Source organism: Zingiber officinale, chromosome 4B (genome assembly GCF_018446385.1).
Source record: "Zingiber officinale cultivar Zhangliang chromosome 4B, Zo_v1.1, whole genome shotgun sequence".
NCBI classification, from domain to species: Eukaryota; Viridiplantae; Streptophyta; class Magnoliopsida; order Zingiberales; family Zingiberaceae; genus Zingiber; species Zingiber officinale.
The window spans coordinates 130,374,238-130,507,958 of record NC_055993.1 but is presented as its reverse complement, the minus strand read 5'-3'; the positions used below and the strand labels follow the sequence as shown (position 1 = coordinate 130,507,958).

The 133,721-nt window shown below is 39.9% G+C and overlaps 11 protein-coding genes and 1 long non-coding RNA gene across 16 annotated transcripts; 5 read left to right on the top strand and 7 right to left on the bottom strand.

Annotated features, from left to right (window-relative positions):
• Positions 1-30,188: 30,188 nt before the first annotated feature.
• On the bottom strand, positions 30,189-31,021 carry LOC121977971 (ethylene-responsive transcription factor 1B-like). Its single transcript, XM_042530368.1, has one exon. The coding sequence runs from the start codon at positions 30,953-30,955 to the stop codon at positions 30,338-30,340; it is 618 nt and encodes a 205-aa protein (XP_042386302.1). The 5' UTR covers positions 30,956-31,021; the 3' UTR covers positions 30,189-30,337.
• A 2,636-nt stretch (positions 31,022-33,657) lies between these two features.
• On the bottom strand, positions 33,658-38,648 carry LOC121976750 (probable protein S-acyltransferase 15). Its single transcript, XM_042529064.1, has 7 exons — positions 38,339-38,648; positions 36,999-37,091; positions 36,808-36,909; positions 36,606-36,674; positions 34,352-34,450; positions 34,176-34,271; positions 33,658-34,091 (listed from the first exon to the last, which is right to left on the bottom strand). The coding sequence occupies exons 1-7, from the start codon at positions 38,594-38,596 to the stop codon at positions 33,975-33,977; spliced, it is 834 nt and encodes a 277-aa protein (XP_042384998.1). The 5' UTR covers positions 38,597-38,648; the 3' UTR covers positions 33,658-33,974.
• A 20,790-nt stretch (positions 38,649-59,438) lies between these two features.
• Positions 59,439-61,529, top strand: LOC121976749 (auxin-responsive protein IAA10-like). 2 transcript variants are annotated; one of them, XM_042529062.1, is made up of 5 exons: positions 59,439-59,915; positions 60,297-60,613; positions 60,961-61,063; positions 61,261-61,322; positions 61,435-61,529. In XM_042529062.1, the coding sequence occupies exons 1-5, from the start codon at positions 59,491-59,493 to the stop codon at positions 61,491-61,493; spliced, it is 966 nt and encodes a 321-aa protein (XP_042384996.1). In that variant the 5' UTR covers positions 59,439-59,490; the 3' UTR covers positions 61,494-61,529. The 2 variants fall into 2 exon arrangements, with proteins under 2 accessions (XP_042384996.1, XP_042384997.1); XM_042529063.1 differs by having other exon boundaries at positions 61,261-61,345.
• Positions 61,530-62,965: 1,436 nt separating this feature from the next.
• LOC121977970 (protein SICKLE-like) lies at positions 62,966-75,748 on the top strand. The gene is made up of 2 exons (XM_042530367.1): positions 62,966-63,250; positions 75,021-75,748. The coding sequence occupies exons 1-2, from the start codon at positions 62,986-62,988 to the stop codon at positions 75,584-75,586; spliced, it is 831 nt and encodes a 276-aa protein (XP_042386301.1). The 5' UTR covers positions 62,966-62,985; the 3' UTR covers positions 75,587-75,748.
• A 909-nt stretch (positions 75,749-76,657) lies between these two features.
• LOC121976748 (clathrin interactor EPSIN 2-like) lies at positions 76,658-84,513 on the top strand. Of its 3 annotated transcripts, none has more exons than XM_042529060.1 (15): positions 76,658-76,977; positions 78,157-78,240; positions 78,934-78,985; positions 79,210-79,289; positions 79,367-79,445; positions 79,604-79,687; positions 79,798-79,943; positions 80,017-80,259; positions 80,653-80,700; positions 80,809-80,907; positions 80,994-81,229; positions 81,673-81,860; positions 82,148-83,462; positions 83,701-84,203; positions 84,293-84,513. In XM_042529060.1, the coding sequence occupies exons 2-14, from the start codon at positions 78,206-78,208 to the stop codon at positions 84,201-84,203; spliced, it is 3,108 nt and encodes a 1,035-aa protein (XP_042384994.1). In that variant the 5' UTR covers positions 76,658-76,977; positions 78,157-78,205; the 3' UTR covers positions 84,293-84,513. The 3 variants fall into 3 exon arrangements, with proteins under 3 accessions (XP_042384994.1, XP_042384995.1, XP_042384992.1); XM_042529061.1 differs by having other exon boundaries at positions 78,137-78,240; positions 80,812-80,907; XM_042529058.1 differs by having other exon boundaries at positions 78,137-78,240.
• An 8,109-nt stretch (positions 84,514-92,622) lies between these two features.
• Positions 92,623-94,516, bottom strand: LOC121976747 (GATA transcription factor 8-like). Of its 2 annotated transcripts, none has more exons than XM_042529056.1 (3): positions 94,185-94,516; positions 93,856-94,068; positions 92,623-93,752 (listed from the first exon to the last, which is right to left on the bottom strand). In XM_042529056.1, the coding sequence occupies exons 2-3, from the start codon at positions 94,054-94,056 to the stop codon at positions 92,916-92,918; spliced, it is 1,038 nt and encodes a 345-aa protein (XP_042384990.1). In that variant the 5' UTR covers positions 94,057-94,068; positions 94,185-94,516; the 3' UTR covers positions 92,623-92,915. The 2 variants fall into 2 exon arrangements, with proteins under 2 accessions (XP_042384990.1, XP_042384991.1); XM_042529057.1 differs by having other exon boundaries at positions 94,189-94,516.
• A 6,852-nt stretch (positions 94,517-101,368) lies between these two features.
• LOC121976746 lies at positions 101,369-104,951 on the bottom strand. The gene is made up of 4 exons (XM_042529055.1): positions 104,723-104,951; positions 103,154-103,265; positions 101,912-101,962; positions 101,369-101,826 (listed from the first exon to the last, which is right to left on the bottom strand). The coding sequence occupies exons 1-4, from the start codon at positions 104,857-104,859 to the stop codon at positions 101,737-101,739; spliced, it is 390 nt and encodes a 129-aa protein (XP_042384989.1). The 5' UTR covers positions 104,860-104,951; the 3' UTR covers positions 101,369-101,736.
• A 2,011-nt stretch (positions 104,952-106,962) lies between these two features.
• On the top strand, positions 106,963-108,205 carry LOC121978691. The gene is made up of 2 exons (XM_042530998.1): positions 106,963-107,263; positions 107,351-108,205. Exons 1-2 carry the CDS (start codon positions 106,963-106,965, stop codon positions 108,115-108,117), a joined length of 1,068 nt encoding a protein of 355 aa, XP_042386932.1. The 3' UTR covers positions 108,118-108,205.
• A 542-nt stretch (positions 108,206-108,747) lies between these two features.
• LOC121976744 (mitochondrial inner membrane protease subunit 1-like) lies at positions 108,748-113,093 on the top strand. Its single transcript, XM_042529054.1, has 5 exons — positions 108,748-108,935; positions 111,264-111,436; positions 112,227-112,410; positions 112,640-112,746; positions 112,832-113,093. Exons 1-5 carry the CDS (start codon positions 108,864-108,866, stop codon positions 112,911-112,913), a joined length of 618 nt encoding a protein of 205 aa, XP_042384988.1. The 5' UTR covers positions 108,748-108,863; the 3' UTR covers positions 112,914-113,093.
• Positions 113,094-113,457: 364 nt separating this feature from the next.
• Positions 113,458-113,795, bottom strand: LOC121976742 (immediate early response 3-interacting protein 1-like). The gene has a single exon (XM_042529053.1). The coding sequence runs from the start codon at positions 113,715-113,717 to the stop codon at positions 113,481-113,483; it is 237 nt and encodes a 78-aa protein (XP_042384987.1). The 5' UTR covers positions 113,718-113,795; the 3' UTR covers positions 113,458-113,480.
• An 822-nt stretch (positions 113,796-114,617) lies between these two features.
• Positions 114,618-116,087, bottom strand: LOC121976743. The gene is made up of 2 exons (XR_006110686.1): positions 115,947-116,087; positions 114,618-115,584 (listed from the first exon to the last, which is right to left on the bottom strand). It is a non-coding gene; the product is annotated as an uncharacterized LOC121976743 (long non-coding RNA).
• A 250-nt stretch (positions 116,088-116,337) lies between these two features.
• On the bottom strand, positions 116,338-117,446 carry LOC121978690 (putative glucan endo-1,3-beta-glucosidase GVI). The gene is made up of 2 exons (XM_042530997.1): positions 117,435-117,446; positions 116,338-117,324 (listed from the first exon to the last, which is right to left on the bottom strand). Exons 1-2 carry the CDS (start codon positions 117,444-117,446, stop codon positions 116,338-116,340), a joined length of 999 nt encoding a protein of 332 aa, XP_042386931.1.
• Between the last annotated feature and the right edge of the window lie 16,275 nt (positions 117,447-133,721).

Genomic DNA, 133,721 nt, shown 5'->3' with positions numbered 1-133,721 from the left:
AACTCGTAAGAGCTCTTATCTATTTTCTTCTGGGGCACATTATTTAAAAGGTAATTAGTTATTAACACAGCTTCCCCCACATGAACTCTGACAATACATAGCTCAATAGAAGAGCATTCATCATCTTCTTTAGAGTTCGATTCTTCCTCTCAGCAACTCCATTTTGTTGAGGAGTATAAGGAGTTGTTGTTTCGTGCCTGATCCCATGTTCAGCACACAACTCAGCAAACAGTGATATATATTCACCTCCTCGATCACTTTGAACCACCTTAACCTTTCTATTAAGCTGGTTTTCAACCTCATTTTTATATAGAGCAAAATTTTCTATAGCTTCATCCTTATTTTGAGAAAATACACATAACAGTATTTTGTGTTATCATCTACAAAAGTGATGGAGTACTTATTCTCACCACGTGTTGGTGTACCTTTGAGGTTGCACACATCGGTGTGGATTAATCTGAGTGGTTCGTTACTTCTTTCAATATATTGAAAGGATAAATTTATCATTTTTGCTTCAACACAAATCTCACACTTGTGTTTGGGTCAAGGTAGAATGTAGATATGCTTTGTATATTTATTAATCTACGTAACACATCATATTTAACATGTCCTAATCTACCATGCCACAAACATAAAGACTCAAACATATAAGTGGAAAAGCTTTCATTTTTATTTATTTTGGGTCTAATGGTCATTACATTGAGCTTGAATAGCCTATGAGATACATAGCCCCTTCCTATAAACATTCCATTCTTGGACAATACAACTCTGTCCGACTCAAAAATAATGCGAAAGCGATGTTTATTTAACAGTGATCCAGACACTAGATTCTTCCGAATCTTCAGAACATACAGCACATTGTTCAGAGTAAGGTCCTCGCCCGAGGTCATCTTCAATACTACCTTTCCTTGGCCTATGATGTTCGAGGTTGCTGAGTTTCCCATGAACAGTTTGTCTCCAGTGACTTCTTCGAAGTTGTAGAGCAGCTCCTTGTTGCAAAACACATGTCTGGTGGCTCCAGTATCGATCCACCATTGCTGTTGGTTTGAACCGACTAGGTTCAGTTCTAAGACCATTGCGCAGAGGTCGTCCATTTCTGGTCCTTCGTTCAGGTTGGCCTCCTACTTCTTCTTCAGCTTCCTGCACTCCGAAAATTTGTGGCATACTTTATCACAATTGAAGCACTTCCCAAAGAACTTCTTCTTGCTGATGTCTCCTCTGGGTCCCATATTGGAAGACGTGGGGTTCTTCTGTTTCGAGTTTTGATCGTACTCGACCACGTTGGCTTTCATAGTAGCTTGAGAGAATAATTTCCTTTATGAACTCTTGTTATCTTTTTCGATGGGAAGTCTAACAATGAGTTCCTCCACATTCATCTCCTTCCGATTATACTTCAGGTAGTTCTTAAAATCCTTCCAGCCGGGAGGCAACTTCTCAATGATAGCAGCCACCTGGAAGGTTTCACTCAGAACCATCCCTTCTGAGTGAATCTCGTGCAAGATCACCTAAAGCTCCTAGACTTGGCTGATCACCGTCTTGGAATCAACCATCTTGTAATCCAGGAATCGACCCACGATGAATTTCTTGGCCCCTGCATCATCTGTCTTGTACTTCTTGTCACTTTCGCTTCTCTTACGCGTCTCTCTTTGCTCAAGATCCAGCCTCCTTATATAGGAGCTCTTACCTTGCCTGCAATAAATGATCAAATTATGATCATTTAATGCTGAGTTTAATGTCATCATTAATGGATTTAATGTCTTTATTAATGTCGAGATGTTATGAAATCATTATTAATGGGTTTAATGTCACCATTAATACTAAGACATTACAAAATCATCATTAATGATGATCCGGTAGTAAGAGCAGGGGGCCCCGCCCTGTGAAGTCAACGCCACGTGGAAGGCACAGTGGCAGTCGTCCATCCGGAGAGGGCCGGGTCCGACCGGACGCCCGGAGAAGGCCGGGTCCGGTCGGACTTGAGCGTAGAGGGCAGGGTCCGACTGGACGTCCGACCGGCCGATGGAATCGAACGCCTGGAGAGGCATGGGTCCGATAGGGTTGTCGACCGGACGATATGTGGCTGCTGGTTAAAGGCGCCCTGTCGAAATCAAGGTTCCGGCGCTCAGCGGAAAAGGTCGCTGGGCCGAGCGGACCCCACGCTCGGTCAAAGCCATAAGGTAGCACTGCTAATAGTCCCCATAAAGCACGTGATGGAGGACCTCCCCCAAGTAAACCATCGCATATGTCCGCCCGGATGTTGAGGGAGCTGTCCGCCCGGAATCCAGATTTGGAGCAAAGGGGAAAAAGACAAGGGACGTCTTTTTCTGACAGCAGGTATGCTTCACGTGTGGGCCATGCTCCAAATCTTGTGACAAGGGATTCCGCTATCCCATCGAGGACATGCTGGGACTGTAGCAGTATGGGTCAAGTAAGCTCACTGACAAGTCCTTACTGGAGTATGGGCCATGGACACGTGTACACCTCGGTAAGTGTACACTCACTTCTTCGCTACCCTATATAAAGGCCCTCATTCTTCGCCGGAGGTACGCGTTCTACAAGCTTTGGAGCCACTTTTTCCACCATTTGCTTATCTGACTTGAGCGTCGGAGGGTCGCCGCCGGGAACCCCTTCCCGGCCCGACTTCTGTGCAGGATCGCCGGAGCTTCGGAGTCCTGTGTCATCGACTAGGAGAGCGCCACGTGCCCAGCGTCCTTTGGTTCAGCGATTCGGACAGGATCAATTTGGCGCCGTCTGTGGGAACGCTCCTGCATCCGATCGGAAATAATGGACGAGGCTGGACGACAACACGCGGTGACACTTTCGACTGAGGAACTAGACGCTCTGATCGAGATAAGGGCCGCCAAGCTTGTGGAGCAAAAACAGAAGGCAGCAGCCGAGCGACCGGAGCAGCAAGCAACTTCAGCGTCTGGTGGCCGAGCGGAAGCACCCCCTGCCACCGTCACATTTCATCGGGCTCTGTTCCGCACCCCTGAAGCCGCGGCAACCCACCGGGATAGGGGATCTTCTTCGGATGAAATGCCTAGACGAGACAACAGGAAGGGGAAAGCCCCCCGAGCGGACGTGTCGCCCGAGCGGATCAATCGCCAATTTTCAGAGGCTATCCTACGAGACCCTCTGCCAAAGCACTACGCGCCTCCGACGATCGGCGAGTACAATGGAACAACCGACCCGGATGATCATCTGGGTAAGTTCGATAACACAACTACTCTCCATCAATACACAGATGGAGTAAAGTGCCGAGTTTTTCTTACCACTCTCTCGGGCTCGGCTCAACGGTGGTTTCGGAGATTGCCGGACGGATCCATCACAAGCTTCAAAGATTTTCGAACGACCTTCCTCCACCATTTTGCAAGCAGTCGACGCTACCAGAAAACGAGCGTGAGCCTGTTCGCCATCAAGCAAGAAGCCCGTGAATCGCTTCGAGTTTACATCCAGCGGTTCAACCAAGTGGCGATGGACATCCCAACGGCCACCTCAGAAACCATGATGAACGCCTTCACACAAGGCCTGGTGGATGGAGATTTCTTCCGATCGCTCATCCGAAAGCCGCCCCGAGACTATGATCACATGCTACACCGGGAGAACGAATACATCAACGTGGAAGAGGCACAAGCGGCCAGGAAAAAAAGAAATTCTAGCCGAGCGGCCCCCTCAGTCCGAGCGGAAACAACATGCCGCTCATCAGCCGCCCAGAGGACCGAGGGCCGAAGCAATCAGAACCCACCATGTCCGATCCCACGTGCAAGAGGTAGCTGCCGCTCGGTCAAAGCCAAAGAAGAAATGGACCCCGATGTTCTGCTCCTTCCACCGAACGGATACGCACAACACAAGGGATTGTCGGAGTCTTCCCTTCGTGTCTCATCCTGTACCCCGGAACGCCGGACGACGGTCTCCCTCAGTCGACAGGCAACAGAGAACTCATGAGGCCGATCGGACGAGAGTTGATAGGCCTCGGCAATAGACTCCCGATCGGCATCGTTCTCCAAGACAGGAGAATCGCCGAGCGTCCAGAGAACGGTCTCGACCGTCCGCGCGGGAAGAGGAAAATAGAAGCAATACTTCCCTAGGCGAGATCAACGTTATTGCTGGCGGGCCAACCGGAGGAGACTCCAACCGAGCTAGAAAGGCGAGCGTCCGGCAGCTCCAAATCCATGCCGTTGGCTGCAGCCAAGAGCGGGCGAACGGACTGGAAATCAGTTTCGGGCTAGGGGACTTGGAAGGAGTTGAAGTACCCCACGACGATGCTCTGCTCATCAAAGCGGTAATAGCCAATTACACAATTCACCGCGTATTTGTTGACACAGGGAGCTCGATCAACATCTTATTCAAGAAGGCATTCGATCAGCTGCAAATTGATCGAGCCGAGCTGTTACCCATGACAACCTCGCTCTACGGGTTTACGGGTAACGAAGTTCAGCCGGTCTGACAGATCCGGCTAGCTACTTCGTTGGGAGAAGAGCTGCTCAGGAGGACAAGGACGACAAACTTTGTGGTGGTCGACTCTCCCTCGTCCTACGACCGGCGCTCAGCGAATTCCGAGCGGTCGTCTCAACCTTCCATCAGAAGATCAAGTTCCCCGTGGAGGACAAAGTGGGAGAAGTACGAGGAGATCAGTTAGCAGCTCGGCGATACTGCATCGAAATGGTTCGAGCAGAAGCCAATTCCGCTCGGAAGACGCCCCGGATCGAGGTAAACGCCATCACTGAAAAGCCACCCACTTTAATTTATGAGGAAAAAGAGGAAGTGCAGATTCATCCAACCCGATCGGAGGCCATAACCTTTATTGCGTTCGATCTAGAGAAGAAGCAGAAAGAGGAGCTGATCAAATGCCTCAGAAGAAATCATGATGTCTTCGTCTGGTCGACACATGAGCTGCCCGGAATCTCGCCGAGCATCGCGCAGCACGAGTTACATGTCCGACCGGACGCTCGGCTGGTAAAGCAAAGAAAAAGATATTTCAGACCCGAGCAGAATGCCATCATCCGGGCGGAGGTGGAAAAGCTTCTGGAAGCCGGTCATATACGCGAGGTGCAATTCCCGAGCTGGCTGGCGAACGTAGTATTAGTCTCCAAGTCGGGCAACAAATGGAGAGTGTGCATAGATTTTCAGGATCTTAACAAGGCTTGCCCGAAAGATTTTTATCCTCTGCCCCGGATAGATCAGCTGGTGGACTCTACGGCCAGCTGCGAATTAATCTGTATGCTCGACGCCTATCAGGGCTATCACCAAGTGCCGCTCGCCCGTGAGGATCGAGAAAAAGTCAGCTTCGTGACGGCCGACGACACTTATTGCTATAATGTAATGCCGTTCGGATTGAAGAATGCTGGAGCCACGTATCAGCGTTTGATGAATAAAGTATTCAGAGAGCAGATCGGGAGGAATCTAGAAGTTTATGTGGACGACATTCTCATCAAATCCGTCCGAGCGGCCGATCTCTTCAAAGACATGGAGGAAACCTTCCGAACGCTGCGCAAGTATGGAGTCAAGCTAAATCCCCATAAGTGCCTATTCGGAGCAAAAGGAGGGCGCTTCCTGGGGTACATAGTGACCGAGCGGGGAATCGAAGCAAATCCCAATAAAGTGAAAGCCCTACAGGATATGTCGCCTCCAAGAAATACAAGGGAAGTGCAACGCTTGACCGGTCGGATCACCGCTCTGTCCAGGTTCATCTCCAAAACCGCCGACCGGAGCCTTCCTTTTTTCAAGATCTTACGCAAAGTTACAAAATTTCACTGGGACGAAGAATGCGATCGGGCGTTCGAAGAATTGAAGACGTATCTTAATTCTCTACCTGTACTTGCCAAGCCGATCGGGGGTGAGTCACTTTATATTTATCTGTCTTCAACTGAGCATGTTGTAGGCTCAGCACTGGTGAGGTCTAGCAGCGATGAGCAGCCGGTGTATTTTCTGAGCCACATTTTAAAAGATGCTGAATCTCGCTACACTGGGCTCGAAAAGCTAGCCTTCGCTCTGGTTCTCGCCGCTCGGCGCCTTCGTCCATATTTCCTGGCTCATACCATTATTGTCAAAACCAACAGTCCGCTCGGACGTGTCCTACTAAACCCGGAGGCATCCGGACGACTCATTAGATGGACGACGGAGTTAAGTGAATTTGATATCCAATACCAGCCCCGTTCGACGATCAAAGCCCAATCCTTGGCCGATTTTGTGACTGAGGTGCAAAGGCTGGAGCCAGAAGCTATGTGGAGAATATATGTGGATGGATCGTCCACCCGGCTCGGAAGCGGGATTGGAATATTGCTGCTCTCCCCATAAGAAGAAAAAATGCACCTATCAGTCCGGCTGGAGTATAAAGCTACAAACAATGAGGCAGAATACGAGGCCCTCATAGCTGGTTTGCAGGCAGCACGATATGTGGGAGCCGGTCGGGTAACACTCCACTCGGACTCGCAGTTAGCCGCTCAGCAGCTCTCTGGTACCTTCAAAATCAATAGTGCTCGGCTCAAGCTCTACGCTGAAGCCTTCGAGAAGCTGAAAGCCGATTTTAGAGAAGTTATTGTCCAGAAGATACCCAGAGCCGAAAATCAAGCAGCTGATGAGTTAGCCAATCTCGCGAGCTCAATAACGTCGGTCGCCATTCAGCAGCCAATTGAAAAAGTATTGTTGGTGGCACACGTCGACCGGATGGAAGGCCTCACATTTCCAAGTGACTGGCGGACGCCCATCATAGACTTCCTCCGCTCGGGCGCCACACCATCCAAGGAGTACGAAGCCCAGCGGCTAAGGCGGAGAGCCGGTCGGTTCACACTCATCGGCGATCAGCGTTATAAAAAGGCTTTCTCACGCCCGTTGTTGAAATGCGTGAGCTCGGAGGATTCGGCTTACATCCTCCAAGAAGTACATCAAGGATCGTGCGGAGGACATCCAGGCGGATGAGCACTAGCTAAGAAGATCCTGCTAGCTGGATACTTCTGGCCGACCTTACAAGCAGACGCCGCTCGAACAGTGTCTACGTGCCTTTCGTGCCAGAAGTACCATAACTTCAACCACCGACCGGCAGAGGAAATGAAGGCATCAACAGTTTCATGTCCGTTCGATCAATGGGGAATGGACATTGTTGGTCCATTCCCGATGGCGACCGGGCAGCGAAAATTTTTGCTAGTGGCGGTTGATTATTTTTTCAAGTGGGTGGAGGCCGAGCCGCTAGCCAAGATCACCGAACAGATGGTCAAAAAATTTATCTGGCAGCACATCATCTGTCGGTTCAGCATCCCTCGCCGATTGGTCTCAGATAATGGGCGGCAATTCACAGGGAAGGTGCTAGAGGATTGGTGCAAAAGCTACGGCATCGAGCAGCACTTCACGTCCGTGGCTTATCCCCAAAGCAACGGTCAAGCTGAAGTAGCCAATCGGGAAATTCTTCGTATTCTGCGTGCTCGGCTCGACCATTTGGGAGGAAGTTGGCCGGATGAAGTGCCGGGCGTCTTATGGGCCATCCGAACGACTCCGAAGGAAGGGACGGGCATCACACCGTTCCATTTGGTGTATGGCGGCGAGGCGGTTATTCCGGTAGAAGTCGGTGTGGAGTCCGGCCGGATCCAGAGCTATGATGATGGCAACGCCGAACGGAGGAACATGGAGCTGGATTTGGTTGACGAAGAGCGAGCCAAAGCGTCTGTTCGGCTGATGGCGTACCGGCAGCGGATGAAGCAAAATTACAACCGCCGTGTAATCCCCAGATCATTCCAGGTCGGCGATCTTGTCTGGAAGAAAGTCAAGCCGGTCGGCGACGTCGGCGAATTGGAAGCACCGTGGGCGGGCCCCTTTAAGGTTATTGAAAAGCTCTGATCGGGCACATATTATTTGGAGGATGAAGATGGGCGGCAGCTGGATCGACCGTGGAGTGCGAATCATCTCTAGCCTTATCGAGCGGGGTGAAAGGTGCACGAATGTAAATCATTTTTGCATATGTTAGTCGCCCATGTCCTTGTAATGCAGGAAGCAAAATTAATTCAAAGGATGACCAATGAAACCGCCGATCGGTAGCGTCAAAATTAGCCTTGAAGGCCGTCGAGCTCCGACGTTAAATATCGAGAGACGAGCCGGCGTCTATAAATCATCCGAGCGGAAGACCGTCGAGCTCCGACGTTAAATATCGAGAGACGAGCCGGCATCTATAAATCATCCGAGCGGAAGACCGTCGAGCTCCGACGTTAAATATCGAGAGACGAGCCGGCGTCTATAAATCATCCGAGCGGAAGACCGTCGAGCTCCGACGTTAAATATCGAGAGACGAGCCGGCGTCTATAAATCATCCGAGCGGAAGACCGTCGAGCTCCGACGTTAAATATCGAGAGACGAGCCGGCGTCTATAAATCATCCGAGCGGAAGACCGTCGAGCTCCGACGTTAAATATCGAGAGGCGAGCCGGCGTCTATAAATCATCCGAGCGGAAGACCGTCGAGCTCCGACGTTAAATATCGAGAGACGAGCCGGCGTCTATAAATCATCCGAGCGGAAGACCGTCGAGCTCCGACGTTAAATATCGAGAGACGAGCCGGCGTCTATAAATACTTCGGAAAAAAAAAGAAAAAAAAGACTGCAAGTGTCCGAGGTCATCGCCAATATCGTTCGGCCGACTCTATGTTCCGCTCGGCTCAGGACCCAAAGGTTCTTGTCGGTTTATAGCGAGCGATCCTTGCTAGCAAAGCGGAATGCTACGCGTCCGGAATATTTGCCCGAGCGGAAGGCATCGCCCAGTACCAGAGGTGTGATAATAGGCGAGCGGGCAACACACATATTAATTAGCAAAAGGACAGTGCAAAAAGATGGAGTGCGCAAAAGGAAAGCATTGCATTAAAAATAAAATCTCAGGTCGGGCGGCCTAAGTACAAAAGGGATCATATTTAGTCGAGCGGCCAAATTACAAAAATTACTCGATATAATCGTAGAGGGTCTTGGGGATGGTATCTAGGAGCGCCACCTGGTCGCCGGCCGGGATATTGGTGGACTCCGGAAGAAGGCTCTTCGACTTCAGATATGTCATAGTGGCAGTCATGGCCAAGTCGAAAGCTGTGTACATCCGCTCGCAGATTTTCTCTGAGAATTTGGGCGATCAGATGTAGCTCTGTCGTAGAGCGGCGACTCGGCTAGGCTCGGCATCCTGATATTCTTTGAAAGCCGCCTGGGAGTCAGTGAGGGCCTCGTTCAGATTCTTAAGCTTTTCTGCGTCGTCCGAGCGGCCAGCCTTCTCCCTGTCGAGCTGCTCTGTCAATTCCTTTATCTTCAGCTCCAGGCCCCGAGCCTCAACGTTCTTCTTCTCCAGATCGGAGATAGCTGTATTCTTCCGAGTGGTGGCCAGGGCTATTTTCGTGTCAAGCGACTTGACTTGTCGCTCGGACTCGGCCAAGGCATGCGCCTGGTCGGCTGTCTTCTGCTGTTCGGTCGCCAGCAGAGTTTGAGCTTTCTTCAGATCCTTTTGCAGCTCGGAATAGGAAGGGCCCTAAAGGCCGGACGGACCAACTGTGGCCTTCAGTTGCCGTAGCTCTTCATCCACCAGGGCCAAGCGGTTGGAAACTGCAATTTCCTCTACCCATCTCTGGCAAAAGAAAATTATAGTTATTAGAGGCCGATCGGAAATAATGGACACCAAAGTTGGTAGATTACAAACTTACCCCCGTGACCTGCTGCATATGGCTGTTAGCCAAATTTCCGATGGGTATCATCGCAGTGCGGGCCCGAGCATCGGCCCACATCTCAGCTAAGGGCCCTTTCAAGGTGATGGTGTGCTCGGGCGCAGATGGACGGTCGGCTTCTGGAATCAGCTCTTCAGTCGGGAGATGAAGAGTGACCCAAATCGTGCGGCCATGACCAGGTGTAGTCCGACCGGCGGTCGGAAGGGGATCAGAAGCCGGCGTAGAAAACTGGGAATGAATGGTCGAGCGCTGGACAGAATGGCGAGCGGGCGGAAGGGTGCTGATTGGAATAGCCTCCATTGGTGCGGCCGGCTCGTCCCATTCAGAAGGTGTCCGGTCGGACGAGATGTTTTCGGTCACTGGCGCCTTGCCTCGAGCGGTTGCAGTGACCCGCTCGGATGGTTGGACCGCGGAGGTCGCCGACCGCAGGGGAGTCTCCACTCGGCGCCTCTTCTGTAGAGGCTGCCCCTCCTCCTGAGCGGAACCTTCCTCGGGGGCAGTTGGTTCTCCAGGAGTGGCTCTGCTGGCCACGTTTTGTTGAGAATCGGGAGCGGTCGACTCAGCCTGAGTCCCGCTCTCTCCTTCGTGGGATCCGACCGGCTGGATACCCAAAGCTTCCATTTCTCTGGCCGCCACGGCTTCCAGAGCGGCCGCCTTTCTCTTCAAGACACCGGCCATGACCGAATCCATAACGATATCCGCTGCAAAGAAAGGAAAAGAAATCAGTTAGCAATCAAAGCAAATGCCCAACCGAAGTTCTTACCAAAGCCGGCCGGAAGAGGAGTCCGTATAGGACTCAGCCCGAAGATGTACATCACTCCCTCGTGGAGAAGTTTGTTGATGTCGAGTCGCAGACCGGCCAGTATATTTGCAGCGTGGAGGTAGTCCGGTCGGGTCTTGAACTTCTTTAACTCAGGAGTGGGAGGCAGACTGACCTGCCACTGGGTCGGGAAATTTGCCTGATTGGGCATACGGATGTAGAAAAAATAATCCTTCCAATGTTTATTGGAAGTAGGAAGTTTGTTGAAAAAGACCAAGCCGGGCCGAGCTTGGAACATGAAGGTGCCCGGCTCGGCTTGCTTGGGGTAGTAAAAATAAAAGAAGACCTCCGGTCGGAGGGGGATGTTGTGAATCTTGAACAAAACGACGACACCGCAGAGGAGACGGAAGGTATTGGGTACTAAACTGCCGAGCGACACACCGAAAAAGTTACAGACATCTATGATGAAAGGGTGTACAGGAAAGCGAAGACCGGCGGTAAACTGGTCTCGGAAGACACAGAAAGCGCCGCGCGGCGGCCTAGGGGCCGAGCGGAAGGACCGGCTAGACGAATTTCGAAATCCTCTGGGATTTCGAAATTGTCTGTCAAAATATCAAAATCCCGCTGTTCGAATCGGGACTGCATGGTGGTGTACCATGGGCCGAGCGACTGAGCTTCGGGATTGGAAGAGCTAGCCATGGGCCGATCGGGAGGAGTCAAAAGGCAAAAAAGGCAGGAGATGAACAACAGCGAACGAAAGGAAGTTTCAAGGATCGAAACAGAAAGAAATGCGGAGGAAACACCGGAAAGGAGGAAGGAAAGATATAAAACCTTGCTGCGGGGAAAGGGATCGAGGAAAAGGTGCCGGAGAGCGTCGGAGAGCAGAAACAGGATCGCCGGAGCTCCAAAGCGCAGGGGGCAGTAATCGAAGTCGCGGAGGCAAGTGAGGGAGACAAAGGGAACAAAGAATTTATAGGGTGAAGGCCGGGCGGCCTCCACCGTTGGATCCAGGTCACGGGAATCAAAGCCTGCATCAAGCCGTCCATTTCAAATCGCTTCGATCACATCAAAACATCACGCCACCTCCGCCGTACGCCGATGGAAAAGCTCCACGTGGCATTCAATCATTCGGAGCATTTAATGAAATCATGCTCAACCTTAATGTCGAAGATTGGCGCAGGATGCGAGGAGATCCGGTGAAGACCATTGTTGATTCGCTTGGTTGGCCGAGCGGATGATACAAGCACGGAAGAACCGCTCGGCCGGGTTCTTGGTCCAGTCAGTCGGACTATTCGCCTCCTTCGACTAGACTTGAAGGGGAGGCAAGTGATCCGGTAGTAAGAGCAGGGGGCCCCGCCCTGTGAAGTCAACGCCACGTGGAAGGCACAGTGGCAGTCGTCCATCCGGAGAGGGCCGGGTCCGACCGGACGCCCGGAGAAGGCCGAGTCCGGTCGGACTTGAGCGTAGAGGGCAGGGTCCGTCTGGACGTCCGACCGGCCGATGGAATCGAACGCCTGGAGAGGCATGGGTCCGATAGGGTTGTCGACCGGACGATATGTGGTTGCTGGTTAAAGGCGCCCTGTCGAAATCAAGGTTCCGACGCTCAGCGGAAAAGGTCGCTGGGTCGAGCGGACCCCACGCTCGGTCAAAGCCATAAGGTAGCACTTCTAATAGTCCCCATAAAGCACGTGATGGAGGACCTCCCCCAAGTAAACCATCGCATATGTCCGGCCGGATGTTGAGGGAGCTGTCCGCCCGAAATCCAGATTTGGAGCAAAGGGGAAAAGGACAAGGGACGTCTTTTTTTGACAGCAGGTATGTTTCACGTGTGGGCCATGCTCCAAATCTTGTGACAAGGGATTCCGCTGTCCCATCGAGGACATGCTGGGACTGTAGCAGTATGGGTCAGGTAAGCTCACTGACAAGTCCTTACTGGAGTATGGGCCATGGACACGTGTACACCTCGGTAAGTGTACACTCACTTCTTCGCTACCCTATATAAAGGCCCTCATTCTTCGCCGGAGGTACGCGTTCTACAAGCTTTGGAGCCACTTTTTCCACCATTTGCTTATCTGACTTGAGCGTCGGAGGGTCACCGTCGGGAACCCCTTCCCGGCCTGACTTCTGTGCAGGATCGCCGGAGCTTCGGAGTCCTGTGTCATCGACTAGGAGAGCGCCACGTGCCTAGCGTCCTTTGGTTCAGCGATTCGGACAGGATCAAATGAGTTTAATGTTATCATTAATATTGAGACATTACGAAATCACCATTAATTTCACATTAATGCTTCCGTTACACTTTTGAGCATGTAGCAAAAAGAGATTTAAGTGGCAATATGTTGGTTCATTCTTTTGGGAAAATTTGTCTCAACTAGTCTGACATTTGACATGCGCAGGTCGTGCTCGCACATGAGTTAACCTTGGTTTAGTACAATCCGAGCCCTGGATTTGCGCACACCCCTACTCACTCATGCGTGAGTAAGTCTCTCTCCATGCATATATTTACAACAGACTCTCCCTGATACAACTCAGTTCTCATGAGTGTGCTCGTTCTTGGCCATCAACACGCCTGGTTCTGTGAAAAGTTTTAAGAATTGTGCCTCCAAATCTCTTCGTAGTGGCCCCACTTCTTCCTCACATAGGTGATCTCTCAAGAGTATTCTACATTACTCTTCTTGAATCATTAAAAATTGTGTCCTTAACCTCCATCCTTCACTGATTCATTGGGTTATCCCCATAGTGTGTCTAGTCAGTACAGATTAATTGTCCCTTTGAACCTAGTTCTTGGATCTCCGGTCAGCATAGGTTAGGTGTCCTCTGCACTGATCGCTGACAATGACATCAAGATCATTCATCGTGATGAGTTTGCAACTAACTCTCGATTTAATCTTTTGGTTAGCGGATCCGCTAGGTTGTTCTTTGACCTCACATAGTCAACGGTGATAACTCCCGTTAAGAGTAGTTGTCTAATGGTATTATGTCTATAGCGTATATGTCTAGACTGACCATTATACAGATGGGTCTGTGCTCGACCAATTGCTGATTGACTGTGCAATGTATGCAAATTGTTGACACAGGTTTCGACTATCGTGGACTATCTTCTAAGAATTGTCGTAGTCATTCAACCTCTTCACCACATTTGCCAAGAGCTACAAACTCATATTCCATCATGGATTTGGTTATTATGGTTTGCTTAGAAGATTTTCAGTAAATGACTACACCTCCCAGAGTGAATACTCGTAGATTTAAAGTCTTTTATGTTAGATATCCAACTTGCATCATTGTATCCTTCAATCACATCAAGATGTCTCGTATAGTGCAGATTATATTCACGAGTATATCTTAAGTACCTCAGTACTCTTGTTATCCTTTTCCAGTGCTCAATATTAGGATTACTCGTGTATCTACTCAATTTACTGACTGCGTAGGCCAAGTTTGGTCACGTACAACTCATTCGAGAGTACTCTAGCTGAGAGATATTTTCATCTTAATTTTTCGATAAATGTTGACTCGTATCTATCAGCGTTCATGCCAACGTAGTATCACCCTTGGTAAATTTCTCAAAATTTTGTCCACGTAATGGGACTGACGAAGAACAAGACCTTCTGTTGTTCTAAGAATATTAATTCATAGAATTATATCAGCTAGACTCATGTCTTTCATGTCAAATCTTGAGTTCAATTTATTTTTTGGATTTGATTATCTTATCTTTACTCCCAAAGATAAGTATGTCATCTACATATAGGCTAGTATCGATCCACCATTACTGCTGGTTTGAACTGACTAGGTTCAGTTCTGAGACCACTGCGCATAGGTCGTCCATTTCTGGTCCCTCGTTCAGGTTGGCCTCTTGCTTCTACTTCGACTTCCTGCACTCCGAAGATTTGTGACTTACTTTGTCACAATTGAAGAACTTTCCAAAGAACTTATTCTTGCTGATGCCTCTTCTGGGTCCCAACTTGGAAGACTTGGGGTTCTTCCATTTCGAACTTTGACTGTGCTCGACCACGTTTGCTTTCACAGTAGCTTGAGAGAACAGTTTCCTCTCTGAACTCTTGTTGTCTTCTTCGATGCGAAGTCCAACAATGAGTTCCTCCACATTCGTCTCCTTCCGCTTAACAGGTAGTTCTTAAAGTCTTTCTAGCCGGGAGACAGTTTCTCAAGGACAGCAGCCACCTGGAAGGTTTCACTCAGAACCATCTCTTTGTTGGGATGTATACAATAAGCCTAGCTTTTATATGAACATCTGTTTTGAAATATTTTTAAAATGAGAATCACTTTGGTCAAATGTCTGCATTTTATATATCGATGCAGTTGTCCATTTAATTTATATTGTAGATAACATGGTGTGTGGTGCCACACAGAATATCATGTTATCAGTTCGTTATAAATTGTAAATAGTAGCTCACAACCAAGATAGATAGGGACACCATTGGAATGGTTGTAGTGTAATTTGATATTAGTTTTTCTTGACTATAAAATTACACTAGTACACTATGTGTGTATTGAGCAGGACCATTTGAGGTTGTTCGATTTGTACTGACCACGTAAAAGAACAGAACCTCTGTTATTATGGATGTGCGTCCTCTTAATCCCTATATAATAACAAGCACGTATACTTAGTATTTATTTCTTTAACTTTCAATGGGTGACATTTATTCGTTAAATCAATAGGCCCGATGAGTTGGGAAATAGTACTATTTATATGGTATTGTTGATTATAAAAGGAAACTGTGTCCTAATTATTTAGGTTGATGATATCCACTTGAGGAGCTCATAAGGATTATCATCTAAACCCTGCAAGTGGACTTAGTCCGACATGATAAAAAAGTTGAGTGGTACTACTCTTGGAATTAAATGTTAATTAATTGAGTTGTTAGTAATTCATTTAATTAACGAACATACAATATCTTAAAAACGGTGAGATTAACACATTCATAATAAGAAGGAGCTTATATTGTAATATGGGATTGGTACGGTAGTTCAATAATAATCCTTTAGTGGTATAAGTTATTATTGATGGACTTGAGTTAGGTGTTTGGGGCAAACACGGGAAACCCAAGCCCATCGGGAGACATAAACCAATTTCCCCTCTAGGTTCTTGTTATAGCCTATATATATAAAGCCTCGCATCCACCCATCCATAACTGGGTTTGGTTTAACTTGGTTTGGTTTAACTTAACTTGGTTTGGTTTTACTTTAACTTGGTTTGGTTTAACTTAATTTGGTTTGGTCTAACTTAACTTGTTTTGATTTAATTTAACTTAGTTTAGTTTAACTTGGTTTGGTTTAACATAGTTTGTTTACATTTTGTCTAAATAAAATTTTGTTAATTTTTCTTTCCTTTTAACTGACGGCAAGTCTATAAAAAGGAGTAGGGTGTGACCCCTAAAACTTAACTTTCTATTTTCTCCACAATCTTCTTCTCCTTGTGGTCGGCGCCACCTTCAACCCCACCTAGGGTCGGCGCCACGTCCACCAAGGGTCGCCCCTTTCTCACCTTGCAAGGGTTGCCTCCTTTCCTCTCCTAGCTAGGGTCAGTGGCACTTCTTCTTCTTGGTGGCCGACGGCTTGAAGAAAAGGAAGAAGAGGAACGCAAGGAAGAAGAGAAAAGAGAGGAGGAAGAAGAAGAAAATTAGAAGGTGCCCCATCCTAGAGACTACTTCTTGGTGGCCAGCGGTTTTGGAAGAGAAGAGAATGAGGGTGGTTTTGTTCTTGGTAGATCTTCGCTCACACGACGTCCAAGGAGAGGAGAGGAATACGGTAAAAGATCAAGAGGTCTTTAGTTACAAAGAAAATGTACAACTAGTTCTTTAATTCCGTTGCGTATCTAGTTTCATTTTTCTTTGTATCGATTTTGCGTATCGATTTTGAATACCAACACAAGAGGCCAGTGATCTTGTAATTCGATCAAGGTGTGATTTGATCATTCAAGAACTTGCTTGATCGATCAAACACATGTTTGGTCGAATATGCGGGTTGCTAGGAAAAGGTCTGTTCTTGTACAATTTTTTTTGTACAGTGGAATTTAAATAGAACAGAATTCCAACGTCTTCATCCTTCTGAGTGGATCTCGTGAAAGATCACCTGAAGTTCCTGGACTTGGCTGATCACCGTCTTGGAGCTAACGATCTTGTAATCCAGGAATCGTCCCACGATGAACTTCTTGGCCCCTGCATCCTCAGTCTTGTACTTCTTGTCCAGGGACTCCCACAGCTCCTTAGTCGTTCTCTTCATACTATACACAACTTACAGCGAGTCAGCAAGGTAGTTGAGGATATAGTTTCGGCAAAGGAACTCAGAATGAGTATATGCCTCCACTGCATTGATGGTTTGCGTATTAGCATTCTCAACACGCTTGGGAGGGTCCTCGGTCAAGAACCGAGCCAGATTGAGCGTGGTCAGGAAGAAGAGCATCTTCTGCTGCCACCTCTTGAAGTTCAGTCCACTGAACTTCTTTGGTTTTTCCCCATGACTGATTGACACAGTTCCAATCAGGACGAAGGGGATTTGCACGTGTTGAGTGTATTGCACCTCAACATTATGTTTTGAGGTCATCTCAACATAATCGAGTTTGTTTCAAGATTGTTGGACAATCTGTTGCCGGAGATATTGGGGAATTAACTGAATTGAAATTACACAAAATCAATTCTAATTTATTTGTTGAGATGACCTGAGCTGATAATCTTAGGCTGTCAGTGGGGGCTGATTTCTACTAATTACTGAACGCAGACAGAGCACTGAGTTCAAGCAGTTAAGTCTGAGCGGGCAAAGCGACCGACGGGCAAAGCGGCCAAACAGGCGAAGGGACCAAGGCCTGCGATGGTCGCAGTTTCTTTGAAACAGATTCGCCCCACCTCCGCTGTGCTTTGAGGTTTCCTCGGGTCGTCTTTTTCTTATGATACAACGGTAAAACCACTAACGCAACCAAGCGCTGGTTGTTAGTGGCGAACTGACAATGCACTTAAGTACTATCACGAGTAGTTCAGTCGAGCGGATGCACGACTGAGAGAAAAATCGGAGAATAAAGGTGGAGGAATTCTCTTGCTTTTGCTTCTCTTACGCGTCCCTCTTTGCTCAAGATTCAGCCTCCTTATATAGGAGTTCTCACCTTGCCTGCAATAAATGATCAAATTATGATCATTTAATGTTGGGTTTAATGTCGTCATTAATGGATTTAATATTTTCATTAATGTCGAGATGTTACAAAATCATTATTAATGGGTTTCATGTCGCCATTAATACTGAGATGTTACAAAATCACCATTAATGAGTTTAATGCCGCTATTAATGTCGAAACGTTACGGAATCACCATTAATTTCATATTAATGTTTCTGTTACACTCTTAATCATGTAGCAAAAAGAGATTCAAGTGGCAATATGCTGGTTCATTCTTTTGAGCAAATTTTGCCTTAATCGGTCCGACATTTGACATGCGCAGGTCATGCTTGTACACAAGTCAACCTTGGTTCAGTACAATCCGGGCCCTGGATTTGTGTCAACCCCTGCGCACTCACGCGTGAGAGAGTCTCTCTCCATGCATATATTTACAACATAAATGCATGTGTCATAATTTAAACCAACAATAAAACTAAGAGACTTCTAATGTGGAATTAAATTCATGCACAAGAGAGTTTCTTCGTCTCCACCTCTTTATTCTATTCACATTTCCAACAAGTAAAAATCTCTATATATCTCTTCACTATCAAAAAATTTCTCAATAATTTTTTCATGGATCCCATATTCTTTCATTATATATTATTTTCTCTCCTTTATATTTTACCTTATATATAATTAAGTTTTTATAAAATTTAAATTCATAAATTGCTCACACCGTTCGAAAATATTATGTCATTATATATATTTTCTTCATTCTATATAATTTCTGTATTTTTTTCATATTATATATATATAACCCTCTCACTATGGGAAAAAATGTTAAGGATAGAATTAGTATTTATAACTTATTTAATTATTAGTATCATGAGAATTTAGATATCTCTCATATGATATTATTCCCTTTGAGTTTAAATCATCATAATTTTATTTTTAAATTCTACCACTTTTAATGTCATCTGATCCATGATCCATTAAAATTTCCTTGCTCCTTAATCCAACCGACTTATTAGGGCTTTTTTGTCCATCAGTCCACTAACTAGAATTTCTCCATCTGATGTCTGGATGCAGACATGATTCAGATTCTTATATCAATTGTTATATAAAAAAAAATTCATATATCTCTATAATGATATGATATTTTCTAGTTAGGTTTAGAATTTTATTTGTTGTTGACTTTATAAAAAAAATATAATACAAATGAAATTATCTTTTCTTTCTCTATGATTTTTTCTATTATTTTAAACTTGAGATTTTATTTGCATCCTTGTAACCCAACATTAATATCTTAAAAAACCATAAAGTTGATTAATTAAATCAACCGGCTAATTTGAGTATAACTCTATTTATTAGTCAACCTTTTGAATGAAACTAATTTAAATCTAACCTCCTCCATTTATATTCAAAGACATTTCATTTCTTTTCTTATAAATTTGATGTAAAGTCAAAGTGAAAGAAATGGGAATATATTCTAATGCAGAAGTTGAACTTTGATTTCTTGACATAATAAACTGTTTTAAGTGAATTGATCACTTTCTCAAAGATACGTGGGTGGAAAATAAAATAAATATATTTTTTTTAGCAAAAATGAAAAGAGCATCCTGACTTATATAAATTGTCAAAAGGACATCATTTGTTTTGAAAAAATGAAAAAAATAAAAATGACATCCTATCAGTCCAAGAATGCCTCCTATTCTAATATTATTATAATAACTATTAGTAGATAGTTTAATGTATATAAATTATTCTATAGTTGCTATAACTTATTTAAGATTTAGAATGCACAATCTATGGTTTAGTTTAATTAAAATAAAATAGATGATTTTTCATGTTCTAGTAGTTATTACACACTTTTAGTTAAATCATAAATCTAAGAGTACATGATATTAAGATTTTTTATTTTCATAATAAATCTTAATATCATATACTCTTAGACAGTGCGATGGTTGAGACATGAAGTGTTGTCATATGAGATTTTAGGATTGATATTCAGCATGTCCAAGCATGTCCTTCCCCATGCCTTGACCACTTGCACTAATGACTAGTAGTCACTCATGATTTACTTTCTCCGTGTTGATCTAGGGATGATTGACATGAGCACTGGGAGCAAACAAATCATCTTTTACCATATAAATCTTAATATCATGAATATTGAATTTTAAATGTTAAATATTATTATATTAAAATAGTCTTTATCAACTTGGTCAAAATTATTTAAAATTTATTAAAATTATTTAAAATAGTTATAAAAAACGATGAATAAGATGACACCCAATTTGAGACATACCATGAATTTTAAAATAGTTATAGAAACTATTAGCATCTTATGACATTATAATAATATTGTAAAAAAAATGACACTCATTTAATTTAATTTGGTGCTTATTATTGTTTTAAAGTAAATAAATAAATAATTTCACATTATATGATAACAAAAGTTTTTTTCAATCCAACTATTCTTCTACTTCATTTGTTTTTAAGTCTTCATAACATTTACTTTTTGATTCAGATGTTTTAAAGAAAAGGATCATATCAACAAAGTCAAAGTCTGTTCATGGAAGAGGAAGAGAATTTAAAAATGGATTTGAATTCCATTTTCCATTCTTGAGTCAAACATTTGACTTTCTAAAGTCAAACATTTCCCTTTTTAAAGTCAAAATTAGATACTTGTTTCTTTGCCCGTTGACCATTATTGTCCAGCTCAACAGTAATTACATATCTATAATTTTAACTAATTACTCTCTGAGTTGACTTGATCCGAAAGTCCACTTAAAATTACGAAGATAGACTGAAACATTCTTAAATTAATTACCCCTTGACATTTCAAAATGTTGACCTTGTTGATCAATAAATATTTTGTTGAAGGAGGACTTTTATAAATAATTGCTCCAAAGATATATTTTCCACCAAAGATTATATATGGCACCGGATGATCGTCTCTGTTGACTTCAGCTTGTTAATTTAAAATCAAAAGTCAACTTTGTTATGGCACCGGATGATGTCATGTGATTTGCGAATCTATTCATGGTCAAATTTTAGGATATAATAATTTTTATTCCTAATATTAATACAAATATAAATAAATAAAAAAAGTTTAAAAAAATAAAATTTTGAAGGGCGCGCAAATGTATGCCTAGAAAATAGGAATATTAATTTCAGCCATAAATTTAGTGCTCCTTAAGGAAAATTAAAATGGGGACTAGTTAGAGGACTATAATTTTCGGATATCGATTCAGGTTTAGAGATTTTTTTAATTTCCGTATTTGAATGGGTGTCATCCTGTCCGAATGCTGAACCAACGGACGTTGGGCACGAGGTGCTCTCCGATTGTTGAAGTGGATCCTCGACTGGAGGCACGAAGCTCCGGCGAACCTGCACAGAAGTCGGGCCGGGAGGGGATTCCCGGCGACGACCCTCCGACGCTCAAGTCAGGCGAAGCTCAAGAAAGAAACGGTGGCCTTTAAAACTTGTAGACTGCGTACCTCCGGCGAAGAATGAGTGTCTTTATATAGGGCAGTGAAGAAGTGAGTGTACACCTTCCGAGGTGCACACGTGTCCATAGCCCATACTCCAGTAAGGACTTGTCAGTGAGCTTCCCTAACCCATACTGTTACAGTCTTAGCACGTCCTCGATGGGACAGCGGAATCCCCTGTCACAAGATTTGGAGCATGGCCCACACGTGAAACATACCTGATGTCAGAAAAAGACGTTCCTTGTCCTTTTCCCCTTTGCTCCAAATCTGGCTTCCGGGCGGACAGCTACCTCAACATCCGGCAAGACATATGCGATGGCTTACTTGGGGAGATCCTCCATCACGTGCTTTATGGGGACTATTAGCAGTGTTACCTTATGGCTTTGGCCGTGCGTGATGTCCGCTCGGCCCACGACCTTTTCCCCTGAGCGCCGGAACCCTGCTTTCGACAGGGCGCCTTTAACCATCAGCCATATATCGTCCGGTCGGCAACCCGATCGGACCCATCCCTCTCCGGACGTTCGATTCCATCGGCCGGTCGGACGTCCAGTCGGACCCTACCCTCTCCGGCCGTCCGGTCGGACCCGGCCTTCTCCGGGAGTCCGGTCGGACCCGGCCCTCTCCGGATGGACGACTGCCACTGTGCCTTCCACGTGGCGTTGACTTCACAGGGGCGAGGCCCCCTGCTCTTACTACCGGATCACTTGCCTCCCCTCCAAGTCTAGTCGAAGGAGGCGAATAGTCCGACTGACTAGACCAAGAATCCGGCCGAGCGATTCCTCCATGCTTGTATCATCCGCTCGGCCAACCATAGAGGTAGCCTAAGCGAATCAACAATGGTCTTCACCGGATCTCCTCGTATTCTGCGCCAATCTTCGACATTAAGGTTGAGCATGCTTTCATTAAATGCTCCGAAAGATTGAATGCCACGTGGAGCATTTCCATCGGCGTACGGCGGCGGTGGCGTGATGTTTTGATGTGATCGAAGCGATTCGAAATGGACGGCTCGATGCAGGCTTTGATTCCCGTGACCTGGATCCAACGGTGGAGGCCGCCCGGCCCTCACCCTATAAATTCTTCGTTTTTCCTTCTCTTCCTCATTTGCCTCCACGATTCCAACCACAGCCCCCTGCGCTTTGGAGCTCCGGCGATCCTGTTTCTGCTCTCCGACGCTCTCCGGCGCCTTTTTCGCGATCCCTTTCCTCGCAGTAAGATTTTATATCTTTCCTTCTTCTTTTCCGGTGTTTCCTCCGCATTTTTTCCTCAGTTTCGATCCTTGAAACCTCCTTTCGTTTGCTGTCGTTTTTCTCCTGCCTTTTTGCCTTTTGATTCCTTCCGATCGGCCAATGGCTAGTTCATCAAATCCCGACGACCAGTCACTCGGCCCATGGTACACCACCATGCAGTCCCGATTCGAACAGCGGGATTTTGATATTTTTACAGACAATTTTGAAATCCCAGAGGATTTCAAAATTCGTCTAGCCGGTCCTTCTGCTCGGCCCCATAGGCCGTCGCGCGGAGCTTTCTGTGTCTTCCGAGACCAGTTTACCGCCGGTCTTCGCTTCCCTGTACATCCTTTCATCATAGATGTCTGCAATTTTTTCGGTGTGTCGCTCGGCAGTCTAGTACCCAATACTTTCCGTCTCCTTTGTGGTGTTGTCGTTTTGTTTAAGATTCACAACATTCCCCTTCGACCAGAGGTCTTCTTTTATTTCTATTACCCCAAGCAAGCCGAACCGGGCACCTTCATGTTCCAAGCTCGACCCGGCTTGGTCTTTTTCAACAAACTCCCTTCTTCCAATAAACATTGGAAGGATTATTTTTTCTATATCCGTATGCCCGATCAGGCCACCTTCCCGACAAAGTGGCAAGTCAGCTTGCCCCCTACTCCCGAGCTGAAGAAGTCAAGACCCGACCGGACTACCTCCACGCTGCAAACATACTAGCCGGTCTACGACTCGACATCAATAAGCTCCTTCATGAAGGAGTGATGTATATCTTCGGTCTGAGTCCTATACGGACTCCTCTTCCGGCCAGCTTCGGTAAGAACTTTACTTGGACATTTGCTTTGATCGCTAACTGATTTCCTTTCTTTCTTTTGCAGCGGACATCGTCATGGATTCAGTGATGGCCGGCGTTTTGAAGAGAAAGGCGGCCGCTCTGGAAGCCGTGGCGGCCAGAGAAATGGAAGCTTTGGGTATCCAGCCGGTCTGATCCCACGAAGGGGAGAGCGGGACTCAGGCTGAGTCGCCCGCTCAGGCCTCTCAACAAAATGTGGCCAGCGGAGCCACCCCTCCCCAAGAACGAACTGCACCCGAGGAGGGTTCCGCTCGGGAGGAGGAGCAACCTCTACAAAAGAGGCGCCGAGTGGAGACTCCTCTGCGCTCGGCCACATCAACGATCCAACCGTCCGAGCGAGCAACCGCCGCCGCTCGAGGCAAGGCGCCAGAGGTCGAAGCCATTTCGTCCGACCGGACTCCTTCTGAATGGGACGAGCCGGAAGTCCCCATTGAGGCTATTCCGGTCAGCACCCGCCCGCCCGCTCGGCACTCGGTCAAGCGCTCAACTATCCATTCGCAGTTTTCTGCGCCGGCTTCTGATCCTGGTCGGACGATCCCTGGTCACGGTCGCACAGTACGGATCACCCTTCATCTCCCTACTGAGGAATTGCTGCCAGAAGCCGATCGGCCAACCGCGCCCGAGCATACCATCACCTTGAAAGGGCCCCTGGCCGAGATGTGGGCCGACGCTCGGGCGCGCATTGCAATGATCCCCCTCCGGAACTTGTCCAATAGCCACATGCAGGAGTCCACGGGGGTAAGTTTTCTTTTATGAAGCTTCATCACTTGCATTTTTCCGCTCGGCCTTTGACAATTTCCCCTTTTTGCATCAGCGATGGGTGGAAGAGATAGCCATCTCCAACCGCCTGGCTATGGTGGACGAGGAGCTGAGGCAACTGAAGGCGGCAGGCGGTTCGTCCGGCTCTCAGGGCCCGTCTTACTCCAAGCTACAAAAGGAGCTGAAGAAAGCTCAAGATCTGTTGGCGGCCGAGCAAAAGAAAACGGCCGATCAGGCCCACGCCCTGGCCTAGTCCGAGAGACAAGTCAAGTCGCTCGACACAAAATTAACCCTGGCCACCACCCGAAAAAATACGGCCATCTCCGATTTGGAGAAAAAGAACGTGGAAGCTCGGGGCCTTGAGCTTAAGATAAAAGAGCTGATGGAGCAGCTTGATAGAGAGAAGGTGGGCCGCTCGGCCGACGCGGCAAAGCTTCAGAGTCTGAATGAGGCCCTCACTGGCTCTCAGGCGGCCTTCAAAGAATATCAAGATGCCGAGCCGAGTCGAATTGCTGCCTTAAGACAGGGCTACATCCGCTCTCCTGAATTCTCGGAGAAAAATCTGCGAATGGATGTACACAGCCTTCGACTTGGCCATGACCGCGACCACCAACTATCTGAAGTCCAAGGGTCTTCTTCCAGAGTCCACTACCATTCCGGCCGGCGATCAAGTGGCGCTCCTGGAAAGCATTCCCAAGACCCTTTACGATTACATAGAGTAACTTTTGTAATTCGGCCACTCGGCTAGATATGATCCCTTTTGTAATTAGGCTGCTCGGCCTAAAGTTTTAATTTGAATGCAGTGTTTTCCTTTTGCACGCTGTCCTTTTAAGGTAGTGTGTGTGTCGTCCACTCGCCTATTATCACTCTTCTGGCATTCGAAAGGGAGTGTAGCGAAGTACTTGGAGTTACCTTTCCGCTCGGCTATTTATTTCGAGTGCATAACCTTCCGCTTAAGTACCTTTGTGCTCTGAGCCGAGCAGGACGTGGAGTCGGTTTTATCGATATTGAAGGCGAGTTTCTGGAGGAATTGCATCTTTCTTATTGGCCTCACCCACACGACGATCTTCCACTCGGGTGTTTATAGACGTCAGCTCGTCTCTCAATATTTAACGTCGGAGCTCGACGGTCTTCCGCTCGGAAGGTTTATAGACGTTGGCTCGTCTCTCGATATTTAACGTCGGAGCTCGACGGTCTTCTGCTCAGAAGGTTTATAGACGCCGGCTCGTCTCTCGATATTTAACGTCGGAGCTCGACGGTCTTCCGCTCGGAGGGTTTATAGACGCCGGCTCGTCTCTCGATATTTAACGTCGGAGCTCGACGGTCTTCCGCTCGGAGGGTTTATAGACGCTCGTCTCGATATTTAACGTCGGAGCTCGGCGGTCTTCCGCTCGGAAGGTTTATAGACGCCGTGTCTCTCGATATTTAACGTCCGAGCTCGGCGGTCTTCCGCTCGGAAGGTTTATAGACGCCTGCCTCTCGATATTTAACGTCGAACTCGACGGTCTTCCGCTCGGAAGGTTTATAGACGCCGGCTCGTCTCTCGATATTTAACGTCGGAGCTCGACGGTCTTCCGCTCGGAAGGTTTATAGACGCCGGCTCGTCTCTCGATATTTAACGTCGGAGCTCGACGGTCTTCCGCTCGGAAGGTTTATAGACGCCGGCTCGTCTCTCGATATTTAACGTCGGAGCTCGACGGTCTTCCGCTCGGAAGGTTTATAGATGCCGGCTCGTCTCTTGATATTTAACGTCGGAGCTCGACGGTCTTCCGCTCGGAAGGTTTACAGACGCCGGCTCGTCTCTCGATATTTAACGTCGGAGCTCGACGGAGCGGATATTTATAGCCGGTCGGCGCGACTCTCGATTTTTAACGACGGAGCTCGTCGGCACGGATATTTATAGCCGGTCGGCGCGGCTCTCGATCTTTAACGACGGAGTTCGTCGGCACGGATATTTATAGCCGGTCGGCGCGGCTCTCGATCTTTAACGACGGAGCTCGTCGGCACGGATATTTATAGCCGGTCGGCGCGGCTCTCGATCTTTAACGACGGAGCTCGTCGGCACGGATATTTATAGCCGGTCGGCGCGGCTCTCGATCTTTAACGACGGAGCTCGTCGGAGCGGATATTTATAGCCGGTCGGCGCGGCTCTCGATCTTTAACGACGGAGCTCGTCGGAGCGAATATTTATAGCCAGTCGGCGCGGCTCTCGATTTTTAACGACGGAGCTCGTCGGCACAGATATTTATAGCCGGTTGGCGCGGCTCTCGATCTTTAACGACGGAGCTCGTCGGCACAGATATTTATAGCCGGTCGGCGCGGCTCTCGATCTTTAACGACGGAGCTCGTCGGCACAGATATTTATAGCCGGTCGGCGCGGCTCTCGATTTTTAACGACGGAGCTCGTCGGAGCGGATATTTATAGCCGGTCGACGTGGCTCTCGATCTTTAACGACGGAGCTCGTCGGAGCGGATATTTATAGCCGGTCGGCGCGGCTCTCGATCTTTAACGACAGAACTCGTCGGAGCGGATATTTATAGCCAGTCGGCGCGGCTCCCGATTTTTAACGACGGAGCTCGTCGGCACAGATATTTATAGCCGGTTGGCGCGGCTCTCGATCTTTAACGACGGAGCTCGTCGGCACAGATATTTATAGCCGGTCGGCGCGACTCTCGATCTTTAACGACAGAGCTCGTCGGCCTTTCAAGGCTAACTCCTTACCAGGCCGAGCGACCTTGGCCTTCATATCTTATCCCGCGCTCGAACAATATTTATGCCTGGCCGAACAGCACGGGTCATTCGCTTACGAATCTAAATGTATACTCCTCCCGGCCGACCGGCTCGGGGGCCTTCGCTCTCGAGCTCCCAGCTCGGTTATAAACCTCCACGCCGATCGGCCCGGGGCCTTCGTTATTCGAGCGCTTGGCTCGGATAAATTATATGCCCCGGCCGAACGGCAAGGGGTCTTCACGCAGTAAGCCGTTCAGCGAGGGGGGGGGGGGGGGGAGAATGCTCAATGTGTTTTCATCTTTTTGCTTCCTGCATCACAAGTACATAGGCGACCGAAATGTATATAAATTTACATTTAGCGCACCTTTCACCTAGCTCGGATAACGTACTCCCGGCCAAACGGCTCGGGGTCTGCTTCGTCGAGCGCTTGGCTCGGATATTATACCTCCGGCCGAACGGCTCGGGGCCTTCTTTATTGAGTCGGTGGCTCGAATCTTATACACCATGAAGATAGGTCGCTCGGCCGATAATGCCAATTGCGTTTTTTAACATTTTGCTTCCTACATTTCGAATATACAGCCAAACAGAAAATACACAGCATACATTATATTGGCGCACCTTTCACCCTGCCCTGGTAAGGCTGGAGATAATGTGCGCTTCATGGTTGATCCAAGTCCCAATCCATCTTCATCCGCTCGACGGCCCGTCCACCCATCTTCCTCCTATGTGGTCAATTCATCGCTTGACATCAAACTCCCGCTCTTGAGGTTCCAGAAGAGGGGTTTGCTATAAGTTGAATTCGGGAGACGAAGTATTTGCTTTTGAGGGAAATGGGACTGTGGCAGTCGATGCTTCCGCTCGGCCCTTGAAGGCTGATGCCGCTTGTTGCTCAGCCGCTCGGCTTGCGCATTCTCTTTCTGTTGCTTCATGAGCTTAGCTGCTCTTGCCTTGATTAGAGCGTCGGGCTCCTTCGTGGAGAGCATTCTCGTGTGCAGTCGTCCAGCCTCGTCCATTGTTTCCGATCGGATGCAGGAGCGTTCCCACAGACGGCGCCAAATTGATCCTGTCCGAATGCTGAACCAACGGACGCTGGGCACGAGGTGCTCTCCGATTGTTGACGTGGATCCTCGACTGGAGGCACGAAGCTCCGGCGAACCTGCACAGAAGTCGGGCCGGGAGGGGATTCCCGGCGACGACCCTCCGACGCTCAAGTCAGGCGAAGCTCAAGAAAGAAACGGTGGCCTTTAAAACTTGTAGACTGCGTACCTCCGGCGAAGAATGAGGGTCTTTATATAGGGCAGTGAAGAAGTGAGTGTACACCTTCCGAGGTGCACATGTGTCCATAGCCCATACTCCAGTAAGGACTTGTCAGTGAGCTTCCCTAACCCATACTGCTACAGTCTTAGCACGTCCTCGATGGGACAGCGGAATCCCCTGTCACAAGATTTGGAGCATGGCCCACACGTGAAACATACCTGATGTCAGAAAAAGACGTTCCTTGTCCTTTTCCCCTTTGCTCCAAATCTGGCTTCCGGGCGGACAGCTACCTCAACATCCGGCCGGACATATGCGATGGTTTACTTGGGGAGATCCTTCATCACGTGCTTTATGGGGACTATTAGCAGTGTTACCTTATGGCTTTGGCCGAGTGTGAGGTCCGCTCGGCCCACGACCTTTTCCCCTGAGCGCTGGAACCCTGCTTTCGACAGGGCGCCTTTAACCATCAGCCATATATCGTCCGGTAGCAACCCGATCGGACCCATCCCTCTCCGGGCGTTCGATTCCATCGGCCGGTCGGACGTCCAGTCGGACCCTGCCCTCTCCGGCCGTCCGGTCGGACCCGGCTTTCTCCGGGAGTCTGGTCGGACCCGGCCCTCTCCGGATGGACGACTGCCACTGTGCCTTCCACGTAGCGTTGACTTCACAGGACGGGGCCCCCTGCTCTTACTACCGGATCAGGATGTAAATAGGGATACTATTCTTATCTCTGAATTTGTCCTGATACGAAAAGATGAGGGATAGGAATGGAGATGGGGAGAGGATTCCCTTATTAATTTGATAAATATTAAATGAGAAATGAGAAATGAGGATGATTATCAATTTAATGATGATTATCACGAGCGACGTCGTAGTCAGGATTTACAACCTAGGCGACGAACTCAATAAATTAAAAAAATTAATATAACATAAAATATTTACTCATAGTTGAAATAATGATTCGCCAATTCTCTAAGTTTATCTATGATTTAAAATTAACAAATTATATATAATCTTACTTTTTCATAATATTTAATATTTCTATATATGAGACATTCATTCTAATCTAAATAATCATACTAACTAGTCACCTAATAAAATTTATATTTTACAACTATATTTCAATTAATGAAACATGAAAAAAAAAAAAAAAAAATATTACGCCTCTTTTTGTTCTTATTGTTGTTTGACAAACGGAAAAAAAGTGCTACTTGTAAAGTTGTTAAAAAAATTAAAATGAAAACCGTTACTTTTGATAAAAATATAGAATAGAAGATAGGAAGGAAGGAAAAAAGAGCTTTACCTTATTCATTAGTAATTAACTTTGACTTGTTTTGAATAGCACAATAACGACACAAAGAGAGTAAGATAAGATAAAACAAGATTATTTGCGGTGCCACACTAGAAAATATAAGAAGAAAAAGATGAAAAGACTTAGGATTGTTTTTATTGCTGGAAGAGAACAACAACTGATGCTATATTTCTTGATTGTTAGAGAAAAAAACTAAAAAGAACTCTTATGCTTGAAAAGATGAGAGGAAAAAGTTTCAGATTTACTCACTATCAATGGAGGATAGAAGGAGAAGAAGAAAATGATAAGGAAGGGAAAGGAAAAAAAATAAAAAAGATGAATAGGAAAAGGATCGTGTGGTTGTTCATAGGGAGGGGAAAAAATACATAAAAAGGTTTTTCAAAAATATTTTAATTCATTTTAAATCGATTAAATCAGTTTAAATTTTAAATTTAATTTGATTATAACTTGACCAAAATAATTCTAAATCAGTTCGGATTTAAACAAATATACCCATTCTCATAAAAATAATATTAATAGATAACTTAGATCTAAGACTTTTCAAATATACGATCAATTTCAATTTCACGATGACAAACCACGATAATGAATCAGTAGGTTAAAGTGATAGCGAGGTATGATATTAATTTAAAATAAAAAAATCTCGGGGCGGTCACGCCCTCCCATCCCCTAGGTTACTCCTGATTGTCACTAATGAATCAGTTAATCATTGAGATACCCCTTCAGGGCAGGGCACAGTACAGTGACAAAAGCGCATTCAACAAGCTAAGGTAAGCACCCACGGACCCACGGTTCATTATGAGATGATCGACGAGGCGTAACGACCAGTTATTTCCAATCACATCTGATGATTGCAAATAATCTTAATTAATTTAGAGTTGTTAGCTAGGTCAAACACATACATTACATACGAGCAGAGACCGCAGGCAGCCTTAGGGCATCAGATGCAACCCTACACTAATTATTGACTAGCAAATGAATATGATTATATATATATATATATATATAAAAGTGGGACAAAAAAAATTAAAATAATGCAAAATATATCGTTTTCAGACCCCACATCATATAGTTAGATCGATCGATGCCTTTTTGTGTCCAGAGAAGAAAAAATTAACTTCTCTGTTAATGATATTTCCAACTAAATGAAAAAGAAAGAAGAAAGAAGATTTTTATTAGTTACTAAGAAGGTTTGGGAGCTCCGAAACCCTAAGTAGCTCTTCCAAGTAATCGGCTCCGAGATCCTCGAGCTCCAGCACGTGCTGGATGGCGCGCTGGGCGGTCGACGCCTTGCTCTTCCGGATCGCCGGCGACGGCCTCCGCCGCCTGATTAGGTGCTTCTTCTTCAGGGCCATCACGAAGGAGCCATCGTCGACGGATGCGGCGGCGCTCCTGCGCCAGCAGTCCAGCTGCCTGAGCGACTCCTGCACCCGCTCCATGGGGAAGTTGAGCACCGCCAGCCGCCCCCGCATCGACAGCGCCGCCTGGTCGTAGGCCATCGCGGCCGCCTCCGCGGTGTCGAACGTTCCCAGCCACACCCGCGCGCCGTTCCGCGACGAGTCCCGGATCTCGGCCGCGAACTTCCCCCACGGCCGCCGCCGCACCCCCCGGTACCCGCCGGCGGAGGGCGGGCGGTGCCGCCCCGACTCCGCCTCTACGACGGCCGACGCGGCCTCGGGGAGCGCGTCGAGGAGGGCCGTGGCGCCGCCGGTGTCGTTGGCGTCGAAGGGGAGCTGGGAGGCGGCGCCGCAAGAGAAAGATCCGGAGGATCCGGACAAGAACTCGACGTTCATCGGTCGATCTATTTATAGGTAATTTATGGGAGCGGCTTCGATTGGGTCGACGAAAATGGGAGGAGGGGAGAATGTTTATAGCAGGGAGGGAATCAAAATCCCAAGCCACTCGAAAAGTAAACGGGTGGAAGTTGGAATGAACGACAAAACAGAAAGGGACCCACCGGACTCTCAATCTGGATTGCGTGACGTACGGCGGCTAGATACGACAAGATACGATGACGTCACTCGTTAAAAGTTTTCCAGGCGGGGTTGGATGCTGTCGGGATCTATTGGATGGCCGACTTGCCCTTGGAGGTAAGGCATGCGACAGAAGAAGCTTAAAAAAAAAAATTATTCCATCATATCATATGGATGATATATCTGAAGTAATGATTAATGATTGATTTTTAAAAATTTAAAATTTAAAATTTAAAATTTATTTTGACCTCTGCATATTTGCATATTTACATGTATCTTTCTTTATATTTATAGAGTTGGTACTAAAGCGACGGTTAATGTATCGGATCTAGGGCTGTAAATAAATCGAACTGGTTTGTGAGTTTTTCTAGTCAACTCGAAAAATATTCGATTCGTATTCAAATTTATCAAATTCGAATCAAACTTGAACATATTCGAACTTTTTTTTTCGAACCGAACTCGAATCCAAATTATATTATTCGAACCGCTTGCGAGTCTCTCGCAAGCCTTAACATTTATTAACATAAGTTAAATATATATTAAATAAATAAATTTCGAGTCTTTCGAATCTATTTTCGAGCAATAATTCAAATAGTTCGTGAACATGTTCGAATATTTCGAGCCGAACTCGAACCTGATCCCTAATTCAAGCCAAACTCGAATCAAACATTTTAAATTTTTCGAACTTTGAATTGAGTTCGAACTTGAATATACCTATTTCAAGCTAAATTCGAGCTTTAAATTTTTCTACATATTCAACTCGATTAGATTCGTTTATACCCCTAATCGGATCTACATTGAAAAAAAAAATTATGCACACAAAATATCTTTCAAGTTAATTTTAAAATTTTACTTTTTGATGGTAAGGATTTAATGAATCAAAGTAGTAAGAACACTCATGGGAGCAAGAGCTATACAATATAAAATAAAAAATAAATAAGATGGGTATAAAAAATAAAGTGTCTTATTTTTATAAAAATTCTAAAATGAAAGGCATGTGAATTAGTTGGTTTAACAATCTTAAAAAAAAATATTAATAATGGATGCCAAAAGAAATGTTAATGGAATGTCAAGCAGACGAAAGCATAGCTAGGAAGGAGAGATGCACGTAATGATCTTGTAATTAGAATGTGAAACAATTCCATGAGATCGGGTGATGTTAGAAAGAACATCAAATGTGAAAAAAAAAAAAAAAAGTTACGTCGAGTTATTACCAAGGAAGAAAAGAAAACTAAAGAGGTAAGGAAAACCAACAAAGACAAAGGAAGATAATAAAGATAAATCAATAAATAAATCGTATAACATATGGAACAATGAATGATGTGGTGCAATGATTGGATACTTTCTTAGTTTTTGAGATATAAGGATTGAATTTCTATTTTTATGAGATTGAATCAATCACCCTCATAGTTAGTAAGTTGTGTCAACAGAAAAATTGATAGAATTTGATTTATGATATTTGCATTAATATATTAACAAAGAAACTATCCATCAATATTATTAAGATGTTTGATAACATACATATTAATGTTAGATATATGATATTTGCATTGAAGACCTGACCAAATTTAAGGGACACTGCGTCTTAATTACTTGTGATGCATGGCTGCTGAATAGCAGAATAAGATTGATTGCACCCTAATTAATTAATTGATCGTAATTGTGGTGTCACCCTAAAAAATATCAGCTAGAAAATAATTCCTCCTAAATTATTAATTACGAGTAACAATCATTAATTCTCTTTTGAAAAATGATGTTAGATTAACGCAACTTTTTTAAGTTAATAAGTTCGATATGGATGTAATTAATTATTTAAACTAATTGGAAAATGCTATTGCTGTCTGATATCATTCTGTTTGGATCTCTTCGTGTTATTCTTCCTTTACTAGGAGGAGATAATATAATAAATAGAAAATAATGGAGGTGCATGTGATTATTTCCCTTTTTTAGGTTTACATGTGATTGATTAAGTTAATTAAGTTATATATTTGCAAGCATTTTGAATGTGTCATTCTATTTGGATTTTTCTGTGGTCTGAAAGCAGGCAATAGGGAACTGACAAAGAGTGTAAGCATCTGATGCATACAATTAAACTACACTTAATTAATAAAGCCATCAAAGTACCCCAAAAACATTTCCTATTTGCATATAAAATTATCTCGAGGGGATACCTAAACACTTAAATACAAAGTATAATAAAACAAATTCACATTCAAACAAAATCCAGGACAGTGACAATATTTAACAATTCACAAAATATAACATCACAAGATACAAAATTTACATTCCCAATAGCTCCTGTCTACAATTTTTTTGGGAAGCACGTCGACAAGAAATATAAAAAAAATAAAAACCTAAAATAAGGTCAGGGGTGGAGTATGACCATGTTTAAGAGGTGCTAAGGTTGGCTAATGGATAAGGATTAGAGTCACACTGAAAAGGAATATTAAAAAGGTGTAGGACGATAGAATGCAAGAAGAGAAGAGGGTAGCTCAGCAACTAACTAGAAATTAAGTTTCACTAATTAAATACTCTATGGTATTAATAGATTTCTTTAAGGTGTGGAAAAGTTCAGAGCTACTCTGAAACAGGAGGATTTGTGTATTACAACTTCAAGTATTCACTCTCCTATGATTTACAAAGCGTGTTCATCATGGAACAAATGGTATCTAAACTAATGTCACCATATTTTCTCTCTGAAACAAAATATACATTTTCAATAGAGAAAACCCCTACCCGCTGTTGCTGCACATACAACCGAAATTTATATCTGACCTCTGTCCTCTTTTATCAACACGAATGAAGGCCGTTGATGGTGCTGCTTGCTAGCAGTTTAGATTTAACAGTTGGGAGAAACAGGTCGGTCGCCAGCTTTTGATATCGCAAACTGTGTGCCGTCTTTGAGATGGCCTGTTGCCGTAGGCCAAAGCCATTTCAGAACATTTGGACCAAGAATCTGCCAGACAATTACAATCAATAAAGTCAACTGAATGAGAAAACTCGTGACATAATCCGCAAAGTTAAGAAAGGGATGTAGTACCATGGAAAGATTCTTATATACACCAAGATCGAACCGATGATGATGCTTTTGGCCACTTTTCTTAGCCAGCCACATTGCTCTTACCGCAATTCGGTACTGGTTGAAAACCAAATAGGTGGATATGTCATTTTCATAAAGTGAATACATGACGCTGAAGGCTGAAACGTACAACTGACCTCTATGGTCGTAATGTTATGAGTCAGCAGATAAATGTGCCAGCCTAGTAGGGTGCTCAAAGCCAAGCTCAACAAAGATACAAGAGAACCAAAGAGGACCTGTCATCTGTTTTGGTCAGTAATATTAATATGAAAAGAAAAGAGCTAGAAATGGAGGAGAGAACAATTCGTACACTTTACTGTGGTAAACCAAGTTCGAATTTTTATCTGTGTAATGACCAATCAATGTTGTGTATTAGCATGGGTAAGATTATTGATAGGGCATTAAACATGGATGGTCAGGATGGTACCACATTTGTTTTGAGAGTAGGAATAGGGATCAATTTGTGATCGTTGGTTCTGACCAATGTGTCCAAGTCAATTGAGGTCATTATCAAGATAAGCTACGTCCACCATCAGTTGTGGACTCACCTTAGAAGAGTTGGAGCCATCAAAGGGGACTTGCCAACAGGGGAGGACTACAATTCTCTAAGCAAAATGATAAACTTCCCACATTAGATATCTTCCAACCTCATTCGGTCAGTTCACAAGCACCTTCCGTTTCAACCCCACCAACTTCCTTGAAGCTCACTTTGCCTCAGTGGGCCATTCCGACTCACCTCATTCTAAAGACATCAACCGCACCAAACCTAGTTCACCTCAGACACATTACCTACAGCTTGTCTGAATTAATTCCACTAACCCGACCAAACTCCTACCAACTTAACCTCCTCTAGCCCACAATCCAAAATCAGAAGTCTGAGTTAGGAACAAAATCCTAGCAGATTTCACTACCTATTTTATTTGACAATAACATATATCTTCCATGAAATTAGGGGTGTCAATTCGGATGGATCAGACCGGATTCATGTTGGATTAGAAAAAAATATTATAAAAATTCTCAACCCAAACTCAACCCAAATCCGAATACAACTCGAAACCCATAAATCCGAATCCGACCAACCCGATTAAAAACGGCTTTTTTGTGTGGCTATTTTCCTTATAATTCTTCACATTTATCTCAAGATTTCATTATTATTATACTAACATTGATATTGATATAAATAAAAGCATCTTAATTTTTAAAATAAAATTTAATTTAATCCCAAAAAATCCACTAAAACTTAAATTTGGATCAACTCGGGTCAACCTGAACCCAGCCTGAAAATTCCAACCCGAAAACCCTCCAACCCAAGCTTGACCTGAACAAGAAAACCCTCAATCCGAACCTAATTTTTTTTGGATCGACTCGGATTGGATTGTCAGGTCAAATTCATTTTGACACCCCTACATGCAATATGACTACAAGGTATCATTCATGGACCAAAATTGCATATGGATTTTATTATACTATTTGATCTTCACTCACCTAACATTTATTAGGGAATTAGTAATCATCTTGTTCTGGAACCACCTACTTTTAAGAATGTCAAGGTTTGAGTCCTTCTAATGGGTAAAGAGCAGTTGTTGCAACTTGGCTGATATATATTCTAATAAAATTGTACAAGAAGTCATGTGGCTCAAGCTCACTTTGTTATAGTATAAGCAGTGCTGCTCTCAACTATTTGGGATGGGCTACAATAAATCAATAGCAACGTTTTAATTAGCTCAAATATAGTTGTCTTGGTCACCTTCCATCTCTTATTCCTTCAATTATAATCAGCTTAACTGTCTAGGTAAAGAAAATATTGGTCATCCTTCGACATGATAATGCCATCTTAATCTATCTCATTTTATTATCCATTCAGGCCAGGCTATATCTACGTATACTTAAGCTCCCTAGCTCACTGACAAAGCAGCAAAAGAAAACTACGAATTTCTAGATACCACAAGAGGAACTATTTTATGGGCTATACTACATTGTTCTCATGCCTTCACACTGTATTTTATGGAGTAGTTTGGGACAAATTGATCTTGAAAAGTTGACATGAATGCTCATGAACAGTAGGCTAGAGACATGGATATTCTAATATTAGAAAGAATGATGTAGCACCTTTAGGGTATTCCATAATGCAGAGAAAAATGAAGTGATCTTGGATACAGAATAAATAAAATCACATTTGGAGCAATCCTGAAAGTTAAATGATCTAAATATGTTAACAAAATAATCATTAAGCTTGTAAAAAAATTAACAATATCAGATATCAACAGATACAACATTTTGTATCACATAAGCCAGGTTAAATCACTTTAAAATATATCTACCAAACAAGATATAAAATCAACAAGAGCCCATTTCATGAAATAAACCTAATGCACTAAATTGTGCACTTACATAGAAAATCTTATTATAGACTCCCTCAAAATTGTGATGCTCTTCGAGAATATTGATAAAAAACACCACCTGAGACATTGAATCAATCAGTTTATTACTTTTTGATCATGAACAAAGATAAAATGCAAAAGGTCAAAATGCACAAGAATAAGGACACATGCCAGAGTTAGTTATATATGGTGGGTAAATGCAGAAAAAATACCATGGAATAGATAGATGCCATGGCTGCATGAAAGACACATAAAATGAAGGCTTTATAGTTTGCGTATCCTACACAATTACTTATCCATGCACAATGATGATCCTGCAGCCAATTTAGATTGTTACAATGTAGCTTGTATAGAATAAACAAAGTTCAACATTGTTAATGAGCATAAGGTGTATCATACCTACCATTTTCAATACACACCTTCTGCAGACTCGACAGTGATGTGCTCGTGGTGGTTTATAAGTGCTACATTTGTCACAATATTTCAAGGGTTCCCCCTGTTGACAACCATTCAAATACAAATGTTTAATACTGAGAAGCGAGAACACAATGATCTAAACTACATAGATATGGACTTGCAAAAATAGCATGCTCCTATGTCAAAGCAAATAAGGGATGACAGTATACCATCTAAGAAGGGAAATATATAGGTTAATAGCAAAAGATATTTCAAGTAGAGGATCAACATCTACACATGCAACTAGTTCTAATTTCATTTACATATATGTTGCCTAGAGTAGCTTACAACTGTAGCAAGGATACATAGAAAAAAAAAGATAAAACTTTAACATATAAAGATCTTAAAATAGAGTAAATACATTGATGGTAAGTTCAGAAACCATCTATTACAATAACAACAAATTGTGTTTCGAAAGGTTTGTCGTCAGCTACATGGATTTTAAGCCCATGTAAGGCCATATCAATTATCAATAATACTTATATACTTTAGGCCTTACAATTAATTATAATATTTCGGTTGCTTTGTATACTGTGAACCTCCAACTTTAGTTAGTTCAACATGCGTGACTAATTTGCAACTAACTAGGCAGCGAAACCTATTTTAGTTTGGTTAAGCATAAAAGCTAAAAGGGCAATGCAATAGATGATTCTTTACATTTCCTGATCCATGTAACAAGAAAAGAGTTATGAGATTTTATGTCTATTGAATCATGAATAATTCAGTATAAGGAAAACAAAAGCTTCAGACAGGTGTTCTCCATAAATTAGTATATGAAATTGGTGTTTGAAAGATTCAGTAGCATTAATGGGTTCATATAGTGCAGTCAAGAATCAATCCGTTTCAGTCCACCTCATCACAAACTGAATCAGAAGAATAAAACGACACCAAATATACATTTATTTCTAAACTCGAGGATTATAACGATCATCATTACTAGCTTGAGCAGCGCATACGCCACAAATCCTTTAGGATGTAAAAGAACCCAAAGGAGAAGTTATTCAAATGTGGCAATGCTACTAGAGAGAGATCCGAGAAAGCCAATCCAAACAACAAATGGATCCAGTGAATCTCAAATCTAATCAATATGACACATAGTATGCATATGGCCTCGTTAGTCATAATCAAGCCATCCACAGACATATAGTAGGGCTTCCGAACACAACCATATCGTTTTCATCAAACTCTCAGCTAAAACGCCATGAGACTGAGTCCTGAGTCCAAGTTCTACCTCATAAATAAATAAATAAATAAAAGAAACAAGAATTAAGGTGAATAATAACTCACAAACTTCAGAGGGTCTTCAGTTTCGGGGGCGAAAGAAGGAGGAACGCTTCCGGGATCGGTGAGCACGGCCACGAAGAAGGAGAACAGGCACATGAAGGCGAGCCAACTAAAGATGCAAGCGTTGAGGCGACCGGGCGAGGTGCTGAGGCCGAGCAGATCATCAACGAAGACGAACACCGTTATGTAGTACACGACTCCGATGAGCGAGATCGCGGCGATAACCGGCGACGAGGCCAATCTTCCCTTTCCTCCCCCCATCGGCCTCTCCCGGATCTGACAGAGAGGAGGAAAGGAATGACGAGCATGGAACTATGGAAGAGATCAGGTCCCCTTTTCTCGTGCACGGTTCAGCTGCACGATTATTGATGCAGAACGGACGGCCGAAAAGATGACTGAAACTAGGCGTCTCATGGATTGGGCTCGTGTCGAGTCCAATCCATTTAAAACTTTCAGATCCGCTGTTAGTGGGCTTGGGCCTGGATAAGGCCCAGCATGAATGTTAATAGGGATGATTAGGAACCTACATCCAATTAAGTAAAATATAATTATACTTAACAATCGAGTTCAAATGAGATGTCGATGACATCATCATCGAGTTAATTAACCAGAGGAGTGAACTTCTAGAGTTAAAAGTTTACAAGCATAGTAGACTTTTTGCGATATAAATTTCATACTTTGCTTTTGTCCCGATTTATATGGAAGAATTCTATGGTTTTTTAGAATTTTTTGCCTTTTAGAATGATTTATGTTTGAACTTTATGCTCTTATTTTCACTATCATTGTTTCTCTCATCTAAAGAAAGTACAATTATTGGAGCTAATTTAATAGAAAAAAAAAGGTTAACCATTGATCGATCTCTTTTTAGTTGAACATCTTTTGGCCTATATGATATGATAATTTTAGCTCGGCAATCATAAATAGAAACATGCATCCTTTTTAGTATTGATATTCCATGTGATTTATGGATATACTACCAATCAACTACATGACAAATTCAAATGTTAGAACAAAAGAACTCCAATTAGTAAGGAATTGTAAGCCCTATCAAGGCAATAGTTATCAAGATTATTTTAAGGGAAAAATAAAATAAAATTGAGCTGCAGTAAATTTTTTTTTCAAGAATATGAAGATTGATATAATATTTATTTGAAAATTTGCTATTGAGTTTAAATAGCCCAAATATAATTTTTTTTTTGGAAAACAATAAAAATCATACACAAGCAATGTGCTTTGGACTCATTAATCATCACATATTTTGTCCTACGTTTCCAACCAACCAAATCACAAAAATAAATAAATAAATATATATATATATAATAAAATTCTATGAAAATATTCAAGTAAAAATAGATGCCAAATTCTACTACTTTCATGAAAGATTGTTAAAATATGAGGGTTGCTTGATTTCTAATGAACTAGGAATTTAAAGAGGGTTGTCCTTCACTCTAACCCAATTAAAAAAACTTACATATATATTTTATAGCCTACAATTTGACGCCAAGAAGAATTGATATATTCCTTCTTCTTTTTTTCTCTTTGTTATTTTATTTGATGCTTAACTCACCCCTTCACATCCCAAACTCAGTCCACCTCTAATTTCTAGGTCCATCCTTGAAATTAAGTATTTTTTCAATTTTATTTCTATGAGGTACTATCATTTATCTTTTAATCTCTTACAATAAGTTTTTTGAAAGAATTTATCAAAATGCACCTTAGTAAAAAGTGCACCTCTTCGTATAATGCTTACCTACGAGGTGTAAGTTGTTTTATAAAATGATTTTGGGTTTTCTTTCTTAGATGTGGTAATAAGGAAGAGTTCATATGTCACAGGTCAATTGATATGATATTGATCAACGTTGAACTTACAGTTATTCCGATCAAAATTAAGGCGGTCAACGCTGGACTTACAGTTATCCAAGTCAGCAGAGGAGTGACCGAGCGGACATCACCTAGCCGGTCGAGGTATCATAGGTCGATCGGCAGGGAAACGAGCCGCTCGGACCACCCGTTCGGCGCAAGGAATGATATTACACAGGAGGGGACAAGAAAGCAAAAGAGAACACGCCGTCTATCATTAAATATGAGGAAGTCAAGACAAAGAAGAATACTACATTTATCATAAATGCATGGAAGTCAAGATAAAAAAGTCTTCCTCACAATTAATATCATTAAAAAAAGGGTAGATGAATGATCATAGAAAAAGGTATAAAAGGTTACGCTATGAGGAAGACAAGATTTTCTATTTTTTGGATTACTCGTTCTCTTCTTGATTTTGACTTAAACGTCATAGGGCCAATGCTAGGCACCCCTTCCTTGATTTTGATTTTGTTTTATAGGATCGAGATCTTCATCCCGTCAGCGGTCACTACATTCCCGATTTTCCAACTTCCTTGATTCAGACAAGATCATACAAAAAAAAAAAAATACCACCAGTATTCTACTTCAAGTATCAAAATGATCAAAATCTTTAATTTTAAAAATATCTAGGAGTTACTCTTACAAATATATGACTATGGAACCGACCCTTGGTAGGAGTTCAACATTTTGCTAAATCTTTTGTAAATTAGTTTGCGCCTTTAAAGCGTAGCGTAGACGGTGGACGCATGACATCTCTTGCGTAATGTCCAGGGGTCGATTATCAGGAACTGATGACCTGAGATTTATTCCACAATGTGTCTATGATTTATGTATCTACATGAACCTTCATCCATATCCGTAGAACCCGTACTAAGGAGCCCCTAAGAGGGGAGGCATAAGCTCGTCTACAAATTATTCAATAAAATAATTTTTTGGATATGATATGGACGAGTTAGATTGTTTAAAAGCATAATGCTCAAAATCAGTAAGTTAAAGGTGTGCTTATGCCCATACAAATCAATATAAAATAGATGTAAACTATGGGATACAAATCAATATAAAATAGATGTAAACTATTGGATTTTTTTTTATAGTCAAGATATATAATTTTTCAAATCAATTAACCATGAGATAATTCATCTGACTGAATAAAAATTTTCTATTGACAATCATTGACAATCAGAATAAATCATAAAACGCTCATAAAAAATTATTAATTTAGATCAGATAATAAAAAGATTTTTATACTTAACTTTATTTTTTGTATTTCTTTTCAAATAAATGGAAGAACATAAATATCAGATAAAATTATTCTTTAACTTTCTTTTTTGTATTTGTTTTTCTGGTAGAAACACACTAACTAAGTTAGGTTTTAAATATAGTGCTTAAGAAAAAAAATTTAACTAAACTAAAGAAAAGAAATTAATTTGAATTCATAAATTCCCATAAAAATAAAATGATGTAATTGTCTTTAATAATTTTAAAATATTATTTCAAATATCCATAAATGTAGTTGCTATGATTTGGTAGTTGCTACAACATTCTACCAAATCGTAGTTGTCATAATGAGGTGTGTCTAATACGTTATAGTAGCTACCAAATCGTAACTGTTACAACACGGTGTGACCAACACATTATAGGAGCTACTAAATCATAGTTATTACAACGCAGTGTGACCAAAATATTGTAGCAGCTATTAAATCATAGCTGCTATAACGTGGTTTGACAAGCACGTTGTAACTGTCGAGAATATAGATTATTTAGGAAAGCTCTGAGGTGTAAATTATCCTAGCTAGCTGTCTTGATTATTTTTAGCAAGCTTTAATTAGTTTTAATTAGCATTAATTAACTTTAATTATTCTTAATTGCTGTAAATCATTGAGCTGTAATTATGTTGTAAATTATTATAAATACAATCTCAATAGGAGAGATCATTATGCCCTCAAGTCATCTCTTTCAAGTGCCCTCAAGTCATCTCTTTCAAGTTGGTATCAGAGCCATCATTCCCTGTCCAGAAATTTCTTAAGCCAAAGTCATGTCTGAACACTCCAGCGAATCCACCACCATTCCTCAGTCCTCCTCACATCCCGCCCAGATAACCACCATCAAGTTGAACGGCGACAACTTCTTACGATGGTCGCAATCAGTGAAGATATATATTCGGGGTCGAGGAATGATGGGCTATTTAACGGGTGAAAAGAAAACTCCATCGGAAAAAGACCCAATGTATGCTACATGGGATGCCGAAAATTCCATGGTAATGACATGACTCGTAAATTCCATGGAAGAGGAGATTGGCGCAAATTATATGTGTTTACCTACGACATATGAATTATGGGAAAACATAAATCAGATGTACTTTGATTTGGGGAATCAGTCCCAAATCTTTGAGTTGACTCTCAAACTTGATGAATTGCGGCAAGGAGAAGAACCGGCCACCAAGTATTTCAACTCCTTGAAGAGGATCTGGCAGGACCTTGATCTTTTTGATGCATATGAGTGGAAGAATGTTGAAGATGGATAGTACCACAAGAAAACAGTGGAAGACAGTCGTATCTTCAAATTTTTGGTTGGCCTCAATGTTCAGTTCGATGAGGTAAGAGGAAGAATCATTGGTAGGAGACCACTACCATCCCTCGGTGAAGTCTTCCCCTAAGTTAGAAGAGAGGAGAGCCGGAGGAATGTTATGCTTGGCAAAAAAGGACCTACGACTATCATTGAAGGTTCAGCCCTTACCTCTACAGGCTCAAACATATGCAGAGGCACTGCCAATCTACGTAAACCAGAAGAAAAGTCAGTTCTGTGGTTCGACTTTTGCAACAAGCCACTTCACACCCGAGAAACCTGCTGGAAAATTCATAGCAAACTTGCCAACTTTAAAAGCAAATCCGGTGAGAAAAATGGACGTATCTTTCCCACTGCGAATGAGGCAATGACTACTGCCAGCACCATCACAAAAGAGCATCTGGAGCAACTTCTAGCACTGTTAACTTCAAACCCATCATCCAGTACTCCTAATGTTTATGTGGCGCATACAGGTAACGAAAGAATTGCTTTTCCATGTGGTTTCGGAATTTCTGCTCCATGGATAATTGATTCTGGAGCATCTGATCATATGACCAATTCCTTGAAATTGTTAAAATTATACTCACCCTGTCCTAAAAATAAAAAGGTTAAGATTGCATATGGAAGTTTTTCACCTATTGCCGGAAAAGGTTCAGTCCAAATTTCTGAGAATATAGATCTTAAGTCTGTTCTCTATGTACCTAAATTTACATGCAATCTTCTTTCGATCAGTAAATTATCCAAAGACTCTAACTGTCGTGTAGTTTTTTGCGACTCTCATTGTACCTTTCAGGACCGGAGCTCGGGGAAGACGATTGGCAGTGCTAAAATGGTGAATGGTCTTTACTACTTTGAGGACATTTTACCTAGTAAGGAAATTGTGTAAGGACTTAGTAATATTAGTTCTCTTTCTGTTTATGATCAAATAATGGTTTGGCATTGCCGTTTAGGTCACCCTAGTTTTTCATATATTAAACATTTATTCCCTGATTTGTTTAAAAATATGAACCCCTTAGATTTTCAATGCGAAAGTTGTATTCTTGCAAAAAGTCCTCGTAAAACATATGTCTCTAGACCTTACCTTGAATCAAAACCTTTTTACTTATTCCACAGTGATGTGTGGGGACCCTCAAAGGTAACTACATCATCAGGACAAAAATGGTTTGTAAGCTTTACCGATGACCATACTCGACTTTGTTGGGTATTTTTGATGAGAAACAAGAATGAGGTTGAGAAAATTTTTAAAGAATTCTACAATTTGATTGAAAACCAATTTCAAACAAAAATAAGTATTTTGAGAACAGATAATAGTACAAAATATTTCAATCAATCTGTAGAAATTTTTTTGAGGACAAAAGGCATCTTACATCAATCAACCTGTCCTGATACTCCGAACAAAATTGAGTATCTGAAAGAAAAAATAGGCACTTACTTGAAGTTGCTAGGGCCATAATGTTTTACATGAATATTCCAAAGTACTTGTGTAAAATACCGGAAAAATGACGATTATTAATAAGGGAATTTTCCGGAATTTTTGGAGATTTTTCGGGAATTTTTCGGAGCTCGTACGGACGAGTTGACGGGGATAAAAACGGGGTCCGGAAAAGCCTGTTTAGGCTACCCAGTTTTAATAAGGAAAAGTTTTATTTTTCTTTTCCTTTTTCATTTTCTTTTTTTTTATTTCCTTTAAATCCTTCGTTTCTTCCCCCTCCTCGCACCCAAGCCCGACGCCGCCTTCCTTCTTCCTCTCTGCCCTAACCACCGGCCGGCGGTTTCTCTCTTCCGAGCGCCGGCCGCCTCCTCTGTGTCGGCCACCCATGCCCTTGCCGAGTTTCCTTCTGCCGTTTCTCCTCTCCCTGCCCTAATTGGCGTCGCAACAGCTGCCGTTGAGGGCCTTAATCCCTCTGCTGCCGAAGCCCTAGCCGCCGGCGACTCTGCCACCGTCGACCACCCGGAGCTCTAGCCTTTGCCGTGGAGTTCCTAGTGCCGGCGACTCGCTTCGTGCCCTAGCCAGCCCCGGCCGACCGGCGATTTCTTCTTCCTTTCTCTGGTCCGACGAGTTGCCGCCAGCCGCTTGACCTCAGCAGAACAGCACCCGAATTCTTCTGCCCTGGGTTCTGCCGAGCCTCATTTTCCTCTACCTTCTGCCCAACGTCCATTGCTGACGCCAAGGTCCAGCAACCATCTGCTGTGCTTCAGAATCCACTGGCGGGTCTTCCTTCTTCGCCACCAGTCGCCGGCAGAGAGGAAACAAGGGGGGTATTGAGTAGGTAAGGCATGTTAGGTATTTGGATTGTTGATTTGGGATCCTATGTTGGATTTGTTGGCTGATTACAGTGGTATTTGTCACTGATTTCTCACAGCAGCTTCTTCGGATCTCGGCATTAAGTTCTCCAGGATTTGAGCAGTGTTGAGGCATCGAAAAATTTAAGGTAAGGTTCTTGTTTAACGTAGTGGATTTAGGTTTTTGCTGTGGAGAAGTTAATTGATGACCAGTTAAGGTTGATCAATAATTAGGGTTTTCCTAATTGAATTAGGTATATTGGTGATTATTATTTAGGGTTTTTGCCCTAAATAGTTTTAAGGATTTATTTAGCAATTCATTGGAATTTTAGCTAAATAAAAGTATATCTATTGGTATTACAGGACTTTGACGCGAGACGAGTATCTCGACGTCGTGTTCGGACCAGATTGGACATTTCCTATTGGAGGCGGGTACTTTTGACTTATGTCATTTGATATGCTTAGTAATTAAATTAACATGCTGCATTAATTGTGTTTCTTATCTGTTTTCGGTTAATCACTACCCAAATCTTACATGCTTGATTGATTGATTGGTTTTGCATCTCAGGTATATTTTTACCTATTTATACATGCTTATAGGGGTAGTGATATGCCATGCTTGACCATGTTCAGGACCTAGGTTTTTATACCTTCTGTGTACCTTGATTTGATATGAATCTTTGACCTAGGGTGCACTTTTCTATATATATGGATTAGGTCAGGATGTTTATATGGTTATTGCCATGCATCATTTGCATGATTGCATGCTGTGCGATAGTCCGCTCCATTATTGCTGAGCACATCGCCAGTTACATGGATCTGCACACACCACCACTCATGGGTTAGTGGTCGATTCAGGCTGAGTGTGTTGCAGCAGGGACTCTGTTAGGCACCGTTGGTCCGCTCACGGGTAGTGTGACACAACGTGTTATCCGGCAGGGATTCCTCCCCGTCTTTGAGTACCGGGAGTTGAGAGCATTGCGCTCCCCCATCTATGATTTGGGGTAGGAGGATAGGTGTACTCCGACAGCATCCCGTCCACTCGGTCACTCATCAGGAGTAGTGACGACAGAGTGCACGGTTGTCACAGCCCTACCCACTCGGCCTCACTTTTGTATGAGATGATCGACTGGCGTCAGGGGTGACCAGGACGCATCATTGGCATCATATGCATGATGCATTTATTGTTTGTGTTTGTGGTTGCTGCATTTATATGCTGCATATTGTTTGGATACCTATGTTTGACATGCATACAGGATTTCCTTATCCCTCGGACTGTTTGACCTTATACTCAGGACCTGGTTAGTACAGCATTCTCCTGTTTACTTCAGATGCATATTTATATCTTTCTTATATCAGGAGACTGTACGCATAATTAGTGTTAGGTGTTATTTCTTTACTTTGCATATCAACTGTACCTGCTGAGTGTTGGACTCACCCCGCCTCCATTGTTGTTATTTTCAGGTTGATGCTGTCAGGAGGGAGTTCCAGTCGCTAGTCCCCACTGCACGTATTGCTACTCCTCTGCTGGTTTTTGAGTTGTTGTTTCATTCTAGCTTTCGCTATCAGACTTTGTTTTAGTTTTGTTTTGGACTTACATATGGATATTGTATGGAATCTTTCCGTTGGATGGACTTTTAGTGTGATTTGGATTTTACTCTACTACATGCCTGCCTGGACGGCAGAAGAGGTAAGAAAAATCGGATTTGGGCTTTACGAGTGTAGTTGAGTAGGGTTGATTTCGAGTCAGAGTATTACTATGTTGTTTATTTTTATTAACTGCGTGATTGTGACAGCCAGAGGCTGAATACATATATAAACTGCGTGGTAATTGATTTTATTTACTGTTGTTATTCCAGCCGCCTGTGGCTGAGGTATTTGTGAGATGTAGAAAAGTTTCAGATTGTCCACCGTACAGGGGAGATGCTGCCGAAATTTTCTCGGACAGGGACTCCTCTGGGGCGTGACAACTTGTGGGGAGATGCAATTCTAACAGCAACTTATTTAATTAATAGGATGCCTACTAGAGTTTTAAACTACATCACGCCGTTGCAATGTCTGAAAAAATACTTCCCTGAATCTCGCATCAATTCTGATTTACCCCTTAAACTATTTGGTTGCACCGCTTATGTACACATATCTAAGAGATCACGGTCAAAATTAGATCCTAGGGCAGAAAAATGTGTTTTTTATAGGCTATGCTGCAAATCGCAAAGGCTACAAATTTTTTTGTCCTCTAAAAAAATGGTTCTTTGTAACAATGGATGCCACTTTCATGGAAACCAAACCATATTTTACCAAAAATTTGATTCAGGGGGAGAATCTAAGGGAACCAAATTTTTGGGAGATAACTAGAACTCTTCCAAATTTGGTTATTGACCAACCTCAAAAATCTCAAAATGAAAATAATGAGGAGTCCGAACCAATAATTGTCAACCATGAAATTGGTCTATCAGAAAAGGAAATACTTCGAATGGAAGAAAACCGAAATATCCTTGAACCTTTGGTTTATTCTAGGAGAAATGTCCTTGGAAGAAGTAGAGATGAATTAATCATTCCAGCACAAGCCTCATTGGAAGCCCCAGGCGAAGGAACACTGAATACTCCAGGTATCTCTTTTTCCCCTAACTCACATGAAAATTCCACTTTACCTATTATTCTTGAGTCTACTAGTCCAACCTCAATTGTTCCGCAAGAAAATGACCCTGACAACCTTGACCTCCCCATTGCTTTTCGAAAAGGTACCCGAACTTGTACCAAACATCCCATTGCCAGATACATAACCCATGACCATTTATCCAAATCACATAAGGCATTTACTATTAATATTTCAAAACTTGTTGTACCTAGAAACATTCAGGAAGCACTGGAGGACAAGGATTGGAGATTAGCAGTGTTTGAAGAAATTAATGCCTTACAGAAAAATGGTACTTGGGAAATTGTTGAAGTACCTAAGGATCAAAAGATAGTAGGGTGCAGATGACTCTTCACTATAAAGAGTAAACCAGATGGGAGTGTAGAGAGATATAAGGCAAGGCTTGTAGCAAAAGGCTTTACGCAGACATATGGAATAGATTACCAAGAAACATTTGCTCCTGTCGCAAAAATTAACTCAATTCGAATTCTTCTGTCACTTGCGGTCAATCTCAAATGACCCTTATATCAGCTGGATGTTAAAAATGTCTTTCTAAATGGAGATCTAGATGAAGAAGTACTTATGAGCCTCCCTCCAGGTTTTGAAATAAAGTTCGGAGTCGGAAAGGTGTGTAAACTGAAGAAGACTTTGTATGGTCTAAAGCAATCCCTAAGGGCATGGTTTGAACGCTTTGGCAAAGCTGTGAAGCGACTTGGTTATGTTCAAAGTCAAGCTGATCACACCATGTTTTACAAACACTCAAAGGAAGGTAAAACAGCTGTGCTTATTGTATATGTTGATGATATTATCCTAACAGGGAGTGACTACAAGGAACTTGAAGAACTTAAAGGAAAGCTTGCAAAAGAGTTTGAAATCAAGGACTTGGGAGTGTTAAAATACTTTCTTGGCATGGAGTTTGCAAGGTCCAAAGAAGGTATATTTGTCAACCAACGAAAATATGTCCTTGACTTGCTGACAGAAACTGGTATGCTGGGATGTAAGCCAGCTGAGACGCCTATGGAGCCTTACGTCAAACTACAACCAGCAGCGGCAGAATCAGTAAAGGAAAGGGAGCGCTATCAAAGACTTGTCGGGAGACTGATTTATCTATCACACACTCGACCTGATATAGCATTTTCAGTAAGTGTAGTTAGCTAATTCATGCACTCGCTTGGTCTGAACACTTCGATGTTGTGTATCGGATCCTAAGATATCTAAAGAGAACACCCGGTAAAGGACTTCTGTTTAAAACCCGGGGACATCTACAAGTTGAAGCTTACACTGACGCTGACTGGGCAGGAAGTCTAACTGATAGAAGGTCTACTTCGGGATATTGCTCGTTTGTGGGTGGTAATTTGGTCACTTGGCGTAGCAAGAAACAAAATGTGGTAGCTCGAAGCAGCGCAGAGGCTGAGTTTAGAGCCTTAGCTCATGGAATATGTGAAGTTTTGTGGATCAAGAGACTATTATTGGAATTGAAGATATCAGAGTTGGCGCCAATAAAGATGCACTGTGACAACAGAGCAGTAATTTCAATTGCACACAATCCAGTACTTCATGATCGCACAAAGCATGTGGAAGTCGACAAGCACTTCATCAAAGAAAAAATAGACAATCATGTGATTAGTGTGGACTATATTCCCACCATTGAACAGGTTGCTGATCTACTTACAAAAGGGCTACACAAGAGACAGTTTGAATGTTTAGTAAGCAAGCTGAGTATGGAAGATATCTTTAAACCAGCTTGAGGGGGAGTGTCGAGAATATAGATTATTTAGGAAAGCTCTGAGGTGTAAATTATGCTAGCTAGCTGTCTTGATTATTTTTAGCAAGCTTTAATTAGATCTAATTAGCATTAATTAGCTTTAATTATTCTTAATTGCTATAAATCATTGAGCTGTAATTATGTTGTAAATTATTATAAATACAATCTCAATAGGCAAGTGAAGAGAGTTAAAAGATAGATAGTAGAATATAGGCATGTACATGTAGATGACAATCGTAGGCAAGTGAGGCGAGTCGGTACCAAGGGTTTATCGACGAAGACAGTGAAGGGTGACGCGAGGGAGCTAGAAGGAGGATTCATAGCGTTTAGGTTTTCGAGAGGGAAAGGAGAGACAAAGGGGTTCGAAATGTTTGGGTTTATGAGAGGGAAAGGGGAGATGAAGGGTTTAGGATTTTTTAAATTTTTAACGGGGTGGTGCTACAGTAGAAAATTAATAAAAAAAGTGACGAGGCACTACTAAGTAAAAGTCACGCATAAGCATAAACATAGAGTTTTGCAACATATCAGCTCTGTGTATATACATATATAGTTTTGATATCTAGGTGAACAGATCCACTCATCCACCTTAGAATGATTTATCAAATACGTAGCAAATGGCTAGCGATAAAGACACATCAAATCTGTTTATGGCTGGGGTTTTGCCAAAAAGCCCAAGATGGTGAATAAAACAACCATAAAGGTCTATCTAGTCCACAGTAAATGGCTCACAGTATGGATAACATCAAATATGTTTATAACTGAAACTTTGCCAAAAAGCCCATAAAAGTAAATGGCTCACGGTATGGATAACATCAAATATGTTTATAACTGAAACTTTGCCAAAAAGCCCATAAAAGTGCATAGGTCTACCACAAAGACCTATCTAATGCGTAGTAAATTGCTCGCGGTAAAGACATATCAAATCCGTTGATAGCTGGTCACTTGTTAAAAGTGACTTCATGGAACTTGGAGATGGCACCAGGCAACCCTAGACTCATGACACAGGAGGAGGTTGACAGAGATTATTTAGAGTCATCGATGACTTACAGACACATGATAGAGACACACAACATGGAGGGTGAGAAGACGCTCGCTGATAGAGGCTTCAAGACAGAGCATTGACAATGATGATATTGAGACATGAGTAGTATGGATAGAGATCATAGGTGATGTTAATTGTTACCTCAGCTTCAGTTCCTCATATGAAGGACGAGTAGGCAGCCAGCATGCGTCACAGAGAGAGTGAGAGATGGTACACGAGTGAGCACGTGAACACTACCATGATTCTTCTTATAGATCTGACAATTCATCGAATGTGACAAAAGTATATATATATAACACCTAAAAAAAATTCGATAATTTTTTTATACTTAATACTATAACCCAACTCCTAATCTCTATAGATAAAATCTTATTGACGTAACTGAGAACTTAAAAAAATAAATAAAAAAATTGATCGAAGCGCCTTAGATCATCCGAGGGAATTGAGGCATCTCGAACATGTGAGGGACACCCATGCGGGGTGCTCACATTGGTGTGCAAGGTAAAAATTTGGTGTATATGTATATATGTGTGTTTAAAAAATACACATCGTAGGAAAAAAAACACGTGGTCGTTTGAAGGTGGACTATGAGATCCGTAGGCTCTTAAATCGTAATTTTCTAGTAATGTAATGTCAATTCACAGTTTATTTTTGCTAATTACAAATTTTGAATTATTTAAGATTTTTTTTTTTTTTTTGCTAATCTAACTCGATCGACCTAGCCTTTTTCTTTTCAGTTAACTAGTTGAACCAATTGATTTAATCCGATTTTGAAAACACTATCTATAAGCACAATAAAGCACTACAATATTTCTTATGTTTCTCATGAGAGCTTTGTTTAGTAATTAATAAAAAAATGGTTCTTTAATAACAAAAATTAATAAAAATATTTGAAGACATTTTATTATTTTAAACTAATTTTATAAAAAATAGACAAAGAAATGATATATACCTAAGAGATTATTTATGTGGTGATGTGTTAAGTGTAGTCAGAACTCACAACTTAAAGCACGAGCTAAATACTGACCAAATCTATATTTGTACGTTTCGAGGAATATTTTTAAGTGTTATATCGATTCAAATGTTTGTTTGTTGAATAGGAAGTCTAAATAGCTCGCTTCCCTCCTGATCAAATTCTCATTCAATTTTATTTTTCCATTAGAAGGAGCTTGTACATACTCGGCAGTATTACCTGTGAATACTCCATCAGTATGAAAAGTTCTTAATGTTAGTTGAGTCCCTGGTTCCCCAATTGATTAATCTGTAATAATACCTACAGCTTCTCCCAATTAAACTAGGTCACCATGAGTAGGACTCCGACCATAACATAATTGACAAATCCAAGATGTATTCCTGGAGGAAAGTCTATTTGGCACGAGATCAACTATTAAGGTAGAGGTCAAAGTCAGGATAATCAACGTCCGGATGTCAAAGGGCCGAACGGAGGACAATTACAATGACTGGTCAGGCGGTCAGGCCCCAATCGACAAGAGGCGGATCCGAACTGACCCCCACTCAAATTCGGGATGATATGCAAGACAGCCCACGCTCGATACGGAGTGACAGGACGTCATACGAGACCTGATTATGGATGGAGCGAAGTTCCAACCGAACGACTACATTGCTCCCATTTTAATCATCATGATGATGAAGTGCATATGTTTTATCTTTTCGTGCCTTGAAAGAAAGAAAAACTAATTAACCAATTTCCTTCCCATATTTATCTCCGAATTTTGTATTTTTCGTATATATTTTAAAATTTCCCATCTTTCAATGATATTTAGGGTTTCAATCTTGTGCAACAGTGCAAGACATGGATGAGTATGTTGGATTCAAGAGCTACGAGTTGGTGTGTTGTGGGAGTCGCATCATCAAGATTCACATGAATTTTTGAGGTCATCATCTAGCGATTTGATGCATGAGAATCTTGATGGTGACGCATCGGCAAACACATGACTAGTACTACATGTTTCGCTACTTGGTATAGATCGAGTATGCATAAGTTTAGCTAATTAACTAACTTCTTTAGCTTCTATAAGAATATTGTTGGCGCCCTTTAATTATTAAGGGGTTTAATTAGGTGGGATTTTGACGAATTTAGTGTAGTAGTATTAGTAATCCCTATTATTTAAGATCTAAATTCCTTAACTAGGGTTTTGCATGCCTCTAGATGTTCTAGAGATGCAAAATGATCAGATCAGTTTAAAAGTCCCCGGAATATTAATGAATTTATTTGTATTTATAGTTTATGGATATTATTCCACTTTCTTAGCTTAATTATTATTATTATTTTTCTTTTTAAAGATAAAAAAATATTACATATTCACATGAATTTTATGCATCTTCAAATTTTGCCTGTTAAGGAGTTTTTTCACAATATTATAAGCATCCACAACATCATGTTACTCTTACTCAGACCATTACCCTATGTTTGGATGGAATGAGGAAAGATTCATTAACGGAAGGGGAAGGAAGGGGGAGTAAGAGGAAGTAAAATATTTAACTTCTCCTTGTTTGGGAGGGAGGGAAGGTTCATTAACGTAACATATGTTACTTTATTTGGAAAGAAAGGAAGGGGAATGAAGAGTAAATAGATAAAGTTACAAAAATACCCTTACTTTTTAAATTAGAAAATTTTCATAATATTAATATTTATTTTATAAATTTAAATTAGATATTTTTAATAATAAAATTAATTTTTTATATTATCATTTAAATTAATTATTTTTTTAATAAAAATTAATTTTTTTTACTATTCATAACAAAACAATGAATTATCGATAATCAAGTAATTAAATGAGAAATAATGAAAATAATGATTTTAGAAACCTTTAATAAAAAAATTTGAAAGATAACGCTGATAACAAGAATTTCGACAAAAATGATTTTCCCCTTCAATTCAGTTAGAAGACATGTCGAATCTCTTTCTCTAATAATCTGGCAGCAAGCGAACTGTGAAGAAAGCGAATAAATTGAACTCCGGCGACATAGCAAAATTAGAAATTAGAATATTTCTTAAATTATTACGAACAGGGATAAAATTAGAATAAATTTTTTTTTTATTTCCCTTCCTTACCCCCCAATTCGTGTAAGAAAATCTCTTTTTCCATGGGTAACGAAGTTTAACGCTTACCCTTCCTTACCTTTCCTTCCCTTTCCTCAATCCTTCCCAAACAAGGTTCAAAGTTTCTCTTCTCCTTATTTCCCCTTCCTTTCCCTTCCCTCACCTCCTCCCAAACATACCGTTAAGGAATTTTTCCTTCCATAACCATTAAATAAAAAGCTTTTATTTGCTCTTCAAATAGATATTAAATTTACAACTTCTATGGTTGAGGTATTTAGCTAAACATCATATTGAACAGCTAAATGAGAGATAAAACTTATATCTGAAAAAAAAAACAAAAAAGTTAAATAAAGTACCAATCATGAAACTGGAAACAAACAACAACCATAAATGAAAACCTTTTCATATATTGGACTGCATCAGAATCAGAATCCTACAACACAATGAGAAATGATCCACAGTGACAGTAATCATACGTCCTAATTACCTACAGAAGAAGTGCAACACAACCAAATAGCATTTACAAATCTCCACCTTTATCTTGTAGAAATTAGTTAGGAGAGTCAGAAGGGCGTACATGAATACCAAAAACAGAGTTATTATTTATGGTAAACAATGGTAGACAATGGTAGAAAAAAATAAAGTGGAATCTGCCATCCAACAACTCCACATGATCAGTTCCGCGGCCTTCTATGAAGAGATAAATGGTAAACTATAGTTGGCCGGTATGAGGAAGATTTTTTTCCTCGACTTTTTCAAGATTCAAACCATTACCTACTGGTAGCAATTATATCCCACACTAACTCAACCCTGCTCTGGGCTATTTTTTTTCTTAAGCAACTTGTGGTTGTATCTCATCAAGACCATACGTAAATTTGGAATGGGAAATGTGCCATCCTCGTTTCACAAATCTATTCAGAAGTCTTGCATGCAGATGTAAAGGGAGCACACCTTACATACCCATTCCATTGCACCTCAACCCCGTGCTAATTACTTGGATGATTGCCACTTGCTCAATTACTTTTCTTCTAATGTGGTAGACCTGTTTGATAACCTAAGTGACAGGAGCCCAGACACAAGTGGCAAAAAGGTAAAGCGCTCACTTTCAGCGCTCCGTCAGTTCACCCCAAGACCAACATGAATGAGATAATCCCAGTGACTGAGAAGACATGTGGAGAGGGAGAGTGAGTTATACAGAATACAGAAATTTATACTTCACCAACTTGAGCTTTAACCCCTCAACCTCAAAGGGCAAACCTCTATCCACTTATTTAGCTATGCCCATGGGGTCGGAGCCTAAACACAAGAACAGATGTAAGGAGGTGAGTGGCTGGTGACTCAACAACCCCTTTTACAGGTGGTCAGAACCTTGAAGTAATTTTGGCAGCTACTATCGGTTAGTCATGAGTGTAAACCTCCACGGTTAACATTATATCATCTCATCAAAGAATACAGCTCAGGGTCCAAATGATTTATAAATGTCTTAAGAACTTCAGATTAAAGTTATATGACAATTACAAAACATAAACAAACAGCAAAACAACCAAATTGCAACTTTCATAACTGTAAAAACTTTTCGAAAGACTTTTATTTCTAACACTACGAGGAAAATAGCGATTAGCGACCAAAATTTCGGTCGCTAAATGCACTTAGTGATCGATTAACGATTGAAAATTTCGATCACAAGCTTTTTGGTTGCCATCATCATTTAGCGATGACATTAAAAGTCTGTTGCTAAATATAGCAACGAAATTTAATTTCTGTCACTAATAAATTCCGTCGCTAATATTAGCGACGAAATTAAAAAAAAAATTATTTCCACTACTAAATTAGAATTTAGCGATGGAAATAAATTTTCCATAAAGCTCCATTGCTAATTTTAATTAAAATTTTTACAGCACCTCCCCTAATTGAGGGATTTCAATCTTGTTTACAATAAAATATTCAACGATACATTCAATAACAACATTAAACATTAACATTCAACAGTTACAAATAATTCGCATTACATTCAACATTCACTATATTAACAAAACAACATTTATGTTTCCATCATAAAGTAATATCTAAAGCATCGTACATGGTTCAAAAACATAGATCACTACCATCACAAAACAAGCACACATAGTTCAAACCCAATACATCCCATCATATTCTAAAACTGGTACATTCATCACCATCACATCTTATCCTACAACAAGTACAATATGATAGATTATTATAAAAAACAAACATATGATTCAAACTTCACTATATTTTCTATTTTGAAATAATCTTGCTCATATATGAATCTAAAGTTAAGCTAGATATATATATACAAAGCCAAAACTATTTATCAGAAAAATGCACAAACTGATAAACACAAATTAACATGTTTTAAAAAAAATATACCTTCATGAGAGTTTGGATATATGTTGATGGGTGAAAAATATAACTACATTGTTCATACAATTAGAGATGCATATAGTATCGAAACTATCAAAACTAGTGTTCATGTTTTACGAGTGATAAACAGAAAAACTAAGTTGAATGTCAACGCATCTTAGAAGAACTATTATTATTATTATGAGGTACTTACCAGTAGCGTTTGGGTTTTGAGTTTCCTGTGAGTCAAAACCATGCGGCGTTGAAAAATTTGGACTCTGTCGAGATGTAAATTCTTGCATTTGCTGCTCTATGAACTCTAATACAGCGATCCGATATCTCAATTCTTGATTTTCTTTTATTAAGGCTTCCATTTCAGTAGATGGAGAACTAGGACGACACCTGAGCCCAGAAGCAATTACACGATTATATACAACTTTTACCTAATAACTAATAAGAAAACTGTTCCTAACAATCCATATGAAAAGTCCTTGACATCTAGATACCTTTTTGTATAAAGAATAGAAATTCCTCATTGCCACTACTGAATAGAAAAGCTAAGCTCTAATTGATTTGATAGTACAAGATTAATGATCCTGGTTAAAATAAAACCCAAGCGTGCCTACCTCCTAATACCTCATGAAACAAAACTATCGACTTTTTCAAACAAAGGAGGAAAGTACAATGGAATAACTCACATGGATATCTCTTGAGAGGTCCGATCCGAAATCTGGAGCGATCGGACTCCATCAGCAAGTTTGTCCGCCGCTGCCCCGTTCTCCATTTCCACAGATGCCTTCGACGACGTGGTGGCAGACTTCCCTCCCCTCCTCGCCGCCGCCGCCGCCGCCGCCGCCGCGTCCCAACAAATCCACAGACTAACCGATCTTAGCTCTCGACTTACAGGATCTAGTAAGAAGAGATGCCGATTGAAATCTAACCGAGGAAGGCAGAGGGGTGGATAACCGATCTAGGGTTTCTCCTTTCCGCGAACGTTTGCCCTTTTATCGATTGGTATTTCCCATTACTAACTAAATTAAATGAACAAAATTTACCATAATATATTTTTTTAGAGTAAATCTTGTTGGTCAGAATCTGATTAACTAAAATTTTCTATTTTCTAATTATAATGTACGCATAAATATACATATAATTAATATATACATATGATATTACTAAAATACCTTTGTACAGGTATATATGTAATAATTCTAACTGCCAGATTCTGACCATTTAACATTTCTCTATTTTTTATTACATTCTGTGTATCGTCTCGAGTTCAATATCATCTAATTTAACATTTTAGTTGATGGGAACGTTCATAAGTCAGGCCAGTCATTTTAGATTTCGTGTTATTTAATTCATTATTTATTACTGATTACCATCCGTAGATTTTTTTTTTTTTAAATGAGGCGTTCCCGATTTCGTGTTACCTATTTATTACTGATCATCACTCGTAGTTGGATCTTTTTACGTAGATTTTTTTTTTCCCAAGGCTATGGTACCATAATAGTATATTTCCGATTTAGGTACGAAGTATTTGTATGAAAAAGGAATATTGGACTTATAAATTAGTCACCGTGTATATTTTCTAATTTATCCTAATGACTCTTAAATATAGTCAACGAGATTAACTGAATTATTATCTTTTTTTTTTCTTTACTATTTTTTTTCTTTACATAGATTTTTCTTTTAAATGAGTACATATTGAAAGGATATTTGTCTTCTGGGTAGTGACGGATCTAGAAATTTAAGTATGAAGGGACGATCGCGATCTGAGTTGAGTGCGACTAATTTTTACATGAAACAAGGGACGGTATCCTCCATCTCCATCAATAGAATTTCATAATACTATGGATTGTACCGTCGGCAAGGGGACGACCGTCGATGTCGCCCCCGATGGATCCACCCCTGCTTCTCGGGCACATGCAATAAACGCTTCCTGATTTATCCAAATGACAATTAAAAATTTATATGGATCCACATTCAATATTACTGTTTATCATTTTTTATTATTAATCACCACCTGCTTACTCATTTGTGCATTTGTCGACTTATTGAACCGATCTTTTTATGATGGTACGATGATTAAAATATGAAGTATTAGAGTATCCATATCAGGTATCCTATTTAAAGATTTTACTATAAATTTTAGATAGAATAATTAAAAAAATCTTTATCTACTTTATTTATTCTTTAAATTATGTATTTATGAACCATACTTTTCTAAATTTAAATAATGATATTATAAGGAGAAAAGAAATAGAAAAATTATATGATTATTAGTAGATGAATATCTAAATTTAATAAAATAATTATTTATTTTAAATTATATATTTTGATAAAAAATTGATATAAATGTTGTTATCATATAAAATGTTAGGATCCAAATATGATGCCTCCGATCCCTACCTTAGCGGGGCAGGATGAACATTTTTCCACATGTGCACTTATCAGCCCAGGCACGAGCCGGTCGAGCCTTCCACAATTCTCACGATCCTTAATCCTTCCACGCTCGAGGATGCAGTCGCATAATAATTTTCACGCAACAATTCGCCCGGGCGCACGTACGCCAAACTGTGGGACCCGAACACAGTGGTCCCAATACTAAATCTACCCCCGACAGCGAATGCAGGCGTTGAGCATTGTCTACCCACGTGGTCACCAGTGACTCACGTGTTACTGCTGTAGGAGGGAGGACCGGCTCCACGTATTTTTTTTTGGTTTTTTTGTCTTCCCCCGCGCCCACATCCCGCGACCGAACTCTCGCACGCGCACGTGGGCACACGTGGAAGCATCCGGAGGAACGATGGCGACACGTCAGCGAGTAATTTCGGAGGCGACGTTTCCGCGTAAGAATACGATTCTTCAATAACGGATAGATCACTGATTTGCCCAAAGCCTACTTAAGTGAAAAAAACGACGTGGATTTGCAGGACTGCCGAATTCAAATCAAACAAACGAGTTAGCCAGAGGCAGCAACGCTGCCATGATTTTCCTTCACACCACAGACAGCATCTCCCTCTTCACAAATCTTGTCTCCCCTAATTCACAAGAGGGCCCCCCAACAACCTTTCACATTCACTTAAATCTTAATGAACCCTTAAACCTGCTCCTAATCCCCTTCTAATTAATCATAAATCAAAAGTGGGCAGCCTTCCGCCCTGCTATTGCTCAGGTGGTCCAACGAAACGATTCAATGAGGTCGTCTGATTTTGCTGTCGGTTGTATGGTTCCAAACAGGTTTTTGCTGTGGTGTCAGCATGATATTTATGGTGTGTTCCAGGCAGAGTCACTGGAATGTGGTTTCATAAAGGTGTTTCGTGGTTGAATGAGGATGCGGGATCGTTTACAGAGTCAGGAAAAGATAACAAAAAGTGGTCAGTGTGGTGCCGCATGGGCACGGTTTGATTTTGGACCCGACGACGCACCACGGTGGGAAGTGTGCGGGGTCCACAAAAGTGGAGGTGGGGATCGACGGGTGTACCCGTTGTTGTATCCCGGCTCTGCATAAATGGAGTCCGGTTAACTCCCCGCAAGTCGCAGCGACCATTCCCGTCTTCGACGAGGGACAGAGATGATGGAAGGGGATCGTCGCCGTTACGGCGGAGGCGTGGCGTCGCTTGCGTCGGGTTCCTCGGCGTCGAAGGCGCCTTCGGCGGTGGCCGAGCGGGATTTGTCGGTGGAGGACGGGGTCGTGGCGGGAGTGACCGACGGGGAGGAAGTGGAGAATGATCGAGATGACGAGGAGGGGTTGGAGCTAGGGTTGACGCTGGGAGCGGCGAGGAAGTCGAATCTGCCTCCGGTGCCGTGGGGGCCGTGTTTGCGTATCCTGACGGCGAAGGACCTTCCTTCCCTGGCGTCGCTTGCGCCCCCGAGGTCCCCCTCCGCCTCCTCCGTCTCATCGTCATCCGTCACCAACCTGAGCAGCGGAGGAACCGGAACGAAGCGAGCAGCTGAGTCAGCTTCGCCGCTTGTCGGTGGTTCTCCTCAGCCTCCTAGGTTAGTCTCATGCTCTCTCCTCACTTTTTAGTTGATTTTTCTTCACTTTAGGTCTGTTGTTTCCTCGAGATTCTTTCGCCTTTTTATTCCCATTATCACTCCACTGTCTCGGTCATAAAAGTAGTTCTTTTTTTGTTCTTCATTGCATAATACATTAAATGGCGGTTAAAATACACCTTGGTCACTAGCAAAGTAATGTTAGAATTGGATTTTTGAAATGTGTACTATTTGTAAAGGACTTCGTAGTGAAAGAACGATGAAAGCTACGCACTCTATCTTTATCTCGTCTTTTCAGCTTATGTTGTTGTTATTGATAACCTGTCAAAGAGTTTGCTTTTCTTCGACTTGACACTGATATTCGATGAATTGATGTTGGAGCAGTCAGATGGTGGTGGGATGGCCACCTATCAGGGCATTTAGGATGAACAGCTTCTTTAGCCAATCCAAAGACAACACCCCTGAAACTACTGCTGTTGCTAGCAACAAGACGAGTGCCAGTAAGGACCAGAGCCAAAAGGATCAAGGAAGGAGAAGAATGGGAATGAGAAGTTCAATGTTTGTTAAAGTTAAAATGGATGGTGATCCTATTGGTAGGAAGGTCGATCTCAATGTCCATCATTCTTATGAAGCTCTTGCAGTTTCACTTGAGCTTATGTTTCAGAAGCCCGCCATGACTACAAACCTTCCACCTGCACTTGGTAAGCGTAGAATTGTTGTTGTTGCATAGTGTTGCATTGTTATTCACATATTTCCCTCTGTTCAATTGAGTTGAAGCCAGCCAGTAACACGCCTGACTCTGATTGCAAGGATCAGTTCCAGTGTTTTGAACTATAGTTTTTCTTTGTCAAGTTCATAGCTTATAAAAGGCTAATGTCATATAGAAATAAGCCTTGTTCAATTGAGATCGCAGAGGAACCCAGAGTTGATACTTGTATTTCAATAACCTGTGGTTTATCATTTTAAATTTCATTTCAATCTTTACTGATTACTAATAATGTTTGGGGTGTTTGTTGAAATTTTCATTTGGTTGCTGGTGTTGATTTAGAGGGGGCCAAGGCTTTGAAGTTAATGGATATCTCTTCTGAGTTTGCTCTCACTTATGAAGACAAAGACGGGGACTGGATGCTGGTTGGAGATGTTCCATGGGGGTAGGCTTTCCTTCCTGATGATTCCTACATCTATCGATTGCGGTTTAGCTAGCCTAGCTCTGCTTTGTATTTAGGACCATTAGTCTAAATTTCTTAGCTTATGTTTCTGATACATAGCTTTCATGTTGCAGTAGTTTTACTACTAACTCTTCCTTATTCGTTTCTTGCACTCATCAGTTTAACTTCATGAAATACAGAATGTTTGTCGAAACTGCCAAGAGGCTTAGAATCATGAAGATCTCTGATGCAACTGGCCTTTGTAAGTGAATTCTTATTCGATAGGTCAGTTGAAAGAATAGTTGTCTTTCTCCCAAAAGTTGAAAGAACAGTTTTGACCTGAATCAAATATTTGTCTGGCGAACTTGTTGCAGCACGATCAACAGGAAGAAATCCTTCGTGTGCCCTGAAACCATATGGAGGCATTTTGTGAAGAGGAAGGAAATGTAGACCCTGGAGCATATAGAGGGAAAAGAACAGAAGAGTCAACTGACCCAAGTTTGCTCGAGTTTGGATCATTGGCATTGTTTATCGCTTCAGAATCAGATAGCGAAAAAATGCCCCTTTTGCTAAGTAGTTGATTCGGTAGATTACTATGTGTTTTGTGAATTCTGTGTAGTTTTGTTGTGGATGATCAGTGTATTATCGATTTACATATTGCTAGTAAATATGTCCATATTTTGGGGATGATAACTACATGGCCTGCTCATTTGTTCTTGGGTCTTTTTTTCTTCCTTTGGATCTTGTTTATCTGAGAGGATAGATTTTCTTATCAACGATCTGTTTGTTTACTTCCATGGAAACTTAAGTGGATGGATGATGGAGATTAGAAAAAATTGAGATGAGAGATCTCTCTTTATCCACTGTTTTTGGAGGTGCCGAGTAGTATCTGTCCTGATCTAAATTATAATATGAGAGGACGATGAACTCAAATAGGAATCGCAATCAAATATGATTAGATTGTGGTCATAATTCGGTTGTAATTGCAAGTGCTCTATCCTCTAGTATATATTTTTGTAGATTTTTTTTTTTATGGGACAGAGACCTCCTGTTTTAGATTTGCTCTTCATTGATTATCGAGATTTGTGGACAGATCAACTTAAACCGAATCACATTGATTCGGTGAAATCCAAATCACACCAATTTCTAATTCTGAGCGATTTCAAAATTTTCGGGTGGTGATCACGGATCGAGTTGGTTTGATTATTGGGCTAAAAAAATTATCTGGTCTTACTAGATCAGATAATGTAAAATCGGGACCTACATCCGGCCCTATATTCGACGGTTCTTATGTATCAGATATCCAACGGATTGTCAGTTATTTGGATATCCGACCCTATATCCAATGAAATATAAAATATAAATATAAATATAACAAAAAAAATAAATTAAAATGATAATATACATTACTCATTACACGTTATAGCAGCTAATCGGAAATAGCTATTACAACGTGTAGTAATTTATCGGCAGTAGTTGCTACAACGTGTAATAGCTTATCAACATTAGTTGCTACAAGTAGGGGTGATCACGGATCGGGTTGATTCGGTTATTGGGATAAAAAACTATCCGACCCTACTAGATCAGATAATGCAATATTAGGACCCTATATCCGGCCCTATATCCAACGGATTATTTTTTTTCGGTTCGGTTCAGATCGATATAAGCGGGTTGATCGATTTGATGGGTTGACTGCTCACCCCTAGTTGTATCAAATAATTGAGGACCTAATTAGAAAGTAGTTCTGATTTTAGAAAGATTAAAGCCCGAAATAAAACTGGAGGGGTTAAAACAGAAAAAGTAAATGCACATATAAAAAGTACAAATTTTGTAGCAACGGATCGAGCAAAAATCTCTCGACCTGCTTTTTAAGCCCATCCCCCGGCGCTGGATGGCATCCGGGCTCATTGGACCTGCTTCAGGCTATGCGCTTGGAGGCCTCTCGGGCAGTCGACTCCACACATCCTTCCCACTCCTCGATCGGGCAGATGCAGCATCTGTCGCCGCTGCCTCGGCTCGCCGATCATCCACCGCTCCAGACCTCGCCGCCGGCCTCCAGGTTCAACTTCTACACCGACCCCACGTCGGCCTTCTCGGCCTCCAAGCGGATGAGATTCTCCGACGCGTCAGGAGGATTCGGTCCCTTTTGCCCTCAACGCCCAACTCCACTGCCGCCGTCTTTTCCTTATGGTAAATCCCTAATCCCATTCCTCTTCTTTGTGTTACTCTCTTCTTTTATGGGATGAGATTTTTTTTTTTTTGTTCATATTCTGAATCTGTGGAGTTGATCCATTCCGGGAAATCTAGTGCAAGGATAACTATGCTGTTGTTTGTTTGTTTGGGTGGAAAGATGCCAACTTCAGATTAACTTCCGCACAACACATGAATTGGACCAATTGTCTAGGTGTTTTTGACATAATTCAGGAATTCTTTCTTCCTTCTTATTCTGTAGACGTTCGAACCACAGTCCCATGCACGATTAGACAATATTTTGCAATTGCATATTCTGTTCGCCATTGTGCATCAAGCATTTGACGTTTCTATACTCCTGTCATCTCAGCTGTTATTCTCTAGTTTTGGACACATCATGTTTGAGTCCATGTTTCATAGCTTCCGTATTGAAAAAGAGCCTTCTTCGTCTCTTCTTCTCTACTCAAATTTCTTCCTCCTTAGACTGGAACCATCTTTTGTCCTTAACTTAGTCTTCCACATTGCAGATGTTGGTGTTGTTAAACGCACAAGATGCTCTATGGCGCTTAGGTCCTTTTTCACGTAAGACGGTTGCCATGACAAAGCTCATTAGCTGTGCAGGACTGACCTCTTACCTGCATGCCTAGTCCAGTTCCTTGGTGCATTTTAACAACACTCATATAGGGGGCCATATGGGAGCATTTAGATGGGTGCTTTTAAGTGGTTGCTATTAGAATACCTTCAGGATTATCAAAAAAATATATATATATATATATATATATATATATATATATATATATATATATATATATATATGTGTTGGAGTGTATACTAAAAGCCTAGCTTTTGGTATAAACATTTATCTAGAAATAAGAATCACATTGGTCGAATGTCTACATTTATGATAAATGTAGTTGTTCAATTAATTTATATTGTAAATGACATGGTGTGTGGTGTCACACACAGAAGATCATGTTATCAGTAGCTTATAAATTATAAACAGTAGCTCACGACCATGATGGAAAGGAACAAACCATTGGAAGGTCGTAGTGTAATTAGGTATTAGTTTATCTTGACTATATAATTACACTAGTACACTCAGAGTGTATTGAGTAGGACCATTTGAGGTCGTTTCTTTTATACTGACTTTATAAAGAAACAAAGACCTCGGTTATTATGGAAGTGTGTGTTCTTAATCCTAATGTAATAACAAGCACATATATTTGATATTTATTTCTTTAATTTATCAATGGGTGAGATTTAGTTCGTTGAATCAATAAACCCGATAAGTTGGGAAATGGTATCACTTATAGTGTGTGTTGTTGATTATAGAAGGAAACTGTGTCCTAGAGATACTAGGTTGATAATGTCCTCAAGAGGAGCTCATAAAGATTGTCATGTTAAACCCTGCAGGTGGACTTAGTCCGACATGATAATAAGGTTGAGTGGTACTACTCTTGGACTTAGATATTAATTAAATGAGTTGTCGGTAACTCACTTAATTAGTGGACATTCGATATCTTAAACACAGGGAGACTAACACACTCATAATAAGAAGGAGCCCAAACATGTAATTTGGGATTGGTGCGGTAGTTCAATGATAATTCTCTAGTGGAATGAATTATCATTGATAAAATTAAGTTGTGTGTTCAGGCGAACACGGGATGTAATTTTATCGGAGACCAAAACCAATTCCTCCTCTCATCCCTATCGTAGCCTCTTATTTGTAGAAGTTCTATACCCACCTTCTATACCCATAAGGGGCGGGCCAAGCTAGCTTGGGAACCAAGCTAGGGCCTAGGTATATTATTGGGTGGTCGGCCCTAGCGAACCCAAGCTAGTGGGGCCAAATTAAATTAAAAGGATTTTAATTTTAGTTTTTATTATGTGGAAGAAATAATTTTTAAAGAGAATTAAAATTAAAATATCTCTCTTGTAAAGATCTACAAAGATTAAAGAAAGAGATTAGATCTCTTTCCTTATTTGTAGATTGATGAGTTATTTTATTTTCTCTTTAAAATTATCCACATGTTGATAAAATTAAAATTATAGGAATTTCCTTTATCAACCATGAAGAGATTTTTAAAGAGAAATTTTATTTTAAAATTTCCGAAACAAATTAGGAAGTTTTAATTTGTTGATTAAAACTTGTCTAATTTATTTCCTCTAGAAGTGGCCGCCATTAGAGATTAAATTGGGAAATTTTATTTAATTTTTCTCAATTAAATCATGTCGAGAAATTAAGGAAATTTTATTGTAATTAAATTTCCTAATTTGCCTAGGCGAGAATATAAAAGAAGGGTGAGGGTGCCTTCATGGGTGAACCATTATTATTATTCTCCTCTTTTTCCTTGGTATGGTGGCCCTTCTCTTTCTCTCCTCTCCTCTTGATGGCGAAACCTATCTTCTTGGTGGAGCTTTTGTTGGTGGCGAATCAAGGAAGGAGAAGAAGGAGAGAAAGCAAGTCTCGTCTCTAGCATCCTTGGAGCATTGGTGGTGGCCGAAATTCTTCATGCTTGAAGAAAGTTATTTTGGCCGGCCATCTTCTTCTTTTCTTCCTCTTTGTGGTGGCCGAAACTTATATCTTGCTTGGAGCTCTTGTGGTGGCCGGATACTACTTGGAGAAGAAGAAGAAGAAGGAGAGGAAGCTAGCATCTCTTGGAGCTTGGTTGGTGTTTTGATTTTCTTCCTTGGTGAAGCTTCCTTGTTGTGGCCGAACCTAGCTAGGAGGAGAAGAAGGTAGTTGGTGGTTTCTCATCTTGGTAGATCGTTGCCCACACAACGTCCGAGGTTAGAAGAGGAATACGGTAGAAGATCAAGAGGTCTTTCTAGAAGGTATAACTAGTAGTTTTTCCTTTTCCGCATCATACTAGTTATTTATGGAAATAATACCAAATACAAGAGGCTTACGTTCTAGAATTTCGAATATGTTTTTCGATGTTGTGTTCTTTTATTTTTTTCTTTTCCTTGTGATTTGATTGTTCTCTTTGGTTAACCTAAAGTTATTTTAGGAAATTAAATATTAGCTTTCTATAAAAGGTTTTGTCTAGTCGGTGGTGGTTGCTCCCATATCCAAGAAGGCCATGTGCCTCGCCACGTCAGTACTGGGAACCAATTATGGAAATTAATATTTAATGAAATTAATAACTTAAGGAGACTTGGGTCGAACGTGTTAAGTTCCGCAGGAGATCCAAGTCAAAACCTAAAAGAACAAATAGATTAAGTTTTGGATCAAACGTGTTAAGTTCCGCAGGCGATCCAAAATTTAATTTAAAAGAACACATGGTAGTTAGGAAAAGGTTCAGACCTTTGTACAAAATTTTTGTACAGTGGAACCTATAGGTTTTCCGAGCAACCAACAATTGGTATCGAGCTAGGGTTTTGCCTCTGTATTTGGTATTAGTTTAATTATGCACATGTCATACATAATTTAGGCAGGTTAATAGTAGGATGTGCTAACTTTGTGGATGCAGGATCCAACTATTATGGCTTTTAGTTATTATGTGTGTGATTGGACCCTTGGACATGTCAAGGGCATTTATATGTGTGTGCATGATTGTATTAAAATACAGCAGCTGTATTTAGTTTTATTAGGATTTTATTTTGATCTAGATACATGTACATTCCTTTTATGGAATATAGGATCAAAATGTAAAATTCTATTTATGTCGCGGATCGAATCTTGCAACGCGTGGAACCTTTTAAGGACCAGAGGCGCAGCGGAACTAGGAGCAAGATGGATGCGACAGCTAGACCCGGTGGCGGTGGCCAAATATAGCAGCAGCTTGGGATGACAACACACGGAGGACAACTAGAGATAAAAGCCATAATAGTTGAAAATTAGATTTTCTATTTATTGCTTTTATATTGTGTGTGCATGTTAGTATACATGACTAGTAGGCTAGCATAGTTAAAATTCCTCATTTATAAATAACTAAGTGGGAGAGGATTTTTAAATAAATCTCATGGTCTCCATTCTTGGTTTGTAAGTGATGCAAACAAGCTTGCGTTGGCTCTGAGTGCCTTCCTCCATAACGGATGAGCTTGTTGTGGATCACTAGAACAGACTTCCATTTTGGATGACTATAGGAAGTTAATTAAGGCGTGTGATCTTCCCAACGGAAGGGGCATAATCTTATTAATGGACTTAGTGTCAAGTAATGGTATACACTTAGACACATCTAATAGTATCCTCCCATCGAGTCATTGCTATTATTTGTGTGACCAAATGAAACCAACTATTAATTTGTCATAAAACTAGGTTGACAAGATAATAAAATTAAAGGGTTAAAACCCTCTTACAAATGATTGATTTTGTATCGTCCACACTAACGTGGCATACAAAATTAACGGTGTTTGAGATAATTTTATTTGTCATAAAGATACGTTGACAAGATAGTTAATGGGTAAAACCCTCCTTTTACAAATGTTGAATTTGTATCGTCCACACTAACGTGGCATGCAAAATTCACGGTGTTTGAGGTGTTGGTGAATTTAAATAATATTGTTTGAGGAATCAATATTTTATTTTAAATTCAAAGAGTTTTGACCAAATATTTGATCAAAGACAGATCAACTATTAATTTTATTCGTCATAAAGTAAAGTTGACGAGATAATAAAATTAATGAATAAAATCTCCTCTTCGATTTTGTATACACAAAATTCATGGAGATTTTAAGGAGTTGATCTTGACCAAATATTTTTGTGATTCTTAGGATGTTTGTCAATCCCTAGTAGTCATACTATAGAAAAGACTTATTAGTCCCAATTGTAATGATTGGAAATAGGACTTGGACATTAAGGTAGACTGTCTTCTTAGAACTAAGAACAATTTAGATGTATTTAATTCATTAGTTGAAACATGTCCAGTGGTGTTATCTACTAGAACCTGGAGTGTAGATACAAGATGCCATTAATCATGTCTGCAATTCATTGTAGGGTTCCAGGAAACCCGACAACTAAATGAAAGGTAAATCACCGTCCACATGGGCACTACTGTAAAAGTGGTAGCTGTTGCAGTGGGAGATGTTTATCTTTTGATAAGAATAAAATATGGATTTTAAGTAATTGTCTTTACGTACCAAGTTTAGAAAGAACCTGATTTCAGTTTCTAAACTATTATAGATATTGTGTCTATTTTGATAACAAAGTTGTTATCAAGAAAAATAGGGAAGTTATCTATTCTGGTATGATGGTTGACAATTTATAATCCAATAACTCCCACGATGCAACAAATGGAAATTAGTAACACATCTTCTAATTTTAAGAGAAAGCAACCTTCGAAAATGAACCAATTATATCTTTGGCATATAAAGCTAGGTTATACTTGAGTAGGATTCATTGGTAGCTGATGAACTTTTGGGTTCATTGGTAGTGGAAATCTTTCCAACCTGCGAGTCTTACTTGGAAGAAAAATAACCAAGAAGCTTTTAAGTCCAAGGGGTATGGAGTCAAAGATATGTTGAAATCGGTTCATTCTGATTTGTGTGATCCTATGACTATCCAGACAAGAGGTAGTATTGAATATTTTGTCTAATTTATAGACAACTATTCAAGATACAAATAAATTTACTTAATGTACCAAGACTAAGTACTTTGATTAGTTCAAAGAGTACAAGGTTGATGTGGAGGAATAAAGTAAAAAGTCACTATGGAAGATCGTAGTGGCAAGTACCTCTTGAGAGATTTTAGGAGTCACTTATCAGAAGTTGATTTCAATCCCAACTAACTGCATCTGGTACACCCCAACAGAATGGTGTAGTAGAAAGAAGGTAAAGAACTCTTATGGAATAATTAGATAGATGATGAGTTATTCAGAAAATTACCAAATTTGTTTTAAGGATAAACTCTGAAAATGAAAGTGAACATAGTGTCTTCCAAGTCATAACTCTCTACTCATATAGAATTGCTGAATAGGCGTAAGCCTATTTTGAAGCATATTCGGATTCAGGTAATCCAACATATATGTTAAAAAGAGATAATGATAAGTTGGATAGGAGTTCACTTGTTTGTAAGTTATCCTAGATAAACAAAAGTAGGTTTATAGTCTTAAAATCAGAAGGTCATTGATAACATCAATGGTGATTTTAGAAAAGGACTATATAATGAACCACGTGCTCATAAGTAAATTTGTTCTTAAGAAAATAATAAAGACATGTCTAATCTAGTACCAACTGTACAAGATCACAAGAAAACTGCAACACGTATCACAAATGATACACAATTGCAGAAAATGCCTTGTCGTAGTGGGAGGGTTGTTAAGCAACCTTAAAAGATTCATGTTTTGGGAGAGTTTTTGAACTCGATCCCTGAAGGACATGAACCTGATCTCCGGATATATGACGAAGCACTCCAAGATAAATATGAAGCATCTTGGCAAAGAGTAATGAATAATAGAATTAGAATATATGTATTCTAATAAAATCTGGAAGCTTGTAGAACCACCAAGTGGTGTAAAAGCCTTTGGGTGTAAAGGTCTATAATAGAAAAGAGGGATGGGCGGGAAGGTAGAAACCTTCAAAGCAGGGCTTGATGAAAAGGAAACCTTTTCACGGTAGCCATGCTTAAGTCTATCCGATTCTTTATCTATTTGGCAAGTGGATGTCGAGAAGCATTCCTTAATAGAAGTCTTGAAGAAAGCATCCATATAAAGTAACGAAGGGTTCATTGCAAAGTGCTAAGAGCATCTTGTGTAAGCTCAATCGATCATGGATGACAAAGCTTCAGTCTTGGAACATCCGGTTTATCAAAGTAATCCACACCTATGGATTTATTGAGTAAGCGGATAAGTTTGTGTATACAAAAGATGTGATGGAAACGTGGTGGTATTTCTTGTACTATACGTAGATAACATTTTTTGTAGTTGGAAACAATATCAAAATGTTGTCAGAAGTAGGGGTATGGTTGTCCAAATAATTCGATATAAAGGACTTGGGAGAATGTATATATTTTTTAAGATCAAAGTAATAAGGGATCACAAGAAAAAATATATTTATTCCAAGCTTGATACATCGAAAAAATCCTTGCTCGTTTTAAGCATGCAAAACTCCTCAAAAGGTTTCTTACCTTTTAAGCATGGAGTGTCTTTATCTAAAGAGATGTCTCCGATGACATTAAAGGAGATTGAGGACATGTAGGCAGTTCTTTATGCTTCGGCAGTTAGACAACCTAATGTATGCTATGCACGAGATCAGAAATCTGTTTTGCTAAGAGCATAGTTAGCAGATATCAAAGTAACCCTAGACAAGGACATTGGACTGTAGTAAAGTATATATTAAAGTACCTTAGAGGCACTAAAGATTATATGCTAGCTTACAAGGCAGTTAATTTGGTTCCTATGGGTTGTATGGATTTTGACCTCCAATCGGATAGAGACAATAATAAGTCAATCTCAGGGGTTTTGTGTTTATTTTAGGAGGTAAAGTCATAACTATAGAAGAGTGATAAGTATAGGTGTTTTTCTGGACTCCACCATAGAAGCTTAGTATATGGCAAGCCTCTGAGGTAGCCATTAAAAGCTGTATGACTCAATAACCTCAAGATAGACTTAGATATGATTTCTGGTTTGTCCAAAGATTATTACAATTTATTGTAATAATGTTGGTGCGATAAAACTCGAAGAAACCATAAGTCTATAAGGCAAGTAAACACTGATAGAGCGTACCACCCAATACGAGAAATCGTATAAGCGAGGAGAAGTTGTTGCCGCCTAGATTGCATCGGTGATGACCTATGATCCTTCCATTGAGGTCCTTAAGGCAAGAGCTTTTGATGGGCATGTTGAAGGGTTAGGAATCGGATGTATGGCAGCAGATAGCGACTTAGTCTTTTAGTATAAGTGGGAGATTGTTGGAGTGTATACTAAAAGCCTAGCTTTTGGTATAAACATTTATCTAGAAATAAGAATCACATTGGTCGAATGTCTACATTTATGATAAATGTAGTTGTTCAATTAATTTATATTGTAGATGACATGGTGTGTGGTGTCACACACAGAAGATCATGTTATCAGTAGCTTATAAATTATAAACAGTAGCTCACGACCATGATGGAAAGTAACAAACCATTGGAAGGTCGTAGTGTAATTAGGTATTAGTTTATCTTGACTATATAATTACACTAGTACACTCAGAGTGTATTGAGTAGGACCATTTGAGGTCGTTTCTTTTATATTGACTTTATAAAGAAACAAAGACCTCGGTTATTATGGAAGTGTGTGTCCTAGAGATACTAGGTTGATAATGTCCTCAAGAGGAGCTCATAAAGATTGTCATGTTAAACCCTGCAGGTGGACTTAGTCCGACATGATAATAAGGTTGAGTGGTACTACTCTTGGACTTAGATATTAATTAAATGAGTTGTCAGTAACTCACTTAATTAGTGGACATTTGATATCTTAAACACAGGGAGACTAACACACTCATAATAAGAAGGAGCCCAAAAATGTAATTTGGGATTGGTGCGGTAGTTCAATGATAATTCTCTAGTGGAATGAATTATCATTGATAAAATTAAGTTGTGTGTTCGGGGCGAACACGGGATGCTTAATTTTATCGGGAGACCAAAACCAATTCCTCCTCTCGGTCCCTATCGTAGCCTCTTATTTGTAGAAGTTCTATACCCACCTTCTATACCCACTAATAAGGGGCCGGCCAAGCTAGCTTGGGAACCAAGCTAGGGCCGGCCTAGGTATATTGGGGCGGCCCTAGCTGAACCCAAGCTAGTGGGGCCAAATTAAATTAAAAAGGATTTTAATTTTAGTTTTTATTATGTGGAAGAAATAATTTTTAAAGAGAATTAAAATTAAAATATCTCTCTTGTAAAAGATCTACAAAAGATTAAAGAAAGAGATTAGATCTCTTTCCTTATTTGTAGATTGATGAGTTATTTTATTTTCTCTTTAAAAATTATCCACATGTTGATAAAATTAAAATTATAGGAATTTCCTTTATCAACCATGAAGAGATTTTTAAAGAGAAATTTTATTTTTAAAATTTCCGGAAACAAATTAGGAAGTTTTAATTTGTTGATTAAAACTTGTCTAATTTATTTCCTCTAGAAGTGGCCGGCCATTAGAGATTAAATTGAGAAATTTTATTTAATTTTTCTCAATTAAATCATGTCAAGGAAATTAAGGAAATTTTATTGTAATTAAATTTCCTAATTTGCCTAGGCCAAGGAATATAAAAGAATGGGTGAGGGTGCCTTCATGGGTGAACCATTATTATTATTCTCCCTCTTTTTTCCTTGGTATGGTGGCCGACCCTTCTCTTTCTCTCCTCTCCTCTTGATGGCCGAAACCTATCTTCTTTGTGGAGCTTTTGTTGGTGGCCGGATCAAGGAAGGAGAAGAAGGAGAGAAAGCAAGTCTCGTCTCTAGCATCCCTTGGAGCACTGGTGGTGGCCGAAATTCTTCATGCTTGAAGAAAGTTATTTTGGCCGGCCATCTTCTTCTTTTCTTCCTCTTTGTGGTGGCCGAAACTTATATCTTGCTTAGAGCTCTTGTGGTGGCCGGATACTACTTGGAGAAGAAGAAGAAGAAGGAGAGGAAGCTAGCATCTCTTGGAGCTTGGTTGGTGTTTTGATTTTCTTCCTTGGTGAAGCTTCCTTGTTGTGGCCGAACCTAGCTAGGAGGAGAAGAAGGTGGTTGGTGGTTTCTCATCTTGGTAGATCGTTGCCCACACAACGTCTGAGGTTAGAAGAGGAATACGGTAGAAGATCAAGAGGTCTTTCTAGAAGGTATAACTAGTAGTTTTTCCTTTTCCGCATCATACTAGTTATTTATGGAAATAATACCAAATACAAGAGGCTTACGTTCTAGAATTTCGAATATGTTTTTCGATGTTGTGTTCTTTTGTTTTTTTTCTTTTCCTTGTGATTTGATTGTTCTCTTTGGTTAACCTAAAGTTATTTTAGGAAATTAAATATTAGCTTTCTATAAAAGGTTTTGTCTAATCGGTGGTGGTTGCTCCCATATCCAAGAAGGCCATGTGCCTCGCCACGTCAGTACTGGGAACCAATTATGGAAATTAATATTTAATGGAATTAATAACTTAAGGAGACTTGGGTCGAACGTGTTAAGTTCCGCAGGAGATCCAAGTCAAAACCTAAAAGAACAAATAGATTAAGTTTTGAATCAAACGTGTTAAGTTCCGCAGGCGATCCAAAATTTAATTTAAAAGAACACATGGTAGCTAGGAAAAGGTTCAGACCTTTGTACAAAATTTTTGTACAGTGGAACCTATAGGTTTTCCGAGTAGCAACCAACAATATATATATAGTATCATGCTACAATTTTGAAATATGATAAATAAACTAACAACTTGTAAAAAAAAAAAAACTTTTTTCTTAGTCCTGCTGGACTGCCACCTAGGTTGCTAAGTAGGTGATCTATGTAAGCTGATTTTTGAAAGGTTTGCCTCCAAGCTACAGGGCAAAGTAACCCATTAGCAAAAACTCCTATGCAAATGCCTAGGTTGCCTTTTAAAGCATGGTACCTTTTAAAAACACTTGTATAGGGAGAATTTCTCTTGCACAAATTGTGTTGGTTCCTTACTAATTCTTTAGAGCAATTAGGTGTAGCTTCAATAGAAAATAAAAAATGAGAGAAAATAGATTGAAAGTGAATATACATCTTTATAGTTAAAACTTAAAAGTCTAGAAATCTATTAGAGTGAAAAGTGTAAGTAGTGTAAAGAAAATATTATTCAATGTAATAAAAGTGATTTAGTTGGTTTGTATATACTAACAATATAACCTTGTATAGCAATGGAGGGATAAGATTAATGCATCTGACCCCAAATAGCTGTGTTAACACAGTTTGATGATGATGATGGTGAAATCATGTCCTCTTCCTATGAGTAAAAGTCTATCAATTCAGTATCTTGACCAGATGCATTTGGTACAATAGTGAGCTCCTTATATCAGGATTAGCATGACTGTTTTTCTCCACTTTTGAGGAGTAAACTCTAGCATTTTAGTATCTTGACCAAACATGAGTTGGTGGGTAATGGACTACTTGTATTATGATCAAGTTCTCATATTACGTCTTATTTTATGAACAAGTCTTTCCCTCTAGGAAACCTGCACCTTGGCATCTTATCTAGGAGCATTTGTTGGAAATGTACTTGTTTTATGTTCAGGAGTTGGCACATTGCTTTCATGTTTTTTTTTTGTGTTTTTGAAAATAAAAATAACAATAACCCTTTTTTCAGTAAGTAAAAGCTAGGATCTCAGTATGTTGTTCAGATGAATTTGGTACAAGAGTTCTTTTCCCCCCCTTTAAGTGTTATTAACAGAATTTCTGTGTTCTGAATTTCTTACTCTAGCTTTCTTGTAATTTCGTAGTTAATTTCGTTATGTTTTTTGAATGTTTAATTAAACAGCACAAATTGAGAGGTTGGTTGGTCATTCCGTTATTTCTAATTAAAAAATTTAGTTATACTCTACTTACTATCCATTAAGATCTTATCGATTTGATCACATTCTTACTTTCAAGCATAAACTATGAAAGCTAGTTTGTTCGCTCCTCGTGAAAAAATGAAAGTAAGTTGGAAGAGTTTGTCCCCTGCCTAAAAGATTGTTTCGGTTGAGCACACCTAATCACCTACTATGTGTGTCCACTGAGTCGTTTAATACTCAGATCCGCTGTTTGCTTGCATTGTTATTCTTAATGACTTTCGATATCATTCCATTCCTTCTGCGTAAAGGGTTGAATTTAGTTTTTCTTTTGTATTAAGTTAATCATTATTATGTTTGCTTGGTCTTATAGGAACAAAGAATACATATGAGGCTAGCAGTTGCCCTGCTTTCTATCAGATGCCTCACCAATCCGATTCTGGCTCATATGGAACGCCGTCACAAGTTTCTCACAACAGTCCCCCTATTACTGGCCCAGGTTCATGGAATGCATCTGGTGATTCTTCTGGGCACAGCTTCGCGGCACGCCCTTCAGGTAGTTTTTCCTCGAGTCCTCATTTCAGACCAGGAGGAAGCCAATTAAGCAACCACCGAACTAATACACCACATTCCAATTTGGGACGAGGTAGTAGGGGTGGACGATATGGTGGTGGCTCAAATTCAAGGCTCAATCGAAGTGGAGGCACAGCCTCTACACGAGATGATATAGCGAGTTACTTCATGAAGTCTATGCTCGAAGACCCATGGCGAGACACAGAACCGGTTGTCGGAGACATATTGGAGCCAATTTCTGGCCCAGGATATCGGCATCCAGAATCAACATCGAGGAAGAACAACCATAAGTTGGATTCCAATTCAAGCCTAAGTGAATTCCTTGCAACTTCTTTAAAAGAAACCGTCAACGATGACGACGATTGAACATCTTCTATTAACTTTCTTAAGTAATCTGTCATTGTTTAATGCATTTATGAAAATTTTTAGAGTTTGATCGGCTACTAATCTAATCTCGGTTGTGTAGACAAGGCATGCTATGAATGTAAATTTTTTAGATTCTTTCGACTATTGTTTAAGATGTAATGACTGAGGATTTATTTAATTGCATTTCTTTCTACTGAGTTATATGTGTTTTCATAACGACGATAAGATCACTCAGGTCGCATTTTTTTATGTACTATGCTCACATTTCACTCGTATCAATGGCGAAGAGCCAAAATAAACAAAAATGCAAAATTATTTATATCTGAAATCATTTTCCATTCATAAAAAAATCACTCGAGCCAATTGTGTGGGGAAACGTGTACGGCGGGGAGCTGCTCGATGGTTGGGGAGCAGCTCTCTTGTGTGGGGACACGTGTACGGTGAGGCATCCCTCTTGCGTTTGCCGTTGCGAGGTGACCATCCATCGGTAGGTGCCACTTAAATTGTCGAAATAGTAATTTTACTAATTATGTGCTATTATTTAATTACTTCTGATCGTTATTAAATTAGCGATATCCATGGGCTTCGTCGGTGGGATTCGATTTAATTACCATCAAATAATAATTTTTTTCACCCAAAATAATTACTTTTTAGAGGAAAATAATTTTCTAATATATATATAATTGATGGTCATATTTTACATTCTCGGTTGTCAAACAGAAAACCGGTTGAAATTAAACCGACGCACTGGCATTTACGTAATTTCAGGAAACCATATCGTCCGGTGGCCAAGGATTATCATATGAAATCACTAAAGCTGAACGCTTGGGTATGATCGCCTGTTCATATAAAATAGCATTCAGGCTTAGTTCATTATTAAATTAGTTATCTTGGACCAAAATTTTTGTTAAAAAAAGAACATAAAATTTGGTTCGCCGATACTCCAGTTCCTTGACGTATGTTTCACAGGAGATTTAAAACCCGGACGGTGGGGCCCACGGAATCAAATTGTTATTTTTTTCCCTGAAAAATCTGCGAGACGCTAATAGCATTTAGCCCTCCCGAAACACGAGGCAGCTGGCACGCGTCGGTCAAATTTCTCCTCCGCTTCTCCAGTCTGTCCTTCGACGTAGTCGCCTCTTCCTTTCTTATTCTTTCAATTTTTTTTCTCATTCCTCGCCACCGCCACCACCAGCGCCTCCGCCTCCTCCTCCTCCTCCTCCTCCTCCTCATCGCATTCGCCATTGATGAGGAAGTGAGATAGAGAGAAGAAGCGTTCGACCTCGTCGGCGGACTCTCCAGGGGATACGATTCTGCGTTCTCTCCTTCGCTTTGAACCCTGCGTTCGCCTCTCGGCTGGATCTGGCTCGCCCAGATCCTTGCTTCCTAGGGTTCGTTCAATTTCCTTTCTCTCCCACTACACGTTTTTCTTAAAGGAAAATTCTGTAGTGTTTTTCGATTTCTGTTTCGGCATTGAGTTCGTCGTATTTGAAGATTGGATGTTGGATTTAGTTGTTGGATCTGGAACCACCTGATCTCGATTTCCATTCTTGATTCGGTGGATTGTAAAATATCTCCCGTATCCTCCAAATGTAATCCTGTGGGTTCCATCTTCATCAGCAATTTGTCGGGGTTCGGGAGCTTTCGATGCTGAATTTTACTTTACAAGTATTTACTATAGTTTATTTGAATCGAATGTAGTTTTTTTACTGTTTTTATTCTTATGGAATATCTTGATAGTCTTAAATTTCTAACTCGGCCTTCTTAATTTCCACTGTGGCTGTTCTTGATAGGTTACTCTAAATGTCCTTCCTCTGTTATAGGGGTTATTAAGGGCTTGTTTCCTTAAAAAATAAGTTGAAGGATGGATTATTTTTGTGCTAATTTTTCTTGGTGCTCTGCTTTTTTTGGATAAATGGTCAAACGTATTAGCAATTTAGCATTGAAGATGTCACTCGGGGCACATCAAAAGTGGCAAGGCAATAGTGGCACCAGGAGCATCTGGGTCAATTCCATTTGCCCAGCGTGATTAATTCCAAAAAATCCGGCTGCAATTTTTCGGGCCACTTAGAGGTTTCCGGATTTACCATAGTGCCCGATGGAAAACTTTTGTGGGGCTAGTCCAGTCACCTCCAGGTTTAGTCGGTTTGAAGAGCTGGATATCAAATTTAGTTTGTAAATATTAATTGTGTTTTCCGCTTTATTTGAAAATAAATGCTTTTGGGGGAATTATATCTTTCTTTTTTTCTTAAGTTAGTCAATTTGATTCATCGTTAATCAATCATTATGTGTTGCTTGTTAGTGTTAAAGTTGCTTTCTATAATGTTTGTTTGCTTTATTAAATGGCATCTCTTAGGCATGTGTTTGGATCTTTAGTAAGGTAATAGAATGCTTCTCCAACTTCACTGTTTATCTTCTTTTTTTTTTGATAGTGTGTACAATCTTGTGAACGATCCTGTATACAGATGAATTCTGTGAATTACAAACATTGTGTCTTGTATTATTCAATCTTCTATTTGATCATGTTATTTTTTGTTGTTGCAACATTAGGATAACTATTAGAATTTCAGAACATCACTTGCACAAAGTGCTTCCCAGAAGGTCATCCTAGTGAGGATCATGAAGAAAGCTTTTGATCAAACTGTTCGTGACTTGTGAGTTATCTTATTCTTGAATTAGCATATATTCACTTTGGGATTGATTTTTTTTTGCATGTCATGTTATGTAAAAAAAAAGAGGTATGTGAACAAACAACCCACTAGAGACCGAGATATAGACCTCACTAGGAGTGTCTAGTGTTGATTAGGTACTTTCACATTGAGCAGTTGAAATACATGGCATCAACTAAATGCTCCTTAAGGGATACGTTCTTCTTTTAGAATGTAGATCCATAGCCACTTAAAGCGATAAACTATGGCTCATGTATTATTGAGTATTAATTAGGCCGTTGATTAAATAAATAGATCTCAGCATTAGTGACAAGTGTTGATTAAGTACTGCTTCACACCACATTGAATGCTTGAAAGTTGAAATACATGAGCACCAACTCAATTCGTGCAAGAGGGGCTTTGTTCTTATGGAATGTAGAGCCATAGCGCACTAGGTGAAAGGCTTGTTTGATGATCCTTAGACACCCACCTTCCCCCTTAAATTGGTTTGCATAGCAAATTCTATTGGACTGGCTTTTTGATAAAACAATAGTCATACCATAAAGGACCTCTATGTAGTCCTGTTTATTTAACTTCCTAGGTTTGTGTAGGGTAGACACATGACTGGTAGCAAGGCATTGTAGAAACTTTATGGTTGCCCATCAGGATATGATGTTACCCCTTTTCATGTTTTAACAGGAAAAGAGAGGTGAACAAGAAAGTTCGAAAGGTTCCAGGTATAGAGCAGAAGGTAAATTATTCTACACCCCGCAACATTTCATATTTGGTCGTTAATTGTCTGTATCCATTTTGGTAACTCAAATTATATGCACCAATGTTATATTATTTTAGGTAATACTAATTCATATATGAACTTCCTATGCACCATAAAATATATATTTACCTTCATATGCTCTTTGGTTCTTGAAGATTTATACGTGCTCAAGTTTTTTTCCTTTGTTTTCTTGGCTTCAGGTTCTTGATGCAACGAGTAATGAATCCTGGGGACCACATGGATCTCTTCTTGCTGATATTGCTCAGGCAACCAGAAACTAGTAAGCTCATACCATTGACAACCTTTCTTCCAGCTATTTCCGTTCTGGAATCTAATTTATTTAGCAATATTATACAGCCATGAATACCAAAGGATTATGAATGTGATATGGAAGAGGATCAATGATACCGGAAAAAACTGGCGTCATGTTTACAAGGTTTTGTAGCCTTTAGTTAACATGTTTGAAGTAAAAAAAACATGTCATTGCAATTTGTTGTGTGTTCAGTTTATTCTTTCACACAGCTCATCCTTTCAAGCTCTGCATCATGTTTACAAGGGTTTAGCTAATGTTCTATTCCATTAATTGATCTTTAGGCATTGATGGTTCTGGAGTACCTAGTAGCAAATGGATCAGAACACGTGATTGACAATATTAAGGAGCATTCATATCACATATCAGTAAATATTTATCCTTCATCTTTTGTGTTTGGTGAAAATGTGCCTTCTTTTACTTGTATCCTTAAAATTACTTTCAATTTTTTTTAAATTGGTGTTGACTTGTATTTTAGGCTTTATCGAATTTCCAATATATTGACTCAAGCGGACGAGATCAGGGAAGCAATATCAGAAGGAAATCACAAATTCTTGTAGCTCTAGTCAATGACAGGGAAAAAATCCAGGAATTTAGGCAAAAGAATTCTGCAAATCGGGACATGTATGATTCTTCTTTTGTAACCCTCTTGATATGTCCTGGCTGCCTACTAAAATCACTTGCTTTTGTTGCATAGGCACCGAGGTTCAGCTGGTAGGCCTGGAAGATACAGTGACAATAATGATGATTACTATGAGAATCGCTATGCTAGTAGAGATGAAGATCCATATGGTAACAGAAACAAAAGAGAAGTTGGACACAGAGACAGAGGTGATGATAGAGGTAATGGAGCTGGGGTCCAATATGGTCGAGAAGGAGAGAGAAATAGTGGGTACGCTGATGAACATGATAACGATAATGCTGAGCGATATTCATCTGGGTAAGCCACTTCCCCTACCATATTTAATAACTGGGTTCATTTTACTTGGAAAGGTATCATTGCTGATTCTTCTAGTGATTGTGAGGTTTTAGTCATTTTTGTAGTTTATTGAGGTGATACCGATATAAAATATTTCTACATGAATGTTCTTTGGTTAAATTTTATTCTCAATAATTTGGTGATATATTTACTGGTATGCAAACCTTGATGCTATTATATGGTTACTCCTGTTGTAAGACCCTGTTTTGCTTGTTTGTTCACTGAAGTAATCTTATTACTGGACTTCGAGCTTGATCACTTAAAGTTGATTCACCTTCCTTTAATTAAATAAAATTCCTTGAGAGTCTAAAAAATGTTTGGTATAATGGCTGATTATGATTTCTTTGACACTAGTGGTGGTGGTGGTGGTGGTGGAGCCGATAATTATCCTCGGGAACAAGGGTGAGTGATTGGAAGTTTACTGGGTCAATACCTATTATAGTTGTGTCGTTCTTGTCTTTAAGATCTGCTGGACTGGCACAAGCTGTTGACTGACTACTGTTACATCAGCAGGCAGTTGGGCCAAAGGCTTTCTGATGCGAGTGTTGGTGCACCACCAAGCTATGAAGAAGCCACAAGAGATGTTGAAATCTATGTGCATGATGACAGGTTCACTTGCATACTATTATTCAATTATAATATCTTTAGTGTTACCTGCATGAGCCAACCTTGATAAAAACAAGTTTAATTTGTAGAAATGGAGATGATCTTGTAACAGCTGCTCCAAAGGTTTCTTCACCTTCTGCACCTAAATCAAACTCCCTGTCAGAAAGTACAGACCAAGTATCGGTACCTTTTGCTACGATGGATAGATTTCCTGCAAGCACGAACCAAGGTTTAGACCATCCTCCAGATGATGTATTTTTTTCAACAAACCAAGATGAGAACAATGGTTTTGATGAGTTTGATCCTCGTGATTCGTCAGTATCAGGTAACACTAAATTGCAATTCTATTGCAGACACACACTATATAGATTCATATCTCTATTGTCAACTATTTTTATTGTATTCTATTTTTCCGGAACATCATCCACCTCAATCACCACTAGCACAAGCACCACTTCCCCTGTCCTACATCTTGAATTCCATTTCCTTGAGAGTTTTGAACATCATCCACCTCAATCACCACTAGTACAGGCACTACTGCCCAAGTGCTACTTCTAATACTTGGTACAACCATCATATATGGAAGGGTTATTACAGTGACACGATGATGCTAAATTGTTATTTTAGCATATTGATATTAATCCATTATTGACTATCTCAGCTTGTGATAATGATTTCTCTTCATGCTGTTTCTACTGTTTTTTTTTTATTTCTATAAATCACTGTATTTTACAATGACTGATGATCCTGGCGTTGTCTCTCAATAAGCTGATCCACCTGTTGCTGATAGTCTGGAGATGGGCATTTTTGGACCTTCCTCTGCATCAGATATTTATTCACTAGCTTTGACTTCATCAAGTGCTACTCACAATGGTTCTGAAGTTGATTGTCCTGCAAATTCAGGTGTTGGGCCTGATTTTGGAATGATGTCATCAGCAGCTGATGTGTTTGCTCAGGTTAGTTTTATATCTATTTGGTAGCATAATTCCACTAATACTTTTAAATGTATAAAAATGCTGTGACGAGCAATGTTTATTTGGATTATTATGTACATGATCATACAAAGTTTTTTTGAATAGAACTTTCTCATCAAGTTAGAACTTCTAAAGCCATTTGCTTATCAGTAAAAACTTCTGTTGAAGTGTTTTGTTGGCTTTGCTTATTAGTACATTAATTATCTTATCTGTGCTTTGTGCTTTGTGCTTTGCGCTTAATGTTTCTTGCATTTTGACATTTTCTGCAGCCTGGTTCTAATCCTTTCGAGGATCCTCCCTTTGTAGCTTCCCAACATTCTTTCGAACCAGAACAGAACACTGCAACAGGCACACACTTCCACTCTTCCAGTTCCACTGGGGGCTCTGAATATCCTCTCCCTTTAGTTCCCAAAACTGAAACCACAGGCTTTGACTTTGATCTGTCCTTTGGCATTTCTTACAATCCTGTATTAGATGGTCAACAAAGTTCCCACACAAATGCTGGAATCTTGATCCCTTCTGTAACACAACTGAACCATGATATTTCAGCTACGCTGACAGGCAAGGATGCTGCTCTTTCTATTCATGAATCTCGATCTGTGGCACCAACAAATGTACAAGGAAATTTTCAACATCAGTCTGGAAACTCCTTTGGCTTTTCTTACAATCCTGCATTGGATGGTCAACTGGGTTCTTTTGCTAGCCCAGCAAATTTCACTCCAGAAGCTCCTGTCAGCCAACAAAGCAATGATTTTTCAGCTATGCTGACAGGCTTGCAGGCCTCTGTTCCTACCCAGGGATTTCAACCTGTACCGCTAACGCATGTACAAGTAAATCCTCAACCTCAGTCAGGTACACCAGCTCCATCTGCATCACAAGCAACCCAATATCCCACATTCAATGCTCACCCTGGTACTCCATCAAATAACCACATTGCTCAGATGGATAACCTTTCACAACTTGGCCTACAGATTACGCCTGCTGTAACACCACATCTACAACGAAATTCAGATTCTCAACCTCAGTCAGCTCCGTTTGCCTCACAGTTGACTCCATCTACCACACTGGATGCTCATACTATTACTCCAGTAAACAATCAGACTACCCAGATGGAAACCTTTTCACAGTATGGCCAACAGATTCCACCAGCTGCACCAACATATGGGCCAGAAAATCTAAATCCTCGACCTCAGTCAGTGCCAGCTCCATTTGCATTACAGTCAACCCCATTTACCACACTGGAACCTCACCTTATAACTCCAGTAAACAATCAATCTACCCAATTGAATATATTTTCACAGGGTCCACCCACAGCCCCAACAAATGCACAGGGAAATCTAATGTCTCACTCAAGCATACCCTCTCAGTTTGCGTCACAGACAACTACTCCAGTAAATAACCTGACCAATCAACAGAATACATATTTGCAGCCTGGCCAACAGACACAACCAACCATGGATCTTGCCCTTGCACTGGTTGTACCCCCTGTAAAAGATGCTCCATCCAAGGAGAAATTTGAGGCCAAATCGAGAGTCTGGGCTGACACACTGAGTCGCGGTTTAGTTAATCTGGACATATCTGGACGTAAGTATCTAATTTTTCTTTTATTATTTTTTTGCCTTTTTTTTACTGAAATTCTCTTAGGATTGGTGGAATAATATGGTTTTAAGAATGCATAAGATTTGATGAATGCACAATTTATGTAATAATCAATACAGTGCAGCTAAAAATTGCCATCTCACATGTTAAAGAGTCAGAAAGCTATAAACTCATGATGTATGAATTTTTGGGTTCAATTCTGATTTCATGACATCTTTTTCAGCTAAAACTAATCCTCATGCGGACATTGGTATTGACTTCGACTCTATGAATCGGAAAGAGAAACGAGAAGAGAAGAAGCTTACTGCAGCACCAGTATCTACCATTACCATGGGAAAGGCAATGGGCACTGGTTCTGGCATTGGCCGTGCCGGTGCTGGTGTCATGTCGGGCCCTCCAAATATCATGATGGGCATGGGCATGATGGGTGGTGCTGGCGTGGGAATTGGCCCAATGGGTGGTGGTCTTGGCATGGGAATCAGTCCAATGGGTGGTGGTGCCGGCGTGGGAATGCGAATGGGAATGGGTGGATATGGAGGCAACATGGGTCAACCTATGGGCATGGGAATGAACCCCGGAATGAATCAAGGTATGCCTGCAAGACCACCACTGATGGGAACCCTTCCTCCAGGTCAAGGTGGTACCCCTGGGTTTGGCTACAACCCGATAAATGGCGGCATGGGCAACTATGGTTCTCAGCAACCATACGGGGGTGCATACAGATGAGTAAGTTCGCATTCCAAAACGCTTTTCATCAGTTCAGCATATCAAATGCTTAAGCATTTTTTTTCCCATCTATCTTTTTGTCGATTCAGGTATATCATATTTCAAATCTGCTTCTATGCGACAATGGTTGTGTTCTTGCCAACATTTCTATAATGATCTTCCTTTAGGAGTGTTGGCTCTCCCTATAGCTATCCGGTGATAAATTGGGTTGTTACATCAATTTGTAGGTGTATTTGTTTCCCATTTTGTCCAAAGATTTGTTTCAGCATTCATGCTGAAATAGAAAAAAAAATAAACAAAGATTCATATACTTTCTCATCTCCAAATTTTTTTTTTTTGTATAACTATACTGATTTCATACTCTTGAATTTGGTGTCCTTCGAGAGAATTTATTCCCTGCATATTTCTCCTTGAGTAATTTGCTTCATCCTTATGTGTATGGATGTGATAAACAAGATGAAAAATAAGGCAGAGCGAACAATGAATACTACTTCATGGAGGATGAACGTTCCATAGAATTTTTGTTCGCGATTTAAGACTAAACCAATAAGTCCTCACTTTAATTGTAATTGCACAGTTTGATAATGATTGTCGAAGTCACCATAATGGAGGAACAGAAATTAGGCTTCTGAAAACGTTAACCATTAAAAATTTTAAAGTCAAAAAGGAAGATTCATGATCATAGATGCTTAAATTAGATAACCGACTTTCTCGATATTAAAACATAAATTCATTGTGACTTGTGAATTTCTACAATCGAGAATGCTGCGTGTCGTTGCTGCTAGATGGAGCAATGTTTTTAAAGCTCTACCTAACAACCGATTCGATTCTTCATTTCTTTTTTATTTCTTCTTTTGGACACACGATTGGGCGATCGGTTTGATTCTTCAAACAATGATGGTAGGGTTTGTAGATGGCCTAAGTGAACTTTGATGACAATGTCAGCAATCTACTCGTTTGCGTCAAGAATATAATCCGCATTTTATACCCCTCCTTTTACTCATTTACAAATTTTTTATTTTACACCAGCTATTTCTGATATGAAGGTATAGATATATTAAGGAGGCTTATAAGAATATATTGATTTTGGTTGAAGTAAATCAAAATTTTCTAATCCAATCAATATAGACCTACACTATTTGAAATTTAAAATTTTGATATTTTCAAACCAAGGATATATTAGTCAGTAAGTATATTGTCCTAGGCTAGTTTATAATAAATTTTATCAAGTATTTATAAATTTAAAAATTTATTATTCTCAATTTATATTATCAAATTTAAATATAAAGACATGGATATATTAAAGAGACTTCCAAAAGTATATTTGATTTTGATTTTAGGTAGTTTGGAATTCAGATCCATTTCGGACGAAACATAAACCTATATTATCCGAAAATTTAAAAGTGTAATATATTTCAAACTAGAGTCCTAAGTACCTATTGATTGTATTGGTTACTAAATATAATTGTACTTGGGCTTATAACGAATTTGTGACAAATTTATCAAAACTTTGTAAGATTTAAAATTCATCGCTGTGCTTGGCAATAGGAAAACTCTATGGGTTGGTAATCTTAGATCTTGGAGGAGTGAATTATAAGTAAAAATCCTAGTAAGTGGAGTTAGGCCCTAGTGAGTGAGGCTAGATGATGAACTTGAAAGAGATGACTTGAGGGCATAATGATTGCCCCCAGGGCGTAGCGCAGATGGTGGGCGCATGGTATCTCTGGCGTAATGGCCAGGGGTCGATTCTTAGGAACTGACGACCTGGGGTTTATCCCGCCATGCGCCTATGGCCTGTGTACCTGCATGAACCTCCCTTCATATCCGTGGGGCCGGCACTAGGGGGCCGCTAAGGTAGCGGATCTACCTTTTTTGGGGGCATAATGATCTCTCCTATTGAGATTGTATTTATAATAATTTATAACATAATTACAGCTCAATGATTTACCGCAATTAAGAATAATTAATGCTAATTAATGCTAATTAAAGCTAATTAATGCTAATTAAAGCTAATTAAAGCTTGCTAAGAATAATCAAGACAGCTAGCTAGCATAATTTACACCTCAGAGCTTTCCTAAATAATCTATATTCTCGACACTCCCCCTCAAGCTGGTTTAAAGATATCTTCCATGCCCAGCTTACTTACTAAACATTCAAACTGTCTCTTGTGTAGCCCTTTTGTAAGTAGATCAACAACCTGTTCAATGGTGGGAATATAGTCCACACTAATCACATGATTGTCTATTTTTTCTTTGATGAAGTGCTTGTTGACTTCCACATGCTTTGTGCGATCATGAAGTACTGGATTGTGTGCAATTGAAATTGCTGCTCTGTTATCACAGTGCATCTTTATTGGCGTCAACTCTGATATCTTCAATTCCAATAATAGTCTCTTGATCCACAAAACTTCACATATTCCATGAGCTAAGGCTCTAAACTCAGCCTCTGCGCTGCTTCGAGCTACCACATTTTGTTTCTTGCTACGCCAAGTGACCAAATTACCACCCACAAATGAGCAATATCCCAAAGTAGACCTTCTATCAGTTAGACTTCCTGCCCAGTCAGCGTCAGTGTAAGCTTCAACTTGTAGATGTCCCCGGGTTTTAAACAGAAGTCCTTTACCGGGTGTTCTCTTTAGATACCTTAGGATCCGATACACAGCATCGAAGTGTTCAGACCCAGGCGAGTGCATGAATTGGCTAACTACACTTACTGGAAATGCTATATCAGGTCGAGTGTGTGATAGATAAATCAGTCTCCCGACAAGTCTTTGATAGCGCTCCCTTTCCTTTACTGATTCTGCCGCTGCTGGTTGTAGTTTGACGTAAGGCTCCATAGGCGTCTCAGCTGGCTTACATCCCAGCATACCAGTTTCGGTCAGCAAGTCAAGGACATATTTTCGTTGGTTGACAAATATACCTTCTTTGGATCTTGCAAACTCCATGCCAAGAAAGTATTTTAACACTCCCAAGTCCTTGATTTCAAACTCTTTTGCAAGCTTTCCTTTAAGTTCTTCAAGTTCCTTGTAGTCACTCCCTGTTAGGATAATATCATCAACATAAACAATAAGCACAACTGTTTTACCTTGAGTGTTTGTAAAACATGGTGTGATCAGCTTGACTTTGAATATAACCAAGTCACTTCACAGTTTTGCCAAAGCGTTCAAATCATGCCCTTGGGGATTGCTTTAGACCATACAAGGCCTTCTTTAGTTTACACACCTTTCCGACTCCGAACTTTCTTTCAAAACCTGGAGGGAGGCTCATAAGTACTTCTTCATCTAGATCTCCATTTAGGAAGGTATTTTTAACATCCAGCTGATATAAGGGCCATTTGAGATTGACCGCAAGTGACAGAAGAACTCGAATTGAGTTAATTTTTGCGACAGGAGCAAATGTTTCCTGGTAATCTATTCCATATGTCTGCGTAAAGCCTTTTGCTACCAGCCTTGCCTTATATCTCTCTACACTCCCTTCTGGTTTACTCTTTATAGTGAAGAGTCTTCTGCACCCTACTATCTTTTGATCCTTAGGTGCTTCAACAATTTCCCAAGTACCATTTTTTGTAAGGCATTCATTTCTTCAAACACTGCTAATATCCAATCCTTGTCCTCCAGTGCTTCCTGAATGTTTCTAGGTACAACAAGTTTTGAAATATTAATAGTAAATGCCTTATGTGATTCGGATAAATGGTCATGGGTTATGTATCTGGCAATGGGATGTTTGGTACAGGTTCGGGTACCTTTTCGAAAAGCAATGGGGAGGTCAAGGTTGTCAGGGTCATTTTCTTGCGGAACAATTGAGGTTGGACTAGTAGACTCAAGAATAATAGGTAAAGTGGAGTTTTCATGTGAGTTAGGGGAAAAAGAGGTACCTGGAGTATTCAGTGTTCCTTCGCTCGGGGCTTCCAATGAGGCTTGTGCTGGAATGGTTAATTCATCTCTACTTCTTCCAAGGGCATTTCTCCTAGAATAAACCAAAGGTTCAAGGATATTTTGGTTTTCTTCCATTCGAAGTATTTCCTTTTCTGATAGACCAATTTCATGGTTGACAATTATGGGTTCAGACTCCCCATTATTTTCATTTTGAGATTTTTGAGGTTGGTCAATAACCAAATTTGGAAGAGTTCTAGTTATCTCCCAAAAATTTGGTTCCCTTAGATTCTCCCCCTGAATCAAATTTTTGGTAAAATATGGTTTGGTTTCCATGAAAGTGGCATCCATTGTTACAAAGAACCGTTTTTTTAGAGGACAAAAAAATTTGTAGCCTCTGCGATTTGCAGCATAGCCTATAAAAACACATTTTTCTGCCCTAGGATCTAATTTTGACCGTGATCTCTTAGGTATGTGTACATAAGCGGTGCAACCAAATACTTTAAGGGGTAAATCAGAATTGATGCGAGATTCAGGGAAGTATTTTTTTAGACATTGCAACGGCGTGATGTAGTTTAAAACTCTAGCAGGCATCCTATTAATTAAATAAGTTGCTGTTAAAATTGCATCTCCCCACAAGTACTTTGGAATATTCATGTAAAACATTATGGCCCTAGCAACTTCAAGTAAGTGCCTATTTTTTCTTTCAGAGACTCCATTTTGCTATGGAGTATCAGGACAGGTTGATTGATGAAAGATGTCTTTTGTCCTCAAAAAAATTTCTACAGATTGATTGAAATATTCTGTACTATTATCTGTTATCAAAATACTTATTTTTGTTTGAAATTGATTTTCAATCAAATTGTAGAATTTTTTAAAAATTTTCTCAACCTCATTCTTGTTTCTGATCAAAAATACCCAACAGAGTCGAGTATGGTCATCGGTAAAGCTTACAAATCATTTTTGTCCTGATGATGTAGTTACCTTTGAGGGTCCCCACACATCACTGTGGAATAAGTAAAAAGATTTTGATTCAAGGTAAGGTCTAGAGACATATGTTTTACGAGGACTTTTTGCAAGAATACAACTTTCGCATTGAAAATCTAAGGGGTTCATATCTTTAAACAAATCAGGGAATAAATGTTTCATATATGAAAAACTAGGGTGACCTAAACGACAATGCCAAACCATTATTTGATCATAAACAGAAAGAGAACTAATACTACTAAGTCCTTGCACAATTTCCTTACTAGGTAAAATGTCCTCAAAGTAGTAAAGATCATTCACCATTTTAGCACTACCAATCGTTTTCCCTGAGCTCCGGTCCTGAAAGGTACAATGAGAGTCACAAAAAACTACACGACAGTTAGAGTCTTTGGATAATTTACTGACTGAAAGAAGATTGCATGTAAGTTTAGGTACATAGAGAACGGACTTAAGATCTATATTCTCAGAAGTTTGGACTGAACCTTTTCCGGCAATAGGTGAAAAACTTCCATCTGCAATCTTAACCTTTTTATTTTCAGGACAGAGTGAGTATAATTTTAACAATTTCAAGGAATTGGTCATATGATCAGATGCTCCAGAATCAATTATCCATGGAGCAAAAATTCCGAAACCACATGGAAAGACAATTATTTCGTTACCTATATGCGCCACAGAAACATTAGGAGTACTGGATGATGGGTTTGAAGTTAGCAGTGCTAGAAGTTGCTCCAGATGCTCTTTTGTGATGGTGCTGGCAATAGTCATTGCCTCATTCGCAGTGGGAAAGATATGTCCATTTTTCTCACCTGATTTGCTTTTAAAGTTAGCAGGTTTGCCATGAATTTTCCAGCAGGTTTCTCGGGTGTGACGTGGCTTGTTGCAAAAGTAGCACCACAGAACTGACTTTTCTTCTGGTTTACGTAGATTGGCAGTGCCTGTGCGTATGTTTGAGCCTGTAGAGGTAAGGGTTGAACCTTCAATGATAGTCGTAGGTCCTTTTTTGCCAAGCATAACATTCCTCCGACTCTCCTCCCTTCTAACTTCGGAGAAGACTTCACTGAGGCATGGTAGTGGTCTCCTACCAATGATTCTTCCTCTTACCTCATCGAACTCAACATTGAGGCCAGCCAAAAATTTGAAGATACGACTGTCTTCCACTGTTTTCTTGTGGTACTGTCCATCTTCAACATTCTTCCACTCATATGCATCAAAAAGATCAAGGTCCTGCCAGATCCTCTTCAAGGAGTTGAAATATTTGGTGACCGGTTCTTCTCCTTGCCGTAATTCACCAAGTTTGAGAGTCAACTCAAAGATTTGGGACTGATTCCCCAAATCAGAGTACATCTGATTTATATTTTCCCATAATTCATATGTTGTAGGGAAACACATATAATTTGCGCCAATCTCCTCTTCCATGGAATTTACGAGCCATGTCATTACCATGGAATTTTCAACATCCCATGTAGCATACATTGGGTCTTTTTCCGATGGAGTTTTCTTTTCACCCGTTAAATAGCCCATCATTCCTCGGCCCCGAATATACATCTTCACTGATTGCGACCATCGTAAGAAGTTGTCGCCGTTCAGCTTGATGGTGGTTATCTGGGCGGGATGTGAGGAGGACTGAGGAATGGTGGTGAATTCGCTGGAGTGTTCAGACATGACTTTGGATTAAGAAATTTCTAGACAGGGAATGATGACTCTGATACCAACTTGAAAGAGATGACTTGAGGTCACTTGAAAGAGATGACTTGAGGGCATAATGATCTCTCCTATTGGGCGAGATGTGAGGAGGACTGAGGAATGGTGGTGGATTCGCTGGAGTGTTCAGACATGACTTTGGCTTAAGAAATTTCTGGACAGGGAATGATAACTCTGATACCAACTTGAAAGAGATGACTTGAGGGCACTTGAAAGAGATGACTTGAGGGCATAATGATCTCTCCTATTGAGATTGTATTTATAATAATTTACAACATAATTACAGCAATTAAGAATAATTAAAGCTAATTAATGCTAATTAAAACTAATTAAAGCTTGTTAAAAATAATCAAGACAGCTAGCTAGCATAATTTACACCTCAGAGCTTTCCTAAATAATCTATATTCTCGACAGATGAAAATCCTAGTGAGTAAAGCCAAGCAATGGAAAATCATAGGAGGAGGTAGCCTTAGATAATGAGAAGCTTTGGAGGAGTGAACTCTAAGTACGTGTTACTGAATGGTTTCTGATAAACCGTGTGCAGTCGATCAAACTAGTGGATTTTGATAAATTTAAGTATAGTTTTACCAACACTATTTTACATTACTATTATTGATGTTGTGCTAATTTAGTATTGCAAGAAAAATCTTAGTAGATTGGGCGATTAGACACTGAGTAGAAAAAGTTATAACAGGTCTGGAGGACCCGATATTTGGTAGATAAGTTGAGATAAACTATCGAAAGAAGTGAAGTGAGGTCGTGCCTTATTAGGAACAAACCTTAAGTACTGATCTGACTGAAGAAATCGACGGAGATTTTTAAGTTGAGATCAGGGCAATCATTGTTGTTTCAGTCATGCATACTATATTTATATTAATCTTGCTTTGTAAATTTATGTTCTAACTCTATTTCGCAAGGTAAATATTATTTTTATTTACTAACACTATTTTACAGAAAAAGTTATTCCATCGACAGAACAAAGAGTTTAATCAACGGATCCATGGAATATCATAACAGCGAAATTTGATTCAAAATACAAAAAGAATTTTGGGTTCAGTTGACGGATAAAGGTAATCAGTTGACAAATCAATTTATTTCCAGAATTAAATATGATTCGAATCAGAGTACAAATAACAAAAAGACGTTCAGTCAACCGAAAGATCTTGATTCGTTGATGGAATAACAAGATTTCCACCATCGATTGGATCAGATTAATGCAAACAAGGAAGGAACTTTGGATTAGTCAACAGATAGAGTGATCAGTCGACAAATCAGTTCAGTCGACAGAACCTATTATCACTCGACGGAACGAAACATATAAAAGAAGGCCTCGAGCTCTGATCTAGAGATAACTTCTTGCTTTTCAATTTACTATTGCGCTCTTTCTTTACTCGTGTCAGCTGCAACTACTACGACGCCAAGAGACTTCCTATAACCTACGCTATTTCTTAGAATCATAGTTGTCAGTATATTTTATTTTTACTTGCTCATTGTATTCTCATTTGTAATATCAATTTATCATTTAGTGGATTATTTAACAAAAGCGATCGATGATCATGAGTTTTAAAGTATGAGTCGGTTAGATTTGAACTAAATAAAAAAGAGACGTGTTTTTTATTTTTATTTTTATTGCTTACTTTAAGTGTTTAAAAAATAAAAAAAAAAATTAAAGCTACAAGATTCACCCCTCTCCTTCTTTGACGATCCAACATGTTCATGTTTTTAGGATAAAATTATCAATTAATCAACTTTACTAAAGCCAAGAAATGTGTCCCTGATGGCACAGATACAAACTTTGGAGGATTCTTTCCGATCATGGCAATAGTGAATAGCAATTGTTTTCATAAAGAACTCCAAAAATTCAAAATAATAATAATAAAAATGACTCCTCCAAAAATAACTGTAAAAAGAATTCAATACACCAAACCACAAGTTTCCCCCTCCTTTTACTTGCTTCTAAACTAAAACAATTATAGCAACTAGTTGTCTCTCCATGCATAATGTCATCGTCTAGGGTTCTGCTACCTCTTGTTAACCACTCAAACTTCCTCTGTACAAAACTTGGAGGGGGTTTATGAAAAATTGAATTCAGAAAACAGAGCAAACTTGGAGCGAGGAAGAGGGAGAGTTTCTTGGTGGATTGCCGGTCGTATTCAGTCGCGCCGGCGCCGGATGTAGTCGAGGAGGTCGCACCCGTCGACTTCGGCGGCGTTCTGGTTGGCCTTGATGCGCATCTCTACGACCTTCTTGTGGGAGTTGGAGTGGACGGAGGGGACGAAGGTGGGGCTGGCGGCGGGGCGGTACTCCGGGAAAAGCCGGCCGGACTTGTAACGGACGCCGCAGGCGTTGCAGAGTGTTTTGGGCCCCATCGGCCCCGCTCGCCACTGCGGGGTCTTCTGGATTTGGCAGTGCGCGCACTTCCGCACCGGCGGCGGCGAGTCCGACTCGTCGGCGTAGGGGTTCATCTTCTTCTTCTTGCTCTTTTTCTTGAGAGGCGGTGGCGGCGCGGGGGACGAGGATTCGCCGAAGCTCTCCGGGTCTGATGTGGCGGCGTTGACCGCGTCGGCGGGCGGCGGGAGGCTGGGGATGACGACGAGGATTTGGGGCGAGAAGATGGCCGGGCGCGCGCGCTTGCTACGTGCGCGGCCGGGGACGGCCGGGACCGCCGGAGGTTCCGGCGGGCTGAGACGCGGCAGCGGTACCGCCTTCTCCTCCTTCTTGCCGCCGAGGAAGTAGCAAGCAGGGGTCGAGGAGGAGGAAGAGGACGAGGTGGTGATGCTGGAATCGCTGCTTACGCCGCCGCCCCCATTTGTGTTCGCTTCGAGAACAGAGACCGGACTCGAGGTACGAAAGCAACAACGCTCACCGACACTTTTCTCGGCGGCGTCGCCGCCCCCTCCCCCGGCGGCCGTAAGGCCGATCGAGAACGAATCAGAATCTTCGAGGAATTTGGACATCCATTCTAGCTGCTCGATGTCAAGCTCATCGCACTGCCATTACAACAATTTCTCAAATCAAAGCCCAATTCCCAACAAATTTCCGCCCAAATTTCGCCGAATCAAATCAAATACTCCGCCGAAACCGAAACTTTACCGGATTGAGCTCGCCCTCCTCCACGCTGAACTCGCCGTCAGCCTTCTTGCCTCCCTCTCCGCCTAAAACCTCGTCGGCGCCGCGAACCGGCAGCGAAGGTAGAAGAATCGGCTCCGGCACCATCCCAAACCCGTCCTCGTCGCCGGGGAAGTCAAGCAAGTCCTCGATGTGGTCGAACAGGTGGCCCACCCCATCCTCCATCTCCTCCCCTCCCTGCAAACACACCACGCCGCCAACACCCTCCATTAACGTCGGCAGAGATCAAGATCGAATTTTGAAATGACAAAAAAGCATAAGATAAAATTGTGCAACAGTGTCGACGTCCTCACCGACCCGAGAAGCTTCTTCCGGCGGAGTGGAACCGTAAACGAAGTGGAGGCGCGCAGCAAGAAACAGAGAAGCTCGATCACGGAGAAGACGGGAAATGGAAAGTCGCGGCGGGGAGAAAGAGGAGATTAAAAAGGGAGGAAGAGAAGGAAAACGTGAGAGCGGTGATGGCTCCACAACACCACCACCATTATACCACCACCACCACCACCACCATTATGCTATGCAGAGCTTCACCTCCCAACCTCAACCTCACATGGCAAGTCATTGTTATTTGTTGGTGGAACGCAAGCTAACTTGCAAAGGGGCCCACAGGGCTGGTGAGCCCTAATGCAACCAAACTGTCCTCCCCTAACCTCCCTTGATCTAGTCGCGATACTACTAGATCACGGCTAGTTAGTATCGCTGTCGTTATGTTTTTCGGACTCTCTAATACAAGTATTTATATATATTAAATTTTTATAAATTAATTTATTTATATTTACTCAATATATACTGGATCAATTAAATAAATCAACTTAAATAATTTGATTATTAAATTAAACGAACAAATTTAAATATATTTACGTTTTTAATATTCATGAACAATATTATGTTTATATACAAAGCTCCTGAATGAACAAAGTTAGTAAATAATATTTCTTAATCAACCAATTAAATAAATAAAAAATAAATAAATTAGTTTATATTATCAAACTTTAATAATCATCCAAATGGACCAAATAAGATTGGACTTCTATATAGTTCTAAGTGAAAATAAGATTTTTTTTTTTTTAATTTTCTTTTCTTTTCTTGTATTTGATGTTGCTTTATTTTCAATCGTTTGGGGCTTTGCCGTGAGGCCAAGCAAAGCAAAGTAAAGGAGGAGAAGCTATCGAGTAAATTAATTTTATTTGAGGAAAAAGAAGAAAAATAAATAAATAAATAAATCGATAGATAGGTGAGTGGGTCACCACTCAGGCCGCATTGTGCAGATCTTTAGGCAATTAAAGCATTCATTTACAGATGAAGTCACACTGTCGGTGTGAATTTCTTCTTTTTTTTTCACTTTTAAAAAAAAACAATCCAATGTTTTTTAAAAAAAATATATTTAATTTTTCATTTAATTCTGAACGTGACCGGCCACTGATTTCTGGTATATATGCGCCTCTTCTTGTACTTAAATTGATAGGTTTCATTTTATTATTCTTGTTCGTTCTGAATAAAGAATAATCTTGTCTAATTAAAACTTAAAGAAATTGTATGGGAACGAGTCTTGCCTCTTACTACTGCACCATGCCCGACGTCTCTCTTCTCTACTAGAACAATCATAGAAAAACGTTGAAAATTGATTTTGGCCATTCTGAGTTGCCTATGCAAAGAGCCTTAATTTCGTGCCAACTAAGAGAAGTGACTTCGCACACTTTTATCTTTGGCCCTTTATGGCTAAGGATAGTCTCATTTACTTGTGTGCCAATCGATCAATGATAACTCTCGCACACTAGTTCCTGATGTAAAAGATTGAACTTAGATTGTTGATTAGTTCGATAATAAAAATTATAATAGGTCTTGATCATAGGTAAACAGCATCAAATTTCATCTTTGTGAGAGTGGTTATGGGCCTATGGCAACACACATCAAATTAGGGGTGCGAGTGCTTCAAGTGCTACGAGAAGTGCAACGCTACACTTCGCCCAACTAGCAAGCTAAGCGACCGATATCATTGAAGAGTGAGTGAAGAACAATAACTAAGGAAAGTATTTTAACAATATCGTGGGCATCGTCCATAATAAAGAGTTAAAGGATGCACTCAAAAATATATCTAGTTTCCTAAATTTTTACTTGGTAGATCAATAGAAAACCTTAAACTTTTTAGTTTCACTTCTTTCGTAACAAATTACATTTTGAGGAGCATGTTTTCGTCAATGAACCTTGAGATGGCATGGATGGCGAAGGAGGATAAAGTAAGATCCAAGGCTAAGGCGCGTAACTCCTTTGGGGCATTGGATGACAATGATAGGGGCGATGAACAATAAGAATGGACTGAGCTTAGAGATGGACATGAATTAATTAAACCTAACCAATTCGAACTAAACCAAACAAATCTAAATATTCTAGCTAGTGAAACCAATAAAAGTCTAGATGAATTAATTGTTAAATATAAGTGAATGGAGAAGAGGTAGAAGAGGAAAAAGACTCCATTATAAATGAGACTTTAGTCCCACACCTGCTCTGTCAAGATTACTTTGTAAAGACTTGGTCTGTCAAGACCTGACCTGGTCTGTCAAGACTATTCTGTTAAGATCTGGTCTGTTAGGTCTGGTCTGTCAAGACTGCTTTATCAAGATCGCTCTGCATATCTGCTCAAGTCGCTCTACAACGCAGATCTATAGCTCGACTGATCTGCCCGCTCGGCGACTAAGTCCGCTCTTCTGTACGTAACAGAAACCATCCCTTGCTGACAGCCTTAGATTATCCGCTTAGGTCATCTCTATTGTAAGTTAAATTTAAATTCTGTGTAATTTTAAAATTCAACTAACTTCCTAAAATTTCCGACAACATATTATTTTGCCCAACATTAATTAAATCATATTAACTTTATTAATTATCGGATAAGTTCTTTTTATGATACTGACATAATTATATATCATTATTCCACAACTTCTTTATATTAAACTTAATTAAATTAAACCATCGTAAGAAATAATAGTATACATTTTGATATTCATTGGGTTGGATTTAGTGATAATAATTTTAGAATAATATAAATTTTGAAATAATTAGTTTATAATCTTTAGATGTCTTAGTCATTCTTTTTCTCGAAAATATAAAATAAAATTATAGAGATATCTAAATTCCTTCGATCCTAATAATTAGTATAAGAGTCCAAGTATCAGACATCAAACGATCATGAAAATACATCAGGAAGATTATCACTTATAAAGGAAATATATTTCTTCATATATAAATTTTACCGATAGATAAATAAATAAATAAATAAATAAATAAATAAAAGTATAGATATCAAATAGCTTAATTTGAACAAGATGATTATTTCAATTAGATTTAATTAAGTAAAGGAATTATAATTTAAATTCAATAATTTTGAAGTGTGAGGTCCATGTGAAGGAGACTATGCAATGTTAGACATGATTCCTTAATACTTTTTATCTCGCTCGATTTAGAATACCATCGACAAAGACAAAGAGTAGAAAAAAAAAAATGAAAATTTAAGAATTATGTAGGGTCATATTTAGACAAATTTTCAAGTTGGAATGGCTTTGAAATGAACTTAACCGAAAAGAAATAAAATGAATAAGTTAGGGTTTTGAAGTGGAAAGCGAGAAACAAAAGGGGGATAAAGGGACTTCACAACCGATGGTGGTTTAGGGTTCCTTGAATTGAAATGATAATGGTTCCTCCACCACCTCATTCAATTAATTAACTTGGATTCCACTCCTTCCACCCCATTCCTTCCATTTCACTCCGTTTCCTTTATTTTCTATCCCTTTGAGGAAAAGTATATATATATATATTAAAAAAAAAAGGAATTATAAGAAAAAGAAAAGCAATGCATTTGAACTAATATTTTTTTAACATATTGATAGCGATTTCAATTGAATTAGATTAAAAAAATTGATTTATTTTAACGCGATATATCAATTATGGTCATAGCAACAAACACGAGAATAAATATATATATTTTTAATAAAAAGTACGAAGTTTTAATATTTTAAAAAAATAATGAAAGATTATAATAAAGGTTGTCATTTTTTATTTTTGCCCGTGCCACGTGATTTTACAAACTGTAGCCTTTCATTACCCGCTTCGTTGTCGATTAACTACCGTAGGTCCCGGTACAGTTGCACATTGCATTTTGCGGGGTAGTAATGGTATTTGGGTAGGTAAAGTGGGAATGAATTAGTAAAGCACGTGCTGTGTTTTTTTTTTATAATCATCCGATCTAGTTTCATAAAAAAATTTATTAATTCATTAAAATAAATTAAAAAATATTTACAAAGACCCATTTAAATAAAGAATATCCTTAAAATTATCATCCCACACGAAAAAAAAAATCCCTATAATAAATAGCTCGGGAGCACAGTTGCATTACTTCAATGCGAGCTTAACAATTTGCCGTAGAATTTTAAACATAATTGACCGAGGAAGGTAGCACTTAACATTTAACTTTCAAATTTGTTCATTCTTATTTCTTAATTTATCCTTTCCATTAATTATCATAGTACCATTATAATCTTATATTATAAAAATCACTACAGTGTTCACGGAAGTGGTAAAATAAAAAATAAATAGATTCCTTAGAATCTAAAAGTTAAATACTCTTCTGAGAATTCCACAATTTTAAATTAACCCTTTGATTAATTATCAAAGGGTAAAAATTTAAATAATCAAAATATACTAGTGTTATTCTAACAAAATCATTGCTTCTTTTCATTTAGTCCATTTTTTCATGTAGATTGAAAAAAAAACAAAAGATTTGGTAAACATTAGATAATTGACAAGTATATATAATAATATTTCAGGCTGACAACTTCTACCTATTTTTTTCTTTCCAATTATGTTTTTTTATTCAAATTCCTCCCCACACTTTTTCATTTTTTTTCATGTGATTTAAATACTAGTCAACAAATATAATTCCAAGAAAAATACAAAGGTAGGTATTTTGTGACCTCACTCAGTCACACTAAGTTAGGTTGAGTTTGAAAATCATTTAGTAATTTTCATCCTTCATTTTTTGCTCATTTATGGTATAATTTATAGCTCAAACCAAAGTATCTTCTATGTAGTTGAAGAATTGAATCTCGTTGAAGATCAAGGTTTAAAATTGATAGGAATCGATCGATACAACTGTACGTGGAAGTTTAGAAGGAAAATGGATGGTCGAAACAAAATTAGTGAAGGTGTTGAAATTGAATTAGTTCACCAAGTTGCCAACAAATTAGTGAACTTATTAAGTTGGCAGCTTGATTGGCAGTGAAAATGATGGAGATCTAACTACACTGATGGGGATGCACCACTGGCTTTATGGGTAGTCTCTCTCACATTTTTTTTCTTTCTTATTTTTTTTATTTTACTTTATGCACACCTCCACACGTGGTTGCATATGTACATATATTCTATCCCCTCGAGAGAGTCCAGAGACTAACACATGAAATATTATCATGATGAGATTTGAAATTCGAATTTTGATAAAGTTGAGATAACTATCTTTCTTATATATTAGTCACTATTTAAAAAATTAATAATCACCTGTAATTTACCTTCTCCATATTGATCCTAGGACGGATTGATGGGGACGTTGGGATGAGCGTATGAGGATATTGAGCTGTTTGACATGAATAATATTACCTCTTACTCTTACATATATGTATATTCTTTCTTTGGCACTATTTATTTGGAGCTTATGTTTTTGTCTTTTTAATGGTATGTTAAGATGGTGATATCATTTCATTTTTGTGTGGGCATTCTTTTTTAATTTTTCATCAGTATTACGATCCTGTTCTAATATAAATGCGTTGCAATCGAGTTATAACAACACATTTAGAAGATTCCATGAGTTTAATTCATCTCTCTTTCTAGTGGGAACTTCTCAACGATCCAGATATACAAAGTTTACCCGATTAACTCCGGAGAAAGACGAACTTCCCTTCTAATTCGCCTATCAAATAAATTTAATATATATTTACATGTGATTCAACTAATTGCCAGATTATAGTAGTGGCTTTTGCCTACCTTCCACCGTATTCCTTTGTTGCTAGCATTTGCAATTTGGGTATCAGCCAAACAATAATGAGCACTAACCTGATAGTGATTCAATCCAATTGAGAATCGCCTAATTTTCTTCGAGAATTAAGAGCAAAATAATAGGACCAAATCTGTTCGAAGATTGTAATCCACCACAATATATTAACCAAGCTATCGTTAATCCTAGCAAATCGCATCTCGAGTCAGAATTTTATCACGTTCTTACGACCTTTAAGATAGTTTGACCGAAATGATGATGTGATAGTTCATTTTTTTTAATCCCGAAGGAAATTAACCTAACCCCACAAAAATTTACCACTAACTATTAGATAAATCGAGAAGCAGGATTTATCTTCTTACTAGAGAAAATTAATTTCACGGTGCGTCATAGCTGAAAATCAATTCGTGAATGCCTAATTAATTACGGAAGTGCCTTACCATTGCATTATAGCTCGAGGGTGATAGTTCAACATCATTCCTTGGACAAGTCATTTTTGTAGGATCGAAAAGAATTTAAATATCTCCACAATGACATGATATTGTCCACTTTGGGCCTAAGCCCTTATGGTTTTGCTCTTGCTCTTGGGCTCTACCCAAAAGGTCTCATGCCCCTCAGTCCACCCGACCTACTAGGACTTCCTTGCCTAGTCGCAACTAGGACTTCCTGCCTGGTGTCTGGTCCTCTTGATCCGAACATACGAGCCCCCACTTTCTTTGTTCGAGGTCAATATTGTACCCACATGGCTCAATCAGACCATAACTCTTATGCACAGTCGGTGGTTAAAACTTTTGGCAGTCCGGGCTCTGATACCAATTGTAGGATCGAAAAGAATTTAAATATCTCCACAATGACATGATATTGTCCACTTTGGGCCTAAGCCCTCATGGTTTTGCTCTTGGGCTCTACCCAAAAGGCCTCATGCCAATGGAGATATCTTTTCTCTTATAAACCCATGATCTTTCCCATGTGTTTCCAATATGGGACTATATTTGCAACCTTGCAACCCCAACAATTTTAAGTCTTCACTATTCAAGTCTCAACTATTCATGAATCAATTCTCTAAGTTCTATCAAGCCTCATCCTGAGACCCCTTCAGGACTGCCCATACGATCTGAAAAAAAAGGTAAATCACAAGGGACTTCACCCAATATTAAAAGACCATTACTCCCTTAAAAGTACGATGCCATTTGATAAAAGTGCAATATTAATGTTTGTGGTCGCAAATAAAATGACAAAAAGCTAAAAAAGGCAAACTCTAATAAATATAATATGCATTTTTACTGTATTTTTGGCTTATTAAGATAAATTAACCAATCTGTTCATAAACGAAACAAATAATTTGTCCATTCAAAAACTTAGCATAATGCAATTTGTTTATTCATTACAATACAAATGAATTTGTATGTACTTCGGAATTTTGAAGTTCCAACGACATTTCAATAATAATAAATAGCACAAATTTCATTCATTCGACCAAATTTTGGCCAACATATGAGATAACAGTTCTCCATGGAGCTTGATATTGAACTTCAAATTTTACAATCAACAAATATGAAACAAAATGTAAAACTTCGACAAGAGTTTATTCATTAGTTATAAATATTTTTATAAACAAATGAGCTTAAACATATGAATAATATTTGGGTTAGCAAGTAGAAATGGATAAAATTTATCTGAGTTCGCCGTGTGATTGGACAAAATCAATTATATAATCCAGCAAAATGGAATAGCATAAACAAACAAAAAAAAAAGTGTTAATTCGATACAAGGGCAAGACTGAGGGAGTTAACGTGTATCATAAGATATCTTTACCTGAGCTCGGTTGTTGATTGATTGCAGTTGCAATGCAGCTTCTGTTGTTTCATTGACTCGATCTGCTTCTGCAGACTAACTTTTTCCTGTGACAAGGCATAGAGTTGAGCAATATGCGCAGAAGATAGCAGAGATCAGACTAGGTCAAAGGGTTATGTTGATCATCAATACCTTTTGCAGTGTTTCAGACCTCCTAATGGCACCGGACAGAGATGTCTTAACCTATGAATTATAAGTTTGTTAGACTATTAATTAAGCCAGTATAAACAATATAAAATAATCATCTTAAAATCATACACAAGGGGAAACATGAACAGCCTGATTTCATGATTATGCTACCAAACGAGGCGGTACTAGCTGACATGGTATCCACATATTATGAAAATATTCCAGCTCAAGTTAATGTTACTAAAAACATTAACAAGATTAATTTCTTTTCAAACAACTCAGCTTTTGGAACAATAAACAACTTTAACATGTTATGTGGGATCCCATCAAACCACATGTGGAGTATAGACGAGTCTCCAATATACACATTCACATATGAAGGGACAATCATTAAAAATATAACCATATTGAATGGGTCCTTCGTAGTAGTTCAAGTAAATGGTCAACCAATCAATGCTGGATTGAGCTTCCTTGAGATTTCACAAATATATTCATGGAACTTCAGCAGATTTGTAGCTCTCTGAATTATGACAATGTCATATAGTGGTTTCAACACTGAAGATCTCCAATGTTCCCATATAGCAAATGACAGGAAGTCAGCTGTAATCTTCCAAACTCTTCATGGATAAATGTTGGCATTCTAGAAAACTGGTAGACTTATATAACATTTTTCCTATGGTGGCTATTATTCCTAACTCATTGGTCTTACCAAGTTCATTTTATAGCTTGCACCATGTTAATATCACTCACTAGGATTTTTATTGTTAGTTTCTGTATATAAAATGATGAAAAGAAAGGCTATCTGGCTTATTTTTTCTACATGTTAATATCACTCACTACAATTTTATGTTGTTAGGTGTTATGATCAAAAGAAAGGCCCTTTCATCGTGAGTAATATTCAAAGTGGTAGGATTAGGAACTAACAAACTCTGTGATGAACAAGTTTGTCAAATTGTGATTTATCTTAAGCCAAATAAGCTTAACAAAATTTCTGTAGCCTCTACATTAGACTGGTTATCAAATTACTGGATTCTTATGATATAAAGTAAAGCTACGTTATCACTTGAAAAATAGGCTAGAATCACACTATTCTCAATTGTTTCCATGTTATCTCAATAGGAAGAAAATTTGACCTTGGAATGATTTATTCACTAGCACAATTTGACCTTGGAATGTTATCAGAATTTCATGTAATTCAGAAATCAAAAGATGTCAGGAAAGATCCAGAGGTCAAATAAGACATACCTTTAGAAGCTCATCTTGAATCTGCCTATTCCTCTCAACCTCTTCATCATATTTCATTCTCCATTCTGCAGATTCATCCATTGCTTCCAGATTAGCACGTTCAAATTGCCTCCTGAGAGTGGTCATGAAACCAAATGACAAATAAGTAACATAGGAATCAATTAAGCACACATTTTTTCTTAGGATCTCAAAACAAGAGCTAATGCATAATAGCAATAGCAACAAAAGCCATGAGTCCCAACTTTTGGGGTTGGTTAACAATGGAGTCTTGATACATTCTAAATTATATAGTACCAACTACATTAAACAATATATCTTTAAGGACATTAAAGAATAAATAATAATTCAAATTTTTGTAGCCAAACCATTCGTATCTCATGAATCCCAATCATTTCAATTTGAAGAGTTTCAGTCATACATTCTAAGAAAAAAAAGGAAAATCAAGCCTAGGGGTGTGTTGGTGTACTACAATAGTACTAAAAAAAATTAAAATAAAATGTCAAAACACAGCGATCATATATAACAATGGAAATACCCAGACAGACAATCATTCAACTTGGAGGTTGAACTGATAGTGAGGTAAATTACATGTAACAAAATGATATTTATGAACAGAATAATAGCCTACCACCATTCTTCTTTCTGATAGGATTCAGAAGAAATCATTGAAAGGAGGATTAAGACAAGTATCCAACTATGCAAATAAATGAATACACCTAGATAACAAACACCAACAGTTCTACAGTGAGGGAGAGGCACTGAGATAGGATATATGTTTCCATTAATGTAGAAAAAGTAGCAAACAAACCTCAATATAATGTGTACTTTGATTGTTCATCTACCCATGTTGGAAGCTAATCATGGACTGCTAATATGTCAATTGATTACAAGTAAAAACTTTTAAAAATAACCACATCAAAGACACATCTGTGTCGGATTCGTATTAGATCTGAGTAGGATATCCTTTCATCAATGTACACTGCTTTTCTGGGGGTGCGCATTGATCGTCAGCTGTAACAAATATACCAAAGCAACAACCATGTATGGATATTGAGGAGAATTGGGATTGACGAAGATCCATCCATCCAATGCTATCCTATAATTTATCGTGAACTTTAGGCTCCAGATTTGATGGCATTTAAAAAACCATAAATTGATCGCTCCTCAGTATTTCGAAGCTAAAATTCACTTCATAAATTGCCGGCCTATTGAAGCCATTCGAACTAAAGCGCACACAAAAATTTGCCTACATTAAATTGGCAAGCAGGGATGGAAATGGGATAGGAGAAATGCAAATTCAAAGAGTTTGCACTATGACCATCTCCAAATGTATGTAGTATGATTTATGTTAACATTGTCACATGAGAACACAAATTGACTCAAACTGGATGCAGCCACTTCCAGGACACAAGTAATTCGATTGAACCCTAACAACCGCAGCTTAGTAATTGAAAAGGAAACGAGGAAGTCGAAAATCAGCCTGAAGCTCGAGGCATCCAGATCAAGATCAAGATCAAGTGAAGAGAAAAAAACAAGAGAAGCTACCGAGTGAGGAGTAGGTTTCCTTACCGAAGAGAATCGAGGTTTTCAACGGAGGAAGAAGCATCGTCTTCTCGGCGATCAATCGCCCAAAGACGGGCGTAGACGGAGACGCCGAAGAAGAGGGCGACGGCGAACCCGACGAGTATCGCCCTGCGCTGCCTCATCACGCTCTCGATCTGCCTCTTTAGGCACGTCACCGACGTCGAGTGACTTAAGCAGAAGCGAAGGCCAGAGAATAGACAAAGCGACCGGATTTTGATTTTGTTTATTTTTCCTTCCCCAATTTTTTTTCTTTACTTAATATGTATTTTTATTGGAATACAATTTAAGTGTTACAGTGAAAAGATACTAAAAATATCATGAATTTAAAATTATATAAAGTATCTGGACATAAGACACAATTTCGTATTCTCTCTCTCTCTCTCTCTCTCTCTCACACACACACACATATATAGAGAGAGAAGCCCCCACGAACGAGATCAACCGGTTGACGAACAGGTTACTCGTGGGGCAGGGGTGAGGGGGCCGCTGGGCGGCGGGACCCGCCTTTTGCAACATATATATAGAGAGAGAAATATTCTCCTGCGATGTATTTCTTACGGTTTTAATGTGGTTGCCTTCCTGATCGATCAGGAGGTTCTTTGATCGGTCCAGAGACCGATCAGGAATATACGTGGACTAAATCGCACCGATGTCGCAGCATAAACACCGCAGGCTAGCATTCTCGTATATATATATATATATATATATATATATATATATACTTTAAAATATCATTTAAAATTTAAAATTCAGGACATAAGACATAATTTCGTATTATCTCTCTCTCACATATATATATATATATATATATATATATATATATATATATATATATATATATATATATATATATATATATATATATATATATATAAAATAATATTAAAATTATGGTCCAAATCAAATCCGATATAGATGGTCTTAATGAAGTTAAGAGGAGGTCCAAAATAAATTAGGGTGACTAGATCTTTGTGAGGAGACCTAAAATAAGTTAGAGTAACCGGATGTTCACGGGGAGGTCCGGAATAGATTAGGATGACTGAATACTCGTGGGATGACTCAAAGCAGGTTAGGGTGATTAAATGCTCGTGGAGAGATCTGAAATATATCAGAGTGATCGAATACTCACAGGAAGATTCACAGCATGTCAGGATGACCGGATGCTCGCGGGGAGGCTTGGAGCAGGTCAAGGATGTTTGGATGCTCGTGGGGAGGTCCGAAACAAGTCAGAGTGACCGGATATTCACGGGAAGATTGAGAGCAGGTCAAGTTAACTGAATGTTTACAGAGAATTTCGGAGCAGGTCAAGATTACTGAATGTTCATAGAGAAGTCCGGAGCAAATCAGGATGATCGAATGCTTGCAGAAAGATTTCGAACATGTCAAGATGATCAGATACTCGCGAGGATACTTGGAGTAAGTTAAGAGTGATCATATGCAAATTCTTGCAGGAAGGCTTTGAACAAGTCGAGGGGACTGAATGCTTGTAAAAAAGTTTAGAGTAGGTCAAAAGTAATCGGATATTTAACGAGAGACTCAAAGTAGATCAAAAATAACTTGATCCTTACATTAAAAATCCGGACTACAAGAGTAATGGTATTTTTTTATTTGTGGAAGTCTTATATTAAAAGAAAATAATAACAATAATAATTAAGTTTTTTTATTAAGTCGAATTGAAAGTCACATATTAAAAGGATATAAAAAATATCGATTTAAAAGGATGTAAGTCGTTGACGATAAGTACCAGAAATTATTTTTTTTTGTAGACTTTATCAAAATTCGAATCCGTAATCTATGATAACATGTCCCCGGGGCAAACTATATATATAGATACGTGATAATAAGTGGTCAGCACGTGATAGGGCTTCGAAATTTTAAGTAGAGAGTGAACATTGGCGCAAGTCCCAACAAAGGCCAGCTAGAGAGTAGTGAAATTAAAATGATAAAAGAACAAGGAAATGCTAAAATATTTAATAACAAACGCTTAGATCTCGAGCCAAGATCTGACTTGAATATCAAGTCAACCGTTCCCACATGACGCTTTCATCGATAGGTTCGCTATGTAGGGAATTTTTTTGTTTAGTACCTCGAAGTTTGCTCTTTACAATTCGACACCTGTAGTTTCATAAATGAAATCTGCTAATTTGTATAATTTTTATTATCGCCCTCGCTTGCTATATGTAAGCTAAAGCTACTGACGCGAAGTAGAGAGACAGAGAGAAAGCATGGCGTTGTGGTTGTGGATTGCCATCGTGTGTGCCGCGACGGCGGCCGCCATCTCGTCGGCAGTGGCGAGCAACAGTTACGGGCGGCGGGGGGCCCTCGACCCCGCCTCCACTCACTACACCGTCCTCGAACCGAGGGAGGACAGCGGACAGGAGCGGTTCTTCTGCCTCGCCCGCGGCCGCTGCCGCTACCGCACCATCGAGTGCCCCGACGAGTGCCCCCACCGCAAGCCCCGCCGCAACCGCCGCCTCAAGGCCTGCTTCGCCGACTGCAGTAGCCGTTGCGAAACCACCTGCAGAAGTAGCACTCCGATTGCAAGCTCAAAATCGATTTTTTTTTTATGTATATTTATAATGAATTTTGATCGTGTAAGGATTGCGATTGCAGATCGTCTTCCTAATTGCAGAGGATACGGATCGGTGTGCTACGACCCCCGATTCGTGGGCGGCGACGGCCAGATGTTCTACTTCCACGGCGCCAAGGGCGGTGACTTCGCGCTCGTCTCCGACGAGCATTTCCAGATCAACGCCCACTTCATCGGGTGGCGGCCGGCGGGGCGTGCCCGCGACTTCACCTGGGTGCAGGCCCTCGCCGTCGTCTTCGACACCCACTGGCTCGTCGTCGCCGCGCGCCACGTCAGCGCGTGGGACGACGGCGTAGACGCGCTCGCCGTCCGGTGGGACGGCGAGGAGGTGCTCGTCCCCGAGGACGGCGACGACGAGTGGCGCCCCCGACCGCCGGGCTCTGAGGAGGAAGCAGCGGAGCGGGAGGTGGTGGTGGAGAGGACGGCGGAGAGGAACAGCGCGAAGGTGACGGTGGCGGGGGTGGTGGAGGTGGACGTGAAGGTGGTGCCGATAACGGCGGAGGACGACCGGAAGCACAGCTACCGGCTGCCGGCTGGCGACGCGTTCGCGCATCTGGAGATGCAGTTCCGGTTCGTGCGGCTGACGGCGGCGGTGGAGGGGGTATTGGGGCAGACGTACCGGCCGGGCTACGTGAGCCCGGTGAAGAAGGGGGTGGCGATGCCGCTGATGGGCGGAGAGGACAAGTACCAACTTCCGTCCTTCCTCTCCACCAGCTGCGCCAAGTGCCTCTTCCACCCCGCCGCCAGCAGCCGCGCCGTCGACGAGAACCCCGCCGTCGACGTGGCTTAGCAAGGAATCTAGCCAGCAATTATGTTTAATTTTAATTTTGGCCTAAGATGATTATGCATGATGAAACTTGTGCTAATTTCCAATTAATTAATGAAGACGAAAATATTTTAGTATTTTTTTTTATTTATCAGAGTTTTTTATTATTAAAAGAAACTAAATGGTAAATTTCTATGATTATTTAAAAAGATTAATTTTCATTAAAATTGTTATATAATTAAAATAATAATTGTTATTGAAAATGTTATTTAATTTTGAATTATTTTAAATTCGTAAATAAACATAAAACTTTTATGCTCTCACTTATTCATACACTTTTTCAAATCAAGATATATTTATTTTAAATTTTTTAAAGAAAGTTTATAAGGCAGAAAAAAATGCTTTTCAATAGATAAAAGCCTCCAATATGAAAATGGAGAAAAAAAAAATTTAAAGTGAATAAAAGTTATATTAATATATAAATGAATTTAAAGGAATACAATTAATAGTTTATAGGAGTGCATTGTTATTATAAAATGAAGTTTATTTGAAGATTTTTTTTTTAAATTACTCTTTTATTATTATTTTAAAATTTTCTAGAGAAGGCGTATCTATTGCCACGTCAGCCTCTTGACACGTTGCCTGTTTTCATTGGCATTGAGTAGTAGCCACATAGATCGCGAAGCAAGAACGGGGTTTTCTAGGGTTTCTTTTGGGGTAGACGAGCGATCGCTGCAAGTTCATTCGCTGGCTGAAATTCCGATCGAAGAATGGTTTATCTCCCGACGTGGTTACGCTACGCTGCCAACAGATTGGAGTATTCGCTGAACCTTAGTTGGAAGGTACGATTCCCAAATCTTCGCTCCTGGTTCTCTTCGTGATCGTCGGATTCCTTGAATTTTCGAAACAAGATCCAGCCTTTGCTAGGTGCTCAATTTATTACTCGATCGAATCCTTCTTCTTCGCCGGTGTGTTTGTCGGATCATTTTGTTTTGGGATCAAAATACCTCCTTTCTCTTCTGACGTTCATGGGTGGCTTTCTTTTTGGTTTTTGGGATAGACTATCTGTTCATTCATGAACAATATTGTTTACATTATCGGACAAAATATCATATTTCTCAATGATCCAAAACTGGCTTTCGCCACTAACTCTAGTGTAGCTGAGTTATAATCTCTTCAGACATAACAATTTTGCTTAACAGACAGCATAGCAGCTAGGGATTTACATTAAGTAGTCAAATAAAGTAGCTTCCCGAGAATTAGAGGACTTCCTTCAAAATTTCAATTAAAGTCATTTACACGAAGTAGATAATGACATTCGTCCATCCTTATTCCTTTTTTTGTATCAAATCATTTAGCAGTGCTAAAGTTTCTGCATGCAAAGAACTATTCGTTTCAAACATGAACAATCAGCAGCAAGGATCTTGTCATTTGAATCTGGCTAAATAAATCCACCACATGTATTTTTGTTGCTTGAAAGAAACAATCCATCACAAACCAGCCATAATTTGTTGGAATGAAAGGATGTCTGTAATTTAGGAATGATTGGAGATGATTGAACAAAACCATTTTTTGAATCAATCACACGCATAAATAGACTTCAGTAAAGGATAAAACTCTGCTCCATTAGATTAGGTGAATAAGGACCACTTATATAAAGAATTGTTTCTTTGAAACTGTAGTTACCAGAAGTAACTGACGATGACAGCCAACAATATTACTTTAGATTGTTTGTTTAGATCATTCCCCTCCAGCATCCAAGAACTAGTGGCGGAAGCCTTTGTCTGAGCATCTTCCATAGAAAAGTATCTTTTCAAATATCTGTAATCCCAAATCATTTTCCAACTCTTCCAAGATTCAACATTTAATATAATGCATTGCGTTTTTTGAATCTATAAGCACCCTTAGACGAGATATGTCCAATAGGTTGACATGTCCATTTCTGTATATATTCATTAGGTGGAACACAAATATATATTGGAGAAAGATCAGGACCAAATAATGAATCTAATACTGCATGATTCCATGAATCATTAGAAATTGTCCCCACGGGGTGCCTAGTTGGCTAGAGGGTGGCAGCTTTACTACAATGGAGCAAAGGGTCAATCCCCTCTCACCCTCTAGTCACTTGGCGGTCGGCTATAAGCTGACCTGGTGATTTAACTCCCTTCACACAACCTAGGGATGAGCTGTGAGGGGCACCTGGGTTGAGTATAATCACCTTTTTGCTACAAAAATCATTAGAAATTAGTTCATAAGCTTAAGAAAATTTATCCTAGCAATTGATGGAATATTTTGAATCCAAGGATTGATTAATATATTGGTAAAAGTCCCAGATTTGATGAGTTTTCTCCACTCTAATGTTATTAATCTTATTCATTACATTTTTCCAAGAAGAAGAATAATTAACACACTAATTTGCTTCCATGTGTGAATATATTATATTTGGTTGTTTGAAGTTCCACTGATAAACTAGAATCTCCATTCAACAATGATAAAATTCTTTTAGCACAAATACTATCACGAACAAAGAAAAGATGTCAGATATCTAATCCACCATCAGCTTTTAGTTGTGTGATAGAATTCCAACATCTTAACTTTTGAAGATTGCAAGAATCTTCCTAAAAGAAGGAAGCTGATTGCTTGTGATTGCCAATTTTGTTATTATTTGGCTGTTCATAGTGACTTAGCTTGGTCTTAGTCTTCTGAACACAAGCTTCTGCTTCACTGTATAATTTATTTTAGCCTGTAGAGATGATAATAGAGGTAGGATAATATGGTAATAAAATTAGTAATACAAATGAGGGAACATGAAGGAATGCTGCATTGGGAGGAGGATAAGAGAAAAGACTGGTTCCTTCTGTTTTCCCCTCGTTGATTCTCAAGGTCGATATGCAGTTCAAAGTATTGTTTATTCAGCAAAAGTTTTGATCATCAATACCATCTAAGTGTTAACACATACTCCTGGAAATGCCCTGGCTCTGCAAGCTTCTAGTAATTCATCATGTTATTAAGTGGTACTCCATTCATAATGTTGGTATTGATAATTCCATCTGCCTTTTTGGTTTTTATTAATATTGGCGTGTCTTCCCAGTAAGATTATTTTTCTTTCTGTTATCCATATTTTATGACAGAGATAGTCTCAATTGTTTATAATTTTATTGATGCAGAATTACAGTGTAGGCCAGATAAACAGAAAGCAATTTTCTAATGCTATTTGGAAAAATTTCCTCTATGGCAAATTGACCTTTTGTCATTGGAATAAAGGAGAAGAAATGGTACCTACCTTGGCAGGAAATGGGGGAACTCTTCTCGTGAGAAAGATCCCTTTTCCACATCCAACGTAATTCAACCAAATTCTCTCTTTATCCTATTGTCCATTCCATTTTCTTTTTTTATGTTTGAGTCATCTTTATCAGTTCATGCTATCTCTACTATGATGAAAAATTGTTTGTAGTTTCTTGTAAATATCTTTTTTCTAATGTTTTCAACAAATCTATTTGTTTACTGATTAGGCCTTTTCGCGATCAACTTAGTGAATCCATTGTATGAATGTTATTCTAAATTAAGTGTGAGAAAGTCAGTGAGTGAAATGGGAGATACTTTTGTAGTCTTCTACAAGCATAATTATTGTGTGAAATAAAATATATATGAAACTGGTATGATCAATCATGCATTATGAATTCAAATATCAGATAGTTAATGAAAAATACTTATAAAACATTAAAAGAACACAACTATGTGACATTAAGCAATTTAGTATAACTTTGGTAGACGATAAATGAAAGTAATCATAAACAAATTGAATCTGTGAAAGCCAAGTGGTTGGGGCACACACCTCTTCCCACCCGCCCACACAAAACCATGCGAAAAAGACAATTGTTCCAAATTAATGTAGTTGATGGCATCGCCTAATCTGGTTTTCCTGCATAGATCAAGCGGAATCATCAACTAGAGGGGTTAAAGTTGACATGAAGTTGTATGGTTCATTTCAACAGCAATGCTGTATGGTTCTAATCAATCTTTTAACTTTCATGTTATAGTTCTCTTGGTTCTTCATAAGAGCTTTGCTTAAATATTTCTACTGAGTCAAAAGTGTAAAATAACATATTTTCTCCATATCTTTTATCCAGACAAGTTTTTGTAGGTGATGTTGTCATGATGAAGAACCCTTTGAAGAATGATGACTACTTTTTTAGAAGAGTAGCTGCTATAGAAGGTGATGAGATGGTGTCTAATAACGAGAAAGAAGAACCATTTACTTTAAAGAAGGATCAATGTTGGGTGCTGGCTGACAATGAATCCTTGAAGGCAAAGGTATCTCTTGAATCTTAACTAGTAAACTAATGGAACCTTCACATTGTAAGTATACTTGCCTGATTTCATTCATTGATATTCTACACACCAGATGACATTATCTTAGAATATGCAAACATTGGGTCCCTGATTATTTTTTTCACAAGTATTTCTTTGTTTTCACTTTTAATAACAGATTCTGCTTCTGTTTTTCAGATGCCTCTTATTAACTAATTGCATTTTCCTTCAGGAAGCTCAAGACAGTAGATTATTTGGTCCAGTTCCTATGGGTTGCATTGCCGGTCGAGTAATTTATGCCCTAAGATCAGCTGTGGATCATGGTCCAGTATACAACAGGTTGGCCATTTTATCAGGCACTAATTTGTTGGCTATTTTCTTAAATTTTTATCTGATATAATCTCAACTTTCTCCGCCACTCAAGTCAAATGGCAATGGCTCAAGATTCATCAGTTTTGGCGGTGGAGCTTGACGTCGAGGAGTTGGTGAAGAAGATGAAATCATAGATCATGCTCTAGATCCGAAATAATTCCCAGTTTTCCAAATTGTTATCAGTGTGATGCTTCTCTTTAATGAGAAGGATAAAAGGTCACTGGGTGTTTTGTTGATTGATGCATATTTCATGATTTGTTCATCGACAACTGTTTTCGATGTAATAGCACCTAATGAGAAATTTTCACTTTCAATTTGTGCACCCTTAAGAGCTTTTATTTAAATTATTTTGCAGTAGTGAACTGTAGTGGGATTTCATGCTTCAAAAGCTGATGATATTTAGGATAAGGCACAGCACTTGGCTCAAAAGCTTAATGCGAATGGTGTCAAGGAAACGGTAAGCTAAAAAATTGCGCAGTCAGTTTTTAATGCCCGAGAAAATTTAATATATTTCATTTTCAAAATTATTTCCTGTGAAAAAATATATCTTTCTTAAATCCTCTTTTACTGATTTTTTTTAAAATAAAAAAAATCACTTATAATAAAGCAAATATTATGTTTTATTTTAGAACAACTCTTTAAAACTTTAGAACAATCAACTTATCTCCAATAAGAAGATGCAATGAAACTTTTACTTCATGTTAACCTGAGACTAACTTAACAAGGATAGTGATTGTATTGAGGACAATGAGTGGAACTCTCAAATATTGTGTAGCATATATGAGCCCTATAAGTTGTCCCCTCAATGACTTCACTCTCGCACCACCCGTAACCTCGTTGAAGCTCCATCCTCTAGGGGCAAGAAACCGGTCCTCGTTCAGTATCGCCAGCGCATTCACGAGAAGCAAAAAGCCCTCTAGCAATGTCCACAAACCCATCCCCGCAAACTGAAGGGCAATCTCAATGAGAAAGAAGGCTTATCTGACAAATGCAATGCTTCTTTGAGGATCGAAAATCTGTTGAAAATGTATGCACATATGAAAGTCTGTAGATTATGCTAGAATATCACATATTGGTTCAGTCAAACTGGATGACAATAATGCTGAAAATAGCAAAGGACAACACTCTAAATAATACTGAATAAAAAAATAAAGTATGAAAGCATGAATTCAAGTCGAACTTTTTCTCACTGATATGGCATCTAAATTTTTTTCCTGCACTTAGCGCTATGACAAAAAGAATAATTCTGAATAATTATATGATGGAACTGTCATTGTTACATAGCACAATAATCTTAGCAACAGAAAGGAGAGCTTTCCAACTATTTGGAGTTGGCTACAACGAAATCATCTTGAGTGTTTGCATACAATTGTTGTCTGAAAGATAGTTGGTACCTCCAACTAAAAGTGAGAGTTTGAATCTAGAACCAAGAAATTCATAGACAATTGGACTAAATTACAACTAAAAGGAACAATGTCTAGAGCTATGTTAATCGAACTTGGATATTAGCTAACAGAGTATGGATCACGTCTAACATGGAACTTATTCAGATTGTGAATCTCTCTCAGCCCTTGTTTGTCTGCAAGCCAGCCACCTCTGGCATCCTCCATTGCCAAGCAGCCAATGCTCTCACCTTCATAGACAATAAGAAGATCTCTTACGCCTTCTTCTTCCTTAGGAGCACAAAAACAAAGGCAATTATACTCCACTTTCCATTTTCTTCCCCTTCTGCTCCTTTGTTCTTCAACTTTGATTAGTCTTGGAAACAACTAAGTCTACCTCATTGGACTCATGTTTCATATCTATGCTTGTTTGTCTTGTGTCAACACAGGTATAGAAGGGTTTCGCAATGCTTTTCAAGAGTCACAATTTTAGAGAAACTTTTTTCAGTCTACATATGATTCACACAGGTAAGATATACACTGATACTCTCTTTTTCTGTTTTCTTCTTTTTTTTCAAGTGTGAACCAAATTGTCCATTCCATTAGATTGATACTGTTTCAACAAAAGGGGCCTGACTGTGTCTTTAAGGACTGATCATGTCTGTCATCAACAAAATATGCAAGCAGTGAAAGTGGTGTTGATAGAAGGTTCAATAAAGGCAATTGAGGTTGCCTTACCTCCCCATGCAAAGGGCCTTGTGCTAGGATAAATGCCCCCGTGATTTACCTCCTTTGAAAGAATGTGGGGTGGCCCTGGAGGGGTTGCGAAGGTGACGATTTCACCTTTTGCTCCAATAAAGTCAATTGAGGCATCAAATGAGTTGGCTGACATGCTTTGGGTTGCTAAGTCAAGACTACACCAATCAAACCTAACTAGATGTCTCAACGGACCATGCTTGAATCGGGCATGACATAGGCCTAATGAACCAATTTCTTTTCTATTCAATGCTCGACTTAGACTTCACCTAGCTTGAAACGAGCCTTGCTCGGCATGGCCTGTTGGGCAGTTTGCCACACCTAAATAATCTAGACCCAGGATGAACTTTGCTTGTGTTAACCTAGCTCGATCCCGCAGGCTCATATATTAATTTAAGTATTCAATAATTTAAATCTAAATTTATAAAATAACTAAAATTCAATAAAAGGGAAACTTATATAAAAAAATATTTAAAAAACAGGGGAAAAAATTTAGATAATTTTATTAATCAAGACATTAATATTAAAAGTCATATTTGTATTAAATATTTAATGTTCATGATAATTATAATTAACTTACAAATAAAAAACATTCGACCTGGTCCGCCAACTGTGCCAGATCTGGCCCATGCCTGGCCAATCTCTGCTTGAATCTACACCTCTAAACCTAACTCGATCTAATTAGTGAAGAAGATAAATTTCCATCTCAAAGTTAAGTAGTGAGAAATGAACGATAAGAATCTCTTGTAAATAAACATTGTTTTATCAGTCGAACACTCTTGAGGTCGATTTTGAAAGCCGATAATACCAATTTCGGACCGATCGAACATATTTGGGAAATCTCTTCAGTGTAAACCAGATTTCGATAATAATCAACAGGGCAAACGTCAACAATCGAAGATAATAAAAAGCTAAAATTAACTCGAATATGGGCTTCTGAAAGTGTATTAATCAGATTTCGATCAAAAGCTGGAACTCCAGTTTTTAAGGAATCGGCGACGAAGAAGATGACAGAAGAAGGATTATTACCCGCAACCGACGACGAATCACTGCTGCTCTCAGATTACAAAGCCGTGTTCGCCGATCCGCACCTCTCTGTAGTGTTCGCCAATAGCTCCTGCGGTCGATCGAGAGAGAGAGAGGAGGTAGGGTGTCTTTTGTTTCTTCGAACTTCTCATCCTATCGAATTAAAAATATAATGAATTGTTTTCCAATTTCGGCCTCCTTACGTGTCAAACGTCAGGGCCAGTTTGGGTAAGAGATGATTAACGACCATTAAGCGTTAGATTTAATGTTAATCTAAATGGATTGTTGCTTAAACTCACTATAAAACGCTATTAGGCCAGATCCATCAACTTGGAACCAAAGCAGTAAAAAATAATAACAATTTTAATTAACTTTTTTTTTTCTTTTTCCCCCTTCAAAGATGGAAATTGACATGATAGACCTCGGTCATGTCCGGTTGGAACAGCCCGAAGTAGCGCTCTGTTCCCGCCGGCTTCAGATTCTCGTTGAACATGGCGAACAAGTACGCCTCCGTCGCCGTCCCCGGCCTCCTCGGCGTCCCCCCGCCTTTCTCCAGGTGCGCCACCGCGTTGTTCACGTACGCCGCCGCGTTCTCCACCGTCGCCCCCAGCCCCTCGCCTCCCGACGGCCACCCTGTCTCCGAGACCACCACCCCCACCTCCGGCGCCCCTACCTTCTCTAGTGCCGCGTACACCGCGTCGACCATCGCGTCGAGTAGGTTGTCGTACACCAGTGTGCCGTCAATCACCGGCGCACCTGCCGCCCTGAACAGCGCATAGTCCAACTCCACCTCATTCCTGGCGTAGGAGAAGTAAGGGTACGCGTTGACCAGCAGCGGCGCCGATGTCGACCTGAGAAACGCCGCAATCGGGGCCATCACACCGGCAGCGGCCTCCGAGAACGCCCCCTGAGACGGAGGGTACGACACGCCGAGCACCATCGTGGCCACCGCTGTGGTGACCGGGATTTGCAACCCGGCGGCCCGCAGGGCGGCGTCGAGGTTTCGTATGGCCGGGAGGACGTACCCGGCGTTGTCACCGGGGATCACCTCGTTCCCGGCGTTGATGTAGCGGAAGCGGACGGAGCCGGCGAAGGGGACAACGTTGGCCGCGACCCAATTCTCGGCGGCGGAGGGGTCGGAGGCGAGGCCGGGGAGCTCCTCGTTGAAGGTGCCGAGAACGACCTCGATGCCGGAGCCTCGGAGGGCACCGAGCACTGCGGCGTCCGGGTGGAAGAGGCGGAGCCTGCCGATGCCTCTGGAGGCGCACAGAGCCACCACCTGCTCCGTAGAGGGGAGATTGTCTCCGAGCAAGCCGTAGTTTACTCCAACGGCGGCCGCCTGTGCTTCTGCAACAATCACGAACTCTGTTTTCACATTCGTCTATCGAATTATGCGATCAAGAACAAGGGAAAGAAGAAAAATAAAATCATCGTACCTGATCGATAACAGAAATTGATCAAAATCGTAAAAATCATTGGAAAAAATATCACCAGATTCGCCATTTCCACGCCCCTTTCGATTGATTCGATGGATTCATCCGAATTGAACTGGATATTTATAAACAAAGGGCATAGTCAATACAACTGCCCCGCCAACTTTAAAATGTGAAAATTTCACTTTACTTCCGGAGATTTAGACTATTTTCCGCTGTAACCCTGTTTTTGCAAATTACCATATATTATGATGTGCCGATAGGAGGAGGCCCACTTGGCAAGGGGTCAACTGCCAAGGTGGAAGTCAAAGTCAAGATAGTCAACGCTCAAGTGTCAAAGGATCAAACGGAGGATAAATACAACGGCCGGTTGGGACAGGTAGAGCTCGATCGGCGGGGGACATGTCCAAGCGGACAATCTTTCTGACTCGGGAGAATACCATAGACAAATGCACAAGTTATATTAGCAAGACGTTGAGGGAGATTGGATATTTTGATCGAACGGAGGAAGACAGTTACTATACAGACACCACACGGAATGACAACTGAAGTTGACAAAGCGGAGGACTTCTGGTTGAGCGGCTACTCGTTCGGCCAAGCAGCGGGATCTGACCATGGACAGAGCGCTGTCCTGGCTGAGTGGCTGATCCGCTCGGCTAAGCAGCAGGACGGTGGTCCTCGCGACATCCTTTCATAGGACTAGTGAAGGACGTGACCCCGAACATGTTGGAAAACGTGGCCACGAACATATCGGAGAACATGCCCATGCCTCAAGGATCGTGTACATTGCCCACCAGGGTTCTATATAAAGGGGAGTCCATCACCGGTAGAGGTACGCGTAATTACTATTTGTGTATAATTCTACTGTTTCATTTCTTCTCCACATTCCGGTGACTGACTTGAGCGTCGGAGGGCGCTGGGACCCTTTCCTGACTCGACACTGACGTTATTTATTTTGTAGAGCGGAGCAGATTCCATATCCGATCAGTGAAATCGCCATATCCTAACTTTCCACTTGCCCACTTTTGGACATGATCATATTATCTTCAATTTATTTTTTGGACAAATATTCAATTCGCCTCTAATTTTTAATACCCTCTATAATTGTTCAAGGATATTAAGGATATTTAAAGAAGATATGGCACAGTCAAAATGATGGGGAGCAAAATGTAATTTAGTAACCTTGATGGAGTGGTGAGTAATTTTTGTTTGAATAAAAGGAGAAACCTGAAAGTTTCACTGTTGAAAATTTCTACTCTCATATTTGTTGACGCGTTAAAATGTCATATGCAAAAGGGTCAAACACGTTGACTCCTAGCAAGATTTTGTCAAGATTGTAGAACTAATGACTTGTTCGGGTCATTATATGATTATATAGTGGAGAATCTTGATTAAATAAGAGGTAATACAAAATTTAACCCGTGCAATTTGAAATGTTGAATTTGATTACATACTTTAGAGCTAGGTATGTGAACTTCTTTAGAGTTCTTTCGTCACTTCTATATAAAAATTATTCTTTACTTTACTATCAAGTGCACAAAACAACTTAAAAAAATTAGAATCGTCAAGACTTTTAAATCTTTCAAATTCTCAAGCTTTAGAGATGAGCTTGGATTTTTTCATTGTGTTCATCTACATTCTCTAGAGTGAAGCAATATTTATTTTAGTTTATCTTTCTAGTGTTCTAGTGACTCTTTTTCTTTGTTGTAAAGAGCAAGGTTGCTCTAATATTCTCTTGGGCCATATTCTAGTGACTGTGCTTATTTTCAATGTCCTCGTTAATCTGTCCGAGGGTCAATACGGAGGAGATAAATCACAAGTGACTACTAATTCTTGAATAGTGACTGGCGCATGAAGGAGACATTTATCTCGGCTACGTCGAGCTTTGAATCCCAGATCTCAAGTTGGCAACACCTCATGCGCTTGTCAATAAACCGTCCTGAGAGGACCTTGGTTTTGCAACTAAGATCACACAATAGAAGAGGTCTTTGAAATTAAGATTGTAAATGAACAAAGTCGAGCTAAATTTTATGGTGTTCAAATTTGTTTAATAAAGTAAACAAGTTAAGCCAAGCCGAGCATAAAAATGAACTTATCCATTGAAATGAATGTTTAAGTTTGCCCCTTTTTTTATAAGCTTAAGATTGGTTCAAACTTGACATACGTTTGGTTTTTTTAAATGTTAATCGTTAACAAACTCTCAATTCAAGTTTATTTGATCATTTAAAATTTTTAACATTTTAAATTAATTTTTCCATTTTGAAAGTTTCATTATTTATTCAGTATGTTGATGATCCTATCTGGGAATGTCGATGGGTAGATCACTAATGAGTTGTCAGCAGTGTTGACTTGACCATCAATCGCTAGGCTACAAGAAGACCGCAAGGAGATCCGTCGAAACCTGTATAGGAGAGAAGATGAAGGACGAGAGGTTACAGGGACAACCAGGGAGTTGCTCGGCACTATTGTAAGTATCTCAAGGTAGTTTTGATGTGATCAACCGAGTTAAGTTAGGTCATGTTTGTATTTGATACCTTGTGTCTAAGCATGCAGAAATTTAGGAGCACAAGAAGTCAAGCGGAAGACGCACAGACGAGAAGGATGACACGGGAAATAAGCCGACGGACTCAGTGTTGGACCCTTGGCGACCGACTAAAAGAGGGTGAATAACCCTGCAAAGAAAAATAAACCTTTCTCGAACTTTACAACTTAATAAGAATCAACACTTGCTTAAAATAAATAAGAAACTAGAAATACAAGCCACAACGGATTTACTTGGTTACAACCGGGGAGGTTGTTAATCCAAAGAAGATAAAAGTGCACTAAACTCTCCTTCAGGCGGAGAAGTCTCTTTACAACAATTAAAGCACTCAATTACAAAACCAGACTGAAAAGAAATCAATCACAAGTGTTGTTCTGACCTTTTGGGTCCAGAGCTGTATTTATAGCCCTAGTTGGGGTTCTAGGCGCCTAGTTGGGGTTCCAGGCGCCTCTAGGGGATAAAACTTTATCCCCATCACAACGCAACGCACCACGTTGCATTTGGCTAAATTTTTTTGTCCAAGCGCCCGGAGTCTGGGCGACTGGACCAAGTCCAGGCGCCCTGGATAGGTCTCGGTGCCCCGGACAAAAAAATCAACATTTTGTTGATTTTCGGTCCCGGTCTTCCGCACCGTTTTGGCTTGCATTGGTCCTGGTCTTCCACTTCGGCTCCGCTCGCTTAGGTGATATTGGCCATCCGGAATAAGGCTCACTCGAACCCAACTTCCGGCCTTTTTGAGCAAACTTCCACTTCGGCTTCTCGTCCCTTTGAAACGCCACGCGCCTCCTTCTCGTTCACCCTGCGTACTCTTCTGCAGCACCTCGTCTCTCGGACGCACCGAGCTCGTCGGCTCTCTTCCGTGCCGTCCTTCTCGCTAGCTGCGTCTTTCGCCTGACTTCTTATGCTCCTAAATTCCTGCACACTTAGACACAAGGGTTAAACCACAACAAGACCTAACCTGACTTGGTTGATCACATCAAAACTACCATGGAGTACTTACAATCTCTCTCTTTTTGATGTGATCAAACCCAAGTTAAGTTAGGGTAAATTTCAAAAATAGCAATTAGGAAAATAATAGTTATAATTTTTGCTTGTAAAAAAATTTGCACGTAAAAAATTTGTACTAACTACCTAACCTTTACAAAAGTAAAAAAAATTGTACTAACTACACTACCCCCCCTAGACTAAATCTTTATTACTCCCCCTTTTGTTCATATTAAAATGGGGTACTTTTAAAATAACTTTGGAAAAGCTAAATTTAAAGTCTAAGGGAAAACAAAAAATATGAAAGGTTAAAAAATAACAAGGGTTAAATAGAAAAAATTTCACAAAAAGTTGAATTTTAGGCAAAATTAAAATATTTGCATTTTGAGAACTAGTTCCTAGAATTTTTTAAAAAAAAAAATTCAAAAAATTGTTTAGATTAAAGTTAAAAATATAACTTCAATAGATTTTAATGATCAGACTTTTTCTAACATAAATTTTGACAAGCAATTTAAAGCATTAGTTAAATACTTCATAGTAAGTCAATTAAACATTTATTTCAATAATTGACTTCCTGACTGTGGCGAGGCACTAGACCTTCATGGTTATTGGAATAATAACCACTTTTTAGACAAAGTCATTTAAAGAAATTAAATATTTAATTTTCACTCTAAAGACCCTTAGTTAAAAAAATAATCAATCTAAATATGATTTTGGAACCCAAAATAGATTCCTTCCTACAGGATTAATCAAGATTTTTTTTAGGAATATGTTTCTGTGATATTTTTCTAATTTAACTCTTATGATATTTAAGATACCAATTAAGTCCTGAAAAATTTCTAAAATTAGAAGTAATAAAAGTTTAGCATGCACGACTTTTCAAATTTTCTATTTCCTTTTTTAATTTTTAATTTTCTGTTTTTACTTTGTCGAAATCTTCTAATTGACAAGAAACAGCTAAGGTTGATTTTAACTCCTTATTTTCTTTTTCTAACTTACAATAATTTTTTGATAATAGTTTTATAAACTAAAATAACTTGTCAGGAAAAAGAGATCGTATCTGACTTACCTTGTCGATGCCGCAATATGAAGCTCCCCCTAAAGTGCTGCTTTCTTACGATGTCACTCTCCCTTCATCGCATCTCTCAATGCTCATTTCGGATGAGCTTGCTTCGTCTTCATCTTCTTGGTGACTTGCCATTAGCACAAGTTCGGCGAGGGCTTCTATCTCCGATTCAGACGACGTTTCATCCCATGTCGCTTTGAGATTTCTATGCTTGTCGATTTGAGCTGGCTTCTTGTTCTTTTCCTTGTCCTTGCTTGTGTCCTTATTCTTCAAGTTTGGGCAGTTATCTTTCACGTGTCATTCTTCATTGCAATGGTAGCACTTTACCTTTCTTTTCCTTTTTCTACCCTGCACTTGATTAAATTTATTAGATTTAAATAATTTTTTAAACTTTCTTACCATTAACGTCGTTTCATCATCGTCAAGTGATGTCTCAGAATCTGGTTCGTCCATTTTAGCTTCTAAGGTAATGTTTTGCTTTGATTTCTTCTTTAGACCTGCACATCTTGACTCATGAATTTCAAAAGTTGAAAAAAGTTTTTCCAAAGTGCTTACTTTTAAATCCTTAGAGATGAAATACGCATATACTAAGGTCGATCATTCTGGAGTCCTAGGAAATATGTTAAGTGCGTACCTTAGTGAATCTCGGTTGGTTATCTTTTCTCAGAGATTCATGAATTTGGTGATGAGCTCCTTGATTTTTGAGTGAAGGTGTGCGACGGTTTCGCCTTCTTCTAACCAGAGGTTGCTGATATGGTTCTGGAGCAGGTCCCGTCTCACTATTTTTGCCTCCGGCGTCTCTTCGTGTAGTGCTAGAAATTTCTCCTAGAGCTCCTTGGCTGACTCATAGGTTTCGATCTAGTTGACTTCTTGTGGCGGTTGTTGGTGCAGCAGGGCCGGCAAGAGGGGAGGGGTGAATTGCTTGCAAAATAAGAACTACCCTCCTCGTACTTTCAACTCTAAAATAGCAACAAAAAAAATAAAAACAAAATAACAGAAAGGAAAGAAAGAAGACTCAGGGATTTGACTTGGTTACAATCTAGGTGGTTGTTAATCCAAGGTGTTTGAACAACTCTACAAGAAACGTCTCATTCACTGTAGGCGGAGAAGCCTTTTACACACTAAAAAAGCTCAAATGTTGCTAGGAATTGAATATTGAGTTGAATGATTAATTCCTAGCTCCAGGGGCCTTTATATAGCTCCTAGAAATCCTATCTCGAGTCTTGAGGGTGCCTCCAAAGAGGTTGAGGGTGCCTCTAAGAGGATAAGCGGATAAAACTTTATCCGCTTGCCAACGGTCACAATGACTGGGTTGAGGGCACCCTCAATAGCATTGAGGGCACCTTCAATGGCATTGAGGGCACCTTCAATGTTGAGGGTGCCCTCAATGCTGTTGAGGGCACCTTCAATGTTGAGGGTGCCCTCAATGCTGTTGAGGGCGCCTTCAACCTGCATGGTATAAATAGATTCCAACTTCTCTTTTTCTTCTTTTTCTGAAACTCCGATCGCTTGGGTGATTTCGATCAACCGAAATAGGGCTCACCCGAACCCAATTTCCGGCCTTCTCTTCGAGCAGGCTTCCGCTCCGGCTTCTCGTCTCTCGAACGTCGCGTACATTCTTCTCGTCCACCGGTGTACTCTTCCGCAGCTCTTTCGTCCTTCGGGCGCACCGAGCCCGTCAGCTCCCTTCCTGTGCTGTCCTTTTTGTTGGACCCCATGGTAGTTTTGATGTGATCAACCAAGTTGGTTAGGTCCTGCTGTGTTTGATCCCTGTGTCTGAGTGTGCAGGAGCTTAGGAACACAGGAAGTCGAGCGGAAGACGCAGCTAGCGAGAAGGACGGCACGGGAAGGGAGCCGACGGGCTCGGTGCGTCCGAAGGACGAGAGAGCTGCGGAAGAGTACTCCGGTGGGCGTGAAGAGCGTGCACGGCGTTCGAGGGACGTTAAGTCGGGACGGAAGGCTGCTCGAGGAAAAGGCCGGGAATCAGGTTCGGGTGAGCCCTATTCCGGTTGGTCGCAATCACCCAAAAGAACGGAGCGGAGGTGTCTCCAGCAGGCTTGGAGGCGCCTCCAGCAGGCTTGGAGGCGCCTCCATCATGAAGGCGCCTTCAACCCTGTTGAAGGCGCCTTCAACAGGTCAAATTTGACCGTTTATGCTACGGATAAAGTTTTATCCGCTGACCGAGCTGGAGGCGCCTTGAACCTTGTTGGAGGCGCCTTGGACCCTCGGGATAGACTTTCCAGGAGCTATATAAAGGCCCCTAGAGCTAGGAATTTAACAATAACTCAAGCATCCAACTTGTAATCAATTCCTAGCAACCAAGTGAGCGTTCTAAGTGTAAAAAGGCTTCTCCGCCTACAGTAAAGGAGATTATGCTAGTAGAGCTTTTCATCGCCCTGGATTAACAACCTCCTTGGTTGTAACCAGGTTAAATTCTGTTTCTGTTCCTTTTTCTGTCTCCTTAATTTAGTTGTTATTTTATTGCTGATTTAAATTCTGAGTTGAAATCCGAGGAGGGTATAGTTTTTATTTTTGTTTTCAGCAATTCACCCCCCTTTTGCCGGCCTCCGCTGCACCTACACTTTTCGCTAGCTGCATCTTCCGCTCGACTTCCTGCGCTCCTATGCTCCTGCACACTTAGACACAGGGATTAAAATCAAACAGGACCTAACCTAACTTGGTTGATCATATCAAAACAACCACAGGGTTCAACAGCTGTAAGACGCTCAGCAGATGGAACCCTGCTTTGTCGTTTGCCACGAAGTTGACTTGCTCCTTCTTCGTTCATTGATATTCTTCTTTGTCTTTTGGAGTTTCAAAATCATATTTCATAATTATTAATAATTCAAAATCGGTTTTAAAAATGCTTCCATCTTTTTCTTTCAGCTTGCAAATTCTCCCTAGAACTTAGGTGGATTGATGCTCAGTCCGGCCATCTCGTGTACTTCGTTCGGCGGTTAGTCCTCCTGAAGTGAACTTAGCTCTGATACTACTTGTTGGACCCTTGGCGGCCGTCTAGAGAGGTTGAATAAACCTGCAAAGAAAAATAAACCTTTCTTGAACTTTACAGCTTAATAAGAATCAACACTTGCATAAAATAAATAAGAAACTAGAAATAAGAGGCAAAACAGATTTACTTGGTTACAACCGGGGAGGTTCTTAATCCAAGGAAGATGAAAGTGCACTAAATTCTCCTTCAGGAGGAGAAGCCTCTTTACAGCAATTAAAGCACTCAATTATAGAACCAGATTAAAAAGAAATCAATCACAAATGTTGTTCTAACCTTCTAGAACCAGGGCTGTGACCTGGTCGAGGGGCGTCTGGAAGGGTTCCAGGCGCCTCTAGGGGAATAAAACTTTATATCCATCACAAGACAACACGCCACGTTGCGTTTAGCTAAATTTTCTGGTCCAGGCGCTCGGAAGGGTTCTGGGCGCTTGGAGTCCAAGCGCCTAGACCAAGTCTAGGCACCCCGGACAAGTCCAGGCGCCCTGGACTTGGTCAAGGTACCTTGAATAGGTCCAAGCGCCCTGGACTTGGTCAGGGCGCCCCGGACCGAAAAATCAACTTTTTGTTGATTTTCGATCCCGGTCTTCCGCTTCGTTTCAAATCGCATTGGTCCGGGTCTTCTGCTCCGGCTTCGCTCGCTGAAGTGATCTCAGCCATCCGGAATAGGGCTCACCCGAACTTGATTTCCGACCTTCTTGAGCAAGCTTCCACTCTGGCTTCTCGTCCCTCAGAAACGTCGCTAACCTCCTTCTAGTTCGCCCGAGTACTCTTCCGCAGCACCTCGTCCCTCAGACGCACCGAGCCCGTCGGCTCTCTCCCGTGCCGTCCTTCTCGCTAGCTGCATCTTTTGCCCGACTTCCTATGCTTCTAAGTTCCTGCACACTTAGACACAAGGGTTAAACTACAACAGGACCTAACCTAACTTGGTTGATCACATCAAAACTACCATACTTACAATCTCTCCCTTTTTGATGTGATCAAATCCAAGTTAAGTTAGGATAAATTTCAAAAATAGCAGTTAGGAAAATAACAGTTATAATTTTTGTTTGTAAAAAAAATTTGCAAGTAAAAAATTTGTACTAACTACCTAACCTTTACTAAAAGTAAAAAAAAAATTATACTAACTACACTACTCTCCCTCTAGACTTAATCTTTACTACTACCCCTTTTGTTCACATTAAAAATGGGGTACTTTTAAAATGACTTTAGAAAAGCTAAATTTAAAGTCTAAGGGAAAACAAAAAATATAAAAGGTTAAAAAATAACAAGGGTTGAACAGAAAAAATTTCACAAAAAGTTAAATTTTAGGCAAAATTAAAATATTTGTATTTTGAGAATTAGTTCCTAGAATTTAAAAAAAAAAATCAAAAAATTTTTTAGATTAAAGTTAAAAAAATAACTTAAATAAATTTTAATGATCAGACTTTTTCTAATAGAAATTTTGACAAGCAATTTAAAGCATTAGTTAAATACTTTACAGTAAGTCAATTAAACATTTATTTCAATAATTGACTTTCAGGCTATGACAAGGCACTAGGTGAGTTAAATTGAAAATTATTTCAATTTATAAGTTAAGGGAGAGTTGGGATAATTGAAAATTTATTTCTATATTTGCTAAATAATTAGGTTCACTTCATAATTAGTGTTTATTTTCAATTCTCATTCACTTAATTAGAATATTGCATTATTTTTAATCCCTAACTTTAACTTAGATTGATGCACATCATAAAGGGAGAGATTGTAAATGCTCGGGGTAGTTTTGATATGGTCAACTGAGTTAAGTTAGGTCATGTTGTGTTTGATACCTTGTGTTTAAGTGTGCAAGAACTTAGGAGCACAAGAAGTTGAGTGGAAGACGCATCGAACAAGAAGGATGACACAGGAAAGGAGCCGATGAGCTTGGTACATCAGAGGGATGAGGAGCTATAGAAGAGTACACAAGTGGACGAGAAGGATGTGCACGATGTTCGAGGGACGAGAAGTCGAGGAGGAAGCCTGCTCAAGGAGAAAGTTGTTGTTGGGTTCGGGTGAACTCAATTTTGGTTAACTAGAGCATCACCTAAGCGAACAAAGATCAGCTAATAAAAGGCTAATCTGCCTCATAGAAGGCGCCTTGATGTAGACCATATTGCATGTCACGTGGTACATTAAATTAATTAATATTAAAAATCCATATTAAATCAAGGAAAGAAATGTAGCATAGGTCCCAAGTTGTATTTTTCTAAGTGAACTAGCTAGTGTGTTTATGATTTAGATGCTAAATTCTTTTTGGGTTATTCATTAATAAAGAATGGAAATTCCTGAGTTAAAATCAAAGTTCTAGAGTATAAAATAAAATGCAACTATATATGAAAGGAAATCAGTCACCAAGAAAGATTTTAAGATGAATGAGATTATTTCTACTTGAAACTTAACTAATGCTAATTACTAATGGAAAGATAGCAACTTATCTCAACAATTCAGAAGTCTACTAATGAATCCAAACTATGATTTGTGTTCTACTCAGCCAACTAGATCAGGAATATAAGCCTAATTGCAGAATTAAAACTACTCGACAATGGGGTTGCTAGTCTACCATAAGATCAAAAGGGGAATCCTAATTACAACATTCTTAACGGTAACAATTCAACTCGGGAAGTGTTCTTATGATTAAGAAACCAAACCTAAAACTAGGATCTCTCAATTGATTCTAAATGCTTAGTGTAAAACATTCACAAACTCAAATCATTGTTCAAAAACCATTCTCTCTGCCAAGGTGCAAAGAAGCTCTTGGAAACTCCCTTCAAGCAATCGTCGGTTAAATCTGAACTCTCAGCTAGAAAATTAGATGCACGCAACTTGTGGAACCCTCCCTACAAGCTTGTGATCACATTGGAAGCTCGTCGCTCGAAGAACAGAGGAAGAAGAACTGGATCGCGATCGACAATCGATTGATCGAATCGATTACGAAGTCGCGAGCAGATTGGAAGATGGATTGGAAGCAGAAACTCCGGGGAAACTCCTCCGAACCTTCTGTTGATTGGTAGAGCTCTCAGATCGGGAAAACTCCCTCAATCAGAGCTCGTCTATGGTGTGCGAAGTGCAGGAATCACGGACAGGAGAACCTCCCTCTGTCGCGATTTGTTCCTCGGACGATGATCACCGGTTGCTCAGAATCTCACCGTCGATGATGGATCTCGATCGCCGATCTGGAATTGGATGGAGCTTGTGTCCATGCGTGTGGAGAAGACGATAGTGGCACGGTGAACAGTAGAGCAAGCCACTGTTCACCGTGCCGAAATTGGGTTTTAAACTCAACTTGAACCGGGTTCAGTGGCTTGAATCTGGTTTGGGTTCAATAGTTACTGGCTCTTTGGTGCAGCTTCTCACTTGATCAAACGAGTTCAACAATGCTTGACTCAGGTCAAGTCCAAATCCAAGCTAGCTAACTTGAGTGAACCCAAATGTAACCAATGTGTCCAAAATCTTTACCTACAATCAAGATTAAAATATACTAAGCACAAATCATGAATTAAAAGTAATGAATTAGATTAGCTCAAGATGTAATTTGCTTAGCAAAAACTAACTCACAAATCAATTTCCCAATCAAAATAATCTCCAAAACCAAGTCATTCCAATCAAAGTATAATGCCACCTAAACGCATCATCAAAATCCTCCACACTTATTCTTGCATGGCTCATGCAAGTTACAATCCTACTTTAATGGTACCCCCCAAGCACATTCCTAAACATGATTAGAAAATGGAGAAGGAAAACCATCTAAGATTATAGAATTCAAAAAACTCAAGCATTCATGGACATCAATTTTAACTCTCGGTTAACAACATACTAATTTCCAACTTTCATGAATGAATTAAAGATGATAGCACTCTAACCTAACATGATAAAAACTTTGTGGCTCTTATTCTAATTCAAAATATGATCAATAGTGGAGAGCACTCAAGCTACTTATGCTTCTTGCCCTACCATATTCTTGCTTATCTTCTACTCTCCACCATGATCATGGATCTCAATTACATAATGAAGGTTCATCATAAAGAATAACAAGAGGGAATCAATAGCAATTCAAGCATTTGTTAGATTAAAAGACAAGGAAGAAAGAATTTGCAATAAGTTCTAGTGGAAGATATGGATATCAAAGAATGCTATCTAATGAATTCTGGCCACTTCCCCTACTTCTTTACTTCCTTTCTCACTTCCAAATCCCTCTCCAGTGATAAGCAAACTCATTTTAAATTCGTACAGCCACCTCATTTCAGAAACTTAATGCTAGTTATGCTGTTTGTTTTCTCATTTGAAGTATTCTTCCTTCACTTCCCTTCAATTCTCAGCTTCTCAAATTCATGGCATAAAATCTGCACTGCATAGAGTTAGACAAATTCTGCTTGCACTGCCTTTACTGTTTCAGTTACAGAACTTGCTCTCCAAATTTCTTTCCAATTGTTTCTTTCAGTGTATAGCTTACAAACCTATTCCTCTACTAGTGCTTTAACTTCCTCTTCCAAAACTCTCACCATCTAGTCTCAATTCCATTCTGAAATCTGCAACTCAACATTCAACATCATTCTGCACATATAGACTCCCTTCCAAGTTCAAATTCAATTTAGAACCTCCTTTAGACTAGCATCAACAAAAGTTCACTTTTAGATTTGCATTCTTAGGCAATAAGGAAGCATGTAATCATATTTATTTTAAACCGTATAATGTCTTCAAATAATTCCTTATTGAATTTAAGAGCTCATGATGCCTAGTTGGTACAAACTTTGATACTCCTGGAACTGAATTCTGTTTTGTTTCTTGCTGTCGTTACTGCCCTTAAACTTTGTTCTCTCATTTAATTTTAAACTTGCTTCACAATCAGCTCAAAGATGTCTTCCAATGCTAAATGTAGCTAAGAAACCAACAGATTCGTTCTCCAATGCAAACAACATTTCCATCTCTGAATTACTACACTAGAGAGTCACTTCAGTTTTCATTTAATTACTGTCACAACTGTAATTCTTGATTCTGCTTGATTTCCAGACACTATTTCATTCTGTGTTCCTCTTTTGCGGTTAGAACCTAATCTGAAATCCTTGATTGGCTGAATTGCATCCCAACAACTTTTGAAATTAGAAATCTATCCAATCTAATTTTTAGAAAACATGGAATGGAAAGAACATTTGCTATTGAAAATACCAGAGCTTTCCTTCACACTCTCTCTGATTAAACTGCTACTCTTGATACAAAATTGATACACAATCCTGCTTTCCCAAATTTCTGCATATTACATGTTTCTACAGGTTTTTGCTCCTAAATCTATAAATTTCGGCATTTCTTTAGTGCACGGATTCATCTCTGCAAATCTTGACTTCTGCAATGGCTGCTTAAGGGCAATATTCAGTTTCCAAAATCATTCCAATTCTTCACCTGGATTCCATTACTGCATTCTGTTTTTGTTTTTGTTTTTTTTTTCAAGCTGCTCTTATATTTCATTCTTTGTTCGTTCATTCGCCTCTACACTTGTGCAAACCTCCATTCCACCTGTATTCAATTTTGACCCTAATCTACTCCCTATCAAATTCCAGCTGCAGAATTTTCTACACTTCACAGTTCCAATTCAGAAATCTCAAACACAGATTAATTTTCAGACATACATTAATTGTACCATTCAGCATTTCAGCAAATATAGAAACATGCAATCACATTTGTTTTTAACACGACCAGATCCTCAATCAGTACTTAACTGAATAACAACACTCACAGTGCCAAGTTGATACAATATTGATGCCAATTTGAATCTATATTCAGCATCCATTCTATTATCTAACTTCATTTCTAATTCAGCTCTTAGAAAGCTCTTAGAAACAGCTCACTGTTTAGCTTTTTTGCACTCATTGATACTTCATTAATTCGGCTTAACATGTTCCATAATAATATAAATAACTGCAGTCCCAAATATCACAATTCCAAAATCCAAAATATGTCACAGCTTCAATCAGTTGTAAAATGTCCACCTCTTATGCATTAAGATGAGAATTTCCTTGCTTATGCCTACAACAAATATTTAACAGAAACCTGCAACTAATACAGTTTCACAAATTCCAAATCTATAATTCCAAATTCCTGCATTCCTGCAAAATTCTATCTCCAAAAACATACTACAATTTGTACCAACAATAACTCCATTTGCATTACAACATTCAAGACTAACCTTCATCAATTCTGATAATGATCAAGAATCATTCAACATTAAAATTGCACTTAGAACAGCTTATAGAAAAGCTTCAAGAAACTCACAAAAGCAATTCTGAAAAACTTGACAGAAGCAGCCCTTGAGAAATTTATTTTTTCATGCATCAAATTTTTCCAACAAACTCAAAAAAACTCAACCTCTTCCCCCACACTTAAGCCTTTGTCCATTCCGGCCAAAGAATTCATCAAATAACATTCAATGTATCCATAACCAAGATTTTTGCAATGAAAAGAAAATAAAAGGTATGATGGTATCAAAAAGAAATGGCAAGACATAGTGTAGAAAAGGCACAAAAGATTTACCTTCATAAATGTAATTTAATCCATTAGATTGTGGCTTTGAAAAAATCAAAGCAAGTTCTAGAGGTGCAATAACATAAGTGAATCACACATATGAAGGCTCAAAACTCACTAGGTACAACAAATATCATCTCAACTCATCAATCTAGTGTCCATTATTAAGTGGTAACCTCAAGAAAATAAAAAATCCAAGCATGACATTAAGCCTAAAACTCGACAATCAAAAATAGCTAACATTCTCCATTTCTAACATATCATAGAAAACATGCAAGGGGGTACCATTTTCTTATCCTGAAAATCAAAACCAAATGCAATAAAGAAACTTCCTACAGTAAAGAATTTATTCTTCTAAATCAAAATCAATATATACAAACAAAGGATTTATTGAAACAAGTAGACATGAATATATGCAAAAATAAAAGAAAGACTAAGTTGGAACAAACTCCCCTTTAATTGGGTAGATAGCACCAATAGTGCTCATCCTTTGCATCACCTCTCCATTGCCACTCTCATGGAATAATTTGAGTCTATGCCCATTAACTTTGAAAATCCGGTTGGTGGACTCCTCCCTAATCTCAATAACTCCATAAGAAAAAATATTAGTTACAACATATGGTCCTTCCCGATGAGATCTCAACGTACCTTTTATTAATTTGAGCCGTGACCTATACAAAAGCACCTTGTCACCAATATTAAATTCCTTACTTACAATGTACTTGTCATGAAATTTCTTAGTCTTTTCTTTGTAGATCCGTGAGTTCTCGAATGCCTCTAGTATAATTTTCTCAAGTTCTTGAAGTTGAAATTTCCTCTCTTCTCTAGCTATGCTAGCATCAAAATTGCAAGCTTTGACTACCCAAAAAGCTTTATGTTCAATCTCTACTGGAAGATGACAAGCCTTCCCATACACCATTCTATATGGAGACATCCCTATAGAAGTCTTGAAAGCAGTCTTGTAAGCCCAAAGTGCATCATCTAATCTCTTGCTCCAATCTTTCCTATCAGGCCTTATAGTTTTTTCAAGAATTGCCTTTACTTCTTTGTTAGACACCTCAGCTTATCCATTTGTTTGGGGATGATAAGGAGTAGAAACTCTATGCGAAACCCTATATTTGCTTAGCATAGCCTTCATGTGCTTGTTGCAAAAATGTGTCCCTTGATCACTAATGATGGCCCTAGGCACTCTAAATCTGTAGAAAATGTGTGACCTGACAAAACTAACAACAACTGAAGAATTGTCAGTCCTGGTGGGAATGACCTCCACCCATTTGGAAACATAATTAACTGCCAATAATATATATGAAAATTTGAAAGAGAGAGGAAATGGTCCCATGAAGTCAATACCCCACACATCAAAAATCTCACAAAATAATATATAATGTTGAGGCATTTCATTCCTAGGTCTTATGTTTCCAGTTCCTTGACACCTATCACATAATCTACAAAAAACATAAGCATCACGAAAAAGGGTAGGCCAATACAAACCACACTCTAAAACTTTCCTAGCAGTCCTCTGTGGTCCAAAATATCCCCCACACTCAGATGAATGACAGAATGAAAGTACAGACTGAAACTCAAAATCAGGTATGCATTTCCTAATGATCTGATCACTACAAAATTTTCACAGATAAGGATCATCCCACACATAATATTTTGCATCACTTTTAAATTTATTCTTTTGAATTTTTGAAAATTGTACAGAAAAAATATGGGCTACTAAAAAGTTAACCATATCCGCATACCATGGTGACTCACCATGTATCTAAAAAAGCTGCTCATCTCTAAAATCATCATCAATGGCCATATGATCCGATCCGAATCTCCTTCAATTCTGCTCAAGTGATCTACAACCAAGTTCTCCCTCCCACTCCTATCACGTATCTCCAAATCGAACTCCTGGAGAAGAAGCATCCATCTAATCAATCTAGGCTTGGCATTTGGCTTTTTGAGGAGAAACTTCAAAGTTGCATGATTAGAAAATACAACTACGTGAGAACAGAGTAAATAAGATCTAAATTTATCTAAAGCAAAAATAATAGCAAGAAGCTCTTTTTCTGTCGTGGTGTAATTTGCTTGAGCTGCATCCAAGGTCTTTGAAGCGTAACAGATCACATGTGGTGCTCCATCTACTCTCTGTACAAGCACTGCTCCTATAGTAAAATTTGAAGCATCACACATAAGCTCAAAAGGCAAAGTCCAATCTGGTGGCC

Bases quoted from the DNA above. Each gene is read 5' to 3' on its own strand.
- LOC121976747 (XM_042529056.1), bottom strand. From the start codon at position 94,056: ATGGAGGATGGGGTGGGCCACCTGTTCGACCACATCGAGGACTTGCTT. The intron at 93,753-93,855 runs GTAAAGTTTCGG...TTGTAATGGCAG, and splicing joins AGGAGGGCGAGCTCAATCCG to TGCGATGAGCTTGACATCGA.
- LOC121976748 (XM_042529060.1), top strand. From the start codon at position 78,206: ATGAAGAAAGCTTTTGATCAAACTGTTCGTGACTT. The intron at 79,290-79,366 runs GTAAGCTCATAC...AATATTATACAG, and splicing joins GCTCAGGCAACCAGAAACTA to CCATGAATACCAAAGGATTA. The intron at 80,260-80,652 runs GTAAGCCACTTC...CTTTGACACTAG, and splicing joins GCTGAGCGATATTCATCTGG to TGGTGGTGGTGGTGGTGGTG.
- LOC121976744 (XM_042529054.1), top strand. From the start codon at position 108,864: ATGGTTTATCTCCCGACGTGGTTACGCTACGCTGCCAACAGATTGGAG. The intron at 112,411-112,639 runs GTATCTCTTGAA...ATTTTCCTTCAG, and splicing joins ATGAATCCTTGAAGGCAAAG to GAAGCTCAAGACAGTAGATT. The intron at 112,747-112,831 runs GTTGGCCATTTT...CCGCCACTCAAG, and splicing joins CATGGTCCAGTATACAACAG to TCAAATGGCAATGGCTCAAG.
- LOC121976750 (XM_042529064.1), bottom strand. From the start codon at position 38,596: ATGGGGGGAGGAAAGGGAAGATTGGCCTCGTCGCCGGTTATCGCCGCG. The intron at 37,092-38,338 runs GTGAGTTATTAT...GGTTGTCAACAG, and splicing joins CTGAAGACCCTCTGAAGTTT to GGGGAACCCTTGAAATATTG. The intron at 34,092-34,175 runs GTACTACATCCC...ATTGTCTGGCAG, and splicing joins TATATAAGAATCTTTCCATG to ATTCTTGGTCCAAATGTTCT.
- LOC121977971 (XM_042530368.1), bottom strand. From the start codon at position 30,955: ATGAACGTCGAGTTCTTGTCCGGATCCTCCGGATCTTTCTCTTGCGGC.
- LOC121976742 (XM_042529053.1), bottom strand. From the start codon at position 113,717: ATGGGTTTGTGGACATTGCTAGAGGGCTTTTTGCTTCTCGTGAATGCG.
- LOC121976746 (XM_042529055.1), bottom strand. From the start codon at position 104,859: ATGAGGCAGCGCAGGGCGATACTCGTCGGGTTCGCCGTCGCCCTCTTC. The intron at 103,266-104,722 runs GTAAGGAAACCT...GACCACTCTCAG, and splicing joins GAAAACCTCGATTCTCTTCG to GAGGCAATTTGAACGTGCTA. The intron at 101,963-103,153 runs GTATGTCTTATT...TATAATTCATAG, and splicing joins TTCAAGATGAGCTTCTAAAG to GTTAAGACATCTCTGTCCGG.
- LOC121976749 (XM_042529062.1), top strand. From the start codon at position 59,491: ATGATGGAAGGGGATCGTCGCCGTTACGGCGGAGGCGTGGCGTCGCTT. The intron at 60,614-60,960 runs GTAAGCGTAGAA...GTGTTGATTTAG, and splicing joins AAACCTTCCACCTGCACTTG to AGGGGGCCAAGGCTTTGAAG. The intron at 61,323-61,434 runs GTAAGTGAATTC...AACTTGTTGCAG, and splicing joins CTCTGATGCAACTGGCCTTT to CACGATCAACAGGAAGAAAT.
- LOC121978691 (XM_042530998.1), top strand. From the start codon at position 106,963: ATGGCGTTGTGGTTGTGGATTGCCATCGTGTGTGCCGCGACGGCGGCC. The intron at 107,264-107,350 runs GTAGCACTCCGA...TTGCGATTGCAG, and splicing joins TTGCGAAACCACCTGCAGAA to ATCGTCTTCCTAATTGCAGA.
- LOC121977970 (XM_042530367.1), top strand. From the start codon at position 62,986: ATGCGCTTGGAGGCCTCTCGGGCAGTCGACTCCACACATCCTTCCCAC. The intron at 63,251-75,020 runs GTAAATCCCTAA...TTGGTCTTATAG, and splicing joins GCCGCCGTCTTTTCCTTATG to GAACAAAGAATACATATGAG.